Below are 144,179 nucleotides of genomic sequence, written 5' to 3'. Positions count from 1 at the left end.
CATTTACCAGAATCTGTTTCACAGACTGAGGAATCTGTAATTGTCTCACCATTGATTTCTTTGTGTCAGCATTTATCAGGTCGTTAAAGTACCTTTTTGCAACCTTAAAAGGTGGGGTTTGAGTGCTGACTAACTGGGGTTCAGCAGTACAATACGTATAAATAAGTTGACAGAATCTAGCAAAATAAACAACATCTCGATCCTCTGTCATCCTATCCCCAATAAAACCAATTATTCCAGTTGCAAAATCAAAATGTGTTTGATGGATAATAGCATACCCGATGTGCTGACTTAGAATTGGGATGGCATCAAAATTTGAACACTTGTTGCCAAAGGCCTTGGTGATGCAATCGAAGAAGAAACTCCATTCTCTTCTGATATTAGCCCGTTTCAATTGTCCAAGTTTCGTCAGACTCTTTTCATATCCCAATTCAGCCATTAACTCCCGAAGGGCTGAGTCCTCTGGAACTGAGAAAGTACAATCCTCTGGAAGATGTAAAGCCCTGCGTACTGTACCAGGAGTGACTACAAAAGATGAATCACCCACTTGGAAAATAATACTGGGAGTTCCACGGTTACCACCATCATCAAAAACGCCAGTCCTCCAGAACCTCAGAACTTGTTGACTTGAAAAGAATTCAGGCTGAGTTAAGGCGTACCCAACCTCACTATGTGCAAGAAGATCTTGCACAAAATGCAATTCAGATGGAGCTTCAGCATGATCAAGAATTGCAGCATAGTTGTTTGGAACAAACTTTGCTCCATCAATGATTAAATCCTTTGGTGCCATGTGAAAAAATATTGAAATTGAAGTATGCCTGTTATGTGTTTGAGATAATATCTGTATGAAAACAACGGAAATAGTAAAGTGAAAGAGAGTAAAAGTAAGAAGAGAGATAGAAGATGAAGAAATTAAAAAGATTAAAGAAATCTTCTCTCTGCTGTACTTATAAAAAAAAATGTTACCGTTGGACACCTGTCAGACATGCAGTAATAACGGATAGTTACTGGGCTCGAGAAAACAGTAATCATGCCTTACCCATTTGCCGAGTTTCAAGGAAAAAAAAACTGTTCCTTTTATCAAGGGAAACAATTCAAATTTTAACCCGTTATCACTGATTGGATTGTTTTTCACTGCAACATTAATATTCTGAAAATGAATCATGTTAAAAATGACCGAGATAATTTCTATGAATAAGTGCTGACAGAGAATCAGAACTTAAATAAAAACAAAATTTAAATGGTCATCAGAATATCAATCAGGATTTATCAACACAAGATAAAATAACTCAGAGACAAAATCTTGAAGTAAAGACAGTTTTCATTAATATATCAAGTCAATACATATATGAAATAGAAATTACATCAATACAAGATTTTCCCTAAGCTTCTAATCCTAACATCAACAGTTTTAGTCCTAGCTAAGAAGCCTGACAAAGCTGAGGATGAAGAAGAACAGGAAGAAGACGAGATTAAGTCATCCTCCTCTTCCTATCTTCGACAAACAAGATAGCGAGTCGAATGATTCGCTCTTGCTGACGGATAGCTTCCCGCCGTTCCTCCTCCAGGCGCTCCAGATGGCGATGATAATCCATCTCGAAGAATAGAAGGTGAGCCAGCACCTCCTGTGGGACAGAGTCCCAGATCTCCTCAGGAATGGCTGTTATATGCCACTCCTGCCGCCACTCAGCACAACTGAGTTCCATTGTGAAAGTTTGTGTGTTCAAAAACATGTTGAATCGAACCATTTTGTTTTTGACAGAAGAAGGAGGATAAGTGTGTGAGAAGAATGTGATGGAAAGACTGATGTGAAGTGGTTGTATATATAGACAAGAGAATGCCAAGAGACACAAAGATATTGAATGCAGACAGGTAGAATTAATTCTACCTCGTCTCCCTAGACTTTGAAAAAGAATAACAGTCATTGGAAAAAGAATGTGCACATGTAACAAGAGTGAACTGTTCAAGGACGAGTGCCATTATGTTTTAACCATATACTATTAATCTTCCACTTCAACATTTCGAAATTAATCTGAGACTGTTACCAAATTTTACTCACAGATAAGTCAAGTAAAGGGTTAGACTGAAAAATCAGAACTTAGACCTATACCAGAACTTAACAGTCATCAGAACATAATGTCTTAACTCGAACAAGGAATATCTATCTTAGTAAATACTCATACAAGTTCTTAGTTATGAACGTCAGAATTTAATCATCAGAACGTGTAACTAGAACTTGTCCTCAGAATTTGTGCAAAAGTGACACAATGACTGTTGATCTAAAATAACATAGACCACCACAGAAATTTCATCATTCATATGGAGTGATGTGTGTGTGCATTAAGCTAAATAACAGACAAAGAGTAAAGTCTGATCTACTTCAGTACATCTTAGAAATAAGTCATAATTAAAATTTTGCTAAAGAGCTGTCATTATCCTGAAACCTACTGATAAATGAGTTCATGCATGAGTCCACCTCTACTGTTTTTGTGCTAATTTTATGCATCTTTTGAAATTCTATTTTACAGAGGCTTCTCAGTGTAAGTGAGTCACGACTGTTTATTAGAATTTATGCTATTATCAGAGTATTTCTCCAGTAATCATAGAGTGTGAAAAGTCACCAAGAAAAATATTTTGCTTTTCTAATGCATATTTACTTAATACCAGCAATGCACTTGGGTCGTCCCATTCACATTTTTACTCTAGATCTCAAAGGAGTACCTGATATTATTCTTTGATTCTTTTTCTTTTTCTTTTGATAAGTGAGGTTTATCAGCACTTAGTACATTCAGCAGTTTTACTAGAATCAGAACTTAAACAGATGAGTAGCATTATTCTAATTTGTGACTTAGTAATAAGATATACAAAGTAAACTTAACTAAGCTCAGTTATCAGAATTTGCTTGTGTCATAAAATTTCCACAGAAATAATTACTTCTTTCATGGGATCATTTGTTTATTGAAGACTAGTAGGTCAGTATCTAGCACAGTTATCCTCATGGGATTAAATAGTTACTGAAACAGACATATCACTTATCAGAGTTTAGAAACATATATCAGACAACAGTCAGTACTTAAAGACATTTATCAATTAATGCACAGAATATACAAAGAGATTAATTCTGTAAATACTGATCATAAAGTCTGATAACATAGAACAAGTTTAAGCAGATTTAGAGAAAGAACCTGAAATCATTCCAAGTTCATTTACCAATTTTGAAAAGGTAGCTTCACACAGTGGTTTTGTGAAGATATCTGCTACTTGTTGATCTGTGGGAACAAAATGCAATTCCACTGTACCTTCATCCACATGTTCCCTGATGAAATGGTACCTGATACTGATGTGCTTTGTCATAGAGTGTTGAACTGGATTACCTGTCATAGCAATAGCACTTTGATTATCACAGTAAATAGGGATTTTGAAATATGTTAACCCATAATCCAGTAACTGATTCTTCATCCAGAGAATCTGTGCACAGCAGCTTCCTGCAGCAATATACTCTGCTTCTGCAGTTGATGTGGAAATTGACTTTTGTTTCTTGCTATACCAAGAAACCAACCTGCCTCCAAGAAATTGGCAGCTTCCACTTGTGCTTTTCCTGTCAATTTTGCAACCTGCAAAATCTGCATCTGAGTAACCTATTAATTTAAAATCTGATTCTCTAGGATACCATAATCCTAGATCAGCTGTTCCTTTAAGATACTTAAAGATTCTTTTTACAGCTGTTAAGTGAGGTTCTCTTGGATCTGCTTGAAATCTTGCACAAAGACAGGTAGCAAACATGATATCTGGTCTACTAGCAGTTAGATAGAGAAGTGAGCCAATCATACCTCTGTAATCAGTAATATCTACTGAATTACCAGTATCCTTATCCAGTTTTGTTGCAGTGGCCATGGGAGTGGATGCACTTGAACAGTCTTGCATTCCAAATTTCTTCAGCAAGTTTCTGGTATACTTAGATTGACAAATAAAAGTTCCTTCTTCAGTCTGCTTGACTTGAAGGCCCAGAAAATAACTAAGTTCTCCCATCATACTCATCTGATATCTTGACTGCATTAGGTTGGCAAACTTTTTGCAAAGTTTGTCATTTGGAGACCCAAAAATAATATCATCAACATAAATCTGGATCAGAAGTAAGTCCTTGCCATGATTGAGATAGAACAATGTTTTGTCAATAGTTCCTCTGTTGAATCCACTTTCCAGAAGAAACTGAGCTAAAGTCTCATACCATGCTCTTGGAGCTTGCTTAAGTCCATAAAGTGCTTTATCAAGCCTGTAGACATAATCTGGATGTTTGGAATCTACAAAGCCTGGAGGTTGTTCAACATATACTTCCTCTTCCAATTCTCCATTGAGAAAAGCACTTTTCACATCCATTTGAAAGACAGTAAACTTTTTGTGAGCAGCATAAGCCATGAATATCCTTATGGCTTCTAACCTAGCAACTGGAGCAAATGTTTCATCATAGTCAATTCCCTCCTGTTGAGAATATCCTTTTGCAACCAGCCTTGCCTTGTTCCTTACAATTATGCCATCACTGTCAGTTTTGTTTCTGAATACCCACTTTGTACCAACAACCGATCTATTCTTGGGTCTTGGCACTAAGGTCCAGACTTTGTTTCTTTCAAATTCATTCAACTCTTCCTGCATTGCTTGCACCCAATCAGCATCTTGAAGAGCTTCTTCCACTTTCTTTGGCTCAGACTGAGAGAGAAAAGAATTGTAAAGACATTCATTCGAAGTACCTGTTCTAGTTCTGACACCTGCCTCAGGATTTCCAATTATTAAATCAGGTGTATGTGATTTTGTCCACTTCCTTGCAGATGGAAGATTTTCTCTAGAACTGGATGCTCCCCCATGATTCATGCTGTCTTCGGTTTCATTTTCTGATGCTCCCCCTGAAACTATGCTCTCTGAGTTGGATCCTTCAGTATTTAGATTTTCAGTACTGTCAGTACTTGGCTTATCAGAACTTGACGAATCAGAATTTGAAGAGCCAGATGTATGTTCTGATGCTTCTTGAGATGTGATAATATCTTGAGTATGCTCCCCCTGCATTGGTGCATCTTCCTTTGACGTAGTCACCACAGTTTCAATAACATCAGAGTTTAACCCATCAGAGTTTACAGTATCAGGACTTAGACTGTCAGGACTTGAGATATCAGAATATGAATCTTCATTTTCAAATCTCAGCTTATCATGATCAATGCAATCTTCAAGTCCAGTGATCTTCTTGTCATCAAAAGAGACATTGATAGATTCCATGACCACTTTTGTTCTCAAATTATAGACTCTGAAGGCTTTTGTAGAAAGTGGATATCCTACAAAGATTCCCTCATCAGCTTTTAGATCAAACTTGGATAGCTGTTCAGGATGAGTCTTGAGAACAAAACATTTACATCCAAATACATGAAAGTATTTGAGATTTGGCTTCTTGTTCTTCACCATCTCATATGGTGTTTTTCCATGCTTGTTAATGAGTGTTGCATTTTGAGTAAAACAAGCAGTCTGCACAGCTTCAGCCCAGAAATAGGTTGGAAGCTTTGCTTCTTCAAGCATTGTTCGTGCAGCTTCAATTAGAGTTCTATTCTTCCTTTCAACAACTCCATTTTGCTGTGGAGTTCCAGGAGCAGAAAATTCTTGCTTTATTCCATGATTTTTGCAGAACTCTTCCATTATCAAATTCTTGAATTCAGTGCCATTATCACTCCTCAAAATTTTCACAGAATCTTTGATCAATTTATCCAGATGTTTGACATGATCAATCAGAATAGATGCAGTTTCACTTTTTGTGTGCAAGAAATACACCCATGTGTATCTGGTGAATTCATCTACTATGACCAACGCATATTTCTTCTTTGCAATAGACATGACATTCACTGGACCAAATAGATCAACATGAAGTAGATAATAAGGCTCAAGAATTGATGATTCAGTTTTGCTCTTGAACGAAGATTTTCTTTGTTTAGCCTTCTGACATGAGTCACAAAGACCATCAGGAACAAACACTGATTTTGGCAGTCCTCTCACAAGATCTTTCTTGATCAGTTCATTTATCTTGTTGAAGTTTAAATGAGAGAGTTTCTTGTGCCAATTCCAGCTTTCTTCAGTTGAGGCTCTACTCACTAAACAGATTGCAGAACCATCAGAACTTGTTGAAAGCTTAGCTTCATAAATGTTACCACGCCTGAATCCCTTCAGAACAATTTTTCCTTTAGATTTACTAACTATTTCACAATGTTCTGCAAAGAAATCAACATGATAACCTCTGTCACAGATTTGACTTATACTCAGTAAGTTGTGTTTAAGTCCTGAGACTAGAGCTACATCTTTAATGATGACATTCCCAAGATTGATATTGCCATATCCCAAAGTTTTTCCAATGTTGCCATCTCCATAAGAAACACTTGGGCCAGCTTTCTCCACAAAGTCTGATAGCAGGGCCTTATTTCCAGTCATGTGTCCTGAACATCCACTGTCCAGAACTAAAATATTTTTCCTGTTGCCCTGCAATCAAAAAGACCACTAATTATTAGTTTTAAGGACCCAGACTTAATGGATCCTTTGGCCTTTTTAGATTTGTTAACATTTGCAGCGGATTTAACATCAGATTTTATGTTAACAGTTTTCTTATCAGAACTTATACTAGAAGGAACAACAGAAACTTTCTTTAAAGAAGGTTTTATTTGATAATAATCATAGTACAAACTATGATATTCCTTACAAGTATAAATGGAATGCCATAAACTACCACAATGAAAACAAGGATTTTGTGGTTTGTATCTAACAGACTGACTCTTAACTCCTGACTTTGTAGATAAGGAGTTAATATTCTTATTCTTCCTGCAAAAAGAAGCCAGATGGTTAGAACTTCCACAGTTATAACATGCTTTCCTAGGAGCATCAGGAATAGATTTATAGTTATTGCTTTTATTCACACCTTCCTTTCCATTCCTGTTTTTCCTAGGTGATTTTACCTTGTTTGCATTCTTAACATCTTTCAGCTTATGCTTAAGCTGCTTCTTTGTCATTAAGCCTATGTTAACTTCAGCTGTCTTTTCCTGTTTTAGTTTGTCAGAAGTTAATTCCTTTTTAACTTCTGATTTCTCAGTTTCGGATTTTTCAGTTACAAACTTAACAGGTTTTAACTTCGGCTTTTGCTTATCAATAGGCTTAATTTCTTCAGTTCCTTTTTCATTATTTTCTTCATAACCTAAGCCCTCTTTCCAGTTTCCACTGCTCAGCAAATTTTGAGTTGCTTTGCCAGAGTTAGTCCAAGTTCTGATAATCTCTCTCTCCTTTTCTAACTCAGTTTTTAGAGATTCATTCATTTTTAGCACTTCATCCCTAACATAAAAAGCATCATCTCTATCCTTCTGAGTTTGATGAAACATGACTAACTCTTTTTCTAAGAAATTGTTTCTTTTCTTAAAAGCAAGATTTTCAGAAGTTAATCTTTCACATGTTAAAGTTTGATCTCTATAACTAACAAACATGGTTTTAAGATATCTTCTCAACTCATTAATATCATCAGTATGAAAAGCATAAGTAGTCTGAGGTACCTTTGTTTCAGCAGTTTCAGAACTGCTCTCAGAACTTGATTTTTCAGCATTTGCCATCAATGCATAGTTCTCCTCACTTTCAGAGTCTGAGGTGTCTGTCCAGCTTTTCTGCTTTGTGACAAGAGCTTTGCCTTTGTCATTCTTGATCTTCTTGCACTCAGGAGATATGTGGCCTTTCTCACCACAATTATAACATTTAACATTGGCATAATCTCCTCTGTCAGACTTTCCTCCTTTTCCTTCAGATCTTCTGAAATTCTTCTTATCAGAACTTATGCCTTTCCTGGAAAACTTCTTTCCCTTCCTGAACTTCCTGTATGCAATTTTTGTGATTCCTTTCACCATAAGAGCACACAGCTTCATCATCTCCTCATCAGCATCAGTTTCAGGCAAGCTTTCAGAATCTGAGTCATCATCACTCTCAGAACTTGATGACTCAGTATCAGATTTTATAATAAGAGCTTTACCCTTATCTTTCTTTGAGGAAGGTGGTTTGGGGGATTCCTCTTCAACCTTGAGAGCAACTGTCCTTGACTTTCCTCCTTTTCTCTTGCTTCTTTGTTCCATCTCAAGTTCATGAGTCTTGAGCATTCCATAGATTTCATCAAGAGTTGTTTCATCAAGATTGTAGTTGTCTCTTATTGTTGTTGCCTTCAAATCCCAACATTCAGGAAGAGCTAACAGGAATTTGAGGTTTGTATCTTCAAGATCATACTCCTTATTAACCAATGACAAGTCATTCAAGAGTTTGACAAATCTTTCATACACATCAGTCAATGACTCATTAGTCCTAGAGTCAAAGTGTTCATACTCTTGAGTGAGTATTGTCTTCCTGTTCTTCTTAACTGTTTCAGTTCCTTGACACCTTGTCTCCAGTGCATCCCATATCTCCTTAGCAGTCTTGCAGTTGATTACCCTGTTTGACATTACATTATCAATGGCACTATGCAATAAGTGACGTACCTTGGCATCCTTAGCAATAGATGCTATATCTTCAGCAGTGTAGTCATTCTTTTCCTTTGGTACGGTCATTGCTGCTTCACCTGGAACTACAACAGCGAGCTTGGTAGGTTTGTGAGGCCCTTCCCTGATTCTATCAAGGTATTCTGGATCTGTTGCTTCCAGAAACATGGTCATCCTTACCTTCCATATGGGATATTCAGATGGTCTCAATATGGGAACTCTGATAGTCTCATATCGACTCTGAATTGATGTCTTTGATGATTCCTCAGTTTTGGTAGGCTTAGTTGGTGTTTCTGTGTCAGACATGACTGTGTTTGGATCTTTAACTGTATGTGTGTTAACAGATAGCTCTGATACCACTTGTTAGGTCACACTTTCACTGTAGAGGGGGTGAATACAGTGTTTATCACAATCAAATCAAACTTCAAGAACTTATGTAACAGAAAACAAACTTTATTTAAACAATAAACTCTGTTACAATCTGGAACTGTTATCTCTCAGTGATGAACAAAATATCACGAGAGCTGCTAAAGTTATACTAAATAATATTCTCGATAATGATAACACATATAGTGTAAACTCTATTTCTGTGTTTATATACTACACAGTTACAAGATATTCGCTAATTGATATAGAATATAATTCTGCTTCCTAAAATATATCAATCAGATATCTTCTATTCCAAGTATTCCATTCTTCACGGAATTCCTTCTTCATGCATATCTCTTCTTATGTTTATCTTGATCTTCTTAACTTTAATCAGCTACTGTCCTTATCTGATCGTCCTTCAGCACTTAAGTTCTGATATCTATCTCCTGATAACATAAGTACTGATATCCCTTAAGTTCTGACTTCCAGTATAAGTACTGATCAGTTAAGTACTGATTTGTTCTGTTCAAATAAGATCTGAAATCTAAACATAAAACATATTAGCCATGACATTATCAAATATATCTAACAAGATCGTACTTGCGTATAAGTATATCTTTGGTGATTTATTATTCATTTCAAGTATGAGTTTTAAAACTTCTACTTCAATTATTTTTATAAAGATTATCCTTATGGGAATATTATTTAAATAATAATATTCAGATATTTTCTAATATATTGGGACTGATTTATTTCATTAAATCAGCATTACTCCAAACATTCTTAAAAATGTTTTCGAGTCTTCAAAATGATTTTTAAAAGATTAGAGCGGATCCCAAAACTCATTTTTATATTTAAGATCTTCCTTTCGAAGGGGATTTAAATACTCGCTCAAAACCTGGGGGGATCCGGCTCAGTGGTGTATTTTACATTTGCAACAAGGTTGCTGTTTTGAGAAAACATCTTGATTACTTGCCCATCGTTCGGGAAGTAAGTTCATCTATTTGAGTCGGCGTAAGCAACATGGGCTCAGTGGGCGTCCATGAAAGTGTAAGTGGCTCAGTGGGAGTCCATCAAATGCGTAAGTGGCTGAGTGGTAGTCCAGCATAAGGTCCTATTGGGGCCAGGGTGATGACCAGTGGGGAATTCGTCCATCTACTAGTAGAAAAGGTTACTTATTGGTATCTTTGCCTGATCAGCAAGATATCAGGTTTATGCCAAGGTTTTCTCCTTTCCAAATTTATTGGATATTGCAACTCTATTTATAATTTTCATAACAGAGGTTTTCAAGGAGTGTATGAAATGTATATATATATATAGGTGTATATATATATCGGGACTTAATGAAGTATCTCGTAACTTCATTCTTTCAAATGATATTTCAAAGATTGAATCTATTCAAGTCTTATCTTGTCGTCCCATCTATGGGACGCACTTTTGAAACTAATTATAACTTGAACGATGATAGTTCAAGTAGTATTCGGAAAAGATATAAGTATTTTGGAGTATCTTGTAACTTCATCTTTTCAACTTATATCTGGTTAATGATTATCTTATGCATGACAAAGATTTTCACAAAAAAAAACGTTGAGACAAGGTTAGATATATGAGATCACCTTGCAACGATATTTTTATACAGTTATAAACTGGAACTCTGTGTATATTATACATGTAAGAGGATTTCAAAGATTGTGAAAAGTATATATATATATACTGAATATTTTGCGACGTGGTCGCATTAAGATATCAAACTTGGTTCATTTCTTCTTGACCAAGACTTTCATGAGTACTATGGGAATGCTCATATATTGTTAATTATTATACATATTATTTCGGTGGGCTTGTTGCTCACCCTTGCTTTCTTCTTCATCACACAACAACAAATAGAAAAGATGAACAGGACCAAGCTTCCAATTCGCTAGCGGTTAGGAAACGTTCCGCAGTTTTCTGGAAGCACTGATGCCGCCGTAGCTGAGGTAGGAACTACCAATAGGCTAGGCTTCAACTATTGATGAACCAGACTTATGTATATTATGAATTGTAATAATGGCAAAGAATATGTAAATTATTCAGAAACCCTTTTGAGGTGAAATGGTTTATAATTATGGAATAAAATGACTTGTGTTATTTTTGGTTTTCATCTCTGAGACTAGAACTTGTGGTGTGTGTGTGTGTATATTGTGGGGTCACAGTACGCAGCAGTTGGTTGATTGTTAAGGTTAAGTATTATTAAGGGAAATGGAACTCGTGACAACCCGGATCCCTGACCCCGGATCTGGGGGTGTTACAGAAATGGTATCATAGCCAAGCGTTATAAACCTCAGAGATGATGTGACGTTAAGATAATAAGTTCACTAAGATAATCAGAACTCTTGCCAAGTTCATAGTCGGGTTACCTAACGTAGTACTGACAGTTAAAACCCTTACGGGAACCCTTATAAATATCATGATAGTAACATAGTTCGTTCTCGTATAGGGCAGCGGGGCACCGAACTCTGAGGTTCAGGAGCATCAGCATGAGGATGTTTTATTACATGTTAGAGATCAAATTGTGAATCCGATAGAGTACCCTAACGAGGGACCGGATGAGATTCATATTGAGAATTTTGCGGTTGAGGATGTTATCCCAGAAGGGATTGTTGCTGAGGAGGATCTCGTGGAGGATCCTGACGGGAATGAAGAGAGGACCGCTGAGGAATTGATGACCGTAGTCAGGACGACTACCAGAGCAAAAATGGCCGCGAGTGTGGCACTAGAGGATGAAGAGTTACCAAGGGCACAAACGTTAATGAGGGCAGAAGGAGTGGGGCCTTCCACGGCACCAATTATATCAGTATCAGACCCTCTTCCATAGGTTCCTGTAGACATCCATGAGGTTACACCAACTCCTGTTCCCTCCCCTGTACAGAGCCCAACACCTACTGAGGAAATGCCACCTTTATCTCCTGCACCATTGTCACCTGATACCGTGCTTGGTTATCCATTTGGATCTCCTGGGTCTGCACCACCTGCACCCCATGGACTGCTAGATGCTACCACTCAGGCTTCTCTTATCTCCAATTATCATATGACTTTGGGTGGCCTGTCTGAGGCCCGTAATGTTAGAAGTGATCTGTTGGACCGACTTACTGCACCAAGAATTGAGGGCGGGGTACTTCCGGCAGGATTAGCTTATAGCATGGAAAGGATTGAGGCTACCACCCGAATTACAGCTAGAGGCCATCTTGAGGGTCAGATTGATCCAGCTCTACTTGCCACTATCTTAGACCTCATCACCGCCTTAATGGAGCAGGTTAGGGATGTCGTGCGTGCCCGTATTTCTTGATCCATAATAGTGTTCAGGGTCTGGGCAATCAGACAAGGGTTTCATGTAGCACCGCTTTTGGAGGATTAGCCTAAGTTATTAATGATCAGTTTTAATGACTAGATGATTATCTATGGTAGTACTTTTGGGATGGAAGCGATCAGATCAAATGATGTAATTCTCTTTAATGTGTTTAGTTGTTATACCCTCGAACAAATGCTTAAGTATATATTCGTTAATTTCAGTTCAGATCAGTTTGTTTGTGATAAGTTCATATTGTTAATTGCATTATTAACACTTAAGAGAGTGTCATGAAGTTTATAGAACTTGAGAATTCATAATTTGCAATCATGCAAGGATTGAACGAGGGAAAGACTTAAGCAAAGTAAGTAAGACAAATATCCAGAGATTCTCAAAATTTTTCCAAACATTGTGCCCCCACGAGGAATAAGATTAGGGGCAAACCTTGAATGTGATAATCAGGGAGGTCGCAATTAAGATATAAGGAACCCAGAATATATTGAAGTGGAAAATGATGATTTTAAATTAAAAGATAACCCCAATTATGGGGAGTAGGAAGAAATATTTAGACTGAGAAAACAGAAGTTGAGCAAGATAGGAAGAACCAAGATGGTACTCCTATTGGGCAATCCATGGACCTGCCTAAAACAAAACTTATACTTTTACCCCTAACCACCACCTTGAGGAAACAATGTGGTGTGAAATTCTTTCAGGACCTTTAAGTCGCTAAGCTCTCAGAGTTCCAAGGAAATAGCTGACCCAGTCGAGGCAAGAGCCTAGCTAAAGGAAATAGAGGAATCATTTGAGATTCTAAATGATTGACGAATCACAAAAGACTATTTTTGTCACTTACCCTCCTAAGAGAGAGGCCACCCACTGGTGAAAGGCCAAGGAAGGCACAGAGCAAGAGATTATAATAAACTGATTTAAGTTCAGTCAATTGTTTTCAGGAAAGTACTTCCCAAGGTTATGGAGATAGTGTAAAAGCTTTAGAGCCGGAACAAAGGCAGACGTGTTACGACCGGTATCTTCGTGTAATATTATTTGTGGATTTGGTATAATATTAAAGCTGAATGAAAATATATTCAATGATTGTACGTTTGTGTGAGTGCAAATTTCTGCATTATAAATGTGCTTTATGTAGTATATGATTTTTCAAAGCAAGAGTTTATTTAATTTCTTTATTTTTGATTTATAAGGAATATTCTAAGCCTTGGAAAATTTTTCTTTTAAAAGGTATTTTGTTCACAAATTTTGAAAATGATTTTTATAAAGTCTCTAAAAATCCAAGTTATTTTATGGTATAAATTTTATAATTTTTAAACTTGTATTTTATTTTATAAAAATAAATCATTATAAATTTTAGTTGTCATATTTAGCAAATTACAAGAAAGCCCTTGCATGCAAACCACCCTCTCATTCTTTTCAAGGGCAAAGAAGACAATTCCAACCCCACTAACTCGTATTTCTCTAGCCAATTTCCTTCTTTACCCTTGCATGCAAAATGCACCAAGTATAAGTGGAGGGATAGACTTGTCAATTCTCCTTTCCACTCAAATTTTGTCAAATCAAATACCATAAAAACAAGCAAATGTCATGATCATTCTCATACTCCACCCACACCTCACTCTCTCATCCCTCCCTTCTCCCTCCTCTCGGCTCTCCCCTCTCACTCTCGGCTAAAACCCGAAACCCCCTCCCCATTTTTTTTCTTCAATCCTCAACCAAGCTTCCACTCTTTACACAAGTAAATGTTAATTCCCATACCATGATCACTCATATTTCAAAGAGTTTTGAGTAGAAAGTTTAAGTTTAAAGGTTGCATGTAAAGGTTTTAGTAAAACTCAAAATACAACCTTGATTCTTGTGAGTTTAGGGTTGTTTTTGAGAGGACTACAAGGTATGGATAAGTGCCAAGTCTTGAGAAGGAAACTCTTGATGATTTAATGGCCATTCCCTTCCAATTCATTCGGCCATGACCATATGGGAGCCGAATGAATGGTCCTTGAGATCATTCTTGTGGTTTTGTTCAATTTTTGCATATTTATGTGATAATGACTTGAATTTTGTGGAGAAAATTTGATAAAACTCCTTGCATGCTAAGTGATCATCTAGGTATAGCTCATGCTAGGCTTGCATGTCAATTTTATGGTAGAATATATGTAGAAAATGTGTTATTTTGGTTTGCAAAACCCGAGGACATGCATGCATGTGGATTTCTCTTAGAATGTTGTAAGATTTTTGATCATTTGGAAAGATTTTGTTAGTGAGCCATAATTTCACTAGGAATAATGTGTTAATCTTGATTTATGCTTCTTGTTGCATGGTAATAATTCGTGGTTATCTTTTATAAAATGCATATCTTGCGGTTTCAAAAACTTAATGATTGGTGAGTTGAGAAATGTGATCTCTTTTGTTTTGCCATAATTGTACCTTAGGTAAGGATGATCTCACCCAAGGTTATTTTGAGAATAAGGGAGTTAGTTCAGTAGATTACCATGTATAAGTCTTGGTTTAAGTATTGGGATGTTGGTAGTTGAGTTTGTCAAGTCAAAACCTTGGAGAAATGAGAGTTATAGTTTCTGCAGAAAATCAGTTTAGTACCCTGAGGTTTAGAGTGAGTTTTGACCATGTCATTGATATGCACTTTGAGGCCCAAACCACCAGAAGTTAGTATTGGGAGTATATAAAAGGTTTTAGGAGTTGGTTCGAGGTTTGCATGTCTTTTGGTTAGGTGCACAAGTAGAATAACAAAATCTGTCCAGCAGGGGATAGTTTTGTTGCAACTTAGAAATAGGAAGATTTGACCATGTCATAGGTAGGCCCTCATTTAGCCCTATTGGGCCTTAGTTAGAGAGAGTTTCAGAGAAGTTTTTCCAACCATAGTTCATAGGATATGAGTTAGAACCATGTGTCACAAGTTAATTCAAGTCAGGGCGTTTTCTGCCCAGAAAAACAGGGGAACCTTGGACTTTTAGCTTAGGCCCAAGCCAGGCCCTTGAGCCACATCAAGTTTGTGAGATGTCCTTAGGTCAGGAGAGTCTTGTGTAAAAGTTTTGAAGGAAAACTTGTAGTGTAAGAGTGTCTAATGCACTCAAGAAACTATAGTTGTCATTCTGAAATTTGCACCAGTGAGCACCTTCACTTATCACATAGTTTTTGAACACTTAGAAGTGAGTATTAGGTCGACCACCATAGTTGTAAGATAGTATAAGGTCAGTAGAGAAAAAGACACAAGCGAGGATCAATAGGTTTTGGATAGTTTAGGAAAGGCACATCGAGTTAGGAAGCCAAAATTTGAAGACTTTGTCTAGTTTAGCGACCAAGTGACTTAAGTGGTGAGTCGAGATCATCCAAGCCTAGTGTTGCATTATGGTATTTATATGGTGTAATTTGGTGTTAATATATGATATGTGATTATGTGACTATGTGTGTACTTTTGTAATTTAAAAGTGAATATAAAATTAGGTGCGTATAGGCCTAAGTGCCATCCGTGTTTAATTTCGAGTTGTAAATAGGTTAAGATGGTAAGAATATATTATAATGAGGATTATTATTATTTATGTAGGATCTCGAGACGAGGGAAAACTTGCCATAAAGGTCGAGTGAAGCTCCAGTAGTTGCTCCTACCATTCAGACCAGACCAGCCTTTCTCAAGGCAAGTGATTCAACTTGACCTTCGTATTTACTATAAACAGTTCATATATATATTGATGCAATTATCCTGAGTCATTTGATATGTTTTAAATCAAGCGTATCTTTCGTTTATCTTTGAATTATATAGAAATGCCATGATAAAATGAAGAGTTAATATATTACTTGATTGATCCTCTTGATTAACATGCTGATGATTCCTAAGTATTGATATCTCATCCTGATACTTGAATCCCTATAGAACCTTACCTTGAACCCTGAAAGTCAGAAACTTATCAAAGTGATCCCTCATTGATTGATACCCCTCTTTCTTATCCTAAAGCTTGACAATTCTGATATATCCTGAGCTAAAAATCATTTTTTCATACCTTAACACCCTTAATATTCATGAAGCTTACATTCTTGATGATCCAGCACATGAACCTTGATGAGAAACCATTGCTTTAAGCCTAATTTGGCACTTTCTTTCATGATATCCATTAGCCTCACTAAATTCCCTTGTCCAAACTTTGATATATGAAAACCATTCAGTTACCCTAATAGAGTTTAGTTTTATGATTCATGGCTATGGGAGTTAGCACCATTTCCCCATGTTTCGAGTTGATCTATAATCCCTTAATAAAAATGTTTACTGTTAAAAGAGATTTTGTTATAATTCGGCATCAGTTTTTGAAATAAATAAAATATGGGTTTTCAGTCCCAAAGGGGGATAAATGTTTTCTTTGAATGGTGGATCTGGACTGAGACGTGAGTCCTTTCCACACTTATATTAGGCTTAAAAGTTGCCTAGGGATTCCCATTAATGTTTTAGAACACAGCGAGGTTCGGGATTACTTCGCGGCTGATCACCGGCTGTAATTCGTAGCGTCATAAAATGATTTTGATTAAGATATGATTTTGAAATTATTTTGATACAAGTAAAATGATGCCATCTCACATAGTTTTATCTCTCGATATCATTGGTTATGTCTTTTTATTATCATTCTTAAAGGTATATCTCGATTTATGTTTTGTGTCGTACTGTTAGCACTTGTTGAGCATTTGGCTCACTCCTTGCTTTACCCTGATATTACAGCTAGCAGCTATGGTTAGATTGAAGCACACTGCCCGTAAGACCTGTGATGCTGATGCTTATGTTCGAGCTCAGGTAGAATAAGTGATAGTAGTTTGTGTGAGGACTCGGTATTTTAAATCAGATGTAATAGTTGGTAGTGTTGGGCTGTTCCAAACCCTAAACTGTAAGATCTTGGAGTTGGTTGTGTATTCTTCTTTTAAAATGTTGTAATATTTATATTTAATTTGCTGTTTAAGTTGGGGGCGTGACAGGTTTTGGTATCAGAGCTACGGTTTAGAGTCCCTGGACAGCCCAAATAGGTTATAGGATATGTGTGTAGGTTATAGATAATATGCGAGAGAGTAGGTTAAGTAATTTATTATTAATACTCCTCTTATTGGTTGTCAGCAAAGGGTGCATTCCTCGTCATCCTCTGGGTTGGACGACACTATTGCTTTCACAGTGTATGCTGAGTTGAGGCGCGAGTTCGACATGCTTCAGGGCAAGTACGACCGACCGATAGACCGACTGAAGAACGTGTATCCGGACAGCCGAAACTACGAAAGGAAGCCCAAGGAGCAGATGACTGCGAGACTTGAGACCTTGGTTCAGTACGTCAACACTAAGCCTGAGGAGATGTCAGTGCACCGGGACCGTACCAGCCAGTATGTCATTCAGATGGTGGCGGATGAGCTCCAGAGCATTGTGAAGACGCTTCGAGAGGAAAAGACTACCAAGCCCCGTTCAGATGGAGTGGAGCCTTAGTTCTTTCCATTTACCTTTCATGTTGTTGTACTATCAGACTCTATGGAATCCCCAGTTGTTTCCGTTGTTTCCTCTAAATAAGCCTGTTATTCCTAGAATCAGACTTTTTCCCAATCCTATGTATTGTGACCTTTAAAATTTCAATAATTATGTGTTATTGTTCTATTTGCACTCAACTATTATTTTGCGTTTTTATCATCATATCTGCTTAATTTGGAAACTTGACCCCATATGTAAATAAGAATGCCATGCGATACCCTCGAATCATTTTATCATTCATATCTGTTTTGACATAACTCTTATTTCAGGATTATGCCTCCCAAAAAAGAAGAACCCAACAACCACATCCACCACAGACCCAAATATTCTTCGACTACTAGAAACTTTGCAACAGCAAACCAATGCTATAGCTCAACAACAACTAACTCTTCAACAACGAATTGAAAACCAAGATAACCGTGAACCACACCAACCACCTGAACCACCAGTACCACCCAGACAAGTTGTCACTTTCAAGGCTTTTCAGAATGTGAATCCACCTGCATTTCATGATACCACTGATCCAGTGATAGCTAACACATGGATCAAGGAGATGGAAAGGGCTTTTGAGTTGGTACAGTTAGGAGACGATCAGAAGACGCCGTATGCTACTTACTTCTTGAAGGGAGAAGTCATCTATTGGTGGGAATCAATAAAAGCTATGGAAGCAACTCAGCAGGTTTCTTGGGAGAGATTTAAGAAGTTATTTCTGGACAAGTATTACCCAAAGTACATGCAGAATCAGATGGAGCTAAAATTTCTTGAGTTAAAACAAGGGAACATGACTGTATTGGAGTATGAGAAGAAGTTCACTGAGTTGTCAAGGTTTGTGACAAAGTATACCAGCACTGAGGAGGAAAAAGCAAAGAAATTTCAGCAAGGATTGGAGCCTTGGATCAGAGATAGGGTGGCTATGTTTGAGCTTGAAACTTATGCGGGAGTAGTACAGAAAGCTGCTCTGATTGAGAATAATGGGATGCAGTCAAGGAAAGAGAGGGATAACAAGAAGAGGAAGGTTCCATTTTATGGAGAAAAGTCTGAAGCCGGAAGTTCACAAGATCGGAATGTAAAGAGGATTGGCTTCCAAAAGGGCGGAAATTTTCAAAAGAAAGGAAATTTGGGTAAAAGGCAAGAATCGAAGGGGAACAATCAGGCAAGCCAAGGGCAAGCTGGAGAAAATAGGTTCCAGAGGCCAGAATGCAAGCACTGCGGAAGAAGGCACCCCGGAGTGTGTAATAAGCTGAGCATGACATGCTATAGGTGCAATCAGAAGGGACATTTGGCGAATGAGTGCAAGATGCCGAAGCCAGGAGTTATGTGTTACAAGTGTGGGAAGACTGGACACATAGCTAGGGAGTGCAAGGCAACCGGACCAGTCAAAGCTTTAAAGAACGTGGCAAGTACCAGTGCAAGCGTGCTAGCTGAGGTATTGGCATTACCTCCACCACCTACACCAACCCTGCAAGCAACAACAAGGACATTTGATTTGAAGATGAAGGATGCTGTACGGAATTCGGAGATGATAGCAGGTACACTTTTACTCAATAATGTCAAAGCTAAAGTATTGATTGATTCGGGAGCAACAAGATCTTTCATATTAGAATCTTTTGTTGATAAGTTTCAATGTGATAAAATGATTATGAGTGAGGTAGTAAATGTGGTAATTGTGAACCAAGAGAAGATTCCTGTGAATCAATTTTGTCCAAAGTGTGAGATTGATATTTCGGGGTATAAGTTTTCAGCCGACTTGATACTCTTCAAGTTGGGAGAGTTTGATATAATTTTAGGAATGGATTGGTTAGGAGAGAATAACGCTCAGATTAATTGTAAGACCAAGAAAGTGTATTTAAAGATGAAGAGTGGAGAGAAGGTAGTATTTAAGGGGCAGAGGCAAGAGCAACTATTTCTTACAATTGTTCAGGCTAAGAAGCTACTTAGAAAAAGGTTGTGAGTCGTTCCTAGCTTATGTAGTGGATTCGGAAAAAGGCAGCCCCAGCATGGAAGATATCCCTGTAGTTAACGAGTTCCCAGATGTGTTTCCCGATGAACTACCAGGCTTACCACCAGATCGACAAATCGAGTTCGAAATCAACCTTGCTCCAGGAATGGAACCAGTTTCAAAGGCCCCATATAGGATGGCACCAGCAGAAATGAAAGAGTTGGCGAGCCAGCTACAAGAATTGTTGAATAAGGGAGTGATACGGCCAAGTGCGTCGCCATGGGGAGCACCTGTTCTGTTTGTAAAGAAGAAAGATGGGAGTATGCGTCTATGCATTGATTATCGGGAGTTGAATAAGGTAACAATCAAGAACCGCTACCCGCTACCAAGGATATATGACCTTTTTGATCAGTTGAAGGGAGCAAAATGCTTTTCAAAGATTGACTTGAGATCGGGATACCATCAATTAAAGATCAAAGAAGAAGATGTTCCCAAGACCGCATTCAGGACCAGATATGGGCATTATGAATTCCTAGTAATGCCGTTTGGACTGACCAATGCTCCGGCCGCATTTATGGATCTGATGAATCGGGTATTTAAGAAGTAATTGGACAAATTTGTCGTGGTATTCATTGATGACATCCTTATTTATTCTAAGACGGAAGAAGAACACAAGCAGCACCTCTGGATAGCATTAGAGATACTCCGACAAGAGAAGTTGTATGCCAAGTTTACCAAATGTGAGTTTTGATTAAAGAAAGTTTAATTTTTGGGGCATGTCATTGGAAATGAGGGAGTTAAAGTGGATCCGGCAAAGATTGAGGCAGTTATGAGTTGGGAGAGGCCAAAGACTCCTACGGAAGTGCGAAGTTTTCTAGGATTGGCCGGATACTATAGAAGATTCGTCAAGGATTTCTCGAGGATCGCCACGCCATTGACCAAGTTAACCAGAAAGAATCAAAAGTTTGAATGGAGTGCAGAATGTGAAGATAACTTTCAAGAGTTGAAGCAGAAGTTGGTAACAGCTCCGGTGTTGGTACTTCCAGATGATCAAGGGAACTTTGTAATATTCAACGAAGCTTCATATAAGGGTTTGGGCTGTGTGTTGATGCAACACAGTAAAGTGATCGCATATGCGTCAAGACAATTGAAACCGCATGAGTTAAAGTACCCGACGCATGACTTGGAACTAGCCGCCATAGTGTTCGCACTTAAGATTTGGAGACATTACCTCTACGGAGAGAAGTGTGAAATCTACACGGATCACAAGAGTTTAAAGTACATTTTTACTCAGAAAGAGCTCCATATGAGGCAGAGGAGATGGCTGGAATTGATCAAGGACTATGACTGTTCGATAAATTACCATCCTGGAAAGGCGAATGTAGTGGCCGATGCTCTGAGTAGGAAGGAGAGACTGAATATGATGATAACATCAAATGAGTTATCTGAAGAAATCGAAAGATTGGAATTGGAACTTTATGCTTATGGAAAAGTCAAGGAAGTTTGTCGTGCAATGACCTTTCAGCCAACACTAGTGGAAAAGATAAAGAAGTGTCAAGAAGAAGTAATGGAGAAAGAGAAGAATCAGTTATCTGGAGAGGAGATTAATACTCAAAGGGATGAGCAAGGGATACTAAGGTTTTCATCCAGAATATGGATTTCTCATGTACTTGAATTAAAGAATGAGATCCTCCATGAAGCCCACAATTCGAAATTTTCAATCCACCCGGGAGGTACCAAGATGTATCGAGACTTAAAGAAAAACTTTTGGTGGCCAAATATGAAGCGAGACGTAGCAGAATGGGTTGTGAAGTGTTATACTTGTCAGAAAGTAAAGGCAGAACATCAACGACCAAGCGGATTAATTCAGCCCCTGAAGATTCTAGAATGGAAATGGGAAAATATCGCTATGGACTTTATAGTAGGACTACCACGAACGAAATCCGGGCATGACGCAATATGGGTTATAGTTGATCGTCTTACGAAGTCGGCGCATTTCCTTCCAATAAATGAGAAGTCGTCACTGGACAGGTTGGTTCATCTGTATGTGCGCGAAATCGTACTAAGGCATGGAGTACCCGTATCAATAGTTTCAGACAGAGATCTCCGCTTTAACTCGAGATTCTGGAAGCAATTTCAGGAATGTCTTGGCACGAAGTTGAATATGAGCACGGCATACCACCCGCAGACTGATGGCCAGAGTGAAAGGACAATTCAAATAATTGAAGACATGTTACGCAGTTGTGCAATCAATTTTGCAGGAAGTTGGGACGACCACTTGCCGTTGATTGAATTCTCTTACAACAACAGCTATCATTCCAGTATCGGCATGCCACCATACGAAGCTTTATACTGGCAAAAATGTAGATCACCAACAAGTTGGGATGAAGTAGGAGAAGGAAGAATTCTCGGCTTGGAATTGGTACAACCGTTGCATGACTTGGTCAAGTTAATTCAGAAAAGGTTGCTTGCTGCTCAAGATAGATAGAGGAAGTATGCGGATCCAGCACGTAAGGATGTTCAATTCCAAATTGGCGAAGCTGTGTTGCTGAAGGTGTCACCTAGAAAAGGGTTGATGAAATTTGGCAAGAAAGGGAAGTTAGCACCTAGATATATAGGTCCTTTTGAGATTTTGAGTCAACTAGGAAAGGTGGCCTACGAGTTGGCCTTACCACCTCAGTATCAGCATGTGCATAATGTGTTCCATGTGTCGTTGCTTAAGAAGTACAATCCTGACGCTAGCCATGTGATAGAATATGAACCTGTAGAAATTCAGGTAGACCTATCATTTGTGGAGCAACCGGTTAAAATACTCGACTGGCAAGTAAAGAGTCTTAGGAATAAGTCGGTAAAGATAGTGAAAGTGCTTTGGAGGAACCCTAAGGTCGAAAAATCGACTTGGGAGTTAGAGTCTGATATGCGTTCCCGGTATCCTCATCTGTTCTCTTAGATTCTGGGGACAGAATCCCTTAAGGGGGAGAGGATTTTACGACTGGTATCTTCGTGTAATATTATTTGTGGATTTGGTATAATATTAAAGCCGAATGAAAATATATTCAATGATTGTACGTTTGTGTGAGTGCAAATTTCTGCATTATAAATTTGCTTTATGTAGTATATGATTTTTCAAAGCAAGAGTTTATTTAATTTCTTTATTTTTGATTTATAAGGAATATTCTAAGCCTTGGAAAAATTTTCTTTTAAAAGGTATTTTGTTCACAAATTTTGAAAATGATTTTTATAAAGTCTCTAAAAATCCAAGTTATTTTATGGTATAAATTTTATAATTTTTGAACTTGTATTTTATTTTATAAAAATAAATCATTATAAATTTTAGTTGTCGTATTTAGCAAATTACAAGAAAGCCCTTGCATGCAAACCACCCTCTCATTCTTTTCAAGGGCAAAGAGGACAATTTCAACCCCACTAACTCTTATTTCTCTAGCCAATTTCCTTCTTTACCATTGCATGCAAAATGTACCAAGTATAAGTGGAGGGATAGACTTGTCAATTCTCCTTTCCACTCAAATTTTGTCAAATCAAATACCATAAAAACAAGAAAATGTCATGATCATTCTCATACTCCGCCCATACCTCACTCTCTCATCCCTCCCTTCTCCCTCCTCTCGGCTCTCCCCTCTCACTCTCGGCTAAAAGCCGAAACCCCCTCCCAATTTTTTTTTCTTTAATCCTCAACCAAGCTTCCACTCTTTACACAAGTAAATGTTACTTCCCATACCATGATCACTCATATTTCAAAGGGTTTTGAGTAGAAAGTTTAAGTTTAAAGGTTGCATGTAAAGGTTTTAGTAAAACTCAAAATACAACTTTGATTCTTGTGAGTTTAGGGTTGTTTTTGAGAGGACTACAAGGAATGGATAAGTGCCAAGTCTTGAGAAGGAAACTCTTGATGATTTAATGGCCATTCCCTTCCAATTCATTCAGCCATGACCATATGGGAGCCGAATGAATGGTCCTTGAGATCATTCTTGTTGTTTTGTTCAATTTTTGCATATTTATGTGATAATGACTTGAATTTTGTGGTGAAAATTTGATAAAACTCCTTGCATGCTAAGTGATCATCTAGGTATAGCTCATTCTAGTCTTGCATGTCAATTTTATGGTAGAATATATGTAGAAAATGTGTTGTTTTGGTTTGCAAAACCCGAGGACATGCATGCATGTGGATTTCTCTTAGAATGTTGTAAGATTTTTGATCATTTGGAAAGATTTTGTTAGTGAGCCATAATTTCAGTAGGAATAATGTGTTAATATTGATTTATGCTTCTTTTTGCATGGTAATAATTCGTGGTTATCTTTTATAAAATGCATATCTTGCGATTTTAAAAACTTAATGATTGGTGAGTTGAGAAATGTGATCTCTTTTGTTTTGCCATAATTGTACCTTAGGTAAGGATGATCTCACCCAAGGTTATTTTGAGAATAAGGGAGTTAGTTCAGTAGATTACCATGTATAAGTCTTGGTTTAAGTATTGGGATGTTGGTAGTTGAGTTTGTCAAGTCAAAACCTTGGAGAAATGAGAGTTATAGTTTCTGCAGAAAATCAGTTTAGTACCCTGAGGTTTAGAGTGAGTTTTGACCATGTCATTGATGTGCACTTTGAGGCCCAAGCCACCAGAAGTTAGTATTGGGAATATATAAAAGGTTTTAGGAGTTGGTTGGAGGTTTGCATGTCTTTTGGTTAGGTGCATAAGTAGAATAACAAATCTGTCCAGCTGGGAACAATTTTGTTGCAACTTAGAAATAGAAAGATTTGACCATGTCATGGGTAGGCCCTCATTAGGTCCTATTGGGCCTTAGTTAGAGGGAGTGTCAGAGAATTTTTTCCAACCATAGTTCATAGGATATGAGTTAGAACCATGTGTCACAAGTTAATTCAAGTCAGGGCGTTTTGTGCCCAGAAAAACAGGGGAACCTTGGACTTTTAGCTTAGGCCCAAGAAGGCCCAAGCCAGGCCCTTGAGCCAAATCAAGTTTGTGAGATGCCCTTAGGTCAGGAGAGTCTTGTGTAAAAGTTTTGAAGGAAAACTTGTAGTTTAAGAGTGTCTAATGCACTCAAGAAACTATAATTGTCATTCTGAAATTTGCACCAGTGAGCACCTTCACTTATCACATAGTTTGAGAACACTTAGAAGTGAGTATTAGGTCGACCACCATAGTTGTAAGATAGTATAAGTCCAGTAGAGCAAAAGGCACAAGTGAGGGTCAATAGGATTTGGATAGTTTAGGAAAAACACATCGAGTTAGGAAGCCAAAATTTGAAGACTTTGTCTAGTTTAGCGACCAAGTGACTTAAGTGGTGAGTCGAGATCATCCAAGCCTAGTGTTGCATTATGGTATATATATGGTGTAATTTGGTGTTAATATATGATATGTGATTATGTGGCTATGTGTGTACTTTTGTAATTTAAAAGTGAATATAAAATTAGGTGCGTATAGGCTTAAGTACCATCCGTGTTTAATTTCGAGTTGTAAATAGGTTAAGATGGTAAGAATATATTATAATGAGGATTATTATTATTTATGTAGGATCTCGAGACGAGGGAAAACTTGCCATAAAGGTCGAGTGAAGCTCCAGTTGTTGCTCCTACCAGTCAGACCAGACCAGCCTTTCTCAAGGCAAGTGATTCAACTTGACCTTCGTATTTACTATAAACAGTTCATATATATATTGATGCAATTATCCTGAGTCATTTGATATGTTTTAAATCAAGCGTATCTTTCGTTTATCTTTGAATTATATACAAATGCCATGATAAAATGAAGAGTTGATATATTACTTGATTGATCCTCTTGATTAACATGCTGATGATTCCTAAGTATTGATATCTCATCCTGATACTTGAATCCCTATAGAACCTTACCTTGAACCCTGAAAGTCAGAAACTTATCAAAGTGATCCCTCATTGATTGATACCCCTCTTTCTTATCCTAAAACTTGACAATTCTGATATATCCTGAGCTAAAAATCATTTCTTCATACCTTAACACCCTTAGTATTCATGAAGCTTACATTCTTGATGATCCAGCACTTGAACCTTGATGAGAAACCATTGCTTTAAGCCCAATTTGGCACTTTCTTTCATGATATCCATTAGCCTCACTAAATTCCCTTGTCCAAACTTTGATATATGAAAACCATTCAGTTACCCTAATAGAGTTTAGTTTTGTGATTCATGGCTCTGGGAGTTAGCACCATTTCCCCGTGTTTCAAGTTGATCTATAATCCCTTAATAAAAATGTTTACTGTTAAAAGAGATTTTGTTATAATTCGGCATCAGTTTTTGAAATAAATAAATTATGGGTTTTCAGTCCCAAAGGGGGATAAATGTTTTCTTTGAATGGTGGATCTTGACTGAGACGCGAGTCCTTTCCACACTTATATTTGGCTTAAAAGTTTCCTAGGGATTCCCATTAATGTTTTAGAACCCAGCGAGGTTCGGGATTACTTCGCGGCTGATCACCGGCTGTAATCCGTAGCGTCATAAAATGATTTTAATTAAGACATGATTTTGAAATTGTTTTGATACAAGTAAAATGATGCCATCTCATATAGTTTTATCTCTCGATATCATTGGTTATATCTTTCTATTGTCATTCTTAAAGGTATATCTCGATTTATGTTTTGTGTCGTACTGTTAGCACTTGTTGAGCATTTGGCTCACTCCTTGCTTTACCATGATATTACAGCTAGCAGCTATGGTTAGATTCAAGTAGACTGCCCGTAAGACCTGTGATGCTGATGCTTATGTTCGAGCTCAGGTAGAATAAGTGATAGTAGTTTGTGTGAGGACTCGGTATTTTAAATCAGATGTAATAGTTGGTAGTGTTGGGCTGTTCCAAATCCTAAACTATAAGATCTTGGAGTTGGTTGTGTATTCTTCTTTTAAAATATTGTAATAGTTATATTTAATTTGCTGTTTAAGTTGGGGGCGTGATAAGACGAGTATGATGAATTATGAATCTAAGTTGTAAAAGTTGTCAAGATTCATTCTGAGGACATGAATCCAGAATGACGGGATGTTTGAAATCAGTGCTTATGTTGTGTTGGTTCATGAAATAATGATAAGAGAAAGGAAAATAAAAAGAAACTGAAGTGGAAAGGAGCATAAAGTCAATAGAGTTTGAGGAATGATAAGGGAGTCGGGTATGAGGAATCCCTAAAGACTCGTAGTAATAGAAAGAGAAAAGTATATGATCGTCAGGATGAGGATGATTCACCATGAGTTAAAATTGATGGTTGAAGGTATAAGAGATACATATATTTTATCCCCTGTAAGTTGGGAGGATTCGAGGAAACCTTGAGATAGTTCGAAGGATAAATAATGAGACGCGGATAGACTGAGAAGACAAGGAAGTAAGAAATTAGGAAAATTGGATGAAGGAAGTGACCTTCAAGAATGTAAAGTGTAAGACCGGTGGCTTGATACCCAGAAAGAGAGACGCCAGGTATGAAAGATATCCCAACATTAAGATGACTGTTGAGATAAACAACAAAAGTTAATAAGGAATTATTAAGAAGAAGTTCACGTTGAACATGACCAATATCTTCCTGGACATCCCTGTTGTCATTACCAAACTAGGAAAGAAAAGCGGGTAACCATTGTTATCTTTTGGAGGCCATATGGATTGAACTTATTTTGAATAAGGATGCTATCGTGAAATTGGTATAGACTATCGAGGTGGGAATGATTGAATAATATAATCTATCAAGGATATATGACTTGATTTATCCATGGAAGGATGCAAGTACCTTTTTAAAGGTGGAATTAAGGATATAACTTCGATAACTTGAGATGAACCCTAGGGGAATGCATAAAGGTTGGCATTTCACCCTTAATAGGGACATTATGAGTTTGGGTAGTATGGAATGATGGACTAAGGTAACAATAACCTTTAAAGATCAGTAGAGAAATTTTTCAGAAGTACTTAAACAATGGTTCTAGTATTAGTAAATGGTATCTTGATATGCCCTGTACCTAGGGAGTACCGGATGAAGAATTTAAGGATAACCTTAGAGGTTTTACAAGGAAAAAGGTAATATTCAAAGTTCTAAAGAATAGAAATTTTGATAAAGAAAATATGACATAATTATAATAATGCCAGGTGGGCACGTGTTGAACCATAAGAAAGTATGGATCGACCCAATGAAGGTCGAGATTGGTGAAGACGAGAAGGACCCATGATAAGAGACGTCCTAAGTATGATCGAGAGTCAGTCGTGACAATGTTCACCTCTAAAGACTGAGGCAATAACTTATGGAAAAATGCTGATATTTTTTTTTACTCATCAGATTTTAAGGAAAACCTCTTCACACAAGCAGTGATTGGAAATGAGGTAGAAAATTTAGTGAAGATGGTTAAAATGACATTGATTGTAAGGAAATATTACTATCAAGAAAGGCCAAAGAGGTGGCCGACACTTTAAGTATAAGAGGACAATTATAGGCGCTCGTGCCAGAGGAATATAGTGATAATGGTTAAGGCCGTGAAGGTTGTATTATGGTATGGAAGATTGACATTCCTTCTAATGATTGTGCAATACTCAACCGTGATAGTAGTTGGGTAAAGATTAATTTTTGTAATCACCGTGAGTGGGCTATATATCTTAGAGGGTCATATCTTAAGATAAGCCAGGACCATGTTACGAAAGGACTAAATGAACCTTTGAGCTTCATGTCTCCTAATAAAGATATATGGTTAATAATGGTATTAACCTGTTATCGTTGCTTTCATTGAAACTCTTCTGCAATTTTATCTGCTTCATGTCATATGTACGTCAAGTTCAGGAGTGTTCTTCATGAATCATGAACGGTGATCATGTTACCTCCTTAGAAGAATTCGATACGAGATGTATGGACTCCGTATGGTTAGCTATTAAGACTTCATGGAAAATGAATGACTACAGTAGGTCAACGGTGGACCCTAGTAGTGCAGGAATGATTCTGCGGGTAATGAGCCGATTAATTACAACCGTAAGAGTTGTATTGGAATGGATGTTGAGATTAAGTACCACTAATCGGGTTGTGGTGATGTATAAGTTATCATTGATAGACTAATTAAGTCGATTATCTACCTATTGAATACTTATTCCTTCTTATCAATAGAGAGTCGTATTACTATACGAGGAAGGTTGCAGTGCAAGCATAGAATTCTAGTAACGGTGATGTCTAGAATGAAATCCCAGATTCGATTTTCGATGTCGAGGGAGTTTCAAAGGTGATTGTGTATAAGCTCGAGCAAGAGCATGGGTCCATAGAATGATGGATGGAATAGTAAATATTTAAGCATGTGAAATGCGATGCTATAATACCTGATGTTGATATATATACGTATATGTTTTGTTCTCCTATGATAAACCTCTATAGTTCAGAGGTAGATTCCAAGCCAGATATTTTGTGGCAGTATATTTTTTTTTATATATACAATTCTCTTCAATTCATTCTTTTCTCTCCTTTTCCTTTCATATAAGCTGAGAAGAACAACCCTTCCAGAAGGGGAGGTATTGCCGAATGACTATCTATATGTGTGATAGAAGCCTAGTAGGATACCACATGTTGTTTAATTGTTTGTCAAGTACTAAAGGCTGGCCACCTTCTGTACTAACTATGCAATAGAACAAGTGTTCATGATCATAGGGATCTCTCAATAAATTCCTTTACTTCTATATGATGGATCAAGCTTTCGAAGATAGAAGCAGCTAGAAAGGAAGTAGTATCAGTACGGTGGTATTCTAATTCTAACACGTTCGTGATACTAAGGTTGACGTGGTTATTAAAAGGTTATAGAAGGCTAACGAGCAAAAGTGTAACCAGTATAGTATTATGTACGGAAGATAGTAAGGACTACGAACTGGAAAAGAATGGGTAGTGAAAAGCAAAAGCTATAATGCTAGAAGCTATGATGAGAGTCGGTGCAATAGACTTGAAAGAATTTGGAATGATCACTTAACGCGGATTAAGTTTTCTCACGATAATCGATCGTATGTCAGTATCGAGTATCGCTTTATAAGATCCTTGAGGGAAGACAATGTCGATCTCCCTTATGATATAATGATGTTGCAGAGCGCAAGATGCTTAGACCAGCAGTGGTCCAAAGGACCAAGGATATAATAGATTTAATCAGAGGACGGCTGGTAGTAGCCCAAGATGGGCACACAAAGTATGTTGATTTGACACGAAAGGACAAGGAATAGGAAGTAGGGGACCTAGTGTTGTTATAGGTATTCCCTTGGAAAGGATGGATGAGGTTCGGAAAGAAAGGAAAGCTAAGCCCACGAATTGTTGGACCCTTTGAGGTATTAAGACGTATTGGGAAGTTAGCATATGAGCTAGCCCTACCCCTGAACCTGTAGCAAGTTCATAACGTGTTCCACGTATCAATATTAAGGAAGTATAATTCGGATGCCAGACAAACAGGGGCATATGAGCGCATAGACATGCAACCCGACGTAACCTATATGGAGCAACCAGGAAGGGTTATAGATTGAAAAGGAACAAGTGCTTAGGAGAAGGGTTATCAAACTAGGCAGAGTTTGGTGGTAGGACCACAATGTGGGAAAATTTACTCGAGAGTTAGAAAGTGCAATGCTAAGAGAGTATCCTATTCATTTTCTATCTGATTCCGGGACGGAATCCTTTTAAGGAGGGGAGACTGTAATAACCCCAATTTTTGGAATTTTTTTGAAACCCTTATGAATAGTGATTTTGCTGATTATGCTGAATAAGAAAACTTTTCATACCACACTTTGTAGAGGTTCTTTTATTGTTATTCTGAGATCTTATTAGTACTCTATATGGTATATAAGTGTATGTAAAGATCGTCAGAATCCAAATTCGAACACTTTGATTTTTCCCGAAAATCCACCAGATACCGAAAGAATTGAGTATAAGGTAACAGGATAAAAATGATTTAAATTCAAGGATTATAAGAGAGGATCATATAAGAAATATAATATATTGAGAAAGGTTTAGGGGAACCAAGTAATAAGATCCCGGGTATGATCCCTCAAAAGATAAACGAGAACGAAAATTAAGCAAACCGTATAACAGATAAGCGGTCATTAACCAAACAATTAAGCAAGGATTAGCATAAGAAGATGCTTCCACCACCAAGTGATGACAAGTGGCAAGAGATGAAGTCACCAAGATGATGTCATGCTTAGTCATACTCCACTCACTTTAAACAATCAACAAATTATCCAAATATCCAATTCACTTCATTTTCCACCACAAAAACATTCAACAAAGCAAATACTCTCCCAAGAACACACAGCTCATGGCTTTTTCATTTTTTCAAGGAGAAAAATTCCAAAAATCAAGTTTCTAGCTTTGTTAATTTGCAAGGTAATTACCCAAGGTCCCTTATGATTAGATAAGCATATCCTAGGAGTTTAAGCTTCTATTTCTTCATGAATCTCTTCCAATAAATCAAGGAAGAAGATGATGAATAGTGTTTTCAAGATTAATAACTTTATTTTCTTTGATTTCCTTTAAGATCCAAGCATTCCTAAGCTATCTCAAGGCTTCTCAAGGCTTCTTAAGGCTTCCTAGCTACTCTAATCACTCCAAGGAAGGTATAACACCTCCAAACCCTAACTTTACTTTGAGTATTAAGATGGTTTTGATGGTTATAGTAAATGAGAAGCATGATGCTTGTGTGTTTAGAGTTTGGATTGGATTTGTAGTGATTTGGATGTTGAAATCTTGTTTATAGTTAATGAAGTTTAAGTATAGCTAGTAGTTCATGTGTGGGGTTGTATAAATTGGAAAATCTTGAGGTTTGGGGACTGATGTAGTAAGGTTTGGATGAGGGTTGGTTGTATTGTTGGTTGTGAGTTGAATGGTGGTTGTTTGGGCTGGTTTAAAACTTGGTAATCACGTAAACATAGCCGTCGTAATGCCCGATTTACCTTAGACTATTTTTGTTCTTAACATCAGGACCCGAGAACTCACTATTAGGTTTTGACCATTGCCATGTTAGATAGTTCATGTTACGAGCTTCGGTTTGATATGTGGTTCGCTTGAATCCGATGTACGGTTTAGGAGAAACGACCGTTTTAAGTAACGGCGTTTCGCGACCGAACCATTACCCCTCGCCTTACTTTGAAACATTGGTTAAAGACCTTAAATGACTAATTGGAGTATAAAACATTTACGTAAAGTGTATTAGGCAGTTGGTAAGGCACTCGCGAAAGAATCGCCTTAAAACTCTTAATGGTTAATTTATTAGAAATGGTGGAGCCGAGGGTACTCGAGCGACTTAAGAGAATCATTAAGCGCAAAGCGAGCGTTAGAGTGTAATTGGTTAAAGTATAGATTCTTAAGAGACTTTGGTTTAATTCCAACTTATATGTGGTTTATAGGTTACCAGACTCATCCCAGGACTTTTACCACCCTCAGTCGCTCAGGCAAGTTTTATACCCGTTATACTGTTGTTGTGATGTATATATGTTTATGCATTATCTTGTGATAAGTGCATGGTTATTATTAGCAAAGTCTTGCGATATATTGGAGCATCTGATATGATATTTATATGCATGCCTGTTTCGTAATCTTGATATCTAATTGTTGATTCAAATGCTTATAAGTTGCATAATACCTATGTTAGAGATAAGCAGTGGTTGCGTATACCCTTAGTATAGGGGACCCAAAAGGTGAACATTTTCTAAACCTGGAGTCGATGTTCCCAAGTATATTATATATATTTATATATATATATAGATATAGTTTTCAAAACTATTAATCGAATAAGGTTTATTCGATAACTTTATTTTTATTAATGAATATTACTTTGAATATTCATTCGAGGACTTATGACTCGGTTTATTTTATTTAATGAATATCATTTTGAATATTCATTCGAGGACTTATGACTCCGTTTATTCTATTTAATGAATATTGTTAGTCCCTTAACAATATAGCAAGAATTACAGAAGGGGGGTTGAATGGAATTCTTTACCTTTTTCTTGAAATAAAAATGTTCAACTGGATTATAGATATATCTGTTTTGATTAGCACAATGCGGAATATAAACTTTAATGAATCAAAACAAGAGTAATTAAAAACAAGAGTCTTTAAAAACTTTCTGGTGGATTTAAACAATATCACCAGAGATATATATTAATATATCGAGAGAACTCTGTGTGCAGAAATGCTCACAGCTGCTTATACAAGATAGAACAACTAAGAACACAGGAAATGCTAAAGATAGTGCTTACAAAGATTTCTCTGTGTTTGTTTCTAAGCTCACTTAGTTTTCTTAGTCATATTTTCTATTTGCTACTCTCTTGGTTTATATATTACCAAGATTACAAAGTCAAAAGAACTGAATAAATATAAAATCTAACAGTCTTGATCTTTGCTGCTTTTCATACTCTATTACCCAGTTAATGGGCTTCCACAGTGTGTTTGTATCCAATCTCGACGGCTGTGTGTCAGCTTTCACTGTTCAACTGATGTTTGAATCTTGATATTATCATCCGTCGACTTTCAGATCATCCGTCGATGACTTGATCATCCGTCGACTGCTATTTTGAACATCCGTTGAAAGTCATTTGATCATCCATCGAAGCTTTGTTAAGCATCCGTTGATAGTCATTTGATCATCCGTCGAAGCTTTGTTAGGCATCCGTTGATAGCTATTTTGGCACTTGACTTCATTTCATTTATACAGAATTACAAGACATTGCTTATGTACAGTTAATCAACTTATTCTGCATATCTAGTTAAAGTTAACATGACTTATATGCTACTACAGATTCTATACAAAGGTGCATACAACACTGTGCTACAAACTTATCATTACACAAGCTACTCACTCGATGGATAATAAATTACTCATCCATCTGTACTCAAACTGAGTTATCCGTCGGGACTATAATTCTTATCCGTCGAGTGCTACATTATTTCACTAAGTAAAATCTACTTAGATGTTTTGTTTAGGTAATCATCAAGTGCACAACATATTCACAACAATCTCCCCCAGTTTATGTCTACTGGAATTGTAGCCATAAATTAAGAGACACTTGATGATAACAAAACATCCTAAACATATATCTTTAAAGATAAGTAGATAAAACTGAAAGTGCTTCAATTTAAACAAGGTATACAATGTTTGGCTCGCAGTCAATTCAAGATGCTCCTCTAGCCTGAGCAGATTTTTCTAGTTTCTTGAAGGTCTGGATCTTCTTCCAAGCTTTCTGTTGTTTTCTTCAATTTGATTCTGGAGCTGTCTGTGGAATTCTAATTCATCAGATTCTGAGAGATCTAACATTTCTTGCATTTCCAAAAGAGTCTCATTGCTAGAGATACTCAATTGGTCTTCTAGTCTGAAGAATCTTCTCACACCCTTGTCATCCATGAATTCCATCAGCCAGTAGGGCCTTAGATGCACTCTTCTCCCTATGTATGGGATGATAAGAGTTTTGGGTAGAGCATCTTTGGCTCTAACACTCCTTAGCTCTTCAATCTTCTTCAATACTAATCTTCTTGCAGTTACATTAAACCCAAAGTTTTTCTTGAAGGATGAATAGACTTTGATCAACACAGCTTGGCATTCTTGAAGTATCCTATGAAGAGGCCACTGAATCTCCCTTCCTCCTTTGTATTTGAATACCAACCTTTCAGGTAGGTTTCTGTATGCATCAATTGCCCTTACCTCATCCAGCTCCTCCAGATAAAGGTTTAGGTCTGAAAATTCCTTGATGTCACACAAGTACAAGTAGTCTCCCTTGTTGATCTTGGGTTGAGCTTTGACTACTGCCTTGGATTTGAGAGGTGACAGCTTCACTTTCTTGACTGCCCTTGATTTTGTCCTTCTTGGCTTGGTGAGAATTGGCAAGTTGAAGTCAGGAATTGGTAATTTATCCCACTCTATTGGCTCATCCTTTGGCACAATAGGCTCTCCATGTATGTTCCTGTAGGGGTCCACCACCCTTATGTCTTCAAATACCACAGAGGGCTTTGATGCTTGAGTTTCAGCTTTAGTGGATTCCATTGGAAATTGATCTTCCAATTCCTTGTTAACAATATCCAACTTTCTTTTTGTTCTTTTAGCCAATTCTTTCTTTCTTGGAGATTTCTTCTGTTCTTCAATCTTCTTCTTTGATCCAGTAGCTTGAGTTGATTGAGAGGGAATTTGTTGAGAAGAGTTCACAGCCTGTAGCTTGGTCAAGATAGCAAACTGTTCTTTCTTTTGTTTAGACTTCTTTGCATCTAGAGCAGCTTGCCTCTTTTCCTGCTTCAATCTGGCTTTTTCTTCTTCCTTTGCTTGAGCAAATTGTGGATGTCCAGCTACCACACAAATTTCCTTCCCATTTCTGAATATCTTTGCAATTCTCTCTCTTGAGACTGAATCAGCTGGATCTTTGTAGAGAAGAATAGATCTTGACAGAAGCTTCTTTTCATCAGGCTTGGGTGTCTCATACACAGTATCCATAGGGTTCTTCAAAGATGACTTTGGATAGTTTGCCCTTGGTTTAAGAATTATCTTAGCCTTTGTAGTCTTGATGCAGGAAGATTGTCCTTTCTCCAGATAGTTCATGCTCATCTCATTCACATTGATTAGCTTGACATGAGAGTGATGGATTGCTGACTGATCTGGTTCCTTGACTAATTGAAACTTTCTCTGTATTTCTTCATCAATCTTTTTCCAGTTGATCAGAGTCAACTCTTCTTTATTAGCATCTTTCAAACTTGCTGCTGTTGCATTTATAAGATCTATACCATCTGCAACTGGTGGCTTGGAGATAGTAATTGAAGGTACAATTACTTTGCTGATTTGAACTACAATGTTCTCCCCCTTAGTTGGTCCTTTCTCCCCCTTACTTGATTCTCTCTCCCCTTTTTGTTATCATCAAGTGAAGGAGTTAGGCCTTGTGCTTTAGCCAGTTGCATGAGAAGATTTGTCTGAGTCTGTTGATTTTGAAGAAGTAGGGCCACTGAATTCTCAATAACTTGAACTCTGGTCTCCAGCTTGGCTATCTTCTTTTCAGAATCTGATTCTCTTCTCAACCTTTGTAATAAATCATGCATGGTACTATATGGCATTATTGAATCCAGTTTCTCAGAGTTGTATGTCTTTAAGTCAGCTATCTCCTTTTTCAATTCATCCACACTGATATTCTGTCCGGAGTGTTGGATCTTCATTAAGTGCAAGGAGTCTAGATGAGCTTTAAGAACAGCCTTGGTACCAGCATCTGAAACTTCCTGAAGGGCTTGCTGAATAGCTGTTACTTGTCTTACCAAAGACACCTCAAATTGTCCTGGTGTAAAGTCCTTTGCCCATGCCCATTCAGGTAAACTTAAAGCAGAACTTTGGCCTTCAGCTCCCCCTAAGTTCATGCTTCCATTCAAAGAACTAGAGTCATCATCATCAGAATTTACTCCAAATTCTTCAGATGGCTCTCCAGCTTGAGGAGGCATCCTGTTGACAGCAGCTTTATCTCTTTGAAGAGATTCTGTGGTGTGCACTAAGTGTAAAGTCTGCTCTGCCTCCACATTGCCCTGAGCAGCCAACAGTTGATAGGCTGGAACAGGGTGAGTAAAAGTGTCAACATCCAAGGAAATGTTATCAATTACAGCTTTGTAATGTTGCTGAAATTGTCTTTCCTTTTCAGCATCATCCACAATCATTGACTCACTAGCAATGGCTGGCTCCATCCTTATTGCTCCAATACCTGCTTTTCTCTCATGTTCTCTCTTTTGTTGTATCAGGGTCTCACCCTGGCTCCCCACCCTCACACCCTCACCTTCACCTACTAAGGTGGGACTCCTCTCACTCACTTTTGCCAATCCTGAATGAATGGATTGCTGAGATTCACTCTTTTCCTCTCCTTTTGCCTGGGAGCAACCCAGCCTCTCACTCAATACACTCTCCTCTCTCAGTCCTAAGAGTGATTGTATTACCACCAAATCTTCTGCACTTGAAATTATTGAAGTTTGAAGTTGTGCAGAGACACTCGACGGATAAGTGATATCCGTCGGGTGAGTGGTAAAGCTATCTGACGGATAACTGCTGTTAAGCTTATCTGTCGGGATACAATCACTACTCGACGGATGAGCAATATCCATCGAGGGAGTAGAAATGAATGAGGTGGGAAGAGAAACTATTGTTGACTCTGTGTTGATTGAAGTTATTTGAGGCACAGATGACACAATAGAATCAGAAAGAATTGGCAAGTGAGCCAACAAATCATCTAAAAGATGATGCTCACTTGTACTAGATTTTGGCTTCCCCAACAGAGTTAAAGAAGGGGAATCAGGAATTAAAGTGTTTATCATGTCCACTTCCAGTGATTTAGTTGGTGAGTATTGTGTTTCAGTGGCTTCTATCAAGAGAGATTTTGGCTGTGACTCCACATTTATTGGAGCCACATCAATATGAATTTGAGAAGGTGCAGGGACTGTGTCTTTAGCACCAGTTTGCACTAAGTGTGTGCCCTGTGCATCCCCAGTTGTTTTGGATTTCTTTTTTCTAGTGTAAGTTTGGTGTAGGCTTGTGTCCCTAACCCTCTTGGCCTATGCTCTTGGATGAGAGCTTTGTTCAATAGCCACATCCTTTTGGGAGGATGCAGCTAGAAGTGAGCTTCTGTTCTTTTTAAGCACTGCAGTTTGTTGGGAAACTGCAGTATGGCTAGGCTGGGATTCACTCATCCCTCCAACCTTATCCTTGGGGTTTCTTTGATGTTCATCCCTTCCCTCACCTATCTTACCCTCCTTCACACTCCCCTCTTTGTGTTTGGTAGATTTTTCAACTGGTACCTTTTGAGAGATACCAGAGGGGGTTTTCTTTGATTTGGATTTAAGAATTGCAGTTGTTTTGGCAGCTTTGGTAGGCAACTGTTTGGTCATTGTCACAGTTACCATAGCTATGCCTGAAGTCAAAGAAATAGAAGGGATTGGAATAGTTGAGAGTGTAGATGAACTTACCTCACTTACCTGAGGTGTCAGCATTACAGGAAAATAGAACATTGGCACATCCTTGTGGTGGTTGGCTCTGTTCAAATCTGCAATGATTCTTCTCTCTTGAACCAAACAAGCTAATTTGTTGGTTGGGTTCTCAAGTACAATCTCTTCACAAAGATGGTTAGCCAAAAGCATAAAAAATCTAGCATAGTAAATATTCTTTCCTCTTTTGGCTAAGTCACCTAGTTTATAACCTAACTCATACACAACCAGGTCACTAAAGTTGTAATATTTATCTGTAATTAGCATGTATAGCATGTTAAGCATGGAAATGTTCACAGAATCAAAATTACTGATTTTTCCAGAAAAGACCTTAGTTACTACATCACACAAGTAACTTCATTCCTTCCTAAGACCTAGTCTTCTAATTTCACTTAGTTTTGCAGTAGGAAGTGCATAATGAATGGAATTTAGCATATTGACAATATCAGTGTCAGTGTGTGGTGCAGTAACATTATCATCAGGAATCTTGAAACGTGCTTTTATGACATCACTATTGATACAGAAAACATTACCTTTGATGGTCAGAGTGATGGTTTTGTCAGTAGAGTTGTAGATTGATGTTGTCCACATCTCCTCAACAATTTCACAATAAATTGTGGGTGATTCCAGCATAGCAAAACTTAACTTGCAGTTCTTCACGAAGTCCATCATCTTATGATAGACTTCAGATTGCTGAATCCCCTTATTGAGCAAGGCAGTGAAGTTGTTCTTCTCATAGATGAACCCAGTCTGTGACATGATCTTTACTACGGGTGACATTGTTAGGGAAGAAAAGCTTGAAGAGAAAGAGGATTTTTGCTTGAGAGAGAATGAAATAAGACAGTTGAATTTGAGAATGATAAAAGAAAATGATTAGAATGAAATAGGCTTTTATACTTTGCTCAAACTCAACGGATAAAAATAATAAAGAGAAATAAATTACCCAATAGAAACTGCCTAAAATTACCGTTTTAAAATAAACTTTAAAAATTCCACCCATTATCCGTCGTGTAATGCTTATAAACTGTAAGTATACTCGATGGATAATGTTCAGGGAATTAACGGTTAAGATTTAGACACTTCGACGGATGAGGATAAAATGTTATCCGTCGAGCTTTAAAATATTCCAGAAAAGTAATTGATTTTTATTTACAATTTGTATATCGACGGATGACTCAACCCGATGGATAATGGTCATCCGTCGAGAGACAAATTTTGACTTAGCCAAAATTTCATCCAAGACTAAAAATCAACTAAATTTCTGGCTTCTTTTCAACTTGCAAGAATAATTCAGATAAATTCAAGAGTAATTAAGCATACCTAACTCACTTACCAACCTAGAAAAGGTGGATTCATCCAGTGGCTTGGTAAAAATATCTGCAAGTTGCTTCTCACTTGGAACAAAATGTAACTCTACAGTACCATTCATTACATGTTCCCTTATGAAATGGTACTTGATGTCTATATGCTTTGTCCTTGAATGTTGCACTGGATTTTCAGTGATGGCAATTGCACTTGTGTTGTCACAGAAAATAGGAATCCTTTCAACTTGCAAACCATAGTCTAGCAATTGATTTTTCATCCATAAAATATGTGCACAGCAACTGCCAGCAGCAATATATTCAGCTTCAGCTGTAGAAGTAGAAACTGAATTTTGCTTTTTACTGAACCAGGACACAAGCTTGTCTTCTAAAAATTGACAGGTTCCTGTTGTGCTTTTTCTATCAATTCTGCAACCTGCATAATCTGCATCTGAATAACCAGTTAGATCAAAACCAGAATCTCTAGGATACCAAATGCCAAGGTTTGGTGTTCCTTTGAGATATCTGAAAATTCTTTTAATAGCTATCAAATGAGACTCTCTAGGATCAGGCTGAAATCTAGCACACAAATATGGAGCAAACATTATATCTGGCCTACTGGCTGTTAAGTACAGAAGTGAGCCAACCATGCCTCTATAACTTGAAATATCCACAAACTTTTCAGTAGTGTTTAGTTCAAGCTTAGTTGCAGTGGCCATGGGAGTTTTTGCAGATGTGCAATCCATTAGATCAAACTTCTTTAAAAGATCAAAAATATATTTAGTTTGACTAATGAATATTCCATCACTAACTTGCTTAACTTGTAAATCAAGAAAGTAAGTTAGTTCTCCCATCATACTCATTTCATACTTGCTTTGCATCAGTTTGGCAAACTTTTTACAAAGTTTCTCATCTGTAGAGCCAAAAATAATATCATCTACATAAATTTGAACAAGTATGCTAGAGCCATTCACATTTCTGAAAAATAAAGTTTTATCTACAGTACCTCTTGTGAAGTGATTTTCCAAAAGGAACTTTGATAAAGTGTCATACCAGGCTCTAGGTGCTTGCTTCAGTCCATAAAGTGCTTTCAATAGATAGTAGACATATTCTGGGAAATTTGGATCTTCAAAGCCAGGAGGTTGACTTACATACACTTCTTCCTCCAAATCTCCATTCAGAAAGGCACTTTTGACATCCATTTGATAGACCTTGAAATTGGCATGGGCTGCATAGGCTAAGAAGATTCTGATGGCTTCAAGTCTTGCAACAGGAGCAAATGTTTCATCAAAATCTATCCCTTCTTGCTGACAATAGCCTTTAGCAACCAATCTTGCTTTGTTCCTTACTACTATGCCATTTTCATCCATCTTGTTTCTGAATACCCATTTGGTGTCTATTGGATTCTTTCCTTTAGGCTTGGGTACCAGCTTCCATACTTTATTCCTTTCAAATTGGTTTAGCTCCTTCTGCATAGCTAAAATCCAATCAGGATCTAATAAGGCTTCTTCTACCTTCTTTGGTTCTTCCTTAGACAGGAAGCTGCTGTATAGACATTCTTCTTGAGTTGCTCTTCTGGTTTGAACTCTGGAAGAAACATCACCAATAATCAGTTTAAAGGGGTGATCTTTTGTCCATTTTCTTGGTTGAGGTAGATTAGCCCTAGATGAAGAGACCTCAATGTTGTCTTGATGTGTGATTGAGTTTTGATTGCTAGAAACTCCCCCTGAGTTTGTGGATCTTTGATTTGAGATTGGGGTGCTTTCTATGGGTGATCTGCCTTGACTTCCTGCTCCTTTTGATAACCCGACGGATAGTGAATTTTGAGTACCGACGGATGAGGCAGGTTGTCTTCCGACGGATAATACAGATTGCCTTCCGACGGATGAAGCATTATGTAACTCGACGGATGTTGAGTTTTGTGCTTTATTTGTAGTAAATTTGTCTGCATTATCCTTAGACACTATTTCTTGATCACTTTCATCATCACTTTCTTCACTGACCATCTCAACATTGTCGAATTTGAGGCTCTCATGGTAATCTCCATCTTTTAGTCCTTCAATCTTTTTATCATCAAACACAACATGTATAGATTCAACAACAGTGTTGGTTCTTAGATTGTAGACTCTATATGCTTTACCAACAACATATCCAATAAAAATTCCTTCATCTTCTTTAGCATCAAACTTCCCATTTTGATCAGTTTGATTTCTCAGAATATAGCATTTACAGCCAAAGACATGAAGAAAGTTTAGAGTTGGCTTCTTGTTCTTGAATAATTGATAAGGTGTCTTGCATTTTGCTTGATTAATCAGAGAGATATTCTGAGTGTAGCATGCAGTGTTGACAGCTTCAACCCAGAAATATGTTGGTAATTTTGATTCTTCAAGCATTGTCCTTGCAGCTTCAATAACAGATCTATTCTTTCTTTCCACTACTCCATTCTGTTGTGGAGTCCTTGCTGTTGAAAACTCATGCAGGATCCCATTTTCCTCACAGAATGCTCTCATGACATAGTTCTTGAACTCAGTTCCATTATCACTCCTGATTCTTCTAACTTTGAAATCAGGATGATTGTTAATTTGCCTTATGTGATTGATGATGATTTCACTAGCTTCATCTTTGGACTTTAGGAAATAGGTCCAAGAGAACTTTGAGAAATCATCTACAATTACTGGGCAAAATCTTTTCTTTGAGATTGACAATACATTGACTGGTCCAAACAAATCCATGTGAAGCAGCTGCAGAGGTTCTTCAATTGCTGAATCAAGTTTCTTCCTGAATGATGCTTTAATTTGCTTCCCTTTTTGGCAGGCATCACACAGTCCATCCTTTGTAAACTCCACCAGAGGAATGCCTCTAACTAGCTCTTTCTTTACCAGCTCATTCATGGTCTTGAAGTTCAAATGGGATAGCTTCTTGTGCCATAGCCAACTTTCATCTTGACTTGCTTTACTGAGAAGACAAGTTACAGATTCTGCTTTAGTCGAGTTGAAGTCAGCTAGATACACATTTCCTCTTCTCACACCAGTGAGAACCACTTTGTTATTTTGATTATTAATCACAACACAGGTTTCTTTGTTGAAGGTTACTGAGTTGCCTTTATCACAAAGCTGGATGATACTCAACAGATTGTGTTTGAGACCATCCACTAAGGCAACCTCTTCAATGATGACATTATCCTTTGAAATCAAGCCATATCCCACAGTATAACCTTTGCTGTCATCTCCAAAAGTGATACTTGGGCCAGCTCTCTCTTCAAACTCTGTGAGCAGGGTAGAATCAACAGTCATGTGTCTTGAACAACCACTATCCAAGTACCAAAGATTCCTTCTGTTTCCCTGCACACATCAAAATTAAATCAAGTTGATTTTGGTACCCAAGTTTCCTTGGGTCCTGCCTTGTTAGCTTTCTTCTTCTATTTATTTGGTCTTAACTCATTTGACTTAGGAATTTCAGATTCTTCCTTAGTCATTTGGGTTGGGCCTTTGAAACCACTAGATGCAACAGAATTATTATGCATGTTATGGCTAACAGGAAATGGCATGCTTGGTGCAAACATGTTATTCCAGTAAGGCATGCTAAATGGCATTTGAGGCATATTGTATGCAGCATAATATGGATTAGGTGCAAATGGCATATTAGCAAACTGTGCATTCATGTTCTGTGTAGGCATAGCATTAACAGGCATAGGAGGCATGGCATTCATGTTAGAGAATTGAGGCTGAACAGACATGGGAGTAGGCATGACAGATTTACAATTAACAGATAAATGATTTACACTACCACATTTGACACAGATTTTTCTAGGAGCATATTTGTCAGGTGTGTAGTTGTTATGTTTGTTAATCCCTACTTTACCATTCTTATTGTTTTTCCTTTTAGTCTCTGTTTTTACCTCTATCTTCTCAAGTCTGTCACTTAACTGTTTGACAGTCATGTGACCAACATTAGCCTTCTTCCCTTTCTTGGCTTGACTTGACTCCCCTGAAACAAAGTTCTTGGAAACAGACCCATACTTTTCATTTAGCTTGGTTAATTTGGCTTTGCTAATGGGTTTGCTCACAGCCGACGGATGAGGATTTTTATCATTCGATGGATAACACATTTTGTTATCCGACGGATAGTCCTCATCATCTGTCGAGTCTACATCTGTCAGCAATCCATCTACCAAAATAGGTTCTAGTTTCTCCTTATTCTTTTTCCAGGCTTCATCACAAAAGGACTCAATTCCTTGAACCTTGGTGATTTGAGCATGAACATCTCTGGATGTTTTCCATGCTTTAATCACCTCCTGTTCACGATCGAGCTGCTTCTTTAAAATTTCTTCCTTTTTCAAGGACTCAGTTAATTCCTCCTTAGCAATTCTACACTCAATTTTTAGTTTCTCAAACTCAACAAACTGAGACTCAAGCACATTATTCCTCTCACTCAAAAACAAGTTGTTTTCTTTGATTTTAGCATTTTCTTTAGTGAGGGACTTAAGAGTAACACGCAAATGATACAATTTTGTAGACATGTCATTTATTGCATCATTACACTCAGCTTTAGATAAATGTGCAAGGTTTGTAGTAATTACCTGATTGCTTGAGGAACTTGTCTCTGTTTCATCAGACTTGGCCATAAGGGCTAGATTGACATAGCTGACATCCTCATCTTCATCCAAACCATCAGCTGCCCAGTCATTCTCTTGTGTAATAAAAGCCCTTTCCTTCTGTTTGAGTAGATTAAAGTATTTTTGCTTATAATCCACAGACTCAAATCTTTTCTTACTGGAATCTGACTTTCTACACTCATTTGCAAAATGCCCTGCCAAGCCACATTTGAAACACTTGAATTTTGATTTATCCACCATGTTTCTATTTGGCTTGGCAGCTCCAAAGTTCTTCTTGAACTTGAGCTTGGCAAATCTTCTTGAAAGGAATGCTAGGTGCTCATCAATGTCCTCCATGTCATCTTGACTCAAAGAATCTTCACTTTCTGTAGCTAGCCCTTTACCCTTGCTTTCACAGGCCTTTGAAGTTGATTCCACAGCTTCCATCTTCACTTCCTTCTCCTTTTCCAGTTCAGCAACTAGTGCAATGGATCCTCCTTTCTTCTTTCCTCTATCCATTCTTTCACCCTGCTCTATTTCAAGCTCATAGGTCTTCAGAATGCCATACAGTCTCTCCAAAGTAAACTCCTTATAATCTTGTGAGTTTCTCAATGAGACTGTCATTGGTTTCCATTCCTTTGGAAGAGATCTGAGAAATTTCAAATTGGAGTCTTTAGTCTGATAGACTCTTCCATGCAATTTAAGAGCATTTAGTAGCTTTTGGAATCTACTAAAAATGTCAGTGAGTGACTCACTTTCTTCATTGTGAAAATGCTCATATTGCTGAATCAGGAGCTGCATTTTATTTTCTCTTACTTGCTCAGTACCATCACAGATTATCTGTATTGTGTCCCAAACTTCCTTGGCAGTCTTGCAGTTGATGATGTTATCAAACATATCTGTATCAACACCATTGAACATAATGTTCATGGCCCTTTTATCTTTCCTGACTTGTTCAAGATCAGGATCAGACCATTCATGCCTTGGCTTTGGAACTGATGGTTCATTTCCTGTTGCAGCTCTCATTGGAACATGAGGGCCTCTTTCTACGCAGTCCATATAGGCCTCATCTTGAGAAAGCATATGAAGATGCATCTTTACCTTCCAATGATGGTAATTATCTTTATCAAGAAAAGGAATCTTGACTCCAACATCTTTCTTGTTCATCTTGCTGAATTGTTTTGATCTTTAAACTCTTTGTAGATTAAGAGCTTGCTCTGATACCAATTGTTAGTCCCTTAACAATATAGCAAGAATTACAGAAGGGGGGTTGAATGGAATTCTTTACCTTTTTCTTGAAATAAAAATGTTCAACTCGATTATAGATATATCTGTTTTGATTAGCACAATGCGGAATATAAACTTTAATGAATCAAAACAAGAGTAATTAAAAACAAGAGTCTTTAAAAACTTTCTGGTGGATTTAAACAATTCCACCAGAGATATATATTAATATATCGAGAGAACTCTGTGTGCAGAAATGGTCACAGCTGCTTATACAAGATAGAACAACTAAGAACACAGGAAATGCTAAAGATAGTGCTTACAAAGATTTCTCTGTGTTTGTTTCTAAGCTCACTTAGTTTTCTTAGTCACATTTTCTATTTGCTACTCTCTTGGTTTATATATTACCAAGATTACAAAGTCAAAACAACTGAATAAATATAAAATCTAACAGTCTTGATCTTTGCTGCTTTTCGTCCTCTATTACCCAGTTAAAGGGCTTCCACAGTGTGTTTGTATCCAATCTCGACGGCTGTGTGTCAGCTTTCACTGTTCAACTGATGTTTGAATCTTAATATTATCATCCGTCGACTTTCAGATCATCCGTCGATGACTTACTTGATCATCCATCGACTGCTATTTTGAACATCCGTTGAAAGTCATTTGATCATCCGTCGAAGCTTTGTTAAGCATCCGTTGATAGTCATTTGATCATCCGTCGAAGCTTTATTAGGCATCCGTTGATAGCTATTTTGGCACTTGACTTCATTTCACTTATACAGAATTACAAGACATTGCTTATGTACAGTTAATCAACCTATTCTGCATATCTAGTTAAAGTTAACATGACTTATATGCTACTACAAATTCTATACAAAGGTGCATACAACACTGTGCTACAAACTTATCATTACACAAGCTACTCAATCGATGGATAATAAATTACTCATCCATCGGTACTCAAACTGAGTTATCCGTCGGGACTATAATTCTTATCCGTCGAGTGCTACATTATTTCACTAAGTAAAATCTACTTAGATGTTTTGTTTAGGCAATCATCAAGTGCACAACATATTCACAACAAATATTATTTTGAATATTCATTCGAGGACTTATGACTCCGTTTATTCTATTTAATGAATATTATTTTGAATATTCATTCGAGGACTTATGACTTGGTTGATTTTATTTAATGAATATTATCTTGAATATTCATTTGAGGACTTTTGACTCCGCTTAATTATTAAATAATATTCTTTATTTTATTAAAGAATAATTTTTCGATAATCAAACTTATTTTCGATTATTCAAATAAAGATCGTACTTGCGCATAAGTATATCTTTGGTGATTTATTATTCATTTCAAGTATGAGTTTTAAAACTTCTACTTCAATTATTTTTATAAAGATTATCCTTATGGGAATATTATTTAAATAATAATATTCGATTATTTTCTAATATATTGGGACTGATTTATTTCATTAAATCAGTATTACTCCAAACATTCTTAAAAATGTTTTCGAGTCTTCAAAATGATTTTTAAAAGATTAGAGCGGATCCCAAAACTCATTTTTATATTTAAGATCTTCCTTTCGAAGGGGATTTAAATACTCGCTCAAAACCTGGGGGGATCCGGCTCAGTGGTGTATTTTACATTCGCAACAAGGTTGCTGTTTTGAGAAAACATCTTGATTACTTGCCCATCGTTCGGGAAGTAAGTTCATCTATTTGAGTCGGCATAAGCAACATGGGATCAGTGGGCGTCCATGAAAGTGTAAGTGGCTCAGTGGGAGTCCATCAAATGCGTAAGTGGCTGAGTGGCAGTCTAGCATAAGGTCCTATTGCGACCAGGGTGATGACCAGTGGGGAATTCGTCCATCTACTAGTAGAAAAGGTTACTTATTGGTATCTTTGCCTGATCAGCAAGATATCAGGTTTATGCCAAGGTTTTCTCCTTTCCAAATTCATTGGATATTGGAACTCTATTTATAATTTTCATAACAGAGGTTTTCAAGGAGTGTATGAAATGTATATATATATATATATAGGTGTATATATATATATCGGGACTTAATGAAGTATCTCATAACTTCATTCTTTCAAATGATATTTCAAAGATTGAATTTATTCAAGTCTTATCTTGTGGTCCCATCTATGGGATGAACTTTTGAAACTAATTATAACTTGAACAGTGGTAGTTCAAGTAGTATTCGGAAAAGATATAAGTATTTTGGAGTATCTTGTAACTTCATCTTTTCAACTTATATCTGGTTAATGATTATCTTATGCATGACAAAGATTTTCAGAAAAAAAAATGTTGAGACAAGGTTAGATATATGAGATCACCTTGTGTTAGGTCCCAATTTGTTTGTAGAAGGGGGGGGGGTTGAATGCAAACAATACCGTTTAATCGAATAAAATGCGGAATAAAATTGTGAAACAAAATTCAAGTTAAATAAAACTTTTATTAAACTTGAAAGGTGTTACAACTACAGTATCGGTTACAAGGGATTAATCTCAAATCAATTATTACAAATCTAGAATAAATTCGACATGAACTTTTTCTATTTTTGTAATTAAAAGATCAAATGCTAAATGCGATTTGAGATTAAGTTCTAGGGATTTTAATCCGCTAGATTGATACACAAGAACAAGATAAGTATTTCTAGTTGATTGGATTTAACTTTACTATCTAGAAATTGATCTTGAAGTTGCAGATGAGATGTAATATTTTTCTGCTCCTTTTTCTTTTTGTTCTTGAGTATGTTCTGTTTGATTGCTTATTTTATGAACTGGTCTTCTGCTTCTTTTAAACAACACAGCCGAGTAGATTGAATTGGAATGACAATCCTTTAAGCTTGTGAGACTTTCGGTAGGACAATGTTTACAACTAGCAAGACAATTAAAAATGAGCTAGCAAGACTTTCGGTATGACTATAGATTGTCATACCGATTGTCATATTAGTTCAAATAAATTGTCTTGCTGAATTAATAACAGATTTTAATCTAAACAGAAATTCTAATAAGACAATTATATGTATTGGCATGACTTTCGGTATGACTATCAATTGTCATACCGATTGTCATACTAGTTCAAATAAATTGTCTTCCTGAATTTAAGCAGATTTTAAACCAATTAAAATCTTGTAAATCCTTAATATTAATTCTAAATTAATTAATCAATTTAATTTAATTAATCAATAAATTAAACTTTGCAGATATAATTTATTTTCTTAATTAAATTATATGACTTAATTAATTAATAGAGAATTAATACTAACCTTGAGCAGCATCCATTCTTCTGACAATCTTCTGAAAGTCACTGAGACTTATGAATCAATTCCGCCACTTCAATGCTGACACTCGATGTACTGTCTGGTTCATGAGTGACTAACTTTGGTGACGTTTCTTCATGTCTTGACTTTGATATTCTGATTGAATCCTTGTAATAAATGATACCCTGACGAGATCTCTGTCACTTGATTAAATCCACGATCTTGATTTATATCACTGAGGCATGATCAAATTCTTGAACTTCTTCCAGTGAATCTTCAAGTCTGCAGATGAACAATGTTTCTTTATTCTTTGACAGATGTTACTTTGTGAGATCTCTCTGATGATAGATCCATTATTTACTTATTACATTCTTATTTGAGTTGAGTTAAATACTCGAATAAACGAGTAGGCTATGACATATGCCTTTCAATCTCCCCCTATTTGCTTGTTAGACAATAACAACAAATACCTAGAGGATAACTCAACTAACAAATAAGAAAAAGATATAAACAGTAATGTAAAGTAAATAGCAGAAAAGTTCTGGATTATATTTAACATTTTCCAGATTCCAAATGAAATTTACAAGTGAATACAAGATAGATGTTCCTCTAGCCTGAACATATAACTACATTAGACTATCTTGATTCATAAAGCTCTAATCATATTACATTGAGTTTTGAGCTAATTGACTTCAGTTGTCTTCTCTTCTGACTTCACCTTCTTCTAAATCTTGAAGCAATTCCTTGTCAAAGACACGATCCTTTTCTGAAGTGAAGCTTGCTGGTCTGACTGGTTGAACTCCAACTGACTTCAGCTTATTCTTGAGTTGATTGTATCTTTTAACATTCTTTTCACAATAAGCTTGAATCAAGTCAGCAGCTTGAGTCTTCAACATGGATGAATATCCAGCAGTTCTCAAATGATGTTCCATCCAGACCAGATGCTTAGCTGAGTAGTCTTTAAGAGATTGTACATCTAGCTGACAGATTTGAAGACAATCAGACTTAAAGAATCTCACCTGATGAGGATTGTTGACCACTTGAGGACTAGCCCTGCTGGCAAACTCTTTAAGCCTTTCTCGAAGAACTTCATTCAATTCTGAGCTTCTTTTGACTTTGTTTAAAAGAACCCAAATCTCTGACAAAGAACGATTCTCAAATAGATGAAGTGACACCTTGAATGATCCTTCACTCTGACAATATACAAAAATGCTCATCTCATTTAGGGATCTATCAAAAGCAGTTGTGATCCTTGAGACTTCAGTCTTGATAGCATTCATGTACATGTCATTGTTAGGATTTGAGATTTCCAGCTTGTCAAGAAGATGTAAGAACTGCCTATCATTGTTAGTGCTCAGCTGAGGCATATCAAGTACTCTCCTAGCTTCATCCCATTTTTCACCAATCTTTAGTCTGACATCTCTTCTCCTTTCTTGAGCCTTAATGTCATGAAGACGTTGCTTTTGAAGAGTTTCTGTTCTTTGAATGTCTTTTCTCATGTCAATGATCTGAGAGACCTTCTTGAGTTCAGCTTCTTTTCTTTTCATCTCTGACTGCTCCTTCTGAAATTCTTTCTCAAACATAGGATCCACTTGAGCTTCTTCTTCCCATTCTCCAAAATCACTTTCCTCTTCAGCTTCAAATAACCCATCTTTATCTTCCTGAACTGGTTCAGTGGGAATGTCAAAAATATCAAAGTCATCCTGTTCTCCACTGTAGTAGACATCATCAACCTTTCCTTTGTTTCCAGCAGAGGTATCGTTTTCTTTCCCTTTGGCACTACTCCCTTTCTTCTCCCCCTTAGTTGAGGGATCCTCTACTGACCTTCCTTTGGAACCTCCATCACCTCCAGAGCCTGATCCTCCACCAGACGGTCCTTCAAAATAAGTTCTTTGTTCTTCATTAGGGCAATGAGAATTCTTGATCATGAAATATAGGTGCTTCATCCCTTCATTGAGATGTTCCATGCCCGTCTCTATCTTTAGAAATCTTGAGGAGTCCAGTGAATGATTCATCTCAACGAGGTCTTCAAGAGAAGTCATTCTTGTGTGTAGAGAGCAGAAGTTGGATATGTCATCAGCTGATAAAGTTGGAGTGTCCTGAATAGAATTGAGCTTTGGTATTACAGTGGTCTTTAGATCTGAGATGTCATTCCTTATTATTGCAAGCTGATTGTTGACAGAGGTGGAAGAAGAAGACCGTTCAACCACTTGTGCTTTGAATGCTTGAGCTTCAGCTTGGCTTTTAGCAAGTTCTTCTTTTAGGGCAGCAATCTGAGCTAACAGGTTTACAGTATCAGTGTCTGTGTGTGCTCTCACCTGAATTTCACTCGTGTTTGGTTCACTCACCTCACGTGCATGTGTTTCTCTCAATATAATTGCTCGTGAGGAGTCTTCCTGTTGCTGTTCTTCTGTACCTGCATTAAAAATCACCCTAGCCTCTTCAAGAGAGGTCAGTGGTGGTGCAATGGGAATTCGCGAGTCCCGATCCTCAGTCAAACCTATCATTTCATGTGAAATAGATGTCTGAATTGCTTCAGGGATAGATTGACCGAGTTGCCCTCCACTTTCTCCAGATAAATCTGCGAGTGGAGAATCCCTTGAGGGAGCCAGAGGTGTTGGATCTGGGAGGGGAGAAAATGACTCTATTAAAGATGGCGGAGAGTCAGATTTTCCCTCTGAAGCATGTGACTGCTCTTCTGCCGTAACTATGGCAGGCACTGTAACCGACTCTACATGCACTCCTCGCTGTGTGTCCTGAGTATGATCTGGGGAAGTGTATGGTTCCATTGTGAGTAATGGAATTGTGCTTGACTCAGTACAAGATGCCATGGCCCTATGGCGAATTTTAATAGATGCATCCTGTTGAGAGAATGCCTCTAGTAACTGTTCATTGGCCATTTCAAAGTCCATGTCCTGTTGGGAGGACAAGGATGGGCTTTCAGATGCCTCAGAATATGTTCTTCTTTTCTTAGGAGGAGGCAGAGCTGAGGGTTCACTCATATTTAACAATGTACTACATCCTAGTAATCTCCTGGGTAACATTTTAGACAGTGGGGGAGAGGTTGAGATAGAATGGACTCTGTGTTTGGCTCTATGACCTGGGATTGAAGCTGTGGTTCTACAACTTCATGGTCAGCCCTATCAACCACTGGGGGTCTTTCAACAGAAGTAGGAAGAGAGTGAGAGTGAGGAATTACTACCTGTAATGGAAGAGCCTGGGTGGCTTGAACCACTGGAGGTTGAGGTTGCTGTTCATGGCCGGGAAGATTGAAAATAGGTAAAGGAATATAAGTGGCCATGAAAGCAGATACAAGTACTGGAACTTGCATGAATTTGAAGGTTGTGTCTTGGCGAGTGTAAATCTTTTTGCTAACTGGAAGGGGTTCGGTTACTGCAGAGTTAGCAAAAAGGGCTTTGTGTTCAGGTGTGAGAAGATGATCTGCTATAAGCATGAGAAAACGAGCATAGTAACATGATACCCTACGATTTGTAGAATGATCACGTAAAGCAGAAGTTAGACGTCTCAAGAGAATGGGAAAAAGTAGTTTGCCAAAATTGATCCTTTGATTGAAAATAACCGCAAGACCAATATACTGCAGAGTGGAAGTGATGTTATGAAAATTGGATTTTGTGCAGTTGGCAAATACTTTGGAAAGTGTATCGAAGAAAATATCCCATTCAGACACCAAATTTGATTTAGAAAGTTTGGTTAAATTGATCACCCCCTGATAGTGAATAGCATTGAAAAAATTTGTGATATCATTTTCAGAGGGTAAATTACAGAAATTGTCTAGTGGAAAATTTAACGCACGATTGACGACTGTTTCATCAACTACATACTGTGTGTTTGCGACGGTGAATGAAAAAGATTTTGAATCATCGGCCACAGTAGAGGTTGTGCAAATCAGTCTAAGTAGATCGACGTTTAAAATCACATTTGATTTAATAGCAGAGCTAACAATCGAATGGTCATTTAAAAATCTAATCCATGGCTTAAATTTTTCAACATCACATTTTTCCGGATTAAAATAACCAACCTGATTATGCGCGACAATTTGGAAATTGAGAGCCATTTAAAATAATAATAAGACACACGCTTTTCAGAATTTTAAGAATAATATTAAGAAAATTCGAATTTAATAAATTAATTTAATAATTCGAATTAAATTAATTATAATCGAAAAATTTAGACAAAAATGTATCTCGTTAAAATTCTTAACTCACAAACGCAGTTTGGAAAAACCAAAAGACACAAATCAGAAATTAAAATTAAAAATAAGAAAGTTCAAAATCAACAAACACAAATTGAATTTGAAGGGGCAAACTGATTTTTATTTGTTTTTGTGTGTTTTTTTTTTTTAATAAAAATCCAACAGCACCTCTGTATATATATACTTGTACGTATATATCACAAAGTGATGAATCAGTTTGCTGAGTAAAAACTCGAGCAAGGAAAGAGCAGTTTGTTGGTTTTAGTTCGAAGAGAGAGAAGAGAGAAAACTGAAGAGAAAAAAAAACTGTTCGAATTTTTTGAGAAGAAATGAACTGATGAAAAATGGTTTAAAACAATACAAACACACGCTTTTATATTACAGCTGGTATGACAATCCGGGATTGTCATACGGATTGTCATACCAGGCAAAAGAAGGAAAAGAAATAATATATATGTTTATAACTGGCAAGACAATTGATAGTCATACCGATTGTCTTGCCAGTATAAAACTGTACTGAATAATATAATAAACAAAATTTAAACTGAAATGACTTTCAGCAAGACAATTTCAATTGTCTTGCCGATTGTCATATCAGCTTTAAACACAGAAACACACACATTTATAAATTTATAAAGACTTATATAACTTAGTAAAAATATCAGAAAATATTTACAAAATAGTAAAACTGAAATACAGACCTATAATATTTACAGAAACAAAGACAATATATCAGAATTTATTATTTTTATTCCAAAAATAGATTTCTATTGAATTTTAGCAAATAAAATTCATAGAAAAATATTTTTAGAGAAAATAAAATATTCTGAGATATTTTAAATTAACAAGAAGGGAAAATAAAACAGATAAGATACTATAAATTACATAGAATTAAGCAAGAAATATGATAAAATGATAACATAAATTTGCAAATGAATTTTTCATTTATGAAAAATTCATTTGTAAATTCATTCAAGAACAGATCTCATATATTAACTAAATTAATCACTAAAACTATTCAACATGCCCAATTTACCAACTAATCTGGTAAATGTGGATTCGTCAAGTGGTTTAGTGAAAATATCTGATATTTGTTCTTCTGTTGGAACAAAAAATAGTTCAACAGTACCATTCATGACGTGCTCTCTAATAAAATGATACCTGATGTCAATGTGCTTTGTCCTCGAGTGCTGCACAGGGTTGTTGGTGATGGCTATTGCACTTGTGTTGTCACATAAAATAGGAATCTTGTTCAATACAGAGCCATAGTCTCGTAGTTGGTTCCTAATCCACAAGATCTGAGCACAGCAGCTTCCAGCAGCAATATATTCAGCCTCGGCCGTTGAGTTGGAAACTGTTTGTTGTTTCTTGCTGTACCATGAGACTAGCCTGCTTCCTAGGAATTGACAACTTCCTGAGGTGCTTTTCCTATCAACAACACTTCCTGCATAATCTGAATCTGTATATCCGACAAGGTTAAAACCAGATTCTTTAGGGTACCAAATACCTAGATTTGGTGTTCCCTTAAGATATCTTAAGATTCGTTTAACAGCAACGAGATGAATATCTCTAGGATCCGCTTGGAACCTTGCACATAAATATGTAGCATACATAATATCTGGTCTACTTGCAGTAAGATAGAGTAACGAGCCAATCATACCTCTGTAGCTTGTGACATCTACCTTAATGGAGTTTTCACATGGTCCAAGCTTGACAGCTGTAGTTGATGGAGTCCTTGCTGATGCAGAATCCTCTAGATTGTACTTTTTGAGGAGTTCCTTGAGATACTTGGATTGACAAATAAATGTTCCATCTAACCTTTGATTTACTTGTAATCCAAGAAAGAACTTCAGCTCTCCCATCATGCTCATTTCAAACTTGCTGTGCATTAACTTAGCAAATCTCTTACAGAGATTATCATTAGTAGACCCAAATATTATATCATCCACATAGACTTGGACTAATATAGTATCCTTCTTATGTGTTTTAGAAAAGAGAGTTTTGTCTATGACACCTCTAATAAAGCTATTTTCAATAAGAAATTCAGAGAGAGTGTCATACCATTTTCTTGGAGACTGTTTTAGCCCATAGATAGCCTTGAAAAGAAAGAAGACAAAATCCAAATGATCTGGATCTTCAAAACCAGGAGGTTGCTCTACATATACCTCTTCATCCAGCTTTCCATTCAGAAAGGCGCTCTTGACATCCATTTGATAAACTTTAAAGTTTGAAAATGCTGCGAATGCCAGAAATATCCTAATGGCCTCAAGTCTAGCCACTGGAGCATAGGTTTCATCATAATCAATGCTTTCAGCTTGAGAATACCCTTTAGCTACCAGTCTTGCCTTGTTTCTTGTAACCACACCATCTTCATCTAGTTTATTCCTGAATACCCACCTAGTACCAACAGCTTTCTTGTGTACAGGCCTAGGTACCAGTTTCCAGACTTGTTGACTTTCAAACTGATTGAGTTCATCTTGCATAGCAATCACCCAATCTGGATCAGTCAGTGCTTCTTCAATTTTCTTAGGTTCCATCTCAGAAAGAAATCCTGAGAACAGACACTCATTTTGAGTAGCACGTCTAGTTCTGACTCCAACATCTGGATCACCAATAATCAACTCAAAAGGGTGAGCTTTATTCCAGACAGTCTGTCTTGGAAGATTTGATCTTGATGATTCGCCTTGAAATTCATTGTGATGTTGTGTCCTACTAGATGATCCTTCAGCATCTCCCCCTGAGTTGTTGCCATGTTGACTTGAAGATTCTCCGTCAGTAGCAGTGGTATCTCCATTGTTGCCAAAGTTTCCATCACTATTACCTTGAGTATCATCAGGATTAACATGTTCTTCACCAGCAACAACCTCAGGTTCTTGACCATGTTCTGATTCTGAATCTGACGTATCATCAAACTTCAGTTTCTCAGAAGGATCTTCAGTTTGGATACTAGGGAGTTTAGTGTCATCAAATGTAACATTGACACTTTCAGTTACTTTGTGTTGATCAATGATATACACTCTATATGATCTTCTTCCATATCCAACAAAAATACCCTCATATGCCTTTGCCTCGAACTTACCACGACGATCATCTCCATCCTTGAGCACGAAGCATCTGGCACCAAATACATGAAAGTATTTGATAGAAGGTTTCTGTTCATTCAAAATCTCATAAGGAGTTTTCATGAAGTCTTTGTTGATTAGAGTTCGATTCTGAGTATAACATGCAGTATTGACAGCTTCAGCCCAAAAGTACATTGGAAGACCTGATTCACTTAACATCGTTCTTACAGCTTCAATCAATGTACGATTCTTCCTTTCTACCACTCCATTTTGCTGAGGGGTTCTAGGAGCTGAAAATTGTCTGGTAATCCCTTTGTCTGTACAGAATCCATTGAGAAGTGCATTCTTGAATTCTGTTCCATTATCTGACCTTATTGCTCTAACAGGGACGTTAGAATCTAACTCAATCATCTTGATATGATCAATCACAACTTGTGGTGTTTCATCCTTAGAGTGAAGAAATAAAACCCACGTATACTTGGAATAGTCATCAACTATCACAAGACAGTAACACTTCTTTGACATAGAAAGGATATTAACTGGACCAAATAAATCCATGTGCAATAATTGCAGAACACCAGTTATGGAAGATGTGTCAGTGCCTTTGTGACTTGCTTTCTTTGACTTTCCTTTCTGGCAAGCCTCACATAGTCCTTCTGGAGAGAATTCCAGCTGAGGCAGACCTCTTACCAATTCTCTTTTGACAAGAGAATTCATTGTTTTGAAATTGAGATGGGAAAGTCTCTTGTGCCATAGCCAACTCTCATCTGACGATGCCTTTGCATAGAAACAATTGACTTCAAGATTGCTTCCAGAGTTCATGTCAGCTACGAACAGATTTCCTTTCCGGATTCCCATTAAGGAGGGTTTTTCACTTTTCTTGTGCAGAATCTGACACTTCAGCTTGTCGAATAAAACATTGTAGCCGTTGTCACAGAACTGACTAATGCTAAGCAGATTGTGTTCAAGTCCTTGCACAACATATACATTTTCAATGATAACATTTCCAGCTAGCAAACAGCCATATCCCTCCGTTAAACCTTTGCTGTTATCTCCAAAGGTAACCACTGGGCCAGCTTTCTCAACCACATTTGATAGCAGGGCTCTATCTCCGGTCATATGTCTTGACGATCCGCTGTCAAGAATCCACACTACCGGTTGTACCTGTTTAATGCCCTGCAATACAAATGGATTAGAACTTCTTCGGAACCCAAGCTTGGCTGGGTCCGGCATACTTGTAAAATTGGCCTTTATCAGGCAAAACAACATTCTTAATTTCAATATTCTCAACGTTCTCAATGACTGAACATTTGACCTTGTGAACAGCCTTGACAAATTTATGGTTAGGCTTAGGCACAAATGTCTCCTTTCTAGCTTTAGGAGGACTAGCAGTCTTAGACCTATCATGCTTTCTATTATTCACATGATGACGAGGAGTAGTCTTATCATTAGAAACATGCTTACCATTAAAATAAGCAAACAACAGATTAAAAGCACAAGACATACAATCAGGAACACCACATGCTTTATGAGAAGGATTAACAATAGGCAACTTATGCATGTTAGACATGGCATTTGTGTTATCCAACTCATGTGTGTCTGAGTTAGTCTCAGTTGCTTTCACAACCTTGACTGGAACTTTTGACACACTTGACTTGGAGACAGCTTTCCCATTAGCATTATCTTCAGCACGGATTTCTTCTTGAATAATAAAAGAGGTCTCATCAAATGGTTCAGCAATTGATTCTTTATAGAGGGGTTCATCAACACCCTTAAGCACATGTGGTACTTCCCTGCCTTTAGCACATACATGAGGAGGGGAGTTTATGCCTAATTTTCCAATAGCAGCATTGTAATCAGAACCTATTCCATGTGTTTGATTAACAGCTTGCTTATTGTAAAACTCTTTGGACTTCGAACAAGAATTAAAGTAAGCTTTAACCTTAGCCTCAAGACCGGTGATCTTGTCTTTGAGAATAGTTTCGAGTTGTCTATAACAGTCAACTCTATTCTCTAGAAAACATACTTGTTCTTTTAGTTTATCTTGATTAATGTGCACAAGTCTTAATTCATTGACCTCTTTCTCAATGTCTTTGATTTGTTGATTTAACAATTCATTATCACGACGAGCACAATCTAAGGAACCTCCTAGATGATAAACTAATTCAGCATCAGTAAATTTTACCTCTTTTCTTGACGATGAGGTGCTTGCATTACTAGCCATGAGAGCAAAATTCCCAACTTCTTCATCTTCACTGTCAGTATCATCCCAGCTTCTTCCCTTTGCCAGGTACGCCCTTTCAGATTTACTCTTTTGATTAGAATCGTAAGAGTTCTTCCTAGCTTGTTTTGGCTTCCTGCATTCTGTGGCAAAGTGTCCCAACTCATTACAGTTGAAGCATCGAATGGTGCTTCGATCAACCATCCCTGTTTTATACCCACCACTGCTGGTGTTAGAGGATGAAGATCCACCTTTCTGGAATCTGTTGTAGTTGGACTTGTACTTGAACTTGGGATTCCTTTTGAATCTGACATTTGAGAATCTCTTAACAATCAGGGCCATTGACTCATCCTCCAATTGCTCCAGTTCTTCCAAGGAATAATAATCATCTCCTGATTGATTTGTAGTAGGAGAATCAAATTCTGCTACTATCACATTATCTTCAACCTTGGAAGACTGTACCATTCTTTCTGACTGTTGAGATTGTTGTTGATATTGTGGTTGTTGTTGTTGTTCATCAGCTATTAGAGCAGTAGACGTGTTGACCACTCTTCCTTTCCCGTAAACTTCCTTCTGCTGAATCTGCTCCAACTCATAAGTCTTTAACACACCATAGAGCCTTTCCAAAGAAATCTCACTCAGATCTCTTGCTTCTCTTATGGCAGTGATTCTATGTTCGAGATGAGTTGGCAGTGTTAAAAGGAACTTTTTGTTGACCTCCCTGATGGAATAGTATTTACCATTAATGTTCAGGTTGTTGATCAATGCATTGTACCTCTCAAACACTTCAGTGATTCCTTCTCCTGGATTGGATTTAAAGTATTCATACTCAGAGGTTAGGATTTCTAGTTTGTTCTCCCTAACTTCCTCTGTGCCTTCATTAATAATCTCAATAGTTTCCCAGATATGTTTGGAATCTTTACAATTCATCACATGTCTATTCATCAGGGGATTAAGGGAATCTACTAAGATTAATTGAAGGCTAGCATCCAGGGAAGCTTCTTCTATTTCAGCAGGAGAGAAGTCCTCAAGATCCTTCACATAAGTTCTCGCTTTGGTGATCACCACATCATTTTCTATTACCTCTGGTTCCATAACCATAGGAATTTTTGGACCCTTCTTCAACACTTGCAAATATTTGGGATTAGCAACCTGTAAAAACAGTAGCATCTTCTTCTTCCACATAACATATATTTCTTTATCGAAAAGTGGAATTTTAACGGTTCCAACTTTTTGTGTAGTCATTATGAATTTTTTGAGTGAATAAAAAATTCAAGAAGTGAAAGAAACACAAAAGTCTAGGATCTAGATTTGTACGTTAATCAGAAGGCTCTGATATCAATTGTTAGGTCCCAATTTATTTGTAGAAGGGGGGGGGTTGAATGCAAACAATACCGTTTAATCGAATAAAATGCGGAATAAAATTGTGAAACAAAATTCAAGTTAAATAAAACTTTTATTAAACTTGAAAGGTGTTACAACTACGGTATCGGTTACAAGGGATTAATCTCAAATCAATTATTACAAATCTAGAATAAATTCGACATGAACTTTTTCTATTTTTGTAATTAAAAGATCAAATGCTAAATGCGATTTGAGATTAAGTTCTAGGGATTTTAATCCGCTAGATTGATACACAAGAATAAGATAAGTATTTCTAGTTGATTGGATTTAACTTTACTATCTAGAAATTGATCTTGAAGTTGCAGATGAGATGTAATATCTTTCTGCTCCTTTTTCTTTTTGTTCTTGAGTATGTTCTGTTTGATTGCTTATTTTATGAACTGGTCTTCTGCTTCTTTTAAACAACACAGCCGAGTAGATTGAATTGGAATGACAATCCTTTAAGCTTGTGAGACTTTCGGTAGGACAATGTTTACAACTAGCAAGACAATTAAAAATGAGCTAGCAAGACTTTCGGTATGACTATAGATTGTCATACCGATTGTCATATTAGTTCAAATAAATTGTCTTGCTGAATTAATAACAGATTTTAATCTAAACAGAAATTCTAATAAGACAATTATATGTATTGGCATGACTTTCGGTATGACTATCAATTGTCATACCGATTGTCATACTAGTTCAAATAAATTGTCTTGCTGAATTTAAGCAGATTTTAAACCAATTAAAATCTTGTAAATCCTTAATATTAATTCTAAATTAATTAATCAATTTAATTTAATTAATCAATAAATTAAACTTTGCAGATATAATTTATTTTCTTAATTAAATTATATGACTTAATTAATTAATAGAGAATTAATACTAACCCTGAACAGCATCCATTCTTCTGACAATCTTCTGAAAGTCACTGAGACTTATGAATCAATTCCGCCACTTCAATGCTGACACTCGATGTACTGTCTGGTTCATGAGTGACTAACTTTGGTGACGTTTCTTCATGTCTTGACTTTGATATTCTGATTGAATCCTTGTAATAAATGATACCCTGACGAGATCTCTGTCACTTGATTAAATCCACGATCTTGATTTATATCACTGAGGCATGATCAAATTCTTGAACTTCTTCCAGTGAATCTTCAAGTCTGCAGATGAACAATGTTTCTTTATTCTTTGACAGATGTTACTTTGTGAGATCTCTCTGATGATAGATCCACTATTTACTTATTACATTCTTATTTGAGTTGAGTTAAATACTCGAATAAACGAGTAGGCTATGACATATGCCTTTCACCTTGCAACGATATTTTTATACAGTTATAAACTGGAACTCTGTGTATATTATACATGTCAGAGGATTTCAAAGATTGTGAAAAGTATATATATATATATATATATACTGAATATTTTGCGACGTGGTCACATTAAGATATCAAACTTGGTTCATTTCTTCTTGACGAAGAATTTCATGAGTACTATGGGAATGCGCATATATTGTTAATTATTATACATATTATTTCGGTGGGCTTGTTGCTCACCCTTGCTTTCTTCTTCATCACACAACAACAGATAGAAAAGATGAACAGGACCAAGCTTCCAATTCGCCAGCGGTTGAAACGTTCCGCAGTTTTCTGGAAGCATTGATGCCGCCGTAGCTGAGGTAGGAACTACCAATAGGCTAGGCTTCAACTATTGATGAACCAGACTTATGTATATTATGATTTGTAATAATGGCAAAGAATATGTAAATTATTCAGAAACCCTTTTGAGGTGAAATGGTTTATAATAGTGGAATAAAATGACTTGTGTTATTTTTGGTTTTCATCTCTGAGACTATAACTTGTGGTGTGTGTGTGTATATTGTGGGGTCACAGTACGCAGCAGTTGGTTGATTGTTAAGGTTAAGTATTATTAAGGGAAATGAAACTTGTGACAACCCGGATCCCTGACCCCGGATCTGGGGGTGTTACACTCTCTGCCAACAAGAGCGAATCATTCGACTCGCTATTCTTTTTATAGAGAGTCGAAAGAAGAAATAATTTGTTTTCTTCTTCCTATTTTTCTTCATCATCAGCTTTGTCCGGCTTCTTAGCCAAGGATAAAAGCTGTTGATGTTAGGTTTAGTAGCTTAGGACAGTCTTGTAATGTTCTGATGTAAATTTCAATTTCATGAATGTATTCTCTTAATATATTAATGGAATTTTATATTTTTGCAAGATTTTGTCTCTGAGATATTTTGCAATTCTATTGCATTGTTAAATCCTGATATATCCATATTCTGATGACCATTTTAATTGATGATATAAATTAAGTTCTGATTCTGAAATGTCGGTACTTGTTTACTTGCTTTATTTTTTGGTCATTCTCATATTTAATATTTTTCCAGAAAATGGGTTTTGCAGTAAAAATGATTAAAAAAAGTGGGAACAGTTTAAATTTTGAATTAAAACTGACTTACCTCAATTAATGGGATTACTTGGTAAGTGGAACGGTTTTTTCCTTGAAAAACTGCATGTGATACGTAATGATTACTATTTTCCCGTGCCCATTAACTATTCATTATTGCTGCATGTTTGACAGGTGTCCAACGGTTATTTTTTTAACCATGTATAAGTAAGAGAGAGAGAAGATTATACAATCTTTTATTTACTTTTACACTTAATCTCTCTTTCTTTACTTTTACTCTCTCTCATCTCCTGACGTTGGTTTTCATACAGACATTTTATCAAATACCTTACAGGCAACCCTAATTCTCAACTTTTTCTCATGGCACCAAAGGATTTGATCATAGATGGAGCCAAGTTCGTTCCCAATAACTATGCTGCAATCCTAAATCATGATGAAGCTCCATCTGAGTTGTATTTTGTGCAAGATCTTCTTGCACACAGCGAAATTGGGTATGCATTGACCCAGCCTTCAGTCTTTTCAAGCCAACAAGTTCTGACGTTTTGGCGGACTGGGCATTTTGATAATGGTGGTGCAACTGGTACTCCCAGCATTGTTTTTGAAGTCAATGATGATGAGTATGTGGTAACTCTTGGAACAGTTCGCAAGGCTTTACATTTACCAGAAGGCTGCATTTTCTCAACACCGGAGGAACCAGCTCTACAGCAGCTCATGGCCAATTTGGGGTATGAGCAGAGTTTGGCTAAGCTTGGACAGTTGAAACGAGCACATATCAGAAAGGAATGGAGCTTTTTCTTCGACTGCATCACTAAAGCCTTCGGGAATAAGTGTTCCAACTTTGATGCCATTCCAATAATGAGTCAGCACATCGGGTATGCTATTATTAACCAAGCTCATTTTGATTTTACAAGTGTTGTGCTAGGTTTTATAGGGGATAGGATGATAGATGATAGGAATGCTGTCTACTTTGCTAGATTCTGTCAGCTTATATATAATCTTTGTTGTGCTGATGAACCCCAACCTACCACTGACTTATTTCCACCCTTTAAACTTGCAAAACGGACTTCTAATGACTTGGTAAATGCTGACCTTAAGAAAATGGTGGTTAAACCTTTACAGATTCCTTAGTCTGTAAAACAAATCCTGGTAAATGCTGATCCTCAAACCTATAGATCTGTTTATCCTGATGTTCAACCTACCACCACATCCCAAACACCACACCAACCATCAGAACATACCACACATACATCTATACCTCAACCCACTCTCAGAACATATCTCAAAACTTATCTCACACCTTCACAGACAGCTCAACCTTCATCCTCAGCACCTACTGTGAAGCCTTTATCTTCCAAGCCCAAGAGGAAAAAGACTGTTCCTCAGACACCACAGAAGAGAAGGAGGATTGTTCTGAGAGATGAGTCAGACAGTGAGGAATAGGTTTCTGCATTAGAACCTGTTGTTAAAGAAGCTGAGAAGGTCCCTTCTCAGAAGGATTCTGGAATTGGTCGATCTAAGCTTCTCAAAAGGCTTAGAAAAATGACTTCTGTTGAACCTCCCAAGGAATCCCCGCCTTCAAAGAGATACAATAAACAGAGAGCTAAAAGGCCAGCTTCGGATGATGAGGAAGCAGCAGCTAAGGAAGGAGATCAGGAATCTCTGATCTCAAAAGAACCAGAATTTGCTGAAGCTACTGCATCTCTCTCTTCATTGTCCCCAACTCAGGAAGCTGCTACAGATAAGTCAAACACACCATCTGTGTCTCCTGTACATGAAACTGTATCTCCTGTAAACCCAGGCACAAGTGCTGAAATTGATATTCACAACCTGGTTGTGCCTGAGGTTCTCTACTTAGAAGCTCCAACAATAATTAATCCATCAACAACACCTTTTCCTGATGCTACTCAAACTCCAGAATTGTCTACAACACCTTCTCTGCATCTAGATGATGATGATCAGAATATAGGTGAGCATTAGGATATGGTTGCTGATCAGAACTTGGAAACAGATCAGCACTTATAGGATGATGTTGAAGCCTCAATTGCTTCTCATACTGTTATTTTATCAGAAGATGCTGATTCTGTCAGTTCTGATGCTTCAAATGCTGATGATACTGGTGATGCTGCTATTAATGCAGATGCTGATGAAGCTGGTCCTTCAGGACATGCATCTCAACAAACTGTTCATAAATCTGAACTAGTTAAGAAGTTTATTACAAGAGCAGCACCAGTACCTTGGAGTGAAACTCCTAGAGGATAGGAGTGGACTAAGGAATGGAACTCGGTTACCTTTGTTCCATCTGCAAAGATTCTTGCTGAGCACTTGGCAAAAGCTGATGAAATGTTAATTAATGATGATTTCAAGACACAGCTTCGAGTCACTGCATTGAGTACTAGACATCTTCAAGGTCTCCATTCAACAACTCATGCAGAGTTACATAAAATTAAGGAAGAATTGCTCAAGCAAGAAACGACTCAGAAACTGGATAAGAAAAAATTCTTCCAACCTACCTTTGACAGAGTTGCTTACATTGAGAAGACCCAAGAGAAGCAACAGTCTCAGATTGATGATATTTTGAAAAGTCAAGCTTCTCAGCAATCTCAACTCGATGAAATCCAAGCCTCAGTGGAATTGCTTGTCTCTCTTCTCTTACCTGGTGATGCCAAAAAGGGGGAGAACGTAATTAAGTCCAAATGCAAAACTATTAAGACACTGTAAGGGAAGGATGATGAAAAAGATGACCAGGGAAACTCTGGAATGGGTGGAGGTCATGGTCAAGGTAGAAGTTTCTCATCAAGAAGAGCTGAAATTACAAGTCACAGGACAAGTTCTGATGCTGGAAAAAGAATTACTTCTGCTACTGGTAAAAGGATAAGTTCTGATGAACTTTTGGATCTTGATGAAGAAATATCAAGACAGTTATTTCTAAAAGAAAATCCAGGAATGGACTTGGAAAGTCTGATGGAAGAAGAAGCTAGACTTAAGTCATAAAAAGTCAATTCTAAATCTGAAGCTTTTGTTGGTAAAAAGAAACTTCCAAAGGCCAAAGGCATTGTGATAAAAGAAAGAACAAATCTTGAAGCAACCAAGGCTAAATCACAATTGCAGATAGATCCAAGGTCCAAGGGCAAAGAGAAAGTTGGTGAAATTATCAAGGTTTATGTGCCTCCTGTGGATGAAGAAATTACTGTTGAAGATGCTGATCTTGCTCTGACTTCAAGAAAAATTTCTAAGGCAACCTCTGACATGGCTGAAGTTGTTCAGAGTAAAGATATAGTTAGTTCCGATATTTCAAAGAAGTAAGTAACCTCTGACATAGCTCAAGTTAACTTGATATCAGAAGATAAATCAAAGGAAACCTCTGATATTGCTCATGTTAAACCTTCAAAGATACTCCTACCAGGATTCACCAAAGCCAAACAGACTCAACCTTTGAAGACTGTTGTAAGTGATTTTGAAGCAAGAGTGGTTACTGGAAAGGAAGCAAGAGATAAATCTGGATTGGGTAGTGCTGATGAAAGAAGAATACAGAACACAACCAATGATCCAACTTCCTTAAGTGAACCAGGTATTGGAGCAACTCCTGAAAGATTGAATCAACTAGAATCTGTACAGATGGTTTACCATACCTACTTGAGAGAACACATCTTATTGTACTTCATGACAGATGGTGGGGTTTATCATATAAGGGAAAATGCCATTCCACTGAAGTATTTTGAAGAATTGGAATATGTATTATTCTTACTTCAAGTGAATGACAAAATAACAGAAAGTGCTGCAAACTATTTGAAGAGTCAAATTCAGAAACAGAAAAGGCTTTATTCTGTTAAGTCTAACAGCATATATCTTCCAAAGTACAGAGATCACAAGGGTGATATTGTTGAGATGAAGCCTAACTCTGCTAAGATTATAACTACCTTTCTGGGTTACAAGGCTCTGGAATTCAATCTTGAGTCTGACAAGGCATATTTGATCAGACTGGATCAGGACATAAGAAAAGCTAAAATTAATGATCTCAGGGCTGCAATCTTTCAAACTGGTGAAGTTTCCGCAGAACTTAAAGATGCTAAAAGTAGGATGATTGATGAACTCAGATATGCTGAGAAATGTTTGTTAAAGAACTATCTCAGAACAACTCCTGACATCAGAGAGATTAGAAAGTGAAGCCAAGTCAAGATCTACAACTGCTCAAATTCTGATATGTATACAGACTGAAGTTGTTATCAGAAGTTAAAGTTGGTAAAGCTTTAAGGACTGTAAGTTGTAGTTATCTAGTCAAATTCTCATGCATTTGTACTTAATGTTTTTGACATCATCAAATATCTGTTAAACTTGTATATTATGCTAATTTACAAGTTGGGGGAGATTGTTAGATATATTTGATAATGTCATGTCTAATATGATTTATGTTTAGTTTTTCAGATCTTACTTAAACAGGACAAATCAGTACTTAACTGAAATCAGCACTTATACTGAAGTCAGAACTTAAGTCATCAGTACTTAAGGTTCAGGAGATATTTATTAGAAGATAATATTAGGACTTAAAGGAAATATTCAGATAAGGAAGGCAGCTGATTTACAGGAAGAGATGATCTAGACAAATGTAAGAAGAGATATGCATGAAGAAGGAATTCCGTGAAGAATGGAATACTTGGAAGAAAAGATATCTGATTGATATATTTTAGGAAGCAGAATTATATTCCATATCAAGTAGCGATTATCTTGTAACTGTGTAGTATATAAACACAGACATAGGGTTTACACTATAAGTGTTATCATTATCGAGAAGATTATTCATTATAACCCTATCAGCTCTCGTGATATTTGTTCATCACTGAGAGAGGACAGTTCCATACTGTAACAGAGTTTATTGTTTTGAATAAAGTTTGTTTTCTGTTACTTGAGTTATTAGAGTTCAATTTGATTGTGCTATACACTGTATTCACCCCCCCCCCCTCTACAGTGTGTGTGTGACCTAACAAAGTGGATATCCAACAAAAATTCCTTCATCAGCTTTTAGATCAAATTTGGATAGATGTTCAGGATGAGTCTTAAGAACAAAACACTTGCATCCAAATACATCAAAATACTTCAGATTTGGCTTCTTTTTCTTCACCATTTCATGTGGTGTCTTTCCATGCTTGTTGATAAGTGTTGCATTCTGAGTAAAACAAGCAGTCTGCACAGCTTTAGCCCAAAAATAGGTTGGTAACTTTGCTTCATCGAGCATAGTTCGTGCAGCTTCAATAAGAGTTCTATTCTTTCTTTCAACAACTCCATTTTGTTGTGGAGTTCCAGGAGCAGAGAATTCATGCTTGATTTCATGGTCTTTGTAGAACTCTTCCATAATCAAATTCTTGAACTCAGTGCCATTATCACTTCTTATGATTTTCACAGAGTCTTTAACCAATTTATCCAGTTGTTTGACATGATCAATCAAGGTAGATGCAGTCTCACTTTTTGTGTGTAAGAAATACACCCATGTGTATCTGGTGAACTCATCCACTATGACCATGGCATATTTCATCTTTGTAATAGACATGACATTCACTGGACCAAATAGATCAACATGTAGTAGGTGATAAGGCTCAAGAATTGAAGATTCAATCTTGCTCTTGAATGAAGATTTTCTTTGTTTTGCCTTTTGACAGGAATCACAAAGGCCATCAGGAGCAAATACTGATTTTGGAAGTCCTCTCACTAGATCTTTCTTGACTAGTTCATTTATATTGTTGAAATTTAAATGAGAGAGTTTCTTGTGCCAATTCCAGCTTTCTTCAATTGATGCTCTACTTAACAGACAGACTGCAGAACCATCAGTCCTTGTTGAAAGCTTGGATTCATAAATGTTACAATGCCTGTATCCTTTCAGAACAACTTTGCCTGTAGATTTGCTTACAACTGCACAGTGTTCTTCAAAGAAATCCACATGATAACCTCTATCACAGATTTGACTCACTCAGCAAATTGTGTTTAAGTCCTGAGACTAGATCTACTTTTTCAATGATGACATTCCCAAGATTGAGATTACCATATCCCAGAGTTTTTCCCATATTGTCATCTCCATAAGAAACACCTGGGCCAGCTTTCTCCACAAAGTCTAATAGCAGGGCTTTATTTCTAGTCATATGTCCTGAACATCCACTGTCCAGAACTAGGATATTTTTCCTGTTGCCCTGCAATCACAAAGACCACTAATGATTAGTTTTAAGGACCCAGACTTGCTTGGATCCTTTGGCCTTATTAAGTTTGTTAACATTTGCAGCGGATTTAGTATCAGAATTTATGTTAACAGTTTTCTTATCAGAATTTGCAATATCAGACTTTGCATCAGAACTTACACTAGAAGGAATAATGTTGACTTTCTTTAAAGAAGGTTTTATTTAATAATAATCATAGTACAAACTATGATATTCCTTACAAGTATAAATGGAATGCCATAAACTACCACAATGAAAACAAGGATTTTATGGCCAATATCTAACAGACTAACTCTTAACTCCTGATTTTGAAGGTAAGGAGTTTATGTTCTTATTCTTCCTGTAAAAAGAAGCCAGATGGTTAGAATTTCCACAGTTATAACATTTCTTTCTAGGAGTATTAGGAACAGGCTTATAATCATTGCTTTTATTCACACCTACCTTTCTATTCCTATTTTTCCTAGGTGGCTTTACCTTATTTACATTCTTAACATCTTTCAGCTTATGCTTAAGCTGCTTCTTTGTCATTAAGCCTATGTTAACTTCAGTTGGCTTATCCTGTTTTGGTTTGTCAGAAGTTAATTTCTCTTTAACTTGTGATTTATCAATATCATACTTTACAACTACAAACTTAACAGGATTTACCTTTGGCTTTTGTTTAACAACTATAGGCTCAATTTCTACAGTTCCTTTATCATTCTTATCATCTCCATAACCTAAGCCCTCTTTCCAGTTTCCACTACTTAACTAATTCTGAGTTGTTCTGCCAGAGTTAGTCCAAGTCCTGATAATCTCTCTTTCCTTTTCTAACTCAGTTTTTAGAGATTCATTCATTTTAAGCACTTCATCTCTAACATAGAAAGCATCATCTCTATCTTTCTGAGTTTGATGGAACATAACTAACTCTTTTTCTAAATAATCATTCCTCTTTTAATAAGCAATATTTTCAGAAGTTAATCTTTCAAAGAGTTAGTACCATCAGTTATGTTAAAGTTTGATCTCTATAACTAATGAACATGGTTTTAAGATATCTTCTCAATTCAGTAATATCATCATTATGAAAGGCATAAGTTGTTTGAGGTACCTTTAACTCAGCAGCTTCAGAACTGCTATCAGCATTTGCCATCAAGGCATAGTTCACCTCACTTTCAGAATCTGAAGTGTCTGTCCATCTTTTCTTCTTTGTGATAAGAGCCTTGCCTTTGTCACTTTTTCCTTTCTTGCAATCAGGAGATATGTGGCCTTTCTCACCACAGTTGTAGCATTTGACATTTGAGTAATCTCCTCTGTCAGACTTTCCTCATTTGCCTTCAGATTTTCTGAAACCTTTCTTATCAGAACTTGCACCTTTCTTGGAAAACTTCTTTCCCCTTCTGAATTTCCTGTATGTAATCTTTGTGATTCATTTCACCATAAGAGCACACAACTTTATCATCTCTTCATCAGGGTCCATCTCAGATAGACTTTCATCCATCACTATTACAACTTGATGACTCAGTATCAGACTTTGTGATGAGAGCCTTTCCTTTACTTTTCTTTGTGACAGCCACTTTAGGGGATTCATCCTCAGCCTTAAGAGTAATTTTCCTTGACTTTCTCCCATGCCTCTTGCTTCTTTAATCCATCTCAAGTTCATGAGTCTTGAGCATACCATAAATTTCATCAAGAGTAGTTTCATCAAGAGCATAGTTGTCTCTTATAGTTGTGGCCTTCAAACTTTCAGGAAGAGCTAAGAGGAATTTGAGACTAGTATCTTCAAGATCATATTTCTTATCCACCAGTGACAGATCATTCAAGAGTTTGACAAATCTATTGTATAAACCAGTCAATGACTTATCAGGTTTTGAGTCAAAGTGCTCATACTCTTGAGTGAGTATAGTCTTCCTGTTCTTCTTAATTGAATAAGTTCCCTGGCATCTTGTCTCCAAGGCATCCCATATCTCATTTGCAGTCTTGTAGTTAATTACCCTGTTTGACATGACATTATCAATGGCACTGTGCAGCAAATGTCTTACCTTTGCATCCTTTGCAATAGATGAGATATCTTCAACTGTATATTCACTTTTCTCCTTTGGTACAGTCTGTGCTGGCTAATCTGCAACTACAACAGAGAGCTTGGTTGGCTTATGTGATCCTTCATTGATTCTATCAAGGTATTCTGGATCTGTAGCTTTCAGAAACATAGACATCCTCACCTTCCATATGGGATACTCATAAGGCTTCATTATGGGAACCCTTATAGTCTCATATCGATTATAGATTTGAGTCTTTGGAGTTTCTTCAGTTTTGGTGGGCTTGGTTGGAGTTTGTACTTCTTCAGACATGATTGTTTTTGGATCTTTACTGTATGTATGTTGACAGATTGCTCTGATACCACTTGTTAGGTCACACACACTGTAGAAGGGGGTTGAATACAGTGTTTACTACAATCAAATCGAATATAAGAACTCAAGTAACAGAAAACAGATTTTATTCAACACAATAAACTCTGTTACAAAGAACTGTCCTCTCTCAGTGATGAACAAATTATCACGAGAGCTGCTAGGGTTACAATGAATAATAAACTCGATTATGATAACATATATAGTCTAAACCCTATGCCTGTGTTTATATACTACACAGTTACAAGATAATCTTTTAATTGATATCGAATACAATTATGCTTCCTAATATATATCAATCAGTTATCTTTTCTTTCAAGTATTCTATTCCTTATAGAATTCTTTTCCATGCATATTTCTTCTTATGTTTGTCTTGATCTTCTTTCCTTTCAATCAGTCACCTTCCTTATCTGAACGTCTCCTTAAGTCCTGATATTATCTCCTGATAAATATCTCCTGATAACTTAAGTTCTGAAAACTTAAGTTCTGATATCTTAAGTCCTGACTTCAGTATAAGTACTGATTTGTCCTGTTAAGTAAGATCTGAAAGCTAAACACAAATCATATTAGACATGACATCACAAATATATCTAACATATATATAGCAGTCCATGCAAGATAGAAGTCTTCCAATTGTAAATCAACTAGAATCAGGATTCTGGGATCCCGACCCGGCGCGGCCGCGCACTTCATCAACGCGGGCGCGCTGGCTTTCTCACAAATGGATATGGCCGTGCGCTAGACCAGCGCGGGTGCGTCGTGCTTCTGGAAAAACTTCTGAATTTCTTTAATTCCTGCTGCAATCGAGTTGGCTTCCGGAGCTTTATTCTTTGGACATCATCCTAACACCATATTAGCACCAAAACAATGCTAATTCACCTGATTCTTAGAATAATGTCTGAAATGCAAAAATACTAGAAAACACATTAAAACACCAACAACTTGAGTGTATTTACACCAATTCAAAGCTTTACGGAGTGTAATAAAGTGTCATAAATGCCACTCAACAATGAGATTTGGCAAGAAAGGGAAACTGAGTCCCAGATTCATAGGACCCTTTGAGATCTTGAGGAGGATGAGACCTCTAGCTCACGAGCTCGCCTTGCCTCCTATTATGCAACAAGTGCATAATGTGTTCCATGTGTCAATGCTAAGGAAGTACCATAACGATGCGCGACATGTGATAGAGTACGAACAGGTAGACTTACAACCAGACCTGACTTACGTTGAGCAACAAGTAAGAGTGATGGACCAGAAAGAACAAGTGTTGAGGAACAAGACTGTATACTGGTCAGGATCTTGTGGAGAAACCAGAATGTTGAAGAGTCAACTTGGGAGCTAGAGGACGTGATGAAGGAAAGATATCCCCACCTGTTTTCTATTTGATTCGGGGACGGAATCCTTTTTAGAAGGGAAGACTGTAATAACTTGAATTTTTTAGACTTTGTAAAACGTTTGATGAATAGTAAACCTGACAATCGGGGAAATTTTTTTAGCCCACACTATGTTGTGCATGAGAAATTTAGTTTTTGAGTCGATAACATGATTATACGTACCAAATAAGTGTATGTAACCGCTATTAGTTTTCGAAGAAAATGAACTTTGAAAAATGATCGTATCTACAAACTGTCAAGGAATACGAGAATCACAATATAATTACAAATCAAAAGTCCTACAAATTCAAACCCAAGTATAAGGCTTCAAAGCGTAAAGGGCGTATAAGAAAGGATTTACCCCGCGAACTATTTACGAGGATTTATTACGAAAACAAATAAGCAACAGAGCGAACGGGTAAGCGAATAAATAAAACATGTCAAGCCATGCTAACCATGAAATCTAAATAAGGTAAGAAAGTAACCATGGTTAATAACCAAATAGTGGCCTATATAGAGAATATGATGACCTAGCTAGTAAATAGTACCAAATATAGTAACTAAGGTACTAAGCTACTATTATAGCTTGGAAATAGGAAAGCTAGATAGATTGGATGGGATATGAAATCCTAGGATTATATACTAGAAGATTTATCACTTTTACAATAAACAACCGAGGCAAGCAACAAAGAAAACACTCTCTTCTCTCTCATCCAAGCCATATTCGACTAATTTCAAGAAGGAGGAAGAAATCAAATTCAAAAACTCCACTTCAAGCCATGGAAAAATTATATAATTAATTCCTAAGCTTCCTACATACTAAACTAAGGTAAGATAAATTTTTGAGATCATTTCATTAAGGTATTAATGGTGAAATAATTCCATGAAAGTGATGATGAATAGTATAGAATAGTAACTTTTCTTGGTTTCTTGATTTTCATGGCATAATTTAGGATCCTTAAGCACAATCAAGCCTTCCCAAGATTAAACCATCAAGGAGAACACATTCCAAGCTTTCAATAAAGGTATAAATCCTTAACCAAACTATATTTAAGGTTTAAGTTTCAAGAAAATTAAAGATCTTAGTTGTGACCCAAGTTTTAATGGTTAAAATGTTATTATCTTGATGTTTAATTAGTTAGTACTAAGGTTGATGATTGTTTCCTCAAGAACATGATGTTTAGTTAGTTAGTGTTGAGATGATGATATGATGGTTGTTAGTTCTTGATTATAATTTAGAGCGAAAATCAAACTCGGATCGCAGTTGTAACGTCGTTAAACCGAGATAATTATAATCTTTAGTTTTCTGCAGAATTACAGAAATTATAAACTGTAGTTTCTTGAAAAATAAGATTTGATTATGATAGACAATGTTATGAGGATCGTTTAGGCACTTGAATCGCTTAATTTCGATTTACGGATCAAAAGTTTCCACTGTTTTAGTAAAAACGATATACGCGATAAAAACTGCTACTTATTTTAACTAAAATTCTCTAAAAATGGCATTTTTATACATAAAAAAAATTTAACGTAAAAGGGAAAAATCATAATTTCACAACAATTAAAATGGATCAATTTTCCCCTATTCCTCTTTTAATATATATATATATATATCTATACTATATTATAATAGACGACACATTAAAAGTTTGGTAGTTGGTCGGTCGGTACTTACTGAAATTACATAACTACCCTTCAAAATTGATATTATAATATATTAAAAACTAAAATTAAATTTAAAAGCAAACTAACAAAATATCAATTTATCTGGGAATCAAAAACGGCAGTTTCCTTGTGTAGTAAGGTCGCAAGAGTTTCTGAAGGATAAACGTGAAAGGGAGAATATGTGCGTTATTTATTCTTGAATTTTTTTAAGTTTGCATTGTTTAAGTCTTCTAATGAAACTTAATTATATGTGTTTGCAGAGAAGAAGCGACATATCAATATCAAACAAAACTATATATGATAAGCAATACCTTATAAATTAATTTAATATTATGAAATATTAAATTAATATATATAATTGAAAAACTATATACTATTAATATTTTTAATTATCCTAGGCTTCATTTTCTTTCAAGTTTGTTCTATTTTAATCCCAAACAAAACCTAGGGCACGGTTGAGAATAGATAAATTATACTTACTGAGCCGAGTTAAAAAAATAGAATTGAAAGTTAATGCGTTAATTTGTTGGTTGATAATAATATTGGAATAAAATAAAATAATATATAATACTTATCCGGAATAAAATGAAATAACATTTAACTATGTGAGTGTGTTGGTGTAATAGTGGAAACTATTAGTTATCCTAAGGGAGGTCATGGATTCCAATCTCGATGTATCCGTGTATTCAAATTACAAAAAAAACAATCCATGCTAAAATATTATTAAAAATAAAATAAATATAATTAATTATATTTGGTTGATTTAATTGACTTATATAATTACGGATTTTCTTATGTATCTATTTATACTTTACTTAATTATCCTTATTAATAAATTTTAATTTAATGATAAAATGTATTTTAATTGATAGTCGATTTTAATACAACATGTTCTGTTACGTCGATATATTATTCAAACTTATTTAGTTATTTTTTGTTATTTACGGTAAAATAGAATATGAACACATTTTAAAGTAATAATTTTAAAAACAATGGGACATACAATGTATCCAGACTGTTATTATATTATTTTCTAAATCTGTTCCATTATATTAAGGATAAAATATTAAAAAATTTAATAGTAATCACGTCAAAACAAAATAATATATATTATTTGCCATACCACAAAAAATTATAACCGTATAAACCAAAATTTAAATCAAAATATATTCTGTCTGTAGATATATTATGTAACATCCCTAAATCCGGGGTCAGGATTGGGTGTCACCAAACAATCTTTTCATAATATAAACCTGTATATTAAAACAAATATACAGATGACCCCTCAATTCCGGATTGTTTACAGGTTGTGGTATGAAACAAGAATCTAACCTTCTAAAATTTATATCAACTAATTATAATTTTATTACCTCTTAACTAACTTCCTTGTCTTATTAATTCTGACATCTCCAACTTCCCGCAACTGGGATTTCTCCAATTTTGCTGTCTATTAAGAGCTATTCACTTTAATCCTCATTTAAAACTGAAAGAAATAAAAATTCACAAAGCAAGAGTGAGCCGAAAATGCCCAGCAAGTAACATAACCGATTTCCAGGTATCAAAATCAAAAGTAATTTCCGGACACAGTCTTTAAATAATTTACAAACATTTTTACTTATTTGAAATAGTTGAGAGAATAAAATATTGGCCTTTATTAGCCCTTAATCATAAATCAAAAGTAACGAGCAGTTCCCAGATTCATCTCTTGAATCAGGTCTTTGTCCAGTTTTGTAATTATAAAACTTTTCAATAAGGAATGCTGTTAATGGCGATCAACAATAAATTAGACTGGACACTAGATCATCATTCACACTCTTACCCTACTAATTAGTCAAGATATATTATATATCTATACTTACTTGTATAGATCCATTCGGGTACACAGGCACTATGGCCCAATATCAGGGGGCCGGTCCATCCTTGACCCTTAGGGTCCAGTCCGTAGAGTATTTTGATATCAAATCATTTTTATTTCAAAACATCTTGATTTAGGGTTCGCAAATAACCGGAATAATAGATATTTTTTAAGGCGATCAATCAATAATAAAGGAACAATAATGAAGGGTACTTTCATAATTAAGAGTAATTACAGCAAAATATAAAACATTTAATTATAATGAGCTTAGAATAGGAAAGAAATACTTGTAGTATATCACAAGAAATTTCAGGAATACTTGCCTCAATTGATTCATTTTCTAGCCTTCAATCATCATTCTATGCTCACATCTACTTCGTATCTACTTATTCCATTACCACACAAAATCAGACTTTACTTTCACTATCATTGCCTGGCTTTGAATGCCTTGAACTAGGTGTATATATCATAAAATATACTATTTCAATTAACCAATATTGTATAATTGTCTAGTCTAATCCTTATCGTCTACCCGCTCGATATCCACAGATAAGTATTACGTTTAATCATATAAAGTTCAAATAAACACGTGGATTCACAATTTATATAACACATAAGCACATAAAGCACGTATCACATATTTTACATAACATATAACCCGGTTCGTGAAAACATTCGACTTGACACGTTCAGAATTGAAATTTGGTCGAAATATGTCTTTTCGATATTTACACGACTTAAAAATCTTACAGAATCAAGCGACCTTCCGAAACGGAAGATTTTATGTCTCGAAAATATTTTTAATAGAAGCGAAATATTTTTCTGAATCTAGACGCGTTCATTTCGTATTAAACGGAAGAACGGTTGATTTATTATGAATAAAATAAGCATAATATTCAATTAATCGTAATATTAATTGAATTTTAAATACCTTTATATATAAATTTTAAAAGTTCAAGAATGATTTTTAAATCTTTCTTTGGTTTAATTATAAATAATTACATTTTATTTAATTATTTATAGATAAAATTAATTATTTAATGAATTGATCAATAGATTAAATTCATAGATAGTTAACTAAAATAAATTATAAATAATTAAATTAAATTGGATTTTTGAAAAAAATATATATAATAATAATAATTATAGAATTAAAAATAATTTAGCTATTTATTTAAATTAATTTACTATATCAAATTTTAGAATTAAAATCAATTTTTGGAATTTTAAAATTGAATTTCTGATTTATTTTCTAAAATAAATCACAGAAACAATTTGGCAAAAACTGAAGTTGGGTTCAGGAGATTTGGGGGCGGCACAGACTGGCGGGATATGCGGGATTTCGGCCGAACTTCAACCGGGATCTGGGTTCAACCCCAGATTCCGGCGAAGTCGTCGTTTTCCGGTGAACCTCCGATTAGTGCCAAACTTTAACTGTTCGAGCCCGTTTCAACACCTAAATTTGTACTTACAACCTCAGTAACAAAGAAAGCAACATAACACTCTCAGATAACCCCGAAATCGATTCCTCCGGTCAAAAACAAAGAACAACCGGTGACAATCCGCGAAACACCGGCATAGGCCAAATCGGGACCAAAAAAATCGATACATAACTCAAAATAAAGCACCAATTACATATAATCTGATATAATCATTCTTAACATTAAAACATTAACAAACAAATCAGAAAAACAAATCAAAATAAAAAAAATTCATGAACTCGTTTTACTACTTTGGGTAATCGTTTGATATACTTAATTATATGAATCGATTGCAAATTTTATCTTGAAGCATAATAATCATCAGAACAAGCTAATAACCCCAGATTCAAAAAACCCCAAATTTAACATAAACCCTAAAAATTCAATATTCAAAATTTCATATCTTTGATGATTTTGACGATTGAAATGGGTAGATTATATCAAGGGCTTGATAGTGGTTACTCATAATTTGAATTTTGAAATCCACATCACCTCCAAATTTGGATTTGATAATCAAGAACACCCAAGAACAGTTTTCAGAGAATTTTCAGAATTTTATTTATTTTCTGATTTTAATATAATAAAATAATAATTAAAAAATAATTAAATGATATTTATATTTATAAAAATAATATTCCCAAAATTATTTAGGGCCTAACTATACCATTTAATAAAAATATTTAGCCCAAAATTAATAATTAACGGGGAATAATTTTTAATCCAATAAATATAAAAAATATGACAAAAATTCGTAAAAATTATGAATAATCCAAAAATACAAAAATATTGAATATTTGATAGTCCCACAATTTTATAAAAATACGATTTTTGTGGGCTTTTACGTTCCGGTAAGGGCCCGAAAAAGTCATTTTTCACGAAACAAAACACTTTCTAAATTAACTGGATGTTCGGAAAATCACTATAGTATATGTCATATGATCCAGAATAAAGCCAATTGCTCTGTACGAAATAACAGCTATTAAAATGAAATTTGGAAAGTATAACGTTTAATATAAATCCATTTAACACGTAATAAAATACCCAAAAATATCTTGGATAACACATAACAGATATAGCACATAACAGATACTCAATTATGATCAATCATAATTTATAATATCATAAATCACATAATTCTTCATTTAATATCATATAAAATATTCGTAATTTCTCGGTCGTTACATCCTTCCCCCTTAAAAGGATTCAGTCCTCATAATCACGCTAAGGAACATATACTGATACTTTTCAAGTATCTCACGTATAATTTCCCAGGTTGACTTTTCAACCTTACAACTTTTCATAGACTTCATCCACGCTATCAATTATTATTCAACAGCCTCTTGCTGACATCATAATCTATCAATGGTTCATACACCCTACTCAAATATCCATTTTATACATAATGGAGCTAAACTACCCTTCCTGGTTATACACATATAAACATCCTATGAACTCGCTATACCTGTGGCGGTAGAGCCAACTTACTCACAATCTTTCTGCCTATCTTACTGTCTCAAAAGGACCAATATAATATATACTAACCTTCTTTTCTTTCTAATTCTCCTCATTCATTCTTATGAATGCTTTCACTTTTACTGATTTCTTCACTTTATTTTCCACATATTTCTTTATTCAATTAGCCTAGTAGGTAATCGCTTCCAATCATATTTTCCAAAATTTAAAATTTAAAGAGAAAATCTCAACTAGATACGAGTGATGCACAAACTTATTATCATACCTTAATTTCCTTGAATCATAATCGAATATATTTATTGAGCGAAAATATTTTACTATTTAGAAGAAAATACACTAACCTGGATACATCGCCTACATATTTTAACCCATGTTATTATTTATTTGGTTCTAGGGAGTCCCGATATAAAAATTTATGGCGACACTTTTCTTTAACGTTCCGCCACATACAACGTTCATTCTTGTCTTCACGCCATATTATCAGAAAGTCATCTTTTACATATATGTCTTGTATCATATTCTCAGAGTAACTTGAATCTCTCGAGTTATCACTAATTAATCAATTCCCTATATTTTAGTTCTGCCTTACCTGGTGCCCGTTCATTCACGAGTAATATATCTTATTCTAGTTCAGCACGGTTTTTGACATTTTCAATAACTCTGCCAATATATTTAATCAAGTAATAATATCGATCAATTACAATCCATATTTGAATTTGATAACGTACCATAATTTCCTTTAAGAAATAATGAGCTTACTTATCGAATAAGTATTTATTAATAAAAGAATGATTGGGTTTAATTAACCTAACCATAATACCAACTTTGGTGCTCAAGTTATTCTATATTTCGCCCCTTAACGAGCTATATGCACGTTCAAGTGTTCAACCTTTGATGATGGCTTTGATTCTTCGGTAGATATAATATTCACTTTCATGTTCTACTACCTCCATTCTTATACTAGGTCAATCAATTCCTTCTTTTAACTCTTGGTACTTAATCGTATTCTCAGAATGATATTTCTATTTCAAGTTATAGATGTTTCATTACGTCCTTTACTTTAGCTCTGGCACACCTGGCGTTCATAACTTGCTTGTATTCTGGACCATCTTATAAAATTTCTTTATCATTCTTTTAATTCCACTTCTTTTCCTAGTTAAGATTTCCATTCTCATGACTCATTGTCTTTTTTTAACACAAACGATTTCTTCTTCCTAATAGTTCTTATGTGCTTATCATTAGATAGGCCATTTCTGTGTCTAACACTGGAATGAGAGCTTTCAATTCATAACTATCTGGACTCTTTTATTATTTTTGAGAATAGCATTATCAAAATCCATTAACAGCTACTTCCTTAGCTTTATTCAAATAATCACTAATCGTACAATTTTTTTGTCTAGTCAACTCCAATTATCCTGTGTCTCATATTTAGCTTCCTCGAATTAAAGATATACTTCTGATTATCGAGGTTTGTGCCAGCTATATATCTTCTTTCCTACATAATCACTACATTTCTTTCCTTAGTTCACATGCTAACTTTGTCAGCTTCTATCACACCTCAGATACTTGTATTCGCGAGTTTTCCAGTATTTTGTAATAATTCTCATGACATCATCGTTCTATATTGGTATACCTTCAAGTCCTTTTATTAAACCTTATTACAGATGATAAAATTTCTTTAATCATCTAACCAAATCCATATTGGCGTAGTTTCTAATCTCTTCTTTATTCAGCCTCCCTCCTTCATTATCTTCCTTCCTTCTCTTGACTCTTATCTTGAACCTTTAGTTCTTGAAATATTCTTCTCAATTATATGTGCAAATAGATTTTTAATTCTCTTGTCTATTGCAAAAGGACATATTCATCTAGATAAGGTCTTGCACGCTTGCAGTAACCTCATGCTAATTCCACTAAACTTCTGAATTCTACTTGGGTCCTTACTTCCTTCAAATTCCTCATTGCTTTGATTTCGGATCTAAAAAAATCACATCAAAATTTGGCTTATTCAAATTGAATTGATTTCCATCTAACTGACCATAAGTTGGTAAAATTAACCAATTAACTCTTTTAATTGATTAACTGAACCAAGTGATGGATAGCTAAATCAAATCAAAATCCAATTACACAAAGTCAGTTTGGTCATAACAACTTTTTTCCAAGAACCGAGATCGCAATCATTTGGAGTATCAACCGAAATGTCAATAACACACGGAAGTATACTTTCTACCTTTAAAAACAGGGTAATTTCTGAAAATTTGGGCAGCATCTTCTCTATATTATTAACTACCAGTTAGACTCAAGCCGACATCCACAATCAACCAAACAATCAAAAACTATATCGATCCTCCAACCTCATTATTTCTTCATACTTCAGAAGATATCATGCTAATAATCACATATACTACTAACTGACAGAGCATACATCTTTTTATCAAACTAAGGATATTACCATACCTTTCATTTATTCCTTCAAAATATCTCGTAACTCCACTAATAAATATAAAATTATTTTGTTGTTTCTTAAAAACTTTATTCCAGGATTCTTCTAATTCATTTTTCAATTTGAGTTCTCTAATTAACAATTCATATTACTCACACCTGCCAATAAATCCGTTTGAAGCATATCTTTTAACCTTATTCTCTATTGTTGACGCTTGTACATACTTATCTTTAAGAAATTATACTACATATTTCCAACTGTTAGAGCAACTTATTTATCCTTGACAATACATATTAATTCTCATTATAGTTAACTCATTTAGCTTCTAATAACCAATACATGACCTTAATTATCATATTCTTGTGAGAAATGCTATTGATTGTAAAACATTATTTATTAAAAAGTATTTTACATTTGGGTCATCATTTCTTTATTCCCACTTAAGCCTTTCCATACGGACCTCCGTAGCTGACTTAGTGTTGAGCGTCCAATTCACCATAACTCACTTACTTTAGTTAGAAAACCTAACAAATCCTTGAGGAATATACTCGAAATTTATTCATAATTAAAATTTCTTTGATTCTCAAATCTTCATGACAAGTATCTTTTCGTGATTAAGGTATGCTTTGTCTCCTTACGTATTAATTGCTCGTCTAAGTCATTATTACGAATTTCTTATTCTTCTTCTGTTGTCTACTTACCTTGTCTGGTGTATACAACATTAATTTTCTTATTTCTATGGTCAATTTACCTAATACGGGTTGGTAACTAATCCATTTCATGTTAAAATCTTCTAACTTGAAATATATCGCATTAATACCATCAAACGTATTGATGAAATCCCCTTAACAAGAACAACCATGTATAGCAGATACTCATTTCATATTTGATGTCTTTGTAACAACCACATTATCTGTGTATCAATTCTTCCTTGCACGTAAATGTCCACCATTTATTGGCTTGCAATCATATTTATACTTGACATGTAATTTTATCTGCTATACGGGACTATTCCACTCCTTTTAAAATCCTCAAAAAATAAACCTTACACAAGAAGATAATTTTTATATATAATTTTGATTGGAAAGTTTTGTAAAGAACAACAGTGCAACAAAATAATTATAAGAATCCATAAGTCAATAAATCATAATTACAGAAGAAAGAATGAGTGATGATTTAGATATGAATTAGACAACCATATTTGTACTCAAGATGGCTAGTCTTTAATAATATATGGCGTACAACACATAATTAGGTGGCGTCCCACCAGATTCTTCATCGTTTCGACAAAGTATCACATCATAATACTGCTTGTCTCAATCAAAAAGCAATATTTTAAAGAAAGAATGACTTGAAAGGAATACAATAAGTTTTCTTTCCCTCTTACCTCACATAATTTATTATTGAGAGAAGCTCATGCGTATTCATGAACTAAGAAGAGTATACACTGTCATTTTATAGAAAAGAATGATATCGTTGGTCACCATCCACCTTTCTCTTATATATACCTTCAGGATCGTTCGAGTAACAAATTACAAATTCAAGTCGTATACTAACTTCGGAAAGTCCTCAGGAAATGCCTTTGTAAATTGATTGGTTATAGTAAATTCTTACTTACTAGGTCTTGTATTTTTAACATCGCCTCCCATTCACTACTTTGATAATTCGATCATAATCGTGTCCTCACGGGATTTAGAGCCATAACTCTTAATTTTATCTATGCTGCATAGAATAACCATCGATCATGCAATACCTCGACTCCGTAGATAGGAATAATATTCTTCTCTAATCATCTGAAATATTCTTCCGTTTCCTCCAATCATCCTCTGGCTTCTTTTAAGTCAACGAATCTCTTTAAACTTTAATAGTTTCATGAATTAGATAAATAATGTTTCCGCGCATTAATTCAATTATTAATATTATTAAACAACATTTGCACTCTTTTTCCAAGAAAATTTCAAACTTCTCTGTATTTGCGTGTCTACTTGGCCTTCTGAACTAATAATCCAGAATCTAGATCCATTATTCTTCCAGGTAATTTACTGCTTATAACAAACAAGAAATTCAAGAAGTAATTTGACAATAAAATCTTTTTAAAATTTATTTTGTACAAAGATCTTTTAGAAGTTTATTAAGAAAACCTTTTTCGAAAACTTGTTTTGAAATTTTAAAAATCGCACATAGGGTCGTCATTACTATATGAGTTGTTTGTTATTCTCATAATCCACTAATAAGGTACCTAATTAAAGAAACGACTACATAAGGGTTCATTCACCTTGATATATCTTTTACTCCTCCTCAGGTTCATTTCACATTCATTAGTCGACGAGAACTTTATTTACTGTTGCATACCATTTTATTTGTAACTCTAACTCCAATGTTGGCGTCTGGTATTATCTTTGATATTCTCATCATCGTCTTTGATGTCATACTGTTAGGGCAAAATCACGCACTAATATTCACGCAAGTATACGCGTTCGCAAGTAATATAGAATACTTTCTAGTTCGTTCCCTCAGAGACTCAGACTAATTTATTGTCTAATTTAACTCACTCACCAATGTATGACTACTTCTCAATGTTAAGATAATAACACTTAAAATTGTTGATTAAATATTAACTATAATTAACTACTTAATTAACCACTTAACTAACACTTCAATTTATCAATAATAAAACACTCATGAGATCACAACTTCATTATTACTTCCTTCTATAGCCATAGTTATTACCTTTAGCATGTGACAGTGATGATATTAATCGAATAACACGAAACTGATAAAAGCCAACTTTCATTGTACTAATACCATTCTACCAAACATCCACAATTAAGATAGAAGTTGAATAGTCATCAATTATGTTGAGTTCCTATATGTCTACAGAAATTGACAACACAACGATTTAAGCACAAGTTATCCCTTTTTAATTACATAGGGCAAATAAAACTGTTAGAGTTACCCACTAATCATGCACAACGTACATGAACCTATGCTAGCATGGCAAGTTCTAAATCTCAAGATCCACCGTCGCTTTACAAGAGATTAACACCCTATCTTATATGTTCGCGACGCACATAAGACGAATACGCACAACCAATACTAGATATCATGCAATCATCACATACTAAAGTATTAAACAATTAACTAAAGAATTCCATAATAAATCCGTTGCAACCCCATGATCACGATTAGCCCATAATAGAACTTATCGCCATCATGGGTTCATATGAAATCATGATAAACAAACACAAGAAAATAATAACTAAACTGATTATATTAAAATAGAGTACGTCACAAGAGTAAATAAGTCAAAGCAAGAAAACTAGCATCCAACGTTACAACGAAACAAGAATCACAAGAATATATGCTTCCTCTTCGTTGCTGTGTGCTAAATCGGTCTTCTTCCTTATCTCCTTCGCTTCTTGCAAAACACAATCTAAAACATAATCTCCTCTTAATACTCTGTGAAAAACGTCTCAAATCTACCTATATAATAGTCCCATAAAACTCAGATTACATAGAAGTGGAAGCCAAACAGAAGTAGAAGTCTAAAATAATATATCTTTTTCCCCGACCCTGCGCGGCCGCTCAGCATTTCTGCGCGGGCGCGCAAGGCTGCTGCGCGGCCGCTCAGCATTGCTGCGCGGGCGCGCAGGACCCTTCTGGAAAAATTCCATGTTTGCTCCATTTCTTCGCCGTAATCTGCCCGTTCTTTTCCTCTCGCAATGGTGAACACATGCCAAGACTTATTCTTGATGATTCCTCCTCCGAAATGTAACTAATACCCTGAAATGCATAAACACTAGAAAAACGCATCAAATACACAAAATACTTGATTTCAAGACACCAATTTAAGCCATTTTAAGACGTTCTAAGTGGTATAAAATGCCACTTATCACACCCCCAAACTTAAATCGATGCTTGTCCTCAAGCGTCACAGACTCAAAAACAAATAAAAATATGCATGAATGCAATCTATATGAAAATGCAACGATCCCCCTTACTGCAATTAACCAACCAAATTGTCACATCTCAACGAATGCAGTTAGACACTAAAGATCAATAAACTCATGCAAACGGACATACCGCCAGAAACGTGGTGTGTGCAAATGCTTAACAGATATGCTTTGGAACTAGACCAATTACTATGACTAGACTATCCTCAAGGCAATCCTACGATTATACAAAGAATAAAAATTCTAGGCACAAAGTGATATACAACACTACAAGAACTCTGGAGCTTACTACGGAATCGTGCTTTTTATTTACAACTCAAATGCTTATTTGACCCTGCAATGAGTGAGGTCCACAAAAGACTTATACAATGGTATCCATGTAATGAGCGTTAGGTTAGTGGATCCCAGACTCTAAAAGCCTTAGGTCACTAGGCACAAAGTCCCCTAAGAACTTAATAACTCGAATACCAAAGAGCCCACTCTTGATCAATTATGCAAATTTTTTTTTTTTCTCTGAGCAAGTGCGTTTCGCTCCATCTTGCTCAACCCTAGACTACTCGCATAACATGCGAGCCGGCTACTAGCCATTTGACGCCTAGCCACAACTAGCAACAAATTCCATTTTTACTCCATTTTTTTTTCTTTTTCATGCCTTTACCACTAAGAACCTATTATCAAATTCTAAGCATAATAAATAGATTATCCTCGAAAATAATTAGATCATAACAACAATCTAGTCCTTAAGCACTCTCTAAGACTTAGTGACAATACAAGTGCTACTAGCATGCATATCAACCTACACAACTTAATATCACTTTAATGCTATCACTACACTCGCATCAATATCACAATTCAGTCGATAAATCATTGCAAAAGGGATCATGGTATATGCATGAGCTATATGATATGACAAACAAATAAAGCTATATATAAAAAAAAACTATATGGCAAAAATTATGCAACTATATGAACTAACTATCATGAATATGCAGCTATATGACACACACAAAATATTCCTTAACTACCACCCCCAAACTTAAAATCTTCACTGTCCCCAGTGAAGGTAGTAGAAAGGAACACAGGGTATACCTACTCGGAGTCATCATCATCATCACCCTCAGTGGGTGGAGTATCAGGCGGCGGGTATGCAGAGTCCTCACCAAAAACTGGCCACTGGATATCAGCTCCAAGGCCTCGAAAAGCAGTCCCTAACGCAAGAGTGAGCTCCTGAGCAAACCTGCTCTGCATCTCATACATGGCATCCATCCGCCGTGAAAGCCTCCTATACTGGGCATCACCCATCCCAGCACCCTCCTGAGCTCTCGAAGAACCAGCCTCACCATGCCCTGGCCTAGCCATAGTAGCACCTCGTGCTGGACGTCCTCCTGGAAGACGATAACCCAGCCCATGCTCCTCAGGCTCATCACCGGTCCACTCCTGCATCCCATTCAGAGTGCCAGAATCTATCGGAGCTGCTGGCAACTGCAACTGCTCATGAGCCGGCCAGTTCACTCCTACTGATCGGCATAGCTTCATAACCGTGGATGCATAAGGGATGTTCATATGCTTTGCTCCCCTCAAAAACTTCAGAACTACTTGGTAGATAAACTCACCAAGGTCCACATAGTATTCCTCATTCAGAATTCCCCACAACAATTGTGCTCTCTCAACTGTGACCTCGTGTGCATGTGAAGAAGGCAAAATATTAGCACATATAAATGCATTCCATGCACGGGCATACCTGTTCATGGCGATCGCCGGAAAGTGACGATACTCATTATTGGCTGGACTGCGGTTCCAAACTGTGCCCGGTCGACAGAGAGTCGCACAAATCAAATCCAAGTCAAAGTCCTCAGCAGTCTTTTCATTCCAGTTCTCCTCCTCGGGCTTCCTCTCTCGCTGTCCAATCACACGGCGAATCGCCGCAGGATGATATCAACCGTCAGCCCACGAACTACAGAAAACCCATTCTTTTCAGCCTTCGCGTTCGCGTAGAACTCGCGAACAACACTCATCGGTACTGCTTCGGGTGACTCACAAAAAGCTATCCACCCCTTCTCTGCAATCATGGGCATCAACTCACCATCCCTCCCTGATGGTAAAAACCCCCTCTCCTTCAGAATCAGCTTCCCCAACAGCCTAGTGTACTCCTCCTCCGCGGCTCTGTCAGTTAACTGAGGCCTTGCAGCAGTACCCCTTGATGAATCAGCAGTAGGAACTGTGCTGCTGCTGTCAATAGTGCGTGCTCTCTTGGGTGCCATTGATTTATGAATAAAAGTGTGTAAGAACTGATTTTTGATGTTTATGAGAGGGTTTAAGTGTAGGAAGTTTGTGGGAGATATGTGGGATAGGTGTATGTATATATAGGGTGTGGAGTAGGTTAAATTAGATTAGGAGTGGGGTTGAGGGATAAAATCATGGGGTAATGGGAAAAGAATTCATGGGTTTATGGGCTGTGATGGGTTTTTGTGTGTTTTTTTTTTTCTGAACTGTAAAAAAAAATTCTGGAACTCGACCCCTGCGCGGCCGCTCAGCATTTCTGCGCGGGCGCGCAGAAAGCTGCGCGGCCGCTCAGCATAGCTGCGCGGGCGCGCAGAGGGTCTCTGGAAAAAAAAATTTTCAGCCCCTGTTTTCTGATTTTTTGTGTTTTTGGATAGGTTATTAACTTCTAAGGGTTCCTGTAACAACAATTCATGGGTTGCCTCCCATGCAGCGCTTCTTTTTCGTCATTTGCTTGACGTTCCGTATCTTTCTCAAATAGTCAACAAAATGGCACTAACCACCTCTCGGTTTGCCATGTCCCCATAGTAGTGCTTCAACCGCTGACCGTTAACCTTGAATGCTTGGTCCGAATCATTCTCAAAAATTTCCACCGCTCCATGTGGAAACACAGTTTTGACAATAAAAGGTCCAGACCACCTTGATTTCAACTTCCCAGGAAAAAGTCGGAGCCGAGAGTTGAATAACAGAACTTGTTGCCCTGGCACAAATAACTTAGGATGTAGCTTCCTATCGTGCCATCTCTTCACCTTTTCCTTATACATTTTGTTATTCTCATACGCTTGAAGTCGAAATTCATCAAGTTCATTAAGCTGAAGCATTCTTTTCTTACCAGCTGCATCTAAATCCAGGTTCAATTTCTTCAATGCCCAGTAGGCCTTATGCTCAAGCTCCGCCGGTAGATGACATCCCTTACCGTACACCAACTGAAACGGTGACATCCCAAGTGGAGTTTTGTATGCTGTTCTGTAAGCCCAAACAGCTTCATCGAGCTTTAAAGACCAATCCTTCCTTGACGGACAAACAACCTTCTCTAGAATGCGCTTTATCTCTCTGTTAGACACTTCCGCTTGACCATTTGTTTGCGGATGATAGGCAGTAGCTACTCGATGATTCACATTATAACGCTGCATCATAGAAGTGAACTTACGGTTGCAAAAATGTGATCCTTCATCACTTATGATTACCCGAGGTGTTCCAAACCTTGTGAAAATTTGCTTATGAAGAAAATTTAGCACTGCCTTTGCATCATTTGTCGGTAAAGCTTTAACTTCGACCCATTTTGAGACATAATCGACTGCCAGCAAGATGTACTGATTATTGCAAGACGAGATAAAAGGCCCCATGATATCGATTCCCCATACATCAAAGACCTCGACTTCAAGCATCACATTTAATGGCATCTCATCCTTCCTCGACAAATTTCCCACTCTTTGGCAACGATCACACCTTAAAATAAACTGATGAGCATCCTTGAACAAGGTAGGCCAGAAAAAACCTGCTTGCAGAATACGAGCTGTCGTCTTCTCACCTCCATAGTGTCCACCATAAACCGTGGAATGGCAGTCTCGTAATATCCCCTCCGTCTCACAGAACGGGATACATCTCCTGATGATCTGGTCAGCTCCCTGTCTAAACAAATATGGTTCATCCCATATATACCACTTCACCTCATGCAGACACTTCTTCTTTTGAGCGGATGTCAAATTAAGCGGCATTATATTGCTGACAAGATAGTTTACAATATCTGCAAACCATGGTTCTTCCTCCTGAATTGCAAATAACTGCTCATCCGGAAAAGATTTATTGATTAACGTCCTATCTTGTGAAGTAGAATCGGGATTCTCCAACCTAGAGAGATGGTCAGCTACTTGATTCTCAGTACCTTTTCTATCTTTGATCTCTAACTCAAATTCTTGAAGTAAAAGCACCCAACGAATGAGTCTCGGCTTCGAATCCTTCTTAGAAACCAGATAGCGAATAGCTGCATGATCAGTGAATACTGTCACTTTCGTACCAAGCAGATAAGATCGAAATTTCTCAAAGCCAAAGACTATAGCTAAAAGCTCCTTCTCAGTAGTGGTGTAGTTCAATTGGGCCCCATTTAAAGTCTTACTCGCATAGTAGACCACATGGAAGAGATTTTTCTTGCGCTGTCCCAGAACTGCACCTACCGCATAATCACTCGCATCACACATCATCTCAAACGGTTCTGTCCAATCTGGTGCTGTAATAACTGGTGCCGTGATCAAACTCTCCTTGAGAGTCTCGAATGCTGCCAAACATTCATCATCAAATTTGAAAGGCACATCTTTCTCAAGTAAATTGCACAACGGCTTAGATATCTTTGAAAAGTCCTTGATGAATCGCCGATAAAAACCCGCATGACCGAGAAAACTACGGATTCCTTTCACCGAATTAGGTGGGGGAAGATTTTCAATGACTCCCACCTTGGCCTTGTCCACCTCCAGACCTTTGCTAGAGACCTTATGCCCAAGGATAATGCCTTCACGCACCATAAAATGACATTTCTCCCAATTAAGCACCAAATTAGTTTCCACGCATCTTTTGAGTACGGCGCGCAGATTATTTAAACATTCATCATATGAGTGTCCAAAGACGGAAAAGTCATCCATGAACACTTTGACGTTATTTCCAATCATGTCAGAGAATATAGCCATCATACATCTCTGAAAGGTGGCCGGGGCACCACATAACCCAAACGAAACTCTACGAAAAGCAAATGTGCCAAATGGACAAGTGAAGGTAGTCTTTTCCTGATCCTTTGGTGCAATACAAATCTGATTATACCCGAAATAACCATCCAGAAGACAAAAATACTCATGTCCCGCCAATCTGTCAAGCATTTGATCAATAAATGGAAGAGGAAAGTGATCCTTTCTTGTGGCTTTGTTCAATTTCCTATAATCCATGCATACTCTCCATCCTGTAACTGTTCGAGTAGGGATGAGCTCATTCTTTTCATTTGTGACCACAGTGATACCTCCTTTCTTAGGAACACATTGTACAGGGCTCACCCACGAGCTGTCAGAAATAGGATAAATGATGCCTGCATCTAGCCATTTTAGAATTTCTTTCTTCACCACCTCCTTCATGATGGGATTCAGTCTTCGTTGCTGTTCCACAGTTGGCTTACTTCCTTCCTCTAGCAGAATTTTATGCATACAATATGAAGGACTTATCCCCTTGATGTCTGCTATGGTCCATCCTATAGCCGATTTGAATTCTCTCAAAATCCTTAAGAGCTTGTCTTCCTCACTACCTGAAAGGTCAGCTGAAATAATAACAGGTAACGTAGATGAATCACCTAAAAAAGCATACCTCAAGTGTTCAGGTAATGGTTTGAGCTCTAAGGTAGGCGCTTCCTCTATTGATGGTTTGAGCTTTCCTTCAGCGTTCTTGAGGTCAGAAGTACCAAGAGATTCAAATGGTATATCCAGCTTTCGCTTCCAGGGAGAAGCGTTCAGATATTGTAATTGCTCATTGCTATCTTCATCATCACTGTCAAATTCCCCCACTAAGGCCTTTTCCAATGCATCAGACATTAGCATGTGCTCGAGTTCCGAAGTAACTGCGGAATCAATCACATCCACTTTTAAGCACTCCTCATCTTCTGTAGGGAATTTCATTGCCTTGAATACGTTGAAGGTCACATCCTGGTCTTGGACTCGCATAGTAAGTTCACCTTTTTGCACATCTATCAAGGTACGGCCAGTAGCCAAGAAAGGCCTCCCCAAGATTATGGGAATCTTCTTATCTTCCTCAAAATCCAGAATAACAAAATCTGCAGGAAAGAAGAGCTTATCCACCTTGACGAGCACATCCTCAACTATGCCCCTTGGGTAAGTAATGGAACGGTCAACCAATTGTAGCGACATGTATGTGGGTTTTGGATCAGGCAGATCCAGCTTTTTAAAGATCGACAAGGGCATCAGATTAATGCTTGCTCCCAAATCACAAAGGCACTTTTCAAAAGTTAGATTGCCAATGGTGCAAGGAATGGTGAAGCTTCCTGGATCTTTCAGTTTTGGTGGTAACTTTTGCTGCAGAACAGCGCTACATTCTTCCGTGAGAGCAACGGTTTCAAGGTCATCCAGTTTCACCTTCCTTGAAAGAATAGTCTTCATAAACTTCGCATAACTAGGCATTTGTTCCAGAGCCTCAGCGAAAGGTATATTGATGTGAAGTTTCTTGAACACCTCCAGAAACTTCCCGAACTGTCTATCCAGCTTTTGTTGCTGCAATCTCTTAGGAAAAGGTGGTGGAGGATAGAGCTGTTTCTCCCCTGTATTAGCCTCAGGCAGAGTGTGTTCAACAGTAGTCTTCCTTGGTTCCGCCGTTTTCTCCTTTTGCTTAAATTCTTCATCTCTAACTTCAGCTTCGACTTCTTTTGCCTTTTCAGTATCAGCTACTTTTCCAGACCTTAAGGTAATAGCCTTGACTTGCTCTTTAGCTTCCTTCCTGCCTGGTACTTCCGTGTCACTGGGAAGAGTGCCAGGTTGACGATTGAGCACTGCATTGGCTAATTGACCGATTTGATTTTCCAAGGTCTTGATAGAAACCGCCTGACTTTTGCACAACAGCTTAAGTTCCTCAAACTCAGCACTAGTAGGTGCAGCTGCACTTCCCTGTTGAGGATATGATTGCCTTGTAGCATACTGCTGTGGTTGCTGGAATCCAGGTGGGTTAAACTGTTTACTCACTCCTTGCTGATATGGTGGCTGAATAGCATTCTGATTATTCCCCCAGCTGAAATTTGGATGATTTCTGTTGTTAGGATGATAGGTCGCTGGCACAGGCTGCTGTTGTCGCTGATAATTATTCACATATTGAACAGATTCGTTGACAAGAGAACACTGATCCGTAGCATGAGAACCTGCACAAAGCTCACAAACCATAGCTGTTTGATTAACTCCATACGTAGCCAGAGAATCAACCTTCATTGATAGCGCTTGGAGCTGGGCTGCAATAGCGGTGGCTGCATCAACTTCCAGAATACCTGCGACCTTGCCTGACGTCATCCTCTGAGTTGGGTTTTGATGCTCATTTGCAGCCATCGTCTCGATAAGATTATACGCCTCAGTATAGCTTTTAGCCCATAAGGCGCCTCCAGCTGCTGCATCGAGCATGGGCCGAGATTGGGCCCCCAAACCATTATAAAAACCAGTGATTACCATCCAATCCGGAATTCCATGATGTGGACATTTTCTCAACATTTCCTTGTAGCGTTCCCAAGCCTCGCACATAGATTCTGTAGGTTGCTGCGCAAACTGAGTAAGAGCACTCCTCATAGCAGCAGTCTTTGCCATTGGATAAAACTTCACCAGAAACTTTTGCGCAAGATCTTGCCACGTAGTGATGGACCCAGCTGGTTCAGAATGTAACCAGTCTTTAGCCTTATCCCTCAGTGAGAATGGGAAGAGCCTCAACTTGATAGCCTCATCAGTCACGCCATTATACTTAAAAGTGCTGCAGATCTCGACAAAATTTCTTATGTGCATGTTGGGGTCTTCAGTTGCCGCTCCTTCAAAAGAAACAGAATTCTGCACCATCTGAATAGTGCCCGGCTTGATTTCAAAGGTGTTAGCTTGAATAGCCGGATGAAGGATGCTTGACTGAATGTCATCAATTTTAGGCCGAGAAAAATCCATAAGAGCTGGATCAGCTTGAACAATACGATCTCCCATGTTTACTGGTTCCTTCTGCTCAGTTCCTGAATCCGAATCCTCAAAATCTAACTTCTCCGGTGTATCAAGAACTTCGTCTTTCTCCTCGGTTGTATCTAAGGTCCTCTTGCGAGCACGAGAACGAGTTTGCATAAACGTTTGCTAAAGTACCTGAAACACAACCGAAAAGAGTAATTAACTACTACGTCCTAATCACTGAGTCCTAATGACCAATGATGGTAAGTATATAAACTAAACAAATACGCCGAGTCCCCGGCAGCGGCGCCAAAAACTTGTTAGGGCAAAATCACGCACTAATATTCACGCAAGTATACGCGTTCGCAAGTAATATAGAATACTTTCTAGTTCGTTCCCTCAGAGACTCAGACTAATTTATTGTCTAATTTAACTCACTCACCAATGTATGACTACTTCTCAATGTTAAGATAATAACACTTAAAATTATTGATTAAATATTAACTATAATTAACTACTTAATTAATCACTTAACTAACACTTCAATTTATCAATAATAAAACACTCATGAGATCACAACTTCATTATTACTTCCTTCTATAGCCATAGTTATTACCTTTAGCATGTGACAGTGATGATATTAATCGAATAACACGAAACTGATAAAAGCCAACTTTCATTGTACTAATACCATTCTACCAAACATCCACAATTAAGATAGAAGTTGAATAGTCATCAATTATGTTGAGTTCCTATATGTCTACAGAAATTGACAACACAACGATTTAAGCACAAGTTATCCCTTTTTAATTACATAGGGCAAATAAAACTGTTAGAGTTACCCACTAATCATGCACAACGTACATGAACCTATGCTAGCATGGCAAGTTCTAAATCTCAAGATCCACCGTCGCTTCACAAGAGATTAACACCCTATCTTATATGTTCGCGACGCACATAAGACGAATACGCATAACCAATACTAGATATCATGCAATCATCACATACTAAAGTATTAAACAATTAACTAAAGAATTCCATAATAAATCCGTTGCAACCCCATGATCACGATTAGCCCATAATAGAACTTATCGCCATCATGGGTTCATATGAAATCATGATAAACAAACACAAGAAAATAATAACTAAACTGATTATATTAAAACAGAGTACATCACAAGAGTAAATAAGTCAAAGCAAGAAAACTAGCATCCAACATTACAACGAAACAAGAATCACAAGAATATATGCTTCCTCTTCGTTGCTGTGTGCTAAATCGGTCTTCTTCCTTATCTCCTTCGCTTCTTGCAAAACACAATCTAAAACATAATCTCCTCTTAATACTCTGTGAAAAATGTCTTAAATCTACCTATATAATAGTCCCATAAAATTCAGATTACATAGAAGTGGAAGCCAAACAGAAGTAGAAGTCTAAAATAATATATCTTTTTCCCCGACCCTGCGCGGCCGCTCAGCATTTCTGCGCGGGCGCGCAAGGCTGCTGCGCGGCCGCTCAGCATTGCTGCGCGGGCGCGCAGGACCCTTCTGGAAAAATTCCATGTTTGCTCCGTTTCTTCGCCGTAATCTGCCCGTTCTTTTCCTCTCGCAATGGTGAACACATGCCAAGGCTTATTCTTGATGATTCCTCCTCCGAAATGCAACTAATACCCTGAAATGCATAAACACTAGAAAAACGCATCAAATACACAAAATACTTGATTTCAAGACACCAATTTAAGCCATTTTAAGATGTTCTAAGTGGTATAAAATGCCACTTATCACATACTTACAACCAATTAATGTAATTTAACATTCTATCTGTAAATAAAATTGTATCTTCTTGTTAACCTTACGTACATCTAATAAGGCAGATGTCATTCCTCGTGAGGCGCCCGAAAAGTGATAAGAAACTTCTCGCAATGATGGTGCCTTTAAAACTCACAATGTTGGTTCTCTGTCAACTTCAATCAACTCATTACCTCCAACCTGAAGATCGCCCTACCACACAATTCTAAGTTGGATCATACTAAAATTCATTTATCTTTCCTTATACGGAGTCTCAAAAGAATCAATCTCATTTTCGTTAAAACCACATGAAAACAAGGTAAGTTACCCAGTATCCGTCGAGTTGTTGACTCCTTGCAACTATAGGATCTGAATACTCAATATACCTATAATGTCAATATATTCACCTTATAACTATCTTAACAACATCATATCCTAATAATCAATATCGGATCAACTAGTCTTAAATCACACTCGACTCAGACTCAAAATAAGTATACTTAAGATCTTCCTTATTTTATATGACCTGGCAATCCTATCTTACTTCCACCTATTCTTATTACAGGGACCAATAACTTGTTGCTCTGATACCAACTTGTAACATCCCCAAATCCGGGATCAAGATTGGGTGTCACCAAATAATCTTTTCATAATATAAACCTGTATATTAAAACAAATATACAGATGACCCCTCAATTCCAGACCGTTCACAAGTTATGGTATGAAATAAGAATCTAACCTTCTAAAATTTATATCAACTAATTACAATTTTATTACCTCTTAACTAACTTCCTTGTCTTATTCATTCTGACATCTCCAACTTCCCGCAACTGGGATTTCTCCAATTTTGCTATCTATTAAGAGCTATTTACCTTAATCCTCATTTGAAACTGAAAGAAATAAGAATTCACAAAGCAAGAGTGAGCCAAAAATGCCCAGCAAGTAACATAACTGATTTCCAGGTATCAAAATCAAAAGTAATTTCCAGACACAGTCTTTAAATAATTTACAAACATTTTTACTTATTTGAAATAGTTGAGCGAATAAAACATTGGCTTTTATTAGCCCTTAATCATAAATCAAAAGTAACGAGCAGTTCCCAGATTCATCTCTTGAATCAGTTCTTTGTCCAGTTTTGTAATTATAAAACTTTTCAAAAAGAAATGTTGTTAATGGCGATCAACAATAAATGGACACTAGATCATCATTCACACTCATACACTACTGATCATTCAGGATATATTATAGATCTATACTTACTTGTATAGATCCATTCGGGTACCCAGGCACTATGGCCCAATATCAAGGGTCGGTCCATCCTCGGCCCTTAGGGTCCAGTCCATAGAGTATTTTGATATCAAATCATTTTCATTTCAAAACATCCTGATTCAGGGTTCGCAAATAACCGGAATAATAGATATTTGCTAAGGCGATCAATCAATAATAAAGGAATAATAATGAAGAGTACTTGCATAATTAAGAATAATTGAAGTGAAATATAAAACATTTAATTATAATGAGCTTAGAATAGGAAAGAAATACTTGTAGTATATTACAAGAAAGAATACTTGCCTCAATTCATTCATTTTCTAGCCTTCAATCACCATTTTATGCTCACATCTACTTTGTATCTACTTATTCCATTACCACACAAAATCAGACTTTACTTTCACTATCATTTCCTGGCTTTGAATTCCTTGAACTAGGTGTATATATCATAAAATATACTATTTCAATTAACCGACATTGTATAATTGTCTAGTCTAATCCTTATCGTCTACCCGCTCGATATCCACAGATAAGTATTATGTTTAATCATATAAAGTTCAAATAGGCACGTGGATTCATAATTTAAATAACACATAAGCACATAAGGCACGTATCACATATTTTATATAACATATAACATGGTTCGTCAAAACATTCGACTCGACACGTACATAATTGAAATTGGATCGAAATATGTCTTTACGATATTTACGAGACTTAAAAATGTTTACAGAATCAAGTGACCTTCCGAAACGGGAGATTTTATGTCTCGAAAGTATTTTTAATAGAAGCAGAATCTTTTTTTGAGTCTAGACACGTTCGTTTCGTATTAAACGGACGAGCGGTTGATTTATTATGAATAAAATAAGCATAATTCAATTAATCATAATATTACTTGAATTTTAAATACCTTTATCTATAATTTTTAAAAGTTCAAGAATGATTTTAAATCATTATTTAGTTTAATTATAAATAATTATATTTTATTTAATTATTTATAGATAAAATTAATTATTTATGCCGGATTTCGGCCGGATTTCGGCCGGACTTCAACCGGGATCCGGGTTCAACCCCAGAAACCGGGGAAGTCGCCGTTTTCCGGTGAACCTCCGAGTAGTGCCAAATTTTAACAGTTCGAGCCCGTTTCAACACCTAAATCATTACTTACAACCTCAGTAACTCAGAAAGCAACATAACACTCTTAGATAACACCGGAATCGATTCCTCCAGTCAAAAACAAAGAACAACAGGTGACAATCCGGCGAAACTCCGGCCTAGGCCAAATTGGGACCAAACAAATCAATACATAACTCAAAATAAAGCTCTAATTACATATAATCGGATATAATCATTCTTAACATCAAAACATTAACAAACAAACCGGCAAAACGAATCAAAATAAAAAAAATTCATGAACTCGTTTTATTACTTTGGGTAATTGTTTGATATACTTAATTATATGAATCGATTACATATTCTATCCTTAAGCTTAATCAATCATCAGAACAAGCAAATAACCCCGGATTCAAAAACCCCCAAATTCAACATACACCCTAAATATTAAAAATTACCTATCGTTCGATGATTTTGACAATTGAAATGGGTAGAACAGATCAAGGGCTTCACAACAGTTACTCATACTTTGAATTCTGAAATCCACATCACCTCCAAATTTGGATTTGATTCTCAAGAACACCCAAGAACATTTTTCAGAGAATTTTTAGAATTTTATTTATTTTCTTATGTTTATATAATAAAATAATATTTAAATAGTATTTATAGTTATAAAAATAATACTCCCAAAATTATTTAGGGCATAGCTATATCATTTAATAAAAATAATTAGTCCAAAATTAATAATTAACTATGAATAATTTTTAATCCAAAATACAAAAATTATGTCAAAAATTCCTAAAAATTACGAATAATCCAAAAATGCAAAATTATTTAATATTTAATAGTCCCACAATTTTATAAAAATAAAAATACGATTTTTGTGGGCTTTTACGTCCCCGTAGGGGCCCGGAGAAGTCATTTTTCACGAAACAAAATACTTTTTAAATTAACTGGATGTTCGGAAAATCACCATATTATACGCCATATGATGAAGAATAAATTTAATTGCTTTGTACAAGATAACAGCTATTAAAATGAAATTTGAAAAGTATAACGTTTAATATAAATCCATTTAACACGTAATAAAATACCACAAAATATCCCCGATCACACAGAACATATATAGAACATAACAAATACTCAATTATGATCAATCATAATTTATAATATCATAAATCACATAATTATTCATTTAATATCATATGAAAATGTCGTAATTTCTCGGTGGTTACATATTACGCTTGACTTGTGCCAGAATAACAAATAAAAAAATTAAATATTGTTTACAGGATTTGCTGCATTGGGCCAAGAGAAAATAATAAATACAAAAGGCACGGGCTAAAAAATTAAATTATTGAACCGGGGGTAAAACAATAGTAAAATTTAAAGATAATTCATTTGTCGATATAATCACATCGGGAAAACATATATACTACTCATACGGACTGAAACAAAATGATACTGAACCTAGATTGAAATAAAATTCAAAATAAATTAAATATAAGTACTTGGATTTTGGTTGATATAACATGCTTCTATAATTACAGGTTTTCTTTTATGTCTATAATATTCACACTATTTTATTAAAACGAAACTAAAGATAATTTGTCATATTTTATAATAGTGTCGAAATAAAACAAAACAATATATGCTATTCTTCGGGTTGAAAAAGATTTATTTAAATATCTAAGATAAAATAAAATTAAAATCAAAAAATATTTAGGCCAACTAAAATAAAATAATAGGTACTTCTATCCGGGCTAAGATAAAATTATATCTTGTATTTGAGTTTAAACAAATTAAAATAAAGATGAAAATAATTATTTAGATTTGGTTGATAAAATGAGTCTTAGGTTAAAATAAAATACCGTATACAATTGAGCCTGGTTAAAACAAACTAAAATCAAATTACGGATAATTCACCTTTTTTTATCTAGGCTAAAATTTATTTTTTAATTAAAACACAATTATCATTTTTATACACATCTATAGATATAAATAAAACTATATATTTTAATCAGAAATGTCATTTTTTGTATAATAACTCTTATTTTAAAGATATTGCTAGCATATACGTGTGTATATAATTATTATCAAAACATATAATTAAACGTTTTATATGATAAATTTTATATCATAAAATTTTCAAAATTCAAAATAAATCTTAAAAAATTTATACTCCATATTATACTAAAACTAATATGTGCATCACACACTGATTCTTATAAACTAGGTGCTCCAAGAATGTAGTTAGACATGAACTCCAAAACACTAGCAGTTGATATAAATTGTATATGTCCGGACTCACTGTAACGCCCTCCAGACCCGGGGTATAAGTCTGGGGGTTACTAGCTAATCACCAAACCTGTACAATCTGATTAACAATTAATAAAGAAATGAAATTAATCCGCTTTAACACTAACCAGGATCTTTTTAGGTTGAAGTATGAAAACAAGAACCACTAACTACTTTTATTACAAACCAACATTCAAAGTCTCACAAACTCTCTGTATTACAAACCATTGTCTAATTCATTTTAAACTAAGTTCAACTTTTATTCAAACACGCACACATACTATCTATCAACACTCCACCTGCTCGGGCAACTCAAAGCTTTCTTCCTGGATTGGGATCAACACCTTGGGTATAAGAGGATCCCGAGGCTTGACCCGCTTCTTTACCACTCGAGTCCTGATTGGTTTCATATTCCTTCTTAACTGAAAACAATAAGGTGAATAACAACAAAAGCGGTGAGCCAAAAGGTGCTCAACAAGTCCACAAACATATAAACAGTGTTAAAGCATTTTAAATGAATCCGCCATCCCAGGTATATCTGCCAAGATATAACCTCACGAGAATAGAAAGAAGGCCATTACTGGCGAGTACAAATAAATTAAACTAGACACAAGTTCGCATCTATATTCTGCTGATCAGTCAGAATATAATGCAGATCCATATCTCAATATATAGATCCAGTCGGGTACCCAGGCACTACGGCCCACGTCGAGACACCAGTCATCCCGGTCCTCAGGATTAAGACACACTCAATCCCAAAATATCATTATCCAGTCCATCGCTTAGCAACTGGGACAATCGGTATGCTTTGATATATTCCAAATACTAGAATATATCAATCTCCATGTGTTACCAACAGAATATGAATCAAGAATCCAAAGAAACGGAGAAATCAAGAATTGAAATGAAATATGAACAAAGGAATAGGGATTGTATATTAGTGATCAAGAACAATAATCAAGAGAATGTAAATGTGATAAATATTTGAATCAATATCATTATTCTGAAAGTAGAATAGAGGAAAAACTTGCCTTCTGTGCGACTTACTGCAATTGAATCACTTATGTCTATCACCTTGGACTATTACCGACTCAGCTGGCCTGGTTGGCTGAGCTTCTGTTGGCAAAACAGACTGGGTAAGTCACGTCGTACTTCATTTGCATCTTGAATCGACTTCAAACCGATCCTAACATCTACACATGCGCTTATGACTGACTCATGTATTACATATAAGCAAGTAAGACTCGATTAACCACGTAATACACATAAGCACATAAGCACATAATCCTTTTTATGGTTAAAATAATTTTTAAAACCAAAATCGACTCGCTGATCGCTCAACTGATCGTTATCTGACTCGTTTTCCCATTTTTCCGGAATTTTTCGGACTCGTCTCGGCACGTAACTTGACTGATAATCAAACAAGTTACAAAATTAACTAACTTCTAAAAGAAATTAAGCTTTGATATTATTTTTAATGAAAAGGATTCATTTTTCTGAGTTAACAGGCTTTTGTTTCACGCAAAACGGACTAACGGTTGAATTATTATTAATTAAATACTGATAATTCCATTTATTAATCATTATAAATAATTATTACTAATTTTTAAAACCCAAAAATAATTTTTAAATCATTATTTAAGAAAATCAGAATTAAAAATAATTTTTCTATAATTTTTTGAAATTAAAATGAATTTATTATGATTTATTGAAAATTATTTGATTAATTATCAAAATAATTAATCACTTTTAAATAATTAATAAGTAATAAATAAATAATAAATAAATAAGAAAATAATTCAATCTGATTTTTAGAAAATAATTCAGAATTATTTATAATATAAATTAATTAATTGAATAATTAATTAATCAATTTACAAAATAAACAAAACTGATTTTTAAAATTAATAAAAATAAAAAGTAAAAATAATTTCCAGAAACAGTTGTCAGAAAACCATCCCTGACAAAATCAGATCAAACCCGGGTATTCTACACGGGTCAAACGGGTCAAAATCCGGGTCATGAAGAACACGCCGGATTTTGCCCAGAATCCGGCCACCGGTGCAGAATCCGGTGAGCCACTTTCAGGACAAAAACGGAACCGTTTGGTTCGTTTTTCACAGGGTTTCAATTTCAAATCGTTCTGGCAATCTAATTCTGGCAATATCATCACAGAATAACCCTCGGGTCATCTTCTCCGATCAAAATCGACATGAACTCTGGCCAAAAACCCAAATCATTCATTTGTACATAAAATCAAACGTTATATAGTGCAAAATGAAGCTAAGAACATATACAATCAAAGCCCTAACATTACAGGAACCAAATATTCACAGAAATCATCGAGTTGTGTTTTGAAAATTCGACCTAAACCCTAGAAATCGTGAATCACTATCCAAGCATCGTTTGTTCAATTAAACACCATGAATCGACTGTAAATCATCTAACAAAGCTATATCAATCATCAAAACATCAAAATAACCCCAGAATCAAAAAGCCCTAATTCGAACATAAACCCTAGAAATCAAAAATCAAAAACGATACAATAAAACGTGAAATTGATGCAAGAAACAGAAAGAACGGATCAAAACCTTCGATTTGAGTACTTGAATCACACGATTTGATGCTGTAATCAGTGAGAAATCACGACTTGATTCTTCGACCCGAACCTGTTCTTCCCGACCCGATTTCAGAGAATTTTTGGTAATTTTGCAGATTTTAATGATTAATTATAATTAATTAAATAAAAATTAGGCTATTTATAGTAGTAAAAATAATACTCCTAATTAAAATTAAGGGGCTAATTATACATTAAATAAAAATATTGGGCCCTAATTTTTATAATTTTTGAGTATTAAAATTTAATTTATAAATATTTTATATATGCAATATATATGCCAAAAATTCCGAAAAATTGTGAATAATGCAAAAATGCAAAGAAATAATATAAATGAAAGTCCTATAATTTTATAAAAATAAAAATGTGATTTTTGTGGGGTTTTTGACACCCAATGGTGCCCGGAAAAATTATTTTTCGCAAAATGAAAAAATTTATAAATTATCTAGATGTTCAGAACAAGGCGATTGTAAAAGCCATTTGATGAAAAATAGGGCCCATTATTTTATTTGAAATACTGGCTTTAAAATCATCGTTTGGGTCGTAAAACGTTTGAAATAAAACCTATAAATGCATAATAAAATATCTGAAAAATACCTTAAAAATACAGAAATGACATGGGATACACGTATCACGTAACATTTAGGGTTTATCAGATAATCACACATAAATGACACATTAATTCACATATTTTATTAGAATCAGGATATAATATAAACGTAAAGTTCCCAGTCGTTACATCCTTCCCCCCTTAAAAGGATTCTGTCCTCAGAATCTTCTATGAAAACAAATGAGGGTATTTCTCTAATATTTCACTTTCGAGTTCCCAGGTTGATTCTTCAACCATAGGATTTCTCCAAAACACTCGCACTAAATATACAGACTTATTTCTCAACACTTTCTCTCGCCGATCTAAAATTCTTACCGGCTGTTCTATAAAAGACAAATCAGGTTGGATTTCTATCGGCTCATACTCGATTACATGCCTAGAATCAGGATTATATCGCTTAAGCATGGACACGTGAAACACATTGTGAATATGCTGCATATGAGGCGGTAAAGCTAATTTGTATGCAACTTTTCCCACTTTCTTCAAAATTTCAAACGGTCCAACATATCGTGGTTTCAATTTACCCTTATTGCTAAATCTGGTTAATCCTTTCCATGGCGATATTTTGAGTAGTACATTTTCTCCTTCCTGATAGTCCATATCTTTCCTGGCTTGATCTGCATATTTGTGTTGCCTGTTTTGCACTGCATCGAGTCATTTTCGAATGAGTTCAATCTTTTCTTTCATTTGTTGAATTAGTTCTGGACCCAAAATTTTGCGTTCTCCAACTTCATCCCAATATACTGGTGATCTGCATTTTCTCCCGTGCAATGCTTCATACGGTGGCATTCCAATGCTGGTGTGATAACTGTTATTATAAGAAAATTCCACTAGGGGTAGATGTTCATCCCAACTGCCTTCAAAATCGATCGTACAAACTTGTAGCATGTCTTCAATCGTTTGGATAGTTCTTTCACTTTGCCCGTCAGTTTGCGGATGATAAGCGGTACTCATGTTCAATTTAGTTCCAAGACATTCTTGAAATTATCTCCAAAATCTTGAGTTGAAACGAGGATCTCGATCAGACACGATAGATACTGGAACTCCATATCGCATCACAATTTCTTTGAGATATATGTGCACTAGCTTGTCGAGTGAAAATCTTTCATTGATTGGTAAAAAATGTGCCGACTTCGTGAGTCTGTCAATGATTACCCATATCGCATCATGATTTGCCTTTGTCCTTGGTAGTCCTACCACAAAATCCATCGCTAGATGTTCCCATTTCCATTCTGGAATGTCTAATGGTTGCAATAATCCACTCGGACGTTGATGTTCCGCTTTAACTCGCTGGCATGTGTAGCACTTACTTATCCATTCAGCTATTTCCTTCTTCATGTTCGGCCACCAGACAGATCACGATGCATTTTTGTACTTCCTGGATGAATGGAATACTTCGAATTGTGCGCATCTCGCATTATTTCTTCTTTTAATTCTACTACGTTAGGGATCCAGATTCTCGACGCAAAGCGTAAAATTCCTTCATTATCTTTCTGAGTTATGATTTCTTCTCCCGTCAGGTCGTCATCTTGACTCATCACTTCATTTTGACAGCGGCGAATATTTTCTAACAATTTCGGTTGGAAAGTCATAGTGTAGATAGCTTCTGCAGATTCATTGGGAACACGAATCTCAATTTCCAATTTGTCGAATTCCTTGATTAAGTCTTCACACGAAGTTAACCGATTCAATCTTTCTTTCCTGCTCAGCGCATCAGCTACAACATTTGCTTTCCCTGGATGATAACTAATCATGACGTCGTAATCCTTTATCAATTCCAGGCATCAACGTTGTCGCATGTTCAGCTCCTTTTGCGTAAAGATATACTTTAGACTTTTATGATCTGTGTAAATTTCACATTTTTCACCGTAGAGATAATGTCTCCAAAGCTTCAACGCAAATACGATCGCTGCCAATTCCAGATCATGAGTGGGATATTTTTGTTCATGAGGTTTAAGTTGTCTCGAAGCATATGCGATGACGTTACTGTGCTGCATCAGTACACATCCTAACCCGCGATACGAAGCGTCGCTGAAAATGACGAAATTTCCTAGCTCGTCTGGCAATACAAGTACTGGTGCGGTTACTAACCGATTTTTCAGCTCTTGAAAACTTTCTTCACACTTATCACTCCATTCAAACCTTTCACTTTTTCGAGTTAACTTGGTCAGCGGCGTTACTATTTTCGCAAAATCTTTGACAAACCTTCGATAATATCCTGCCAATCCCAAGAAACTTCGAACTTCTGTCGGCGTCCTTGGTCTTTCCCAATTTAACACAGCTTCAATATTCGTTGGATCGACTTGGATGCCTTCTCTACTGATAATATGCCCTAGAAATTGTACTTCTCTTAACCAGAATTCACATTTCAAAAATTTTGCGTATAGTTGCTCTTTCCTCAGAATTTCCAAAGCTATTTTCAAGTATTCTGCATGCTCTTCTTCTGACTTGGAGTAAATCAAGATGTCATCAATGAATACAAGCACGAATTTATCCAAATATTTCTTGAATACTCTGTTCATCAAATCCATTTATGCTGCTGGCGTGTTTGTCAGACCGAATGCCATTACCAAAAACTCGTAATGCCCATATCTTGTACGAAACGCAGTCTTTGGAATATCGTCAGCTTTAATCTTCAATTGATGATAGCCTGATCGCAAATCTATCTTTGAAAACCATGCTGCTCCTTTTAGCTGATCGAACAAATCGTCGATTCTCGGTAAGGGATACTTGTTCTTGATAGTGAGTTTATTCAATTCCCTATAGTCAATGCATAATCGCATGATGTCGTCCTTCTTCTTCATAAATAACACCGGTGCACCCCATGGGGATACACTAGGTCGTATGATGCCTCGGTCTAGAAGATCTTGCAGTTGCATTGTCAATTCCTTCATTTCGACTGGAGCCATCCGATATGGAGCTTTCGAAACTGGTTCTGTACCTGGTGCTAGATCAATTGTGAACTCAATTTCTCGCTCTGGTGGTAACCCTGGAAGCTCGTCTGGAAAGACGTCTGGAAACTTGCACACAATTGGAATGTCTTATATTCTAGGACTTCCTCTTTCAGTATCTAACACGTAAGCTATGTATGCCTCACATCCTTGTCGAAGCAATCGTTTAGCCTGCATCACAGTAAGAAATTTCTTCTGCTGTTTTTCGCCTTTGAATATTACCGTTGCATTTTCCGCAGTTCGCAATTTGACTCTCTTATTCGCGCAATCTATCTGAGCGTTATGACATGCTAACCAATCCATTCCCAAGATAATATTGAATTCTCCTAGCTTAAAAGGAATTAAATCTACCGAAAAATGATGTCCGGCTATTTCTATATCACACGCAGGACATACTCGATCTACCGGAACTTGGTCGTCATTCGCTAATTTTATAATTAACATTTCGCCCAACCATTCGATTTCACAATGTAACTTATCAAGAAATTCTTCAAAAACAAATGAACGAGTAGCTCCAGAATCAATTAATACTTTTGAAATTACGGAATTCACCAAAAGCGTACCTGCAATAACACTCGGACTCTGCACCGCTTCTTTCATGGTCATGTTAAAAGTTCTTGCTTTGGGTTGATTAGGCGGCGGCGGAGGTAATGCTAACACTCTCGGAACACTGGCTGCCATAGCTGATCCTTTGCAATTTCTGGTGATATGCCCTTTTTTTCCACACTGGAAACAAGTCATCTCTGCTGTTCTACCTGTTGGAAATTCGTTAGAATAATGCCCTTTCTGCTTACACCGATAACACATTACATCCCTTTTGATACATACACCAGTATGCTTTCGATTACATGTCTTGCAGTACGGCACTGGAACTCTGACCATTCCCTGCTGACTAGAGGTTTGGAAATGATTATCTGCCTTCTGTGAACCTTGTCCTATCCTTTTAAAATTCAAATTTTCCCGGGCTTTGAATCCCGGCTTTCTGCTGGAGCGATCTTGGAAACTTCCCTGTCCCTTGTCTTGCTGAGATCTTTCACTTTCCCCTTCTATAATCAAAGCTTTCTGAACTACGGCGGTATACGTCGTTAATTCGAAAACTACAACTTGGCCACGAATCTATGGTCATAACCCTTCTTGAAACCTTTGAACTAGTTTTTCTTCAGTGTCAACCTGTTCTGGAACAAACCTAGCCAACTCAGTAAATTTGGCTTCATATTCTGCCACGGACATATTTCCCTTCTTCAGTTCTAGGAACTTAATCTGCATTTGATTCTTCACATAGCGAGGAAAATGCTTTTCTAAAAACAACTCTTTAAACCTATCCCATGCAATAACTTCTTCACCCTCTAAGGCCTTTTTAGATTTCCACCAATAATTCGCCTCTCCTTTCAACAAGTAACTAGCAAAATCAGTCTTCTGGTCCTCACCTACCTTCACTAGTGCGAACGCTTTCTCTACTTCTTTTAACCATGTGGTAGCTTTAATAGGATCAGTAGTCCCTTCAAACTCTGGAGGTTTAACTGACTGAAACTGCTTAAAAGTAACAACAGGTAATACTTGTGGTAATTGAAGCTCAGGACGAGGTGGCTGTTGTAACATTTGTTGTCATATCTGCTGTTGCTGATGCTGCATCTGCTACTGCATCATTACCATCTGTTGTTGCATCAGATGGAACATTTGGTTCATGGTCTCATTAGTCAGATTCTCAGAATTGCTGTTAGAGGTCTCAGCCCTAGTCTTTCTTTTTGGTGCCATCTTCTTCTGATAATAAAACAGGTGATATTTATTTAACAGTTTAATAAACAATCGACAATATGTATGGAAAACAATTTATCCTGTATTCATAACATGGTTTATTTAAAGAAAACAATTGCTGAGTGAACAGACTGGAAATGTAAACAGTTAAATAAAATAATTGTTTTTTTTCAACAGGAATTATAATATGAAAAACTGTAAAGTGAAAGTAAATGCTGTAAAACTGTAAAGACTGAAATTTAAATAAAAGAATTTGAAAAAGTTCATCTTATATATATGTGACACCAGCTTCAGGTGTAAATGCTTGATACAAAAAGTCTCGGGCTACTGGTCATCACTACGGCTACAAGTCACACTATCGCTACAAGTTAAACTACTACTACAAGTTAAACTACTGATACACACATACACACTACTCACTAGGTTATACTATGCTGCCTCTATATACACATGTACTCTGGAGTCACCGTCTCAAACCCTCTCAGAACCCAGGCGGAATACGCCTAAGCTCCTCTCTAAGTGCCTGGACCAAAGTCTGTGCCAAGCGAAAAACCCTGTAGAATTCTGCAAAAGAAGGAGGTCCATCATGAGTCAAGTCATCCAGCTCCCAAGTAGCACTCATCAACACTGACTGTAATCGCTGTCTCATATAATAATCCGGCTGTAGGGCCGCTAACGGTCCTCTGTCCCTCTGATCAAACAGATGCATAATCTCCCGACACTGTGCCCGCCAATACTCCATATCATCCCAAATAACTCTATACTCATGGTATGGTACCATATGCGGCTGAGCAACCTGACCTACTGACTCCTGAGAAGGAACCCTCGGAATACCTGCACCCTGCTGGGGTAAACCTAACTGTAGATCCACATCATGCTCTCTCATCCCCTCTACTGGAATCATCTGAACTACGTCCGGCTCTGGGGCATGCACTGGTATAGGAGGTAACAATGGTGGTAGTGGTAACTCCTGCTCAATACCTAGTATAAACTGGTGCTCAATAGGTAAAAGAACCATCGGCTCGAAGAACTCAAATAGATCAAACATCTCTATGGGGTCATGCACTATCCCCTGTACTGGTGGTTCCGGCTCCTGTGGCAATGGTGGTGGAGGTGGTAGAGGAGGAAATATATACTCAGATACTGGAGGTATGGCTGGTGCTACTGGCCCAATGACTGTCCTCTCGGAAGATGCAGAATAACCAGAAGATACCATCTGATAATATACCAAAGAAAAGAAAAGGTCATTAACAATCCTAAGATTATTTCCCTATTCTAATTTGACCTAAATCCTAACACTATTCATCCTACTTTGACTATCCCTATCTTATGTGATCTCCCTATCCTATCTTAATCCTAATGTTCTTGTTTTCAGGGACCAAACATACATCTCTGATGCCAAACCTGTAACGCCTTCCAGACCCGGGGTATAAGTCTGGGGTTACTAGCTAATCACCAAACTTGTACAATCTGATTAACAATTAATAAAGAAATGAAATTAAACCCCTTTAACACTAACCAGGATCTTTTTAGGTTGAAGTATGAAAACAAGAACCACTAACTACTTTTATTACAAACCAACATTCAAAGTCTCAAAAACTCTCTTTATTACAAACCATTGTCTAATTCATTTTAAACTAAGTTCAACTTTTATTCAAACACACACACATACTATCTATCAACACTCCACCTGCTCGGGCAACTCAAAGCTTTCTTCCTGGATTGGGATCAACACCTTGGGTATAAGAGGATCCCGAGGCTTGACCCGCTTCTTTACCACTCGATTCCTGATTGGTTTCATATTCCTTCTTAACTGAAAACAATAACGTGAATAACAACAAAAGGGGTGAGCCAAAAGTTGCTCAACAAGTCCACAAACATATAAATAGTGTTAAAGCATTTTAAATGAATCCGCCTTCCCAGGTATATCTGCCAAGATATAACCTCACGAGAATAGAAAGAAGGCCATTACTGGCGAGTACAAATAAACTAAACTGGATACAAGTTCGCATCTATATTCTGCTGATCAGTCAGAATATAATGCAGATCCATATCTTAATATATAGATCCAGTCGGGTACCCAGACACTACGGCCCACGTCGAGGCACCAGTCATCCCGGTCCTCAGGATTAAGACACACTCAATCCCAAAATATCATTATCCAGTCCATCGCTTAGCAACCGGGACAATCGGTATGCTTTGATATATTCCAAACACTAGAATATATCAATCTCCATGTGTTACCAACAGAATATGAATCAAGAATCCAAAGAAACGGAGAAATCAAGAATTGAAATGAAATATGAACAAAGGAATAGGGATTGTATATTAGTGATCAAGAAAAATAATCAAGAGAATGTAGATGTGATAAATATTTAAATCAATATCACTATTCTGAAAGTAGAATAGAGGAAAAACTTGCCTTCTGCGCGACTTACTGCAATTGAATCACTTATGTCTATCACCTTGGACTATTACCGACTCAACTGGCCTGGCTGGCTTAGCTTCTGTTGGCAAAACAGACTGGTTAAGTCACGTCGTACTTTATTTGCATCTTGAATCGACTTCAAACCGATCCTAACATCTACCCATGCGCTTATGACTGACTCATGTATTACATATAAGCAAGTAAGACTCGATTAACCACGTAATACACATAAGCACATAAGCACATAATCCTCTTTATGGTTAAAATAATTTTTAAAACCAAAATCGACTCGCTGATCGCTCAACTGATCGTTATCTGACTCGTTTTCCTATTTTTCCGGAATTTTTCGGACTCGTCTCGGCACGTAACTTGACTGATAATCAAACAAGTTAAAAAATCAACTAACTTCTAAAAGAAATTAAGCTTTGATATTATTTTTAATGAAAAGGATTCATTTTTCTGAGTTAACAGGCTTTCGTTTCACGCAAAACGGACTAACGGTTGAATTATTATTAATTAAATACTGATAATTCCATTTATTAATCATTATAAATAATTATTACTAATTTTTAAAACCCAAAAATAATTTTTAAATCATTATTTAAGAAAATCAGAATTAAAAATAATTTTTCTATAATTTTTTGAAATTAAAATGAATTTATTATGATTTATTGAAAATTGTTTTATTAATTATCAAAATAATTAATCACTTTTAAATAATTAATAAGTAATAAATAAATAATAAATAATTAAGAAAATAATTCAATCTGATTTTTAGAAAATAATTCAGAATTATTTATAATATAAATTAATTAATTGAATAATTAATTAATCAATTTACAAAATAAATAAAACTGATTTTTAAAATTAATAAAAATAAAAAGTAAAAATAATTTCCAGAAACAGTTGTCAGAAAACCATCCCTGACAAAATTAGATCAAACCCAGGTATTCTTCACGGGTCAAACGGGTCAAAATCCGGGTCGTGAAGAACACGCCGGATTTTGCCCAGAATCCGGCCACCGGTGCAGAATCCGGTGAGCCACTTTCAGGCCAAAAACGGAGCCGTTTGGTTCATTTTTCACAGGATTTCAATTCCAAATGGTTCTGGCAATCTAATTCTGGCAATAACATCACAGAATAACCCTCGGGTCATCTTCTCCGATCAAAATCGACATGAACTCCGGCCAAAAACCCAAATCATTCATTTGTACATAAAATCAAACGTTATATAGTGCAAAATGAAGCTAAGAACATATACAATCAAAGCCCTAACATTACAGGAACCAAATATTCACAGAAATCATCGAGTTGTGTTTTGAAAATTCGTCCTAAACCCTAGAAAACGTGAATCACTATCCAAGCATCGTTTGTTCAATTAAACACCATGAATTGACTGTAAATCATCTAACAAAACTATATCAATCATCAAAACATCAAAATAACCCCAGAATCAAAAAAGCCCTAATTCGAACATAAACCCTAGAAATCAAAAATCAAAAACGATGCAATAAAACGTGAAATTGATGCAAGAAACAGAAAGAACGGATCAAAAACTTCGATTTGAGTACTTGAATCACACGATTTGATGCTGTAATCAGTGAGAAATCACGACTTGATTCTTCGACCCGAACCTGTTCTTCCCGACCCGATTTCAGAGAATTTTTGGTAATTTTGCAGATTTTAATGATTAATTATAATTAATTAAATAAAAATTAGGCTATTTATAATAGTAAAAATAATATTCCTAATTAAAATTAAGGGGCTAATTATACATTAAATAAAAATATTGGGCCCTAATTTTTATAATTTTTGAGTATTAAAATTTAATTTATATATATTTTATATATGCAATATATATGCCAAAAATTCCCAAAAATTGTGAATAATGCAAAAAGGCAAAGAAATAATATAAATGAAAGTCCTATAATTTTATAAAAATAAAAATGTGATTTTTGTGGGGTTTTTGACACCCAATGGGGCCCGGAAAAATCATTTTTCGCAAAACGAGAAAATTTATAAATTATCTAGATGTTCAGAACAAGGCGATTGTAAAAGCCATTTGATGAAAAATAAGGCTCATTATTTTATTTGAAATACTGGCTTTAAAATCATCGTTTGGGTGGTAAAACGTTTGAAATAAAACCTATAAATGCATAATAAAATATCTGAAAAATACCTTAAAAATACATAAATGACATGGGATACACGTATCACGTAACAGTTAGGGTTTATCAGATAATCACACATAAATGACACATTAATTCACATATTTTATTAGAATCAGGATATTTTATTTAACATAAATAACTTTAATGAAAGATAGATAGAGAGTCAGTTTAAGGAGAATTGTTGGAGAAATTGTTTGATTTTGGCTTTATAATAATTAGGGACTCATTTATTTATATTATTTGTAGTGAAAATGCAAGGATGTTGTTGTAGTTACTCTTAGTTGTTTTCTTATTTGTAAATGTTGTACAATATCTAACGCATATCAAATACAAATTGATTGTTTATCAATGTGTATTATTTTCATACAAGACATTACCAAATTACACAACGTTTCTAATATAGCTCATTAAGGAAAAAATATATATATATTCTTGTTTGTGTTGTATAATTTGTATTTAATGAATGAATATAAACAGGGTAGTAAGTGTACGTATAAAACGAAATGATTAAACTTAATCTAGAATGCCGTTAGTATGTTTACAAACTAAAAGTTAAAAATTAACATATATGTTGAATACAGAGTTGACCAAAAATTTTGAATTTTATTTAAATAAACTATATGTATTGGTCTATATTATTACTGAGTTCACTACTAACTTACAATTAACTTACTCAATTTAAAAAAATAAAAAAATGCATAACTGAAGTCAGAATGACTTGCAATCATAATATACAATAATGTAAAATTTACATTATTGTTAATATTAAACTTGATTTTAATCAAAAATATTAGTTTTTTAATTTCAACGTATGTATGGGAAAATGTTAGTTTTTTATTTACACTACTGTTAACAAAGTAAGATTAAGTTATATGTATATGTGTGTTTTAGCATGTAAATTATTGTATGTTATATTTCTTAGTAAATTATGATGGTTTCAATTATTTATATGTTAAATATCTGCTTTATGTACCTATATAATCATCATTATTAACATATTACTTACATAACATGCATTTATAATTGTTCAAAAATTAAAATTTTATAATAAATAAATTGCTATAATTTATATATGGTATTCACATTATCTCACTGACAAACAATTCATATCTATTTTTTACGCAATCGAGTATCAATCATGGTTGTAACAGAAAATAAATTATATATTTTTAAGACTTATTATTGATATACATGCTTTTTTCAAGAATTTGAAGGAAAAATTGTAATTATATCATTATTTAAACCGTTTTTCAGTTTCTTTCATTACGACTCTAATATTTCTTCATATAATAATTTGATAACATTGTATACTATTCTCCTATAATTAAATATTTTTCAACTTGATAAAGTTTTATAAATATCAGTTGAACTGATTAATTCCTTCAAATTATTGAACAATATATATTTTTTCCTTAAATACTATAAAATGCATTAAATCAAACGCTACCGTATAGTATAGATATAACTTTTATTTGAATAATTCAAAATATTATAATAATTCAAAATATCTATACAATATTATCTTGATCAATGAATATTGCTTATCTAAAAGAATTCTTTTTTAAAAAGCTAGTTTTTTTAAGTGAAAAATGAAAAATAAATCGATTTAATATATCATCATAGTTTTAACAAATTTTGTGAGATCTCATATTAAACTTCGAATATTCTTAAAATCGGGACAAATTTCAAAAATAATACAACTTTACCAGTGAAATTAGTAATTTTAATATAAATAATCAATTAACTTGATCCTATAAAGACCTCAAACACATTAATTTATATTAACATATGATATTAAAAAAAATTCACATTATTGGTAAGATATTCTCGCCGAGTTTGTAATTTAAATTTACTAAATGTAGAATTTGACGATGTTTTTCGGCCGGGTCATGTAGTCAAATTTCGAGTATTTTTTTAACAATGGACCAAGTTCTAAAATGCATTGACTCATTATAATTTGAACTTATCTAAATATGTAATACCAATATAGATTATTTATATATAAGCGATTCTATTTTCCATATTTTTTAAAAAAATTATATAAGTACATTTTAATTACTTTTTATAATTAAAAATATGTTAAAAATATATGAAATATATTTTCAAACTAAAAATGATTAATAAATAAGATAATAATCCATTTATGTACTATGCCTAACTTTATATATGGAATTCATTCTTTAAAATTAACTGTACAAATATTCAAGTAACTATCCCTTTTTTGCGAAAACTCAGTTGTAGTTTGGTAGTTTAAATTATTAGAAGCAATTGATGATATCAAGCAGAAACTATCAACTGATGATGATGATATCAATGGATGATGATATCAACTGATGATGATATTGACGGATGATGATGTTAACGGATGATGTAATCAGTATTTGTCACATTAGTTGATCTTCGATAAGGAAAAGGAAACAGGAACTCAAGGCGGTCAAGGACTTTATCTCAAAAGCATTGTATTAGGTTTCCTTGTTGTTAATAGAATAAGATTCCATATTAGGTTCATGCTATAAGCATTGCGACATTGTTATATATTTAGCATAACCTAGCAGCTCTCAAGGATATTTGTTCATCCTTTTGAGAGAGTGTGTTTGTAATCAGTTTTTATCTGTTAATATAAAAATTGTTAATTATGTTGAAGCTTTGTCAAATTGATTATATTAACTGTGTTCACCCCCTCTATAGTTGATTAAGGGCCTAAGAATTGGTATCAGAGCTTGCTGTTAACGTACAAACAGTTTAAGATCTGAAAATCAATCTACAATGGGAGACAAATAAGAAGAAACACAGAATCTAAAGCCACCACCCCTAGCCACATCACAAATAAGCATCAACATGAGTAAGTATAAAGGAATCAAGGTGCGTATCCTGAAGATACATGAATATCCAATCTGGAAAGTCAGGATGGCCATGTGTTTGGAAGCCACGGATCCTGAATATCTAAACAGGATTTATGACGATCCTTATAAATCAATGAAGGTAGTTGTTTCTCTTGTAGGAGAACTAGAGAAGATGATAGACAAAGAAAGGAAGGAATATACTCCTGAAGATCTCTCATCTATCACGAAGGATGCTAAGGTCAGACACATCCTGCACAACAGTCTTGATAATGTTATGTCCAATAGAGTTATTGGATGTAAGACAGCAAAAAAGATATGGGATGCTTTAGAAATAAAGTGTCAAGGTACAACCGCTATCAAAAAAATAGGAGGACAGTACTTACTCGAGAAAATGAGCACTTTAACTCAAGCGGCAATGAGTCCTTAACTGAGATCTATGACAGATATCAGAAGTTGTTGAATGACTTATCCCTTGTCAACAAAGAATATGATTTGGAGGACTCAAACTTGAAGTTCATACTTGTTCTCCCTGAAAAGTGGGACTTTAAAGTCACATCAATAAGGGATAACTATGAACTTAATGATACACCCCTAGATGATATCTATGGAGTTCTGAAAATTTATGAACTAGAGATGGAGTGAAGAAGCAAGAGGAAAGGATCTAAATTTAGACTAGTTGCACTCAAGGTTGAAGAGAAGCCAAAGGAGAAAGTTAGGAGGAAAAGCTACTCCAAAGGGAAAGCCATGATTGCAAAGTCAGATACTGAATCATCAAATTCTGATGATGACTCAAATACTGATAATGAATCAGATACTGATAGCGATCAAAACAACCATGAAGACATGGATCAAATGGATGCCCTACTGGTTAAAAGATTCAAGAAGATGGTCTACAAGAACTTCATGAAAGGGAGAAGATTTTCCAAAATAGGTTCAAGTTCCTCAAACTCTGATAAGAGGAACAACAGAAGATATACTGATTGGAAGGAATCAAGATCTGGAAAACCTGACAAGTCAAAAGAGAGATGTTACAACTGTGATTGAATTGGACACTTTGCAGCTGACTGCAGAAAACCCAGAGCTGAGAAGAAACAAGTTTTGATCTCAAAGAAGAGAAACTGGGATGATTCATCAGATTCAGATGATGGGATCAATTATGCTCTCATGGAAAATGCTGATGCCGAGGCTAACAATGTTGAATTAAAGGTACCTCGGACTATTCTTGCTTTTGATACTGATGATATCTGTGAATTAAGATTATTTATTAAGGCTCTGCATGTTAGTTATAGGGATCAAACCTTAGAGAATAATAGAATCAAGACTGAAAACTCTGAGTTGAAGAAACGGAATGATCACCTAGAAATTGAGTTGCTTTTTATGCTAGAAATTCAAAAAGAAAGAGATAATGATGTTTATGTTAAAGAAAAATTGTTAGAAAAACATGCTTATCAAGAGAAGGAGTTAGCTAAAGAAATAGAAGTCATTAAACTTTGGACTAACTCAGGAAAGTCAACTTAGGAAATTTTAGAAAAAAGCTGTTGGGAATCAGGATTAGGATATTCAGCTAGATCTAATCCTGATAAGAAACGTGGAAAAGAAACTGAGAAAACAAAATCAATAAAAACTGATAGCAAGGTCAAACTGAACAAGGTTCAAATAAAGACCATTAAGTTTAATCCAAGTGTTAATACTATCAAGTCAATTCATGAGAAAGGTACAACCTTAGCACCTAGATCAAACTTAATTACTGATAACAGTGAACAGGTTCACACAAAGTCAGTAAATATTGGTTCAATAACTCAGAAATAGCTTAAGCAAAAGCTGAAGGACTTACACATGAAAGACAAGAGAAAAAGGTCTAGGAAAAATAGGAATGGCAAGATAGGTGATCATCTTGCTAATATTTGCAAGAAGAATAAAGAGATAAATGTTGTTCCTTCTAAATCAGAGTTTAGGAGTAGAACAGTTAGATATAAACCACAGAGTTCTTGTTTTCAATTTGGTAGTGTTTGGCACTTTATTTATACATGTAAAGAGTATCACAGTTTATATTATGATTATTATAAACTGAAACCCTCTTTAGTTAAAGCAAAATTTGTTTCTGCATTATGAATGTTAACATAAACTCTGATAAAAAGTCTTCTGCTGCATATGTTAACAAACTTAAAGAGGCCAAAGGATCAAAGCAAGTATGAGTCCTTAAAAACACTAACTGATTCAAATTACTGATTGCAGGATAACAGGAGGAATGCTCTAGTCTTGGACAGTGGATGCTCATGACATATGACTGGTTATAAATCCCTACTATCAGAATTTGAGGAGAAGGTTAGCCCGAGTGTTTCTTATGGAGATGGCAACTTAGGAAAAATCTTGGGATATGGCAAAATAAAAATTGGAAATGTCATCATTGAAAATATAGCTCTAGTTGCAGGACTCAAGCATACTCTGATCAGTGTAAGTCAAATTTGTGATACAGGTTATCATGTCAATTTCTATGAGGAGCATTGTGAAATTGGTAGTAAGTCTAATGACAAGATTGCATTGACTTGTGTAAGACATGGTAGTTTATATAAAGTCAGGGTCTCCACAAGTACTGATGAATCAGAAGTTTGTCTACGTGGAAGACAGCTGGAACTGGCATAAAATACTTTCTCACCTCAACTTCAACAACATCAATGAACTTGTGAGGAAAAATCTTGTGAGAGGATTGCCCAATGTAGTTTTTACTCCTGATGGCTTATGTGATTCATGCCAAAAAGCCAAGCAAAGAAAAACATCTTTCAAGAGTAAAACTGAATCCTCCATTCTTCAACCATATCATCTTCTTCATATTGATCTCTTTGGTCCAGTGAATATTATGTCAAGTGCCAAGAAGAGGTATGCACCCGTAATTGTTGATGAATATACAAGATACACATGGGTGTATTTTCTGCACACAAAGGATGAATCTCCATCCATTCTTCTTTATCATGTGAGGGAGCTAGAAAAAGGATCAACATACAAAGTGAAGATCATAAGAAGTGATAATGGCACTGAATTCAAGAATACCTCTATGGAAAAGTTTTGTAAACTCAAGAGGATAAAATAAGAGTTTTCTGCTCCTGGAACTCCACAACAAAATGGAGTTGTTGAAGGAAAGAATAGAACTCTGATAGAAGCTGCAAGAAACATGCTAGAAGAAGCAAGATTGTCAACCTACTTTGGGGCTGAGGTTGTGCAAACTGCTTGCTTTACACAAAATGCAACATTGATCAACAAGCATGGAAAAACACCATTTGAGATGGTGAAGGGAAAGAAGCCATATTTGAAGTATTTTCTGTTAAATATATTTGAGATGTCATGTTTTATCTGATTTGTGTTTAATTTTTAGAACTTAACAACAGGACTTATCAGGACTTACTGAAATCAGAACTTACTCAAGTCAGAACTTAATATTAGAATTTAAGGTGTCAAAAGATATATATCAGGACTTAAGTGCGGGAAGACTTCAGATAAGGAATGCGGCTGATTTACAGGAGAAGATCTGGACTAAAACAAAAGAAGATATGCATGAAGAGTTAGAAGACAAGAAGACTTGTAGAAGATATATGATTGATATATTTTAGGAGACATAATTATATTCCATATCAATTAGAAGATATCTTGTAACTGTGTACTATATAAACACAGCTTAGGGTTTACACTATATGTGTTATTATTCACGAGAACATTATTCATTGTAACCTAACAGCTTTTAGTGATATTGTTCATCACTGAGAGAGAACAACAGTTCTATTGTAACAAAGTTTATTTGAATATACTTGATCTTTGTTATATACTTGTGTTAAAATAGATTTGATTGTATAAACACTATATTCAACCCCCTTTTATAGTGTTGTATGACCTAACAAGTGGTATCAGAGCTTTTCTGTTAACACGCATACAGTAAAGATCCAAAAAATCAATCATGTCTGAAGAAACACAAACTCCAACTAAGCCCACAAAAACTCAAGAAACTCAAAACACTCAAACTCACAGTCGATATGAGACTATTAGGGTTCCCATACTGAGAGCATCTGAGTATCCTATATGGAAAATGAAGATGGCTATGAATCTGGAAGCTACAGATCTAGAGTACCTTGACAGAATTAATGAAGGACCATATAAGCCTACCAAGCTCTGTTGTAGTTGCTGATCAACCAGCAAAGACCATACCAAAGGAGAGAGGTGAATACACACCTGAAGATATCTCATTGATTGCCAAGGATGCAAGGGTAAGGCATTTGCTGTATAGTGCAATTGATAATGTCATGTCAAACAGGGTAATTGGATGCAAGACTGCAAAGGAGATATGGGATGCTTTCGAGACAAGATGCCAAGGAACTGATGCAATCAAAAAGAACAGGAGGACTATACTCACTCAAGAGTATGAGCACTTTGACTCAAAAGCTGATGAGTCATTAACTGATTTATATGACAGGTTTGTCAAACTCTTGAATGATTTGTCACTAGTGAACAAGGAATATGATCTTGAAGATTCAAATCTAAAATTTCTTTTAGCTCTTCCTAAAAATTGGGATTTGAAGTCTACTACCATAAGAGAAAACTATGACCTTACTGAAACTACTCTTGATGAAATTTATGGTATGCTCAAGACTTATGAACTTGAGATGGATCAAAGGAGCAAGAGGCATGGAAGGAAGTCAAGGACAGTTGCTCTTAAAGCTGATGAGGAGTCTCCTAAAGTTGTTGTCTCAAAGAATGGCAAAGGAAAGGCTCGCATCATAAAGTCTGATTCAGAGTCATCATATTCAGATGATGATGATTCAGAAACTGAAAGTTTATCTGAAGTTGATGTTGATGCAGAGATGATGCAACTGTGTGCTCCTATGGTGAAGGGTATCACAAAGATAGCCTACAAGAAATTCAGAAAGGGCAAAAAGTTTTCCAGGAAAGGTGGAAGTTCTGATAAGAAAGGGTTCAGAAAGTCTGAAGGCAAAGGAGGAAAGTTTGACATAGGGGAAAACTCAAATGTCAAATGCTACAATTGTGGTGAAAGAGGCCACAAATCTCCTGACTACAAGAAAGGAAAAAGTGATAAAGGCAAGGCACTTGTCACAAAGAAGAAAAGCTGGACAGATACTTCAGATTCTGAAGATGAGGTGAACTATGCCTTGATGGCAAATGTTGATAGCAGTATTGACATTGCTGAATTGAAGGTACCTCAAATAACCTTTGCTTTTCATACTGATGATATTACTGAGTTGAGATTATACCTTAAAACCATGTTCATTAGTTTTAGAGATCAGACTTTAGCTTGTGAAAGTTTAACATCTGAAAGTCTTGCTCTTAAAAACAGAAATGACTATTTAGAAAAGGAGTTAGTTTTTCTTCATCAAACTAAGAAAGAAAGAGATGAGGCTTTGTATGTTAGAGATGAAATGCTAAAATTGAATGAATCTCTAAAAACTGATTTAGAAAAGGAAAGAGAGATCATCAGAACCAATTGAGCCAATTTGTGTTAAACAGACTGCTAAGCCAAAGGTAAATCCTGTTAAATTTGTAGCAAAAACTGTTATGTGTGATTCTGAAAAGATGAAAGATTTAAAGACAGAAGTAAAAGAAAAGTCAACTTCTGACAAATCAAAATAGGATAAACCAGCTGAAGTAAACATAGGCTTAATGACTAAGAAGCAGCTTAAGCATATGCTGAAAGAGATTAGAAATGTGAACAAGGTAAAGGAAGCTAGGAAAAATAGGAATGGAAAGGAAGGTGTGAATAAAAGCAATAATTATATGCCTGTTCCCAATGCTCCTAGAAAGAAATGTTATAACTGTGGAAACTCTAACCATCTTGCTTCTTTTTGCAGGAAAAATAAAGATAAAAAATCTTTACCTCCTAAATCAGGAGTTAAGAGTCGGTTTGTTAGGTTTAAACCACAAAATCCTTGTTTTCATTGTGGTAGTTTATGGCATTCCATTTATACTTGTAAGGAATATCATAGTTTGTACTATGATTATTATCAAATAAAACCTTCTTTAAAGAAAGTTAGTGTAATTCCTTCTAGTGTAAAGTCTGATGCAAAGTCTGATATAAACTGACAAACAGCATGTTAGCATAAACTCTGGAACTAAATCCGCTGCAAATGCTAACAAACTTAAAAAGGCCAAAGGATCCAAGCAAGTATGGGTCCTTAAAACTAATCAATAGTGGTCTTTGTGATTGCCGGGCAACAGTAAAACATCCTAGTTCTGGACAGTGGATGTTCAGGACATATGACTGGAAATAAAGCCCTGCTATCAGACTTTGTGGAGAAAGCTAGCCCAGGAGATTGTTATGGAGATGGCAATATGGGAAAGACTCTGGGATATGGCAATATCAATCTTGGGAGTGTCATCATTGGAACAGTAGCTCTTGTCTCAGGACTTAAACATAATCTGCTAAGTGTGAGTCAAATCTGTGACAGAGGTTATCATGTGGATTTCTTTGAAGAACATTGTGAAGTTGTAAGTAATTCTACAGGAAAAGTAGTTCTGAAAGGTTACAGGCATGGTAATATATATAAATCCAGACTTTCAACAAACTCTGATAGCTCTGCAATCTGTCTGTTAAGTAGAGCATCAATTGAAGAAAGCTGGAATTGGCACAAGAGACTCTCTCATTTAAATTTCAACAACATAAATGAGCTAGTAAAGAAAGATCTTGTGAGAGGACTACCACAATTAGCATTTGCTCCTGATGGCCTTTGTGATTCATGTCAAAAGGCAAAACAAAGAAAATCCTCATTCAAGAGCAAAACTAAGTCCTCAATTCTTGAGCCTTATCACTTACTGCATGTTGATCTATTTGGTCCAGTCAATGTCATGTCAATTACAAAGAAGAAATATGCTATGGTTATGATGGATGAGTTCACAAGATACACTTGGGTGTATTTCTTGCACAAGAAGAATGAAACTGCATCTACTCTAACTGATCATGTCAGACAGCTGGATAAGTTGGTCAAAGATTCTGTTAAAATTATAAGAAGTGATAATGGCACTGAGTTCAAGAATTCAATCATGGAAGAGTTCTGTAAAGAGCATAGAATAAAGTAGGAATTTTCTGCACCTGGAACTCCACAGCAAAATGGAGTTGTAGAAAGAAAGAACAGGACTCTCATTGAAGCTGCACGAACTATGCTTGATGAAGAAAAGCTACCAACCTACTTTTGGGCTGAAATTATGCAGACTGCTTGTTTAACACAGAATGCTACACTCATAAACAAGCATTGAAAAACACCATATGAGATGGTGAAGAAAAAGAAGCCAAATCTGAAATACTTTCATGTATTTTGATATAAGTGTTTTGTTCTTAAGACTCATCCTGAACAGCTGTCAAAATTTGATCTAAAAGCTGATGAAGGAATTTTTGTTGGATATCCACTTTCTACAAAAGCCTTCAGAGTCTACAATTTAAGAACGAGGGTTGTCATGGAATCTATCAATGTATCTTTTGATGATAAAAAGATTACTGGACTTGAAGATTTCAATGATCAGCTGAGATTTGAAAATGAAGATTTAAATCCTGATCCTGTAAGTTCTGACGGGTTAAATTCTGATGTCATTGAAACTGTGGTAACTACTCCAAGGGAAAATGCACCTGTTCAGGGGGAGTAAGCTGAAGATCCTACCACAACTCAAGACTCTCAAGAAGTATCAGAACCTGTCACTGGCTCTTCAAGTTCTGATTCATCAAGTTCTGATGAACCAAATTCTGATAGTTCTGGAAACTCTGATTCTTCAAATCCTGAAGGATCCAACTCAAATTCTGAAGTCTCAGAGAGCATAACTACATGGGGAGCATCATTAAATGTTGATGAAGATAGCATGTATCATGGGGGAGGATCTAGTTCTAGAAATTAACTTCCATCTGCAAGGAAGTGGACTAAAGCACATACACCTGACTTAATAATTGGAGATCCTGAAGCAGGTGTCAGAACTAGAACTGCAACATCAAATGAATATCTCTATCATTCCTTTCTATCTCAGACTGAACCAAAGAAAGTGGAAAAAGCTCTTCAAGATGCTAATTGGGTGCAAGCAATTCAGGAAGAGTTAAATGAATTTGAAAGAAATAAAATTTGGACCCTAGTGCCAAGACCAAAGAACAGATCAATTTTTGGCACAAAATGGGTGTTAAGAAACAAAACTGACAGTGATGGAATAATTACAAGAAACAAAGCAAGGTTGGTTGCCAAAGGTTACTCTCAACAGGAGGGTATTGATTATGATGAAACATTTGCACCAGTTGCTAGATTGGAAGCCATAAGAATCTTTTTAGCTTATGCTGCTCACAAGAAGTTTAAAGTCTTTCAAATGGATGTGAAAAGTGTTTTTCTCAATGGAGAATTGGAAGAAGAGGTATATGTTGAACAACCTCCAGGATTTGTAGATCCAAAATTTCCAAATCATGTCTACAAACTTGACAAAGCACTTTATGGCCTTAAGCAAGCTCCAAGAGCATGGTATTAGACTCTAGATCAATTCCTTCTGGAAAGTGGATTTCAGAGAGGCACAATTGATAAAACACTGTTCTACCTCAACCATGGAAATGACTTACTTTTGGTACAGATATATGTTGATGATATCATCTTTGGTTCTACAAATGCCAAACTCTGTGAAAGGTTTGCAAAGCTAATGCAGTCAAGATATCAAATGAGTATGATAGGAGAACTTAGCTATTTTCTGGGACTTCAAGTCAAGCAAAATGAAGAAGGTACTTTCATAAATCAATCCAAGTACACCATAAATTTACTCAAGAAATTTGGAATGCAAGACTGTTCAACTGCATCCACTCCCATGACCACTGCAACCAAGTTAGATAAAGAAACTGGAGCACCAGTAGATATTACTAACCACAGAGGTATGATTGGCTCTTTACTCTATTTAACTGTAAGTAGACCTGATATCATGTATGCTACCTATCTTTGTGCAAGATTTCAGGCTATCCAAGAGAACCTCATCTAATAGTTGTGAAAAGAATTTTCAAGTACCTCAAGGGTACAGCTGATCTAGGATTGTGGTATCCTAGAGAATCAGATTTTAAGCTAATAGGTTACTCAGATGCAGATTTTGCAGGATGCAAAATAGACAGGAAAAGCACTAGTGGAAGCTGCCAATTTCTTGGAGGCAGATTGGTTTCTTGGTTTAGCAAGAAACAGAAATCAATTTCCACATCAACTGCAGAAGCAAAATATATTGCTGCAGGAAGCTGTTGTGCACAGATTCTTTGGATGAAGAATCAGTTACTGGACTAGGGGTTAGAATTTTCTAAAATACCCATTTACTGTGATAATCAAAGTACTACCAAACCACTATGTGAAGCTTTTTTTACAAGACTGGTAATTGAACTTGGAATGGTTTCAGGTTCTTTCTCAAAATCTGCTTAGTTTTTGTTCTCATGCATCAGACTTTATGATCAGTGTTTACAGATTGTCTTATCTCCATGTAATCTGTGCTTAAATTGTTATATATTAAATATTGATTGTTATCTGATGTGATTCTATATACTCTGATAGTGTTTTGAATGTTCTGTAACTATTCATTCCAATGAGGACTACTGTGCTAGATGCTGACCTAGTAGTCTTTAACATACTAGAAATCCCATGTTTGAATTAGTTGTTTATGTGGAAATTCATTTACACAAGCAAATTCTGATTTTGAGCTTAGTCAAATTCACTTTGTGTATCTTATTACTAAGTCACAAACTAGATTCTTGCTTCTTATTTGTCAAATTCTGATGTCAGTAAATCTTAAGGATGAACTACATGTTGGATAAGCCTCACTTATATGAAGAAAAGAAAAGAAAATTGAAGTCAGACACTCCTTTGATATCTAGAGTAATATATGTGAAAGGGAAGACCCAAGTGCATTGTTGGTATTAAGTTATATGCATTAGAAAAGCAAGTAAATTTTTCTTGGTGACTTTTCATATTCTCTGATTACTGGAGAAATACTCTGATAATAGCATAAATTCTGGTACCAGTTGTAACTCACTTACACTGAGAAGCCACTGTAAAAAGAATGTCAAAAGATGCATAAAATGAGCACAAATAGTTGAGGTGGACTCTTGCATAAATTTATTCTATAGTAGACTTCAAAATTAAAAACAGATTTTAAGCACTTTTCTTAGTTATGCCTTATTTCTAAGATATACTGAAGTTTATCAGACTTTAATCTTTATTCTAGATCATTTGTAAATACACACACTCTCACTCCATATGAATGATGAAAATTATTGTGGTGATCAAGTTGTTTCTGGAAAATAGTTAAGTATTCTTTGCATAAATTATGAGGACAAGTTCTGATCAAAGTTCTGATGATTAAACTCTGAAGAAACCAGTCAGTATTTGTAACACCCCCAAAACCGGGGTCGGGGATCCGGGTTGTCACGAGTTCCATTTCCCTTAGTAACACTTAATCTTAATAAACAACCAACTACCGTGTACTGCGACCCCACAATACACACACACACACACCACAAGTTATAGTCTCAGAGATGAATACCAAAAATAACACAAGTCATTTTATTCCATAATTATAAGTCATTACACCTCGAAAGGGGTTTCTGAATAAATTTACAGATTCTTTGCCATTATTACAATTCATAAATATACATAAGTCTGGTACATCAAAAGTTGAAAGCCTAGCCTATTGGTAGTTCCTACCTCAGCTACAACGGCATCAACACCTACAGAAAACTGCGGAACATTTCCTATCCGCTTGTGAATTGGGAGTTTGGTCCTGTTCATCTTGTATATTTGTTATTGTGTGATGAAAGAAGAAAGCAAGGGTGAGCAACAAGCCCACCGAAATAATATGTATAATAATTAACAATATAAGAGCATTCTCATTGTACTCATGGAAGTCTTGGTCAAAAAGAAATGAACCAAGTTTGATATCTTAACGCGACCAAGTCAAAATATATTAAGTATATATGAATATATACTTTTCAAAATCTTGGAAATCCTCTTCTATACATAATATACATAGAGTTCCAGTTTATAACTGTATAAAAATATAGTTGCAAGGTGATCTCATATATCTAACCTTGTCTCAACATGTTTCTGAAAATCTTTTTCACGCATAAGATAATTATTAATTAGATATAAGTTGAAAAGATGAAGTTACGAGATACTCCAATATACTTATATCTTTTCTGAATACTACTTGAACTACCACCGTTCAAGGTATAATCAGTTTCAAAAGTTCATCACATAGATGAGACAACAAGATAAGACTTGAATAGATTCAATCTTTGAAATATAATTTGAAAGAATGAAGTTACGAGATACTTCATTAGTCTTGATATATATATACACCTATATATATACATTTCATACACTCTTCTGCTATGGAAGTTATGTAGAGTTGTCATTCCCAAGAATTTTGGAAAGAAGAAACTTTGGCATAAACGTGATATCTTGCTGATCAGGAAAAGATACCAATTAAGTCATCTTTTCTACTAGTAGATGGATGAATCCCCCGTTGCTCATCACCCTGGCCGTATTAGGACCTGATGCTGGACTTCCACTTAGCCACTTACGCATTGATAGACTCCCACTGAGCCATTTACACTTTCATGGATGCCCACTGAGCCCATGTTGCTTATGCCGACTCAAATAGATGGACTTACTTCCCGAATGTTGGGCAAAAAATCAAAATGTTTTCTCAAAGCAGCAACCTCATTCCGAATATAAAATACACCACAAAGTCGGATCCCTCAGATTTTTAAGCGAGTATTTAAATCCCCTTCGAAAGGAAGATCATAAATTTGAAACAAGTTTTGGGATCCGCTCTAACTTTTAAAATCATTTTGAAGACTCGAAAAGCTTTTTAAGAATATTTGGAGTAATGCTGATTTAATAAAATAAATCAGTCCCAATATATTAGAAAATATCTGAATATTATTATTTAAATAATATTCCCATAAAGGATTGTAACACCCCCAGATCCGGGGTCGGGGATCCGGGTCGTCACGGTCTTTCTTTCCACAATATCACTTCACTTAATTAATAATAATAACCTTATGTTGTGACCCCACACTAACACACACCACAACCCGTTATAGTCTCAGAGATGAAATTTAAATAAGTACAAGTCTTTGAATCCACAATTTAAAAGTTATTACAACCCAAAATGATTTCTTGATAAATTTACAGTTAATTGCCATTATCTGCCACAAGTTATAATTATACATAATTGATTCTCAAAAGTAGATGGTCTGATCTACAATAGATCTACCTCTGCAGCTATAGCAGCTACAACATCAACGGGAAGACGCGGGACGCTTCCCACGCGCTTGCGCTGGGTCTGCTGGAGTCTGGCCATCTTTCCTAACTGTTGTTGTGTGATGAAGAAATAAAGCAAGGGTGAGCAGCAAGCCCACCAAAATAATATGTATAATGATTTACAATATATGAGCCTTCTCATAGTACTCATGAAAGTCTTGGTCAAAAGAAATGAACCAAGTTTGATATCTTAATGCGATGAAGTCGCAAAATATTCAGTATATATACCTATATACTTTTCACAATCTTGGAAGTCCTCTTCCATGCATAATATACACAGAGTTCCAGTGTATAACTGTATAAAAATATCGTTGCAAGGTGATCTCATATATCTAACCTTGTCTCAACGTTTTTCTGAAAATCTTTGTCATGCATAAGATAATCATTAACTAGATATAAGTTTAAAAGATGAAGTTACAAGATACCCCAAAATACTTATATCTTTCCCAAATACTACTTGAACTACCCCCGTTCAAGTTATAATCAGTTTCAAAGGTTCATCACATAGATGAGACTACAAGACAAGATTTGAATAGATTCAATCTTTGAATATCATTATAAATAATGAAGTTACGAGATACTTCATTAAGACCCGATATATAAATATATTCATATATATCTCCCATACATTTCCTGAAAACCTCTGTCATGTAAAGTATGAACAGAGTTGCAATATCCAATGAATTTGGAAGGAAAAGAATTTTGGCATAAACCAGATATCTTGCTGATCAGGCAAAGATACCAATAAGTAACCTTTTCTACTGTAGATGGATGAATTCCTCACCGGTCATCACCCTGGCCGCATTAGGACCTCGCGCTAGACCGTTACCCGGCCACTCACGCGTTGATGGACTGCCACCCAGCCACTTACACATTCATAGACCGTACCCCGGCATGTCGCTTATGCCGACTCAATCAGATGGACTTACTTCCCGAACATTGGGCAAGTAATCAAATTGTTTTCTCAAAACAGCAACCATGTTGCGAATATAAAATACACCACAGAGCCGGATCCCCAAGATTTTGAGCGAATATTCAAGTCTCCTTCGAAAGGAAGATCTTAAATCGGAAAACGAGTTTTGGGATCCGCTCTAACTTTTAAAATCATTTCGAAGACTCGAAAACATTTTTAAGAATGTTTGGAGTAAAGCTGATTTAATGAAATAAATCAGTCCCGATATATTAGAAAATATCTGAATATTATTATTTAAATAATATTCCCATAAAGAATAATCTTTATAAAAATAATTGAAGTAGAAGTTTTAAAACTTATACTTGAAACGGGTATTAAATAACCAAAGATACACTTATATGAAAGTATTATCTTTATTTGAATAATCGAAAATAAGTTTGATTATTAACACCTTATTCTTTAATAAAATAAAGAATATATTTCAGTAATAAGCGGAGTCATAATACCTCGAATGAATATTATAAATAATATTCATTAAATAAAATAAAGGAGTCATACATCCTCAAATGAATATTCAAATAATATTCAATTAATAAAATAAAAGGAGTCATAAGCCCTCGAATGAATATTCAAGATAATATTCATTAATAAAATAAAGTTATCGAATAAACCTTATTCGATTACTAGTTTTGAAAACTATAACCATATATATATATATATATATATATATATATAAATAAATATATATATATATAAAATCTACTCGGGATCCTCGACTCCCGGTTTTAGAAAATGTTTTCACCTTTGGGTCCATATACTAAGGGTATACTCAAATACCGCTTATCTCTAGCATAGGTATTATGCAACGAATAAGCATTTGAACCAACAGATATATAAATCAAGAATACGAACCAGGCATGCATATATATACCATATCAGCATGCTTCAATATATCGCAACATTTGCTAATTAACCAACATGCATCTATCGCAAGATAATGCATATACATACATTCATCACAACAACAGTATAACGGGTAGAAAACTTGCCTGAGCGACTGGGGGTTACGAATGGCTCGGGACGAGTCTGGTAACCTATAAACAACAAGTAAGTTGGAATTAAACCAAAGTCACTTGTAAATCTATACTTTAACTAACTTAGACTCTAACGCTTGTTTTGCGCTTACTGATTTGCTTAAGTCACCCGGGTACCCTCGGCTCCACCATTTTTAATAATTTAACCCTTTACGAGTTTTAAGGCGATTCCTTCGCGAGTGTCTTACCAACTGCCTAACACACTTACCATAAATGTTTCATGCATTAATTAACCCTTTTTGGTCTTTAACCTATGTTTCGAAGTAAGGCGAGGGGAAAAGTTTCGTTCACGAAACGCCGTTACTTGAAACGGTCGTTTCTCCTAAACCGTGCATCGGAATCGAACGAACTATATATCAAAACGAAGCTCGTAACATGAGCTATCTAAACATGGCAGTGGTCATAATCTAGCAGGGGGTTCTCGGGTCCTAATGCTATGCACAAAAACAGTCCAAAGAAAATCGGACGTTACGACGGCTATGTTTATGCGATTTCCAATATTTTAAACCATTCAAAACCATCCCAAATCAACCTCAAATCCAACATACAACCAACATCCATCCTTATCACATCATAACAACCCCAACCAATTCAATTTAATCATTCATATTTATGCCTAAGCTTAACTTAAATCTTACTTAAGTTCTTTTAATCAAAACAATAACATTTACCAATCCAACAACATCCCAAAACTCACTAATCTCTACATACACAACCATCAAGCCTCTCATGAACTACAATACTCATATTATGCTCTTAACATTCAATAACAAAGCTTGGTTAAGAGATTATACCTTCCTTGAAGCTTTTTAACACAACACAAGAACTTTGAATGCCTAAAGAACCTTGATCCTTGCTTGTATAACCTTAATCTTTCATAAAAATTCAAGAAAACTAAAGTTATTTCTTGAAGGTTACTATTCACCATCTTCTTCCTTGATTTATTGGAAGAGATTGGGAAGGAATTAGGAGCTTAAACTTATAGCATATCCATATCTATGTACAAGGAAGCTTAGATAATTACCTTGTGATTTAACAATGCTTGGAACTTGATTTTTGATTTTTCTTCCTTTGAAAAAGATGAAAAGCCGAGAGCAATGCTTGAAGAATGAAAAATTTTGTGTTTGCTTTGATTTGTTTTGGCTAGCTAGGTTGTTTTGGTTTTGGTTTTGGTTAATTACCCTTCTAACCTTGAACTTTGTGCGATTTACAATCATCCAACAATTCCTTCCTTTTTTATCATGCCTATGTCACCTTGCACATGTCATAATGCTCCCACTTGTCCACACCTTGTGGTTTGATGATGTCACAATCCCTGGCTTCTTGTACAAGCTTGTCTCTTGGTCACTTATTTGTTTTACGATTCGCTTATCTTTCGTTCTCGTTTATCGTTTGAGGGATCATACCCGGGATCTTATTACTTAGGTTCCCTTAACCTTTCTCAATATATTATATTCCTTTTATGATCCTCTCCTATAATCCTTTAATTTAAATCCTTTTTTATCCTGTTACCTTTTTCTCAATTCTTTCCGTATCTAGTGGATTTCCGGGAAAAATCAAAGTGTTCGGAATTGGATTCTGACGATCTTTACATACACTTATATACCATATAGAGTACTAATAAAATCTCAGAATATCCATAACAGAACCCCTACATAGTGTGACATGAAAAGTTTTCTCGTTCAGCAAAAACACTATTCATAAGGGTTTCAAAATTTCTCAAAAATTGGGGTTATTACAGTCTCCCCTCCTTAAAAGGATTCCGTCCCGGAATCAGATAGAAATGAATAAGGATACCTTCTTAATATTGCACTTTCTAACTCTCAAGTCAATTTTCCCACATTGTGGTCCTGCCACCAAACTCTGCCTAGTTTGATAATCCTTCCCCTAAGCACTTGTTCCTTTTCACTCTATAACCCTTCCTGGTTGCTCCATATAGGTTACGTCGGGTTGCATGTCTATGCGCTCATATGCCCCTATTTATCTGGCATCTGAATTACACTTCCTTAACATTGATACGTGAAACACGTTACGAACTTGTTACATGTTCGGGGTTAGGGCTAGCTCATATGATAACTTCCCAATATATCTTAATATATCCAAGGGTCCAACAATTCGTGGACTTAGCTTTCATTTCTTTCCGAACCTCATCCTTCCTTTCCAAGGGAATACCTATAACAACACTAAGTCCCCTACTTCCTATTCTTTGTCCTTTCATGTCAAATCAACATATTTATCATGTCCATCTTGGGCTACTACCTGCCGTCCTCTGATTAGATCTATTATATCCTTGGTCCTTTGGACCACTGCTGGTCCGAGCATCTTGCGCTCTACAACTTCATCCTAACATAAGGGAGATCGACGTTGTCTTCCCTCAAGGATCTCATAAGGCGATACCTCGATACTAACATACGATCGATTATCGTGAGATAACTTAATCTGCGTTAAGTGATCATTCCAAATTCTTTCAAGTCTATTGCACCGGCTCTCATCATAGCTTCTAGCATTATATCTTTTGCTTCTCATTACCCATCCTTTTCCAGTTCGTAGTCGTTGCTATCTTCCGTACATAATATTATACTGGTTATACTTTTGCTCGTTAGCGTTCTATAACCTTTTAATAACCACGTCAACCTTAGTATCACGAATGTGTTCCCATTCCGCATACTACCACCACTTTATTACTCCTTTTTCAGTTGTTTCTTTTTTCCAAAATTTGATCAATCAAATAGAAGGAAAGGAATTTGTTGAGAGATCACTATGATCATGAACACTCGTTATATCGCTTAGTTAGTACAGAAGGTGGCCAGCCTTTAGTACTTGACAAGCAATTAAATAATAGCTGGTATCCTACTAGGCTTCTATCACACAGATAGATAGTCATTCGGCAATACCTCCCCTTTCTGGAAGGGTTGTTCTTCTCAGCTTACATGAAATGAAAAGAAGAGAAAAGAACGAATTGAAGAGAATTGTATATATGAAAAAAAAATATATATACTGCCACAAAATATCTGGCTTGGAACCTACCACTGAACTATAGAGGTTTGTCATAGGAGAACAAATCATATACGTATATAAATCAACATTAGGCATTATAGCCTCGTATTTCCCATGCCTAAATATTTTCGCTATCCCGTCCATCATTCTATGGACCCACACTCTTCCTCGAGCTTATACATAATCACCTTTGAAACTCCCTCGTCATCGAAAATCGAATCTGGGATCTCATTCTATACATCATCGTTACTAGAATTCTATGCTTGCACCGCAACCTTCCTCGTATAATAATACGACTCTCTATTGATAAGAAAGAATAATTATTCACCAGGTAGATACTCTACTTAATTAGTCTATCAATGATAACTTATACACTACCACGACCCGATTAGTGGTACTCAATCTCAACACCCATTCCAATACAACTCTCATGGTTGTAATCAGCTCACTACTCGCAGAATCATTGCTGCCTTACTATGGTCCACCACTGACCCACTGTAGTCATTCATTTTCCCTGAAGTCTTAATAGCTAACCATACAGAGTCCATACATCTCGTATCAAATCCTTCTAAGGAGGTAACATAATCACCATTCCTGATTCATGAAGAACACTCCCGATCCTGACATACATACATGACATGAAGCAGATAAAAGTGCAGAAGAGTTTCAATCAAAGCAACGATAGCAGGTTAATACCATTCTTAATGATACGCCCTAAATAGAAGAATTAACTCAAGGGTTCATCTAGTCCTTTTTGAAACATGGTCCTGGCTTATCTCAAGATAGGACCTTCTAAGATAGATAGCCCGTTCATGGCGATTACACGAATTAAACCTTTACCAACTACTATTACGGTTGGGTATTGCACAGTCATCAGAAGGAATGTCAATCTTCCAAACCATAACTCAACCTTCACATTTTTAACCATCATCACTGTATTCTTTTGGCACACGCGCCTATAATTATCCACTTACCTTTAAAGTGTCGGCCACCTCTTTCCTGATACCATTTCTGTAACACCTTATAATCAATGTCTTTTAACCACCTTCAACTAAATTTTCTATCTCATTTCCATCACAGCTTATGTGAAGATGTTTTCATTAAAATCTGATGAGAAAAAAAAAATCACCATTTTTCCATAAGTTATTGCCTCAGTCTTTAGAGGTTAATCACTGTCACGACTGACTCTCGATCGTACTTAGAACATCTTTTGTCTTAGGTCCTAATTGCCCTGAACAATTTCGACCTTTACTGGTTCGATCCATACTTTCTCGTGGTTTAACACGTGCCCCACTTGGCACCATTATAATTACGTCATATTTCTTTTATCAACATTTTTATTCTTGAGAATTTTGAATATTACCTTTCTCCTTGTAAAACCTCTAAGGTTATCCTTCAATCGTTCCTCCTGTATTCCCTAGATACAGGGCATATCAAAATACCATTCACTATTACTAGAACCATTGTCTATATACTTCTGAAAAATTTCTCCACTGATCCTTAAAGGTTGTTGTTACCTTAACCCTTTCCAATTCATCCTGTCAAAACTCATACTGTCCCTATTAAGGGTGAAATGCCAACCTTTATGCATTCCCCTAGGATTCATTTTAAGTTACCGATGTTCTATCCTTAATTCCACCTTTAAAAGGTACCTGCATCCTTCCATGGATAAATCAAGTCATATATCCCTGATAAGGGTGTCTTATTCAATCATTCCCACCTCGATAGTATATGCCTAATTTCACAATAACATCTGTATACAATATGAGGTCAATCAATATGGCCTCTAAAAGATAACAATGGTCATCCGCTTTTCTTTCCTGATTTGGTAATGATAACATGGATGTTCTGGAAGATATTGGTCATGTTCAACGTGAACCTCTTCTTAATAATTCCTTATTTACTTTTGTTGTTTATCTCAACAGTCATCTCAATGTTGGGATATCTCTCATACCTGGCGTCTCCCTTTCTGGGTATCGAGCCACCGGTCTTACATTTCACATTATTGAAGGTCACTTCCTTCATCCAATTTTTCCTGATTTCTTACTTTCTTGTCTCCTCAGTCTATCCGTGTCTCAATATTTATCCTTCGAACTATCTCAAGGTTTCCTCGAATCCTCCCAACTTAAAAGGGGTACAATATATGTATCTCTTATGCCTTCAACCATCAATTTTAACTCATGGTGGATCATCATCATCCTGACGATTACATACTTTTCTATTTCTATTGCTATGAGTCTTTAGGGTTTCCTCATACCCAACTCCCTTATCATTCCTCAAACTCTATTGCCTTTATATTCCTTTCCACTTCAGTTTCTTTTTATTTTCCTTTCTCTTATCATTATTTCATGAACCAACACAACTTAAGCATTGATTTCAAACATCCCGCCATTCTGGATTCGTGTCCTCAGAACGAATCTTGATAACTTTTACAACTTAGATTCACAATTCATCATACTCGTCTGCCTTTGTTCTGGCTCTAAAGCTTTTACACTCTCTCCATAACCTTGGGAATTACTTTCCCGAAAACAATTGGCTGAACTTTAATCAGTTTATCATAACCTCTGGCTCCGTGCCTTTCTTGGTCTTTCACCAGCGGGTGGCCTCTCTCTTAGGAGGGTAAGTCACAAAAACAGTCCTTTGTAGTTCGTCAATCATTTAGAATCTCAAATGATTCCTCTATTTCCTTTAGCCAGGCTCTTGCCTCGGCTGGGTCAGCTTGTTCCATGGAACTCTGAGAGCTTAGCGACTTAAAGGTCCTGAAAGAATTTCTCACCGTACTGTCTCCTCAGGGTGGTGGTTGGGGATAATAGTCTAAGTTCTTTTTTAGACAGGTCCATAAATTGCCGTATAGGAGTACCGTCTCGGGTCTCCTTTCCTTACTCGACTTTCTGTTTCCTTAGTATGAAATGTTTCATCCTACTCCCCATAATTGGGGTCATCTTTTAATTTAAAATCCTCATTTTCCACTCCATTATGTCATGGGTTCCTTCTATCTTGATGGCGACCTCCCTGACTATCACGTTCAGGGTTTGCTCTAAATCTTATTCCTCAAACTATGGCTCTCCTCTAAGTTCTCATCCTTACGCTCTTGAACTTTCGGAACCCAAATTCTATAGGAATACCTCATTATTCCCTTATCATCTTTCTCGATATTAATCTTTTATCTAATTGTTGGCTCTCTGCCTTCATTCATAACTTTTTCTGGCACAATATGATCTTTTCCAATAATTCGGGCTGTATTGCAATCTCAAACAGCTTTTCGGTACCGGCTCCGGTTACCTTCACTTCTATTTCCATTTTCTCAAAATCTCTTATAAACTCTCCAAAAGACATTATCATCTTGAGTCTCTCCTTTTTACTAAGGGCATCAGCCACCATATTGGCTTTCCCCGAATGATAAAGAATCTCCCAATCATTATTCTTGATTAGCTCTAACTGCCTCCTCTGGCATACGTTGAGCTCTTTCTACGTGAAAATGTACTTGAGCACTTATGGCTTAGGTAATTCTCGCACTTCTCTCCATACAAGTAGTGCCTCCAATCCTTAGGGTAAAACTATTGCCACGAGCCTAAACTCATGAGCGGGGATATCGAATTTCATATTACCTTAATTGTCTTGACATGTACGCGATTACCTTACCGTGCTGCATAAGCACGCACCCTAAGCCCTTGTGCGAAGCGTCACTATACTTCACAAAATCTCTTTTTCCATCCGGCAACGCCAGCATAAGGGCCATCACCAACTCTGCTTCAGTTCTTGAAAGTTGTTCTCGCATTTCTCTGTCCATTCGAACTTCTCAGTCTTACGAGTAAGCCGCGTTAAAGGGGCTACTATCTTTACAACTTGAACGAACCTCCGGTAGTGACCGGCCAATCCTACCTCTGGTAGTCGACCAAACCATGGTCATCAATTCATCAGTGGTCCTTTATCCAATCCTGTCAGGATCCTCCATGGGATCCTCCTCAACAACTATCCCTTCTAGGACAACATCCTCAACCGCTAAATCCTCAATATCAACATCATCCGGTCCTGCATTAGGACACTCTATCGGATCCACAATCCGATCTTCAATTAGTAATAAAATATCATCGCGATGTTGCTCCTCAACCTCAGGGTTCGGAGTCCCGCTACCATATACGATAACGAACTACACTCCTATCACGATATTTATAAGGGTTCCCATAAGGGTTTTAACTGTCAGTACTACGTTAGGTAGCCCGACTATGAACTTGGCAAGAGTTCTTATTATCTTAGTGACTTATTATCTTAACGTCCCATCATCTCTGAGGTTTATAACGCTTAGCTCTGATACCATTTCTGTAACACCCCCAGATCCGGGGTCGGGGATCCGGGTCGTCACGGTCTTTCTTTCCACAATATCACTTCACTTAATTAATAATAATAACCTTATGCTGTGACCCCACACTAACACACACCACAACCCGTTATAGTCTCAGAGATGAAATTTAAATAAGTACAAGTCTTTGAATCCACAATTTAAAAGTTATTACAACCCAAAATGATTTTTTGATAAATTTACAGTTAATTGCCATTATCTGCCACAAGTTATAATTATACATAATTGATTCTCAAAAGTAGATGGTCTGATCTACAATAGATCTACCTCTGCAGCTATAGCAGCTACAACATCAACGGGAAGACGCGGGACGCTTCCCACGCGCTTGCGCTGGGTCTGCTGGAGTCTGGCCATCTTTCCTAACTGTTGTTGTGTGATGAAGAAATAAAGCAAGGGTGAGCAGCAAGCCCACCAAAATAATATGTATAATGATTTACAATATATGAGCCTTCTCATAGTACTCATGAAAGTCTTGGTCAAAAGAAATGAACCAAGTTTGATATCTTAATGCGATGAAGTCGCAAAATATTCAGTATATATACCTATATACTTTTCACAATCTTGGAAGTCCTCTTCCATGCATAATATACACAGAGTTCCAGTGTATAACTGTATAAAAATATCGTTGCAAGGTGATCTCATATATCTAACCTTGTCTCAACGTTTTTCTGAAAATCTTTGTCATGCATAAGATAATCATTAACTAGATATAAGTTTAAAAGATGAAGTTACAAGATACCCCAAAATACTTATATCTTTCCCAAATACTACTTGAACTACCCCCGTTCAAGTTATAATCAGTTTCAAAGGTTCATCACATAGATGAGACTACAAGACAAGATTTGAATAGATTCAATCTTTGAATATCATTATAAATAATGAAGTTACGAGATACTTCATTAAGACCCGATATATAAATATATTCATATATATCTCCCATACATTTCCTGAAAACCTCTGTCATGTAAAGTATGAACAGAGTTGCAATATCCAATGAATTTGGAAGGAAAAGAATTTTGGCATAAACCAGATATCTTGCTGATCAGGCAAAGATACCAATAAGTAACCTTTTCTACTGTAGATGGATGAATTCCTCACCGGTCATCACCCTGGCCGCATTAGGACCTCGCGCTAGACCGTTACCCGGCCACTCACGCGTTGATGGACTGCCACCCAGCCACTTACACATTCATAGACCGTACCCCGGCCTGTCGCTTATGCCGACTCAATCAGATGGACTTACTTCCCGAACATTGGGCAAGTAATCAAATTGTTTTCTCAAAACAGCAACCATGTTGCGAATATAAAATACACCACAGAGCCGGATCCCCTAGATTTTGAGCGAATATTCAAGTCTCCTTCGAAAGGAAGATCTTAAATCGGAAAACGAGTTTTGGGATCCGCTCTAACTTTTAAAATCATTTCGAAGACTCGAAAACATTTTTAAGAATGTTTGGAGTAAAGCTGATTTAATGAAATAAATCAGTCCCGATATATTAGAAAATATCTGAATATTATTATTTAAATAATATTCCCATAAAGAATAATCTTTATAAAAATAATTGAAGTAGAAGTTTTAAAACTTATACTTGAAACGGGTATTAAATAACCAAAGATACACTTATATGAAAGTATTTTCTTTATTTGAATAATCGAAAATAAGTTTGATTATTAACACCTTATTCTTTAATAAAATAAAGAATATATTTCAGTAATAAGCGGAGTCATAATACCTCGAATGAATATTATAAATAATATTCATTAAATAAAATAAAGGAGTCATACATCCTCAAATGAATATTCAAATAATATTCAATTAATAAAATAAAAGGAGTCATAAGCCCTCGAATGAATATTCAAGATAATATTCATTAATAAAATAAAGTTATCGAATAAACCTTATTCGATTACTAGTTTTGAAAACTATAACCATATATATATATAAATATATATATATATAAAATCTACTCGGGATCCTCGACTCCCGGTTTTAGAAAATGTTTTCACCTTTGGGTCCCTATACTAAGGGTATACTCAAATACCGCTTATCTCTAGCATAGGTATTATGCAACGAATAAGCATTTGAACCAACAGATATATAAATCAAGAATACGAACCAGGCATGCATATATATACCATATCAGCATGCTTCAATATATCGCAACATTTGCTAATTAACCAACATGCATCTATCGCAAGATAATGCATATACATATATTCATCACAACAACAGTATAACGAGTAGAAAACTTGCCTGAGCGACTGGGGGTTACGAATGGCTCGGGACGAGTCTGGTAACCTATAAACAACAAGTAAGTTGGAATTAAACCAAAGTCACTTGTAAATCTATACTTTAACTAACTTAGACTCTAACGCTTGTTTTGCGCTTACTGATTTGCTTAAGTCACCCGGGTACCCTCGGCTCCACCATTTTTAATAATTTAACCCTTTACGAGTTTTAAGGCGATTCCTTCGCGAGTGTCTTACCAACTGCCTAACACACTTACCATAAATGTTTCATGCATTAATTAACCCTTTTTGGTCTTTAACCTATGTTTCAAAGTAAGGCGAGGGGAAAAGTTTCGTTCGCGAAACGCCGTTACTTGAAACGGTCGTTTCTCCTAAACCGTGCATCAGAATCGAACGAACTATATATCAAAACGAAGCTCGTAACATGAGCTATCTAAACATGGCAGTGGTCATAATCTAGCAGGGGGTTCTCGGGTCCTAATGCTATGCACAAAAACAGTCCAAAGAAAATCGGACGTTACGACGGCTATATTTACGCGATTTCCAATATTTTAAACCATTCAAAACCATCCCAAATCAACCTCAAATCCAACATACAACCAACATCCATACTTATCACATCATAACAACCCCAACCAATTCAATTTAATCATTCATATTTATGCCTAAGCTTAACTTAAATCTTACTTAAGTTCTTTTAATCAAAACAACAACATTTACCAATCCAACAACATCCCAAAACTCACTAATCTCTACATACACAACCATCAAGCCTCTCATGAACTACAATACTCATATTATGCTCTTAACATTCAATAACAAAGCTTGGTTAAGAGATTATACCTTCCTTGAAGCTTTTTAACACAACACAAGAACTTTGAATGCCTAAAGAACCTTGATCCTTGCTTGTATAACCTTAATCTTTCATAAAAATTCAAGAAAACTAAAGTTATTTCTTGAAGGTTACTATTCACCATCTTCTTCCTTGATTTATTGGAAGAGATTGGGAAGGAATTAGGAGCTTAAACTTATAGCATATCCATATCTATGTACAAGGAAGCTTAGATAATTACCTTGTGATTTAACAATGCTTGGAACTTGATTTTTGATTTTTCTTCCTTTGAAAAAGATGAAAAGCCGAGAGCAATGCTTGAAGAATGAAAAATTTTGTGTTTGCTTTGATTTGTTTTGGCTAGCTAGGTTGTTTTGGTTTTGTTTTTGGTTAATTACCCTTCTAACCTTGAACTTTGTGCGATTTACAATCATCCAACAATTCCTTCCTTTTTTGTCATGCCTATGTCACCTTGCACATGTCATAATGCTCCCACTTGTCCACACCTTGTGGTTTGATGATGTCACAATCCCTGGCTTCTTGTACAAGCTTGTCTCTTGGTCACTTATTTGTTTTACGGTTCGCTTATCTTTCGTTCTCGTTTATCGTTTGAGGGATCATACCCGGGATCTTATTACTTAGGTTCCCTTAACCTTTCTCAATATATTATATTCCTTTTATGATCCTCTCCTATAATCCTTTAATTTAAATCCTTTTTTATCCTGTTACCTTTTTCTCAATTCTTTCCGTATCTAGTGGATTTCCGGGAAAAATCAAAGTGTTCGGAATTGGATTCTGACGATCTTTACATACACTTATATACCATATAGAGTACTAATAAAATCTCAGAATATCCATAAAAGAACCCCTACATAGTGTGGCATGAAAAGTTTTCTCGTTCAGCAAAAACACTATTCATAAGGGTTTCAAAATTTCTCAAAAATTGGGGTTATTACAAGGATAATCTCTATAAAATAATTGAAGTAGAAGTTTTAAAACTCATACTTGCAATGAATAATAAATAACCAAAGATGTGCTTATACGAAAGTACGATCTTTATTTAAATAATCGAAAATAAGTTTGATTATTATTCAAAACTATCAAATATACCTTATTCGATTAATAGTTATAGAAAACTATATATATATATATTATACTCAGGAACATCGACTCCCGGTTTAGAAAAATTTCACCTTCGGGTCCCCTATACTAAGGGTATTCGCCACTACTACTTATCTTTAGCATATGTATTATGCAGTTTATAAGCATGTGAATTGATAATAAAATATCAAGATTTCACAACATGCATATATATACCATATCAACATGCTCCAATATATCGCAAGATTTGCTAATAACAATCATGCACTTATGACAAGATAATGCATACATATATTTATATCACAACAACAATATAACGGGTAGAATACTTGCCTAAGTGTTCCGGGATAGACTTAAGCTTAGAGTGGGTCTGGTAACCTATGAATAACAACATAATCTGGAATTAGACCACGGTCGCTTAACAAACTAGTCAAAACTCACTCATACCCTAACGGTCGGTTACACGCTTAACGATTTGCGTTAATCGCTCACGTACCCTCGGCTCCACCAATTTTAATAAATTAACAGTTACGAATTTAAGGCAAATCTTTCTCGAATACTCTACCAAATTCCTAACCCACCTTACAGAATTGTTTCATATTCCAATTAGTCTTTTAAGGGCCTATAAACAAGGTCTCAAAGTAAAGCGAGGGGTAAAGGTTCGTTCGCGAAATGTCGTAACATAAAACGGTCATTTCTCTTAAACCCTAAATCGGATCTAAGCGGATGACATATCAAAACGAAGCTTGAATCATAAACTTTCTAATCATGGTAATTGTCAGTTCATGAAAGTGGGTGTTTGGGTCCAAAATTTAAGCACAAAACAGTTTAAAGAAAATCGGACATTACGACGGCTATAACCTAACGATTTCCAAAGTTTAAACTACACCAAATCATCATCAATTCAAGAACAATCCAACATCCATCAACATCAAACTAAACCCATTCATCCAAGCACCATTATCATCCAAACAAACCAAACTTAAAACTAAGGGTTCAAGAGTTTATACCTTCCTTGGAGAGCGGAGAATTACTACCAAGCCTCTACGAACCTCTAACTATCTCTACCAAGCTTGGATCTTAAAGAAAATATAAGAAAACAAAATGTTAGTTCTTAAAAATACTATTCATCAATAACTTTGAGACATTGTTTAACTAAGGAATCCTTGGAATCTTGGCTTCAAACTTATGGCATAACTAAGTTATGAAATATAGGATCCAAAGAAACAAACCTTGTGATTTTCCATGGCCTAGAGCTTGAGTTTTGAAAATATATTTCACCATTTTTATGAAAAGGACAAATGGAAGGAGAAGAAAATGGGGGAGAGCTTTTTCTTGCTTGGTTTTCCTTGGGAAATGAGAAAAAAAATGCTTGGTGGAGGAGATTTTTAAATAAATATCTTGATAAAGCGATGACATCATTTCCTCATGTAATTGCTTGCATCATTCCTTTTCCACATGTCCTTCCCTTATGGTTTGATGATGACATCCTCCTCTAATCTCTTTGATTAGTGCTTAATTATTTTGTTAATTATTTGGTTACTTGTATAATCTTGATCCTTGGTCGCTTATTTGTTTTACGGTTCACTTAACTCTCGTTCTCGGTGATCGTTTGAGGGATCATATCCGGGATCTTATTACTTGGGCTTCCATAACCCTCTCTTCATATTTTATAGTCCTTTAATGATCCTTGCTTAAAATCCTTGAATTAAAATCCTTTTAATCATGTTACCTTATACTCAATCCTTTCGGTATCTGGTGGATTTTCGGAAAAAATCAAAGTGTTTGTATTTGGATTCTGACGAACTTTACATACACTCATATACTTTATGGAGTACTAATAAGATCTCAGAATATCAATAAAAGAACTCCTACATAGTGTGGCATGAAAAATTTCCTTAATCAGCATAATCAGCAAAATTTACTATTCATCATTGTCTCAAAATTTCCAAAATTTGGGGTTATTACAGTCTCCCCTCCTTAAAAGGATTCCGTCCCGGAATCAGATAGAAAATGAATAGGGATACTTTTCTAGCATTGCACTTTCTAGCTCAAGTCAATTCTTCACACATTGTGGTTTTACCACAAAACCCTAACTAATCTGATAACCCTTTTGATAAGCACTTGCTCCTTTTAATCGATAACCCTTACTGGTTGCTCCATATAGGTCAAGTTTGGTTGCATGCCTATGCGCTCGTATTCCCTTATATGTCTGACATTCGGATTATCCTTCCTTAATATTGATATGTGGAACATGTTATGGACTTGCTGCAGGTTCCGGGGTAGGGCCAGTTCATTTGACAGCTTCCCAATACATCTTAATATAGCCAAGGGTCCAACAAATCGTGGACTTAGCTTTCCTTCCTTTCCGAACCTCATCAATCCTCTCCAAGGGAATACCTTTAACAATAATAGGTTCCCTACTTCATAGTCTTTGTAATAACCCCAAAATTTTTTCAACTTTTTGTAACCCTTGTGAATAGTGTTTTAGCTGAATGAGAAAACTTTTCACGCCACACTATGTAGGGGTTCTGTTATGGATATTCTGGGATTTTATTAGTACTATATGAAGTATATAAGTGTATGTAAATATCGTCAGAACCCAATTCCGAACACTTTGGTTTTTCCCGGAAATCCACAAGATACGGAGAGAATTGAGTATAAGGTAACAGGATAAAAAGGATTTAAATTAAAGGATTATAATAGAGGATCATAAAAAGGAATATAACGTATTGAGAAAGGTTAAGGGAACCTAAGTAATAAGATCCCGGGTATGATCCTTCAAACGATAAACGAGAACGAAAGTTAAGCGAACCGTACAACAGATCAGCGGTCATTAGGCAAACGATTAGGAAGCTAATCAAAGGGTTTAATGGGAGTGATGTCATCCAACCAATAGAAAGGAGACAAGGAAGGGAGGATGACATCATAAGGGTGACATAAGCATGACATGGAAGAAGGGAGGTGTGGTTGATTAAGGACCACACAAATTCAAGGGCAAGGTGGTAATTTGCTAAATCAAAAACAAAACCAAGCCAACCAACTAGCAAATCATTTCATCAAAATCAAAAAATCAGCCAAGGCATTTGTTCATCACCTAGCTCTCGGCTTTTCATTTTTTTTTCAAAGCTAAAATTCTCAAAATCAAGATCCAAGCATCCTTAATTGGTAAGAAAATTCCCTAACCATCTTTATGCTTAGTTATGGCTATATCATGAGTTTAAGCCATTAATTCTTTCTCTAACTTCTTCATTTAACCAATGAAGAAGACAATTAATAGTGTTTTCAAGATTTTTAACTTGAAGTTTGTCTTGTTTTCTTGAAGATCCAAGCTTTCCTAAGGCTTCTCAAAGTTTCTTAAGACTTCCTAGCTCAACCCACCACTCCAAGGAAGGTATACCATTTTCAAACCCTAGGTTCATATATATTATAAGGTGATTTTGATGAGTAGGATGTTATTGTAGTTGTTGTTATGATTAGAGTTTGAGATTTGGAATGGTAGTGAAATGAAATGGTAATTTTGTGGTTTTGATTTAAAGAAACTTAAGAATGATTAAAGTAAAGTTTAAGCATAAGTATGAATGATTAAATTGAATTGGTTGGGTTGTTATGATGTGATAAGGATGGGTGTTTGTTGTGTGTTGGATTTGAGGATGGTTTGTGTTGATTGTGGGTAGTTTAAAATGGGAAATCGCGTAAACATAGCCGTCGTAACGTCCGATTTCCTTTGGACTGTTTTTGTGCATAGCATTAGGACCCGAGAACCCCCTGCTAAATTGTGACCACTGCCATGTTTAGATAGCTCATGTTACGAGCTTCGTTTTGATATGTAGTTCGTTCGATTCCGATTTACGGTTTAGGAGAAACGACCGTTTCAAGTAACGGCGTTTCGCGGACGAAACTTTTTCCCTCGCCTTACTTTGAAACATAGGTTAAAGACCAAAAAGGGTTAATTAATGTGTGAAACATTTATGGTAAGTGCGTTAGGCAGTTGGTAAGTCATTCGCGAAGGAATCGCTTTAAAACTCGTAAAGGTTAAGTTATTAAAAATGGTGGAGCCGAGGGTACCCGAGTGACTTAAGCGAATCGGTGAGCGTAAAACAAGCGTTAGAGTCTAAGTTAGTTAAAGTATAGATTTACAAGTGATTTTGGTTTAATTCCAACTTACTTGTTGTTTATAGGTTACCAGACTCGTCCCAAGCCTTTCTCACCCCCAAGTCGCTCAGGCAAGTATTCTATCCGATACACTGTTGTTGTGATGTAAATGTATGTATATGCATTATCTTGTGATATTGCATGATTGTTATTTAGCAAATGTTGCGATATATTGTAGCATGTGATATGGTATATATGCATGCCTGTTTTATATTCTTGAGATATATAT

At 35.9% G+C, this 144,179-nt stretch overlaps 1 non-coding gene across 1 annotated transcript; it reads left to right on the top strand.

Moving 5' to 3' along the window:
* Window positions 1-91,646: 91,646 nt before the first annotated feature.
* On the top strand, window positions 91,647-91,753 carry LOC141700439 (small nucleolar RNA R71). The gene has a single exon (XR_012566337.1). It is a non-coding gene; the product is annotated as a small nucleolar RNA R71 (small nucleolar RNA).
* The last annotated feature ends 52,426 nt before the right edge of the window (window positions 91,754-144,179 follow it).

Source organism: Apium graveolens, unplaced genomic scaffold, assembly GCF_009905375.1.
Source record: "Apium graveolens cultivar Ventura unplaced genomic scaffold, ASM990537v1 ctg2378, whole genome shotgun sequence".
Classification (NCBI taxonomy): Eukaryota; Viridiplantae; Streptophyta; class Magnoliopsida; order Apiales; family Apiaceae; genus Apium; species Apium graveolens.
This window is presented reverse-complemented; position numbering and strand designations above follow the sequence as displayed.